Source organism: Drosophila obscura, unplaced genomic scaffold (assembly GCF_018151105.1).
Source record: "Drosophila obscura isolate BZ-5 IFL unplaced genomic scaffold, ASM1815110v1 contig_179, whole genome shotgun sequence".
NCBI lineage: Eukaryota > Metazoa > Arthropoda > Insecta > Diptera > Drosophilidae > Drosophila > Drosophila obscura.
The window spans coordinates 2763795-2885690 of record NW_024542766.1 but is presented as its reverse complement, the minus strand read 5'-3'; the positions used below and the strand labels follow the sequence as shown (position 1 = coordinate 2885690).

General features: G+C 43.2%; 12 protein-coding genes across 17 annotated transcripts; 4 read left to right on the top strand and 8 right to left on the bottom strand.

The window, feature by feature from the left end:
* The first annotated feature begins 8207 nt into the window (after positions 1-8207).
* LOC111072041 (neurotrimin) lies at positions 8208-12845 on the top strand. The gene is made up of 6 exons (XM_022363630.2): positions 8208-8533; positions 11553-11796; positions 11862-12217; positions 12281-12562; positions 12622-12693; positions 12754-12845. The coding sequence occupies exons 1-6, from the start codon at positions 8452-8454 to the stop codon at positions 12843-12845; spliced, it is 1128 nt and encodes a 375-aa protein (XP_022219322.2). The 5' UTR covers positions 8208-8451.
* A 17-nt stretch (positions 12846-12862) lies between these two features.
* On the bottom strand, positions 12863-19527 carry LOC111072040. Of its 2 annotated transcripts, none has more exons than XM_022363628.2 (4): positions 19262-19527; positions 17098-17901; positions 14167-14460; positions 12863-14103 (listed from the first exon to the last, which is right to left on the bottom strand). In XM_022363628.2, the coding sequence occupies exons 2-4, from the start codon at positions 17776-17778 to the stop codon at positions 13798-13800; spliced, it is 1281 nt and encodes a 426-aa protein (XP_022219320.2). In that variant the 5' UTR covers positions 17779-17901; positions 19262-19527; the 3' UTR covers positions 12863-13797. The 2 variants fall into 2 exon arrangements, with proteins under 2 accessions (XP_022219320.2, XP_022219319.2); XM_022363627.2 differs by lacking the exon at positions 19262-19527 and adding an exon at positions 18880-19175.
* Positions 19528-19679: 152 nt separating this feature from the next.
* LOC111072043 (dTTP/UTP pyrophosphatase) lies at positions 19680-20949 on the top strand. Its single transcript, XM_022363633.2, has 4 exons — positions 19680-19846; positions 19906-20150; positions 20223-20369; positions 20428-20949. The coding sequence occupies exons 1-4, from the start codon at positions 19757-19759 to the stop codon at positions 20573-20575; spliced, it is 630 nt and encodes a 209-aa protein (XP_022219325.2). The 5' UTR covers positions 19680-19756; the 3' UTR covers positions 20576-20949.
* Positions 20890-22893, top strand: LOC111072037 (argininosuccinate lyase; the record flags this gene model as incomplete). The annotated part of the gene is made up of 3 exons (XM_022363626.2): positions 20890-21751; positions 22052-22452; positions 22527-22893. Coding segments are annotated over 3 exons (1545 nt in total), but the record flags the coding sequence as incomplete, so codon positions are not given.
* Positions 22791-29256, bottom strand: LOC111072042 (CD63 antigen). The gene is made up of 5 exons (XM_022363632.2): positions 29152-29256; positions 28859-29029; positions 23765-23953; positions 23537-23707; positions 22791-23471 (listed from the first exon to the last, which is right to left on the bottom strand). The coding sequence occupies exons 2-5, from the start codon at positions 28937-28939 to the stop codon at positions 22986-22988; spliced, it is 927 nt and encodes a 308-aa protein (XP_022219324.1). The 5' UTR covers positions 28940-29029; positions 29152-29256; the 3' UTR covers positions 22791-22985.
* On the top strand, positions 24783-28019 carry LOC111072036 (tubulin glycylase 3B-like). Of its 3 annotated transcripts, none has more exons than XM_041592474.1 (4): positions 24783-26347; positions 26409-27217; positions 27259-27456; positions 27516-28019. In XM_041592474.1, exons 1-4 carry the CDS (start codon positions 24988-24990, stop codon positions 27576-27578), a joined length of 2430 nt encoding a protein of 809 aa, XP_041448408.1. In that variant the 5' UTR covers positions 24783-24987; the 3' UTR covers positions 27579-28019. The 3 variants fall into 3 exon arrangements, with proteins under 3 accessions (XP_041448408.1, XP_041448410.1, XP_041448409.1); XM_041592476.1 differs by having other exon boundaries at positions 24784-26347; positions 27512-28019; XM_041592475.1 differs by having other exon boundaries at positions 24785-26347; positions 27271-27456.
* A 1075-nt stretch (positions 29257-30331) lies between the features above and the next one.
* On the bottom strand, positions 30332-33325 carry LOC111071993 (CD63 antigen). Of its 2 annotated transcripts, none has more exons than XM_022363566.2 (4): positions 31892-31997; positions 31728-31818; positions 30649-31251; positions 30332-30570 (listed from the first exon to the last, which is right to left on the bottom strand). In XM_022363566.2, exons 2-4 carry the CDS (start codon positions 31794-31796, stop codon positions 30496-30498), a joined length of 747 nt encoding a protein of 248 aa, XP_022219258.2. In that variant the 5' UTR covers positions 31797-31818; positions 31892-31997; the 3' UTR covers positions 30332-30495. The 2 variants fall into 2 exon arrangements, with proteins under 2 accessions (XP_022219258.2, XP_022219257.2); XM_022363565.2 differs by lacking the exon at positions 31892-31997 and adding an exon at positions 33222-33325 and having other exon boundaries at positions 30333-30570.
* A 3207-nt stretch (positions 33326-36532) lies between these two features.
* On the bottom strand, positions 36533-55630 carry LOC111072054 (serine-rich adhesin for platelets). The gene is given in 11 exon segments (XM_041592236.1): positions 36533-37502; positions 38227-38932; positions 38989-39644; positions 39816-40535; positions 40962-41120; positions 41191-41521; positions 41524-42937; positions 43059-43172; positions 43208-43482; positions 45908-46540; positions 55372-55630. Coding segments are annotated over 11 exon segments (6156 nt in total). The 5' UTR covers positions 55600-55630; the 3' UTR covers positions 36533-36582.
* Positions 55631-112908: 57278 nt separating this feature from the next.
* On the bottom strand, positions 112909-113780 carry LOC111071997. The gene has a single exon (XM_022363574.2). It carries the CDS (start codon positions 113687-113689, stop codon positions 112946-112948), a length of 744 nt encoding a protein of 247 aa, XP_022219266.2. The 5' UTR covers positions 113690-113780; the 3' UTR covers positions 112909-112945.
* LOC111081599 lies at positions 113679-114542 on the bottom strand. Of its 2 annotated transcripts, XM_022377705.2 has the most exons (2): positions 114326-114376; positions 113679-114252 (listed from the first exon to the last, which is right to left on the bottom strand). In XM_022377705.2, exon 2 carries the CDS (start codon positions 114208-114210, stop codon positions 113776-113778), a length of 435 nt encoding a protein of 144 aa, XP_022233397.2. In that variant the 5' UTR covers positions 114211-114252; positions 114326-114376; the 3' UTR covers positions 113679-113775. The 2 variants fall into 2 exon arrangements, with proteins under 2 accessions (XP_022233397.2, XP_022233396.2); XM_022377704.2 differs by having other exon boundaries at positions 113679-114542.
* Positions 114543-114621: 79 nt separating this feature from the next.
* LOC111081598 lies at positions 114622-115615 on the bottom strand. Its single transcript, XM_022377703.2, has one exon. It carries the CDS (start codon positions 115613-115615, stop codon positions 114785-114787), a length of 831 nt encoding a protein of 276 aa, XP_022233395.2. The 3' UTR covers positions 114622-114784.
* A 7-nt stretch (positions 115616-115622) lies between these two features.
* Positions 115623-116702, bottom strand: LOC111081597. Its single transcript, XM_022377701.2, has one exon. The coding sequence runs from the start codon at positions 116595-116597 to the stop codon at positions 115737-115739; it is 861 nt and encodes a 286-aa protein (XP_022233393.1). The 5' UTR covers positions 116598-116702; the 3' UTR covers positions 115623-115736.
* Between the last annotated feature and the right edge of the window lie 5194 nt (positions 116703-121896).

Below are 121896 nucleotides of genomic sequence, written 5' to 3'. Positions count from 1 at the left end.
TTTCTGTTTCTCTTTGTATTTCGTTGCTCTCTTTTTTCGCTCTCATTTTTCCCATTTTCTGCCTCCACTTTCCACCGCCCAAATGGCCGAAAACCGTTAAATTCAAATCTGAGATACCAGGCGCACAGAAATCAGCAGAAGGTCGCTGCTTTTTTTAAATTCTCTTTTTTTCTTGTTTCTCTTTGTATTTCGTTGCTCTCTTTTTTCGCTCTCATTTTTCCCATTTTCTGCCTCCACTTTCCACCGCCCAAATGGCCGAAACCGTTAAATTCAAATCTGAGATACCAGGCGCACAGAAATCAGCAGAAGGTCGCTGCTTTTTTTAAATTCTCTTTTTTTCTTGTTTCTCTTTGTATTTCGTTGCTCTCTTTTTTCGCTCTCATTTTTCCCATTTTCTGCCTCCACTTTCCACCGCCCAAATGGCAGAAACCGTTAAATTCAAATCTGAGATACCAGGCGCACAGAAATCAGCAGAAGGTCGCTGCTTTTTTTAATTTCTCTTTTTTTCTTGTTTCTCTTTGTATTTCGTTCTCTCTTTTTTCGCTCTCATTTTCCCATTTTCTGCCTCCACTTTCCACCGCCCCAAATGGCCGAAAACCGTTAAATTCAAATCTGAGATCAGGCGCACAGAAATCAGCAGAAGGTCGCTGCTTTTTTTAAATTCTCTTTTTTTCTTGTTTCTCTTTGTATTTCGTTGCTCTCTTTTTTCGCTCTCATTTTTCCCATTTTCTCCCTCCACTTTCCACCGCCCAAATGGCCGAAAACCGTTAAATTCAAATCTGAGATACAGGCGCACAGAAATCAGCAGAAGGTCGCTGCTTTTTTTAAATTCTCTTTTTTTCTTGTTTCTCTTTGTATTTCGTTGCTCTCTTTTTTCGCTCTCATTTTTCCCATTTTCTGCCTCCACTTTCCACCGCCCAAATGGCAGAAAACCGTTAAATTCAAATCTGAGATACCAGGCGCACAGAAATCAGCAGAAGGTCGCTGCTTTTTTTAAATTCTCTTTTTTTTTTTTTCTCTTTTATTTCGTTGCTCTCTTTTTTCGCTCTCATTTTTTCCATTTTCTGCCTCCACTTTCCACCGCCCAAATGGCCGAAAACAGTTAAATTCAAATCTGAGATACCAGGCGCACAGAAATCAGCAGAAGGTCGCTGCTTTTTTTAATTTCTCTTTTTTTCTTGTTTCTCTTTGTATTTCGTTGCTCTCTTTTTTCGCTCTCATTTTTCCCATTTTCTGCCTCCACTTTCCACCGCCCAAATGGCCGAAAACCGTTAAATTCAAATCTGAGATACCAGGCGCACAGAAATCAGCAGAAGGTCGCTGCTTTTTTTAAATTCTCTTTTTTTCTTGTTTCTCTTTGTATTTCGTTGCTCTCTTTTTTCGCTCTCATTTTTCCCATTTTCTGCCTCCACTTTCCACCGCCCAAATGGCAGAAAACCGTTAAATTCAAATCTGAGATACCAGGCGCACAGAAATCAGCAGAAGGTCGCTGCTTTTTTTAAATTCTCTTTTTTTCTTGTTTCTCTTTGTATTTCGTTGCTCTCTTTTTTCGCTCTCATTTTTCCCATTTTCTGCCTCCACTTCCACCGCCCAAATGGCAGAAAACCGTTAAATTCAAATCTGAGATACCAGGCGCACAGAAATCAGCAGAAGGTCGCTGCTTTTTTTAAATTCTCTTTTTTTCTTGTTTCTCTTTGTATTTCGTTGCTCTCTTTTTTCGCTCTCATTTTTCCCATTTTCTCCTCCACTTCCACCGCCCAAATGGCAGAAAACCGTTAAATTCAAATCTGAGATGCCAGGCGCACAGAAATCAGCAGAAGGTCGCTCTTTTTTTAAATTCTCTTTTTTTCTTGTTTCTCTTTTATTTCGTTCTCTCTTTTTTCGCTCTCATTTTTCCATTTTCTGCCTCCACTTTCCACCGCCCAAATGGCAAAAACCGTTAAATTCAAATCTGAGATACCAGGCGCACAGAAATCAGCAGAAGGTCGCTGCTTTTTTTAAATTCTCTTTTTTTCTTGTTTCTCTTTGTATTTCGTTGCTCTCTTTTTTCGCTCTCATTTTTCCCATTTTCTGCCTCCACTTCCACCGCCCAAATGGCAGAAAACCGTTAAATTCAAATCTGAGATACCAGGCGCACAGAAATCAGCAGAAGGTCGCTGCTTTTTTTAAATTCTCTTTTTTCTTGTTTCTCTTTGTATTTCGTTGCTCTCTTTTTTCGCTCTCATTTTTCCCATTTTCTCCTCCACTTTCCACCGCCCAAATGGCAGAAAACCGTTAAATTCAAATCTGAGATACCAGGCGCACAGAAATCAGCAGAAGGTCGCTGCTTTTTTTAAATTCTCTTTTTTTCTTGTTTCTCTTTGTATTTCGTTGCTCTCTTTTTTCGCTCTCATTTTTCCCATTTTCTGCCTCCACTTTCCACCGCCCAAATGGCCGAAAACCGTTAAATTCAAATCTGAGATACCAGGCGCACAGAAATCAGCAGAAGGTCGCTGCTTTTTTTAAATTCTCTTTTTTCTTGTTTCTCTTTTTGTATTTCGTTGCTCTCTTTTTTCGCTCTCATTTTCCCATTTTCTGCCTCCACTTTCCACCGCCAAATAGCAAAAACCGTTAAATTCAAATCTAATACAGGCGCACAGAAATCAGCAGAAGGTCGCTCTTTTTTTAAATTCTCTTTTTTTCTTGTTTCTCTTTGTATTTCGTTGCTCTCTTTTTTCGCTCTCATTTCCCATTTTCTGCCTCCACTTTCCACCGCCAAATGGCAGAAAACCGTTAAATTCAAATCTGAGATACCAGGCGCACAGAAATCAGCAGAAGGTCGCTCTTTTTTTAAATTCTTTTTTTTCTTGTTTCTCTTTGTATTTCGTTGCTCTCTTTTTTCGCTCTCATTTTTCCCATTTTCTGCCTCCACTTTCCACCGCCAAATGGCGAAAATTAAATTAATTGAGATCGCGCTTTTTTAAATTCTTTTTCTTGTTCTCTTTTTCTTCTCTCTTTTTTCGCCTCTTTTCCTTTCTCCGCCCAATGGCGAAACCGTTAAATCAAATCTGAGGCGCCAGAAATCGCAGAAGGTCGCTCTTTTTTTAAATTCTCTTTTTTTCTTGTTTCTCTTTGTATTTCGTTGCTCTCTTTTTTCGCTCTCATTTTCCCTTTCTGCCTCCACCTTCCACCGCCCAAATGGCGAAACCGTAAATTCAAATCGGAGGCACGCAGAAATCAGCAAAAGGTCGCTCTTTTTTAATTCTCTTTTTTCTTGTTTCTCTTTGTATTTCGTTGCTCTCTTTTTTCGCTCTCATTTTTCCCATTTTCTGCCTCCACTTCCACCGCCCAAATGGCAGAAAACCGTTAAATTCAAATCTAAAGGCGCACAGAAATCGCAGAAGGTCGCTGCTTTTTTTTCTTTTTTCTTTTTCTCTTTGTATTTCGTTGCTCTCTTTTTTCCCTTTTTCCCATTTTCTGCCTCCACTTTCCACCGCCAAGGCGAAACCGTTAAAATCTGAAATACCAACAGAAACACAGAAAAAAACGCATTTTTTAAATCTCTTTTTTCTTGTTTCTTTTTATTTCGTTGCTCTTTTTTTCGCTCTCATTTTCCGTTTTCTGCCTCCACTTCCACCAGGCAAAAACCGAAAAAGCCAGGCGAAGAAATCAGCAAAGGTTGATAATTTATAAAAAGCAGCGACCTTCTGCTGATTTCGGTGCGCCTTTTGCTCTCATTTAATTTAACGGTTTTCTGCCATTTGGGCGGTGGAAAGTGGAGGCAGAAAACGGGAAAAATGAGAGCGAAAAAAGAGAGCGAAATCAAAGAGAAACAAGAAAAAAAAAAAGTTTAAAAAAAGCGCGACCTTCTGCTGATTTCTGTGCGCCTGGTATCTCAGATTTGAATTTAACGGTTTTCGGCCATTTGGCGGTGGAAAGTGGAGGCAGAAAATGGGAAAAATGAGAGCGAAAAAAGAGAGCAACGAAATACAAAGAGAAACAAGAAAAAAAGAGAATTTAAAAAAAGCAGCGACCTTCTGCTGATTTCTGTGCGCCTGGTATCTCAGATTTGAATTTAACGGTTTTCGCTCCATTTGGGCGGTGGAAGTGGAGGCAGAAAATGGGAAAATGAGAGCGAAAAAAGAGAGCAACGAAATACAAAGAGAAACAAGAAAAAAAAAGAATTTAAAAAAGAGCGACCTTCTGCTGATTTCTGTGCGCCTGGTCCTCAGATTTGAATTTAACGGTTTTCTGCCATTTGGGCGGTGGAAAGTGGAGGCAGAAAATGGGAAAAAGAAGAGCGAAAAAAGAGAGCAACGAAATACAAAGAGAAACAAGAAAAAAGAGAATTTAAAAAAAGCAGCGACCTTCTGCTGATTTCTGTGCGCCTGGTATCTCAGATTTGAATTTAACGGTTTTCGCCATTTGGCGGTGGAAAGTGGAGGCAGAAAATGGGAAAAATGAGAGCGAAAAAAGAGAGCAACGAAATACAAAGAGAAACAAGAAAAAAGAGAATTTAAAAAAAGCAGCGACCTTCTGCTGATTTCTGTGCGCCTGGATCTCAGATTTGAATTTAACGGTTTTCGGCCATTTGGGCGGTGGAAAGTGGAGGCAGAAAATGGGAAAATGAGAGCGAAAAAAGAGAGCAACGAAATACAAAGAGAAACAAGAAAAAAAGAGAATTTAAAAAAAGCAGCGACCTTCTGCTGATTTCTGTGCGCCTGGTATCTCAGATTTGAATTTAACGGTTTTCGGCCATTTGGGCGGTGGAAAGTGGAGGCAGAAAATGGGAAAAATGAGAGCGAAAAAAGAGAGCAACGAAATACAAAGAGAAACAAGAAAAAAAGAGAATTTAAAAAAAGCGACCTCTGCGATTGGCGTTGTAAGGTCGTGGGGTGGGGGGGGGGGGAGCGAAAAAAGATATTTAAAAAAAGCAGCGACCTTCTGCTGATTTCTGTGCGCCTGGTCTCTCAGATTTGAATTTAACGGTTTTCGGCCATTTGGGCGGTGGAAAGTGGAGGCAGAAAATGGGAAAAATGAGAGCGAAAAAAGAGAGCAACGAAATACAAAGAGAAACAAGAAAAAAAGAGAATTTAAAAAAAGCAGCGACCTTCTGCTGATTTCTGTGCGCCTGGCATCTCAGATTTGAATTTAACGGTTTTCGGCCATTTGGGCGGTGGAAAGTGGAGGCAGAAAATGGGAAAAATGAGAGCGAAAAAAGAGAGCAACGAAATACAAAGAGAAACAAGAAAAAAAGAGAATTTAAAAAAAGCAGCGACCTTCTGCTGATTTCTGTGCGCCTGGTATCTCAGATTTGAATTTAACGGTTTTCTGCCATTTGGGCGGTGGAAAGTGGAGGCAGAAAATGGGAAAAATGAGAGCGAAAAAAGAGAGCAACGAAATACAAAGAGAAACAAGAAAAAAAGAGAATTTAAAAAAAGCAGCGACCTTCTGCTGATTTCTGTGCGCCTGGTATCTCAGATTTGAATTTAACGGTTTTCGGCCATTTGAGCGGTGGAAAGTGGAGGCAGAAAATGGGAAAAATGAGAGCGAAAAAAGAGAGCAACGAAATACAAAGAGAAACAAGAAAAAAAGAGAATTTAAAAAAAGCAGCGACCTTCTGCTGATTTCTGTGCGCCTGGTATCTCAGATTTGAATTTAACGGTTTTCGGCCATTTGGGCGGTGGAAAGTGGAGGCAGAAAATGGGAAAAATGAGAGCGAAAAAAGAGAGCAACGAAATACAAAGAGAAACAAGAAAAAAAGAGAATTTAAAAAAAGCAGCGACCTTCTGCTGATTTCTGTGCGCCTGGTATCTCAGATTTGAATTTAACGGTTTTCGCCATTTGGGCGGTGGAAGTGGAGGCAGAAAATGGGAAAAATGAGAGCGAAAAAAGAGAGCAACGAAATACAAAGAGAAACAAGAAAAAAAGAAATTTAAAAAAAGCAGCGACCTTCTGCTGATTTCTGTGCGCCTGGTATCTCAGATTTGAATTTAACGGTTTTCTGCCATTTGGGCGGTGGAAAGTGGAGAGGAAAGGGAAAAATGAGAAAAAAAGAGAGCAACGAAATTCAAAGAGAAGAAAAAGAGAATTTAAAAAAAGCAGCGACCTTCTGCTGATTTCTGTGCGCCTGGTATCTCAGATTTGAATTTAACGGTTTTCTGCCATTTGGGCGGTGGAAAGTGGAGGCAGAAAATGGGAAAAATGAGAGCGAAAAAAGAGAGCAACGAAATACAAAGAGAAACAAGAAAAAAAGAGAATTTAAAAAAAGCAGCGACCTTCTGCTGATTTCTGTGCGCCTGGTATCACAGATTTGAATTTAACGGTTTTCGGCCATTTGGGCGGTGGAAAGTGGAGGCAGAAAATGGGAAAAATGAGAGCGAAAAAAGAGAGCAACGAAATACAAAGAGAAACAAGAAAAAAAGAAAATTTAAAAAAAGCAGCGACCTTCTGCTGATTTCTGTGCGCCTGGTATCTCAGATTTGAATTTAACGGTTTTCTGCCATTTGGGCGGTGGAAAGTGGAGGCAGAAAATGGGAAAAATGAGAGCGAAAAAAGAGAGCAACGAAATACAAAGAGAAACAAGAAAAAAAGAGAATTTAAAAAAAGCAGCGACCTTCTGCTGATTTCTGTGCGCCTGGTATGAGCAGATCTGAAAATTTTGGTTTCGAGCTCCACCAAATTGATGCGTGTTGTTCTAAAACAATTGACAATAACAAGCAAGTTTTGTTTTATTCTTTTCCGTTATTTTCCGACCGATCATGACGTGCGACCTCTTCCTGTGATCGGAAAAATGTCCTTGATTTGATGGAGTCCTTTCATAAATTTCTGGTTTTATCCGTTAGTTGTTGTCCGATCAGGGTGTGCCAAGGCTTCCTGTGATCAGAAAAATATCCCTAGACCTGGATAGGTCATCAGTCATCCACATACGAGGCCCACGCCTTCTCGTGATCGGGAGAATATCCCTAAATTTGTAATAAAAAAAAAAAGGGTCAATTATTGACATTAATTTTATTTAGTTTAAGAAACTACCACTCATTGTGGTGGCACCACAGTGTTGCACGTTTATTTTTAAGCCGATTTTTAATTCAATCGCTAAAACTCTGCCACTTCTCATCGGATCTGGACGTGATGGAACCCATCAATGTCAATATTTTTAGTTTAATTGCTATTGCTCCGCTATTCCACATCTGATCTGGAAATCTCTGGAATTCCTCGTACGTACTGGGCTGTCCACGCCTTCTTGTGATCGGAGGAACATGCTCGATGGGGTCCTTATCAAGTATCAAGGGTATTTTCCATAGAGTTTAGCTTGTTATTAAGTATTATTAAGTATTTAGTATAACGAAGGAAACTTAAACATATATTTGCACGAATTTCTTATACTCCTGTACTTCCCTGGTTACTTTATCCAACTCTATCAAATTCGAGCAAACTCTTCAGTTTTCTGCACCGAGAGAAACTTGCATATGCCAGCAAAAGATTTCCCCCAAGAGTAGAACAACAACTTGGAATATTATCATTATTGTTATCGCTATTGAAAAGCGCTAATTGTGCGCAAATAATGAGCCACACTCGTACGTGGCGGCATGCCGGGAAGCACACACATGCAAACCTGTTAGGAAACTGCTGGCGAGGCAGAAAAGACAGGCGCCACAGGATGCGAAGAAAGGTGAAAAGCTTGGCGGAATATAGAGATGTGCAGACGTTTGAGTATGTGTGGCATTTTTCGGGGTTAATTAGAATGGGTATTGAGAAACAATTCGAAAGGGAGAGTTGCTAGGTGAATGGACTCCATTTATGGTATTCTCGTGCACACTTCCTTGTACGCCCAATCAAATGTCCTTTTCCGCCAGTCCGGTGTCACATACTCGTGCCATGAGACACAGCAACAGCAGTGGCAAAAGCTAGTACTACAACTACGACGAGCGTCACGTGCATAGGAAAATATTACGTTGGGCGCTTTATGAATGAAACATTTACTATTGCATACCTTCGCCTTCGCCTTGGCCACCCCCCTGCAATATCCACTCCACTTTATGCCACACTGCTTGGGGCACCTTGACTACTGGCCGCAACAGCCCACTCCCGCTCCCATTCCCACTCGGCCTGCCAGCAAGACACATGCGCAACGCCATCGCATTGCCATCGCCATAGCCAGGCAGCGTTTGAATTTTGAATATGAATTTTGACACTTGATTATCAGCACCGCTCGCAGTTCGCGGCCAGTTCCAACTGTGTGCAGACGTTCGTCTCCGGCATCCATCGGCAGGAAAAGCGGAAGGAAATTTTACTAAAATAAACCGAAAAAAAATAAGTTCACATTAGTGCAGCGGAAACTCAGCTTGGGCTAGTGAAAGTGATAACAAAAAAAAGAAAAAGGATAAAAGAAAAGAGTACAACATTTAGGCAAAAGTTTTGCACTTTGGTTGGCACTTAAGTGGATGTCCAAGCCAGGCCAGATCTGGGAATATGAGAAAAGGCTTCGCTGATATCTGGCTCCTGCTGCACTGCGTGTGTCTGAGCTGGGCCAGCTTCTCGGAGTTAAACAACTGTAAGTTGGCTCTAAGCTAAAGCTTTCTAAGGGGGATATACAATGCAGAGAATATATAAAATAAATACAATTAAGAGCAACGAAAGTTTAACGGGGAGAATAATTTGCAATTAAAAAAGAATCAAACAAAAAACTTTACGAATTACAATTAATTGTAATATATAATATAATATAATAATATCTATATAATATATAATTAATTATAAATATAATTTAAATTAAATTTAATATATTTAAAATGCACCTCCAAATGGAAAATAATTAGAGTTAAAATCGAATAGAAAGGGTTTAATTATTGCGACCTTCTATCCTTTAATCCGATCCTTTAGTTTCCAGCCCATAAATATTAGAAACACTTTGAGGAACATCAGTTAAACGGCAACATAAATTTCGCCGCGAAGGTTCAGCTAATTGACTACATTTAACGTGGAAAATATCCGAAACAAGAGTGCTAACGAAAAGCGTTATAAATACCAACAGCAGTGGGCGCCAAATGGCGGGGGAGGCGGCAGCAATCGGAAGTCCAACGAGTCCATAAGTGAATAAACTGTGGCCAACATATTCCCCAGACAGAAGGGATAGGGACAGGGGAAGAGAGCAGCGAGGAGGAGCAACTTCCGCTTGGGAAAAATGGGCGCCCAAAAACCCAAACCCCGCTCAAAAATCGCACAACACAGAAAAACAAAACAAATTTTGCTTGACTTTGGGAAGCCAAATGCGATAAATATATCAGAAATTGTTTTTAAATCAATGTGCCAAATGCAAAATAAACAGAAATATTGGCAGGGTAGCCGCAGTGTGCGATAAGAAAGTGAGAATTGAGTGGTTCGGGCCAAGAATGATGTCCCAAAACCCCAAAACTAAAACTCCATCAGCCATTGCCAGCTCCATTCTTCCTCCCAGCAGGCCACCAGACGGACAGCCAACCAGACAGACAGACAGACAGACAATCGCGGAAAGGCGACGTTTTTCACTTCCTATTGCACTCTGCGCTATTTTCTTGCCACTTTTTTGTGGCTGGTCGTGCTACTGATTTTCTGCTGCTGCTGCTGCTGAAGTGTTAAGGATAGCTGTGGTGCTGCAGTCCCCCTGCAGTGGGGTAGGGGCACAGTCTTTTTTTTTTTTTGGCAGACATTGCGTGCTGATTGTGTTGCGTTCCGCCTGAAAACGGCAGACGGTTGGAGTGTCTAACAGACAGGACATTCACTTTCCGTTTCAAGTTCAACAGTGTGGGGATAGAACTCCTCCATGGAGCTGGATTCCAGCTGTGTGTTTTAAACAAAAAAGATCGAAGCGTAATGCAAATACAATCCAAAGGAGACAAGAATACAACCTATGGAAAATCAAAATGTTCTATTGAAATTCTCTAAGACCGCATAGAGTATCCTACAGAGACTACCATGAATTTCCTGCCACAAAGTTAGCAACAGGAAAACCATTTAGCGGCCACAAAGTTAAATGCGAATTTGCATTACCTGCCCAGACATACTATAGTACTATAGTAGTATACCCACCTATGGTTAAAAGTCTCGCTTGTCCCTTTCTTTGGAATGTTTCAATATGCAAACATGCAATAACCAAATTGCAATAACAGCAGCAACCACAGGCAGCCAAACAATGGCTTCTCATACATGCCCACCCCAACATGGGTAGTGGAGTGAAGTGGCGTGGTGTGGTGTGTGCCCCGGCATACCGAACCCAAACATAATCGCAAATTATAGGCTATATAGCGTGGCATCGTCGTAGGCTTCCCCAGCCCAATCTGATGCTAGTTTGGTTGAAATACGCCCACACCCGCACCTGCACCCGCACCGCAATCAGTGTAAGAGGTGGCGGCGGTCGTCGCCGTTCAAATGTAAAAGTGGAGCCAGTAGCCAGCTTTTTACAATTTTCCCGGTACCAGCAGCTCCCTCTGCTCTATTAGATTTTTGCATTTTTTCGGGCTATTATTTGGTCATAATTGTAATTTAGGTATTTGCTGTGTGTGAGGTGAGCAAACGAAGGGCTCCACGCTCGACCCCTCCTGGCCGCAGCGTGTGGCGGAGGGTTGAAGGGGCCGAGCCACAAAATCATGCTACTTGTTAGGCATGTGATGTGATTTCTATTTTTTTCCGCTATTGCGATGGGGGGTGTCATGGTCTGAGGTCTGTGTGCGGTTAGGCGGGCGGTTAGAGGCTGACGGCCAAATGTCAAAGTCTTGTGGTCGGGTAGCTTGACTGGAAAATGATTGCGAGTTGAGTTGAATTCCATTGTACCCTCCCATCAAAAAAATTATCAGTTTTAGCTGCAAGGTGTTTGAACTCTTATGAAGGGGAGCCCACGATATTGAAGAAAGGAGTAATAAAATCCTTTTAAAAATCAACTGAGTACGTTAAAGTTTTCTTTAAATTCCCCTGGATCTTCAAACTGAAACCATCTGAACCTGAACATCCTGCTCATAATTTTCCTGCTTAAGAACCTTTTTTTTTCAAAGTCTGGCGGCGTGGGGTCATCCCTAATAAACAGTTAATTTAACTAATTGTTGGATTATTTGCTGTTTTCCTTCGCTTAATGTTGGCTTGGTCAAATTTATGGCCGCTGGATAATATTTTGGAAATATCTTTGACCACTTTGGCGGGGCATCTGGCAAGCGTTGACAATTTTCCCCTCGAGCCGTTGACATTCTGCAGACACAGGCAGAAATGCGCCTCGGAAAAGCTATTAAATAATTATATTTAAAATTGTGGATTAGAAATGGAGAACGTTGGCAGGCGGCCGAACATTTTGCCAAAACAAATTATTGTAAATTCAATTATATTTTCTCGCCCGAGTTCCTTCCAATGGATACAGCGCAAAGGCCAACATCTAGCATTTGCAAGCCTCATAAAGCACTCCCTCCCCTACTAACCCAGGGTGGACTGCCACTGGCACTGGCACTGCTACCCCTGCCACAGGCCACAGTTATGAGTATATCTGCTGCCCCATTTAGTACTCTAATAAGCAGAGCCATAAATGTCAACCAACCTTCGTTCGTTTCCAGCGGATCCCAAGTTCAGTGGTCCCATCAACAATGTAACCATACCCGTGGGACGCGACGCAATGCTCACTTGTGTGGTCCACGAGCTGGTTAGCTTCAAGGTGGCCTGGCTGCGGGTGGACACGCAGACCATTCTCAGCATACAGAACCATGTCATCACCAAGAATCATCGCATTGCCATCTCCCACACGGAGCATCGCATCTGGCAGCTGAAGATACGCGATGTCCAGGAATCGGATCGTGGATGGTTTGTTGCTATTTAATGAGGGACAGGGACAGGCAGCAGCTAAATTCCCCTTCGATTTGCTGCAGGTACATGTGCCAAATCAACACAGATCCCATGAAGAGCCAAATGGGCTACCTGGATGTGGTGGTGCCGCCCGATATTGTTGATTTTCAGACCAGCCAGGATGTGGTGCGTGCCACGGGTCAGAACGTGACCCTCACTTGCTATGCAACAGGCGTTCCCACGCCCACCATCACATGGCGCCGCGAGGAGTCCACGCCGCTCTGGCTGACGGACGAGGGCGCTCAAGAGGTCTACAGCGTCGAAGGACAAAATCTAACGCTGTGGCAAGTGCAGAGGACTCACATGGGTGCCTATCTGTGCATCGCCTCCAATGGGGTCCCTCCAACGGTGAGCAAGCGCGTCATGCTGGTGGTGAACTGTAAGTAGATAGATTTATGATGGATAAATCATACGATTTTACTTGATTTGATTTAATTGACAGTTGCGCCCACAATCTGGACACGATACGATACCATTTATGTGGGTCTGGGCCAGAAAGTCAGCCTGGAATGCATCACCGAATCGCAGCCGGCGTCTGTGAACTTCTGGCTGAAGGACACCGAGCTGCTGCAGGGTGGCTCCTACGAGTCCGTCGCTGTGGATCATGCCTATCGGATTGTGATGCGCATCACCCTGCGACCGGTGACCAAGCGCGACTTTGGCGAGTACAAATGCATAGCGAAGAATGCGCTGGGCGAAACGGAGCGGAGCATCACAGTCCACCGTAAGTTGTGCCACATTTAATATGGATCGTTAAATGTCACGTCTTTACTCCGATTACAGATAAAGCTAAGAAGCACGGGCAGCATTCGCACCAGACTTCCTCGCACGAGAGCCAATTCATCGTCATCGAAGGTCTGCAGTCAGTCTCACATTTTTTGAGCATTCTCTCAAATGTCCTTTTACATCTTTCAGAGTATTTGGCGAATGTGGCCCATCGGTTCTGCAGTTTCCATTCGGTTTGGCTGATACTTCTGTGTTTTGTGAATAAAGTTTCCATTTTGTAAACAGTCAAAAAAGCGGCTTGTCTTTTGAGCCACTTTTGAGGCGTGACTCCATCATTTATATATGTATATATATATATCCTAATTCACAATTTCATATTAAGTATTAAATATAATTTCGGTTACATGGTACATTGACCGATTCCGGGATAAAGTAATGCAGGTGTGAAACATTCGACAATCAAAGAATAAAGTAAATACCCCCGTGTTCGTTCCACTACGGCACATTCGTAGAAATATGCGAAAATATATTCATGTGCAGTACGAATTCAAGCATCATTCGACACTTTGAATGTTTCGGCTTCAGATGAATGTAGATAGGAAATTCCCTATACTATAGAAAACAAATACAAACGGTGGTTGTAGCACGATATTTAGGAGGAATAAGGTATTGCTGGAAAGCTGAAATTAGCTGTTGCGAATGTAAATGTGCCGCTAATGGAACTGTGCTATAAAATCAAATATTTTGATTATGCTCTTTTCGGGTGCATACACATACACATACGCGTACGCGTACGCGTATTAATTAAGTTTTGATTTGCGGGCTAAATAAAATTGTTCTAGGTCGTCATTCATACATTTAAAATTAACTACAATTCGCTTTAGTTATGTACAATTGGGTTTTGGTACCTTAATCAAAGATCAATTGAATATTTAGCTAAGACTCGAATTGCAAACTTTGCGCTTAACTAAAGGAGAATTCATTAATTGTCAACAAGTGTCTGTCTATAAATGAATGATGGTCGTCTAGTTAGTCCCTTGCTATCCTTTCTTTTTTTTCTTTCCTTTTTTGTTTTGTGGCAATAAATTACGTGTGATAATTGTTAGAGCGTGTCGAGGTCAAGGTTGGGTGGTTTGTTTTGGCTTACAAATTAAGAGCGTTTTGTGTGTGTTTATGTGAGGATGTGTTAATGCGCTAGCCTAAGACTGGTCTTGCTTAGAATTAATGCTATGCTCAGCTTGAGCTGTCGTGACCGTTGACCCCCAGCTTGGGGGGCGGCAACTCCATTTTGGGCACTTCAATGGCCGGCGGCGGCGTGGCGCCCTTGGCCTTGGCCAGTACATCCCTCTGCTCGTAGATCTCGTTCACCAGCTTCTTCACAAACGGATGATTGAACTTTCCCTCCGTCGAGTCGAAGAACTCCTGATGCTTCAGCAGGCAATTGTCGCGCTTCTCGTACTCAAACGCCTGCATCACCATGTCCAGGCGATCCAGATCCTTGACGAATCTGCTCTCAGCGCTCTCTGCATGCTCGTATTCCTAATGATGGATGGAAAAATTAGTATACTGCGAGATCAAAGAGTTGTCTGATGGATGTCTCACCTCGAAGAGTTCCATTATGCGCTTGCCGCGGGGTTCGATCAGCTTGCATATATCCTCCATTGCCTTGAACTCCATGGCCCGCTTTTCCTCCTTGGACACGCCACAGAATGGGGTTATATCGCCCACTAGACTCTCGGCCAGGTCGTGCACCAGCGCCAGTTCCATGCATCGTATCTGGTTGAGTCCCTCGCTGCCATCCAGCAGAAAGGTGAGCATGCTCATCCGATACATGTGACCCGAAATCGATTCGCAGTCGTTGACATCACGCAGCACCCATCCAGTGCGTTTGGTGTGCTGTTGGATAGAGAGACAGACAGGCAGACTGGGTTAGTGGAAATGTAATACGTATTGTCGCTGGAACTGTGGCATCTTTCCATGGATGATTCCATGCCTCCCCCACTAAGCACTCTGCCTAATTAAAAACATTCGATGGCGCGCGACGCTGGTGACATCGTTGCACACATCAAGGCTGATGCCTCGCTGACGCTGAGGCCCCTGCCACAAGCGTGCTGAGGCCTTCAACTTAAACCTGCCATCGAGGGCGCTTACACGCTTTGTAGACTGTTGCTATTTGATCAATAACAGTTTTATTTATAGCAACAGTCGCTGCGGTATGCGGTCGGGCCCAGAGACCTAGTTGCATGCCCATTTGCCGAAGCAGCTGCCTGTCTCTTGCCAAAGGTAGAAATTGGGTTTCCTGTTTCACCCAAACTCTTATATGACCAGACTATATAGCTCACAGTCCGTGACTTATCGGGCTAGGCTGATTATCTCTGGCCAATTCCGAGCTGTAGCCACGTAATGAAGTGCAATTGTTGGCGTTATCAGAGACCCCAGCACACGCTCCCCAACGCCAATCCGAATGAGCTCTGAGGTTGAATCAACATGCATAATGATGCACAAAATAAATGGATATAGCAACTATACATATACATATACATATATATATATATAGATAAGAATACTACTAATAACAATGATTTGTAGGATGTATGGGATTCAGTTGAATAAATGAAGTTGATTGACTCAAAAAATGCAATTAATATTGACTTTATCTCTCGAGTATCCAGTAATGAAAGTATTCCTGGACAAGGATGGGTCATTGAATTAGGGAACCAGATGGAACCAGATATCGTTCAGTCTCTCTTGTAGTTCATCAACAGACACAACAAATTGGTTGTATTCTCATTTCAGCTAATGGCTCCATTTCACCCTGCCATCACAGATAGCAGTATTCATTTCAATTTTGTTTTGAAAACAGAACATCGTCGATCAACCCCTCTATGTAGAGATACACACCACAAAATTCTCCCATATAGCGTCTATATTTTGAAGGCCAAGATCAAAGTCACGAGCGGATTTGCCTTTCTTATTTGTTGCGCTCTATATGCGCTTTATGTACTATAAAGAAAATTTAGAAAATTGCCAGTGGGAATATTTCGTTATGCCTTTGTCAAATTCTGTTGTCCGACGTACGTCAATGCTGACGACTGAGAATTTATTGTATTGCTCACTGAAATTCAAGATTATTCTAGATATTTCAGCAAAATAAATACGAATTTCATGGGGCCTCACGTGAGCGAGCCAATGTTTTGGAACTTTGCTTTCTCGGGTTCAGAAACCATTTCGGCATTGAGTGGCATTTCCACCGATGGACGGCGGGGCAGCCTGCTCAAACTGCAATCGATTCGCTTTTTGGGGGCCTTCTTGTCGATAAGAAAATGAGTCCCGTGCTGTCGTTGTTGTCTTCATAATTTTGTTGAAAGTTTCGAATGAGCTCTGATTAGATACAAGTTAAGCTATCTCTAGCAGAGGGTTCGGTTCGGTTCGGGGAAAGTGATAGTGGGTATGGAACGCTCTAGCAGCTAGCTCTCTTGACTTTTGCTCTGTTTGCTTGGGTTTTTGTTGATTTAAAACAGCTGTTCTTTGTCTCTGCTTAGGTATTTGTTTATAGTTTATAGGTAGACTTTGCTCATTTAACTGCATCTGGCTTAGTTGTGTAAAATATTACAAAATTACTCAGCTAATTTCAAGCACAGACTACAATGTATAGCGAGAGCATTGTTCAAATACACAATACACAAGATATATTGTATATATGTATGTATGTATTTTTTTTGGCAACCGACTATACAAATTCATTCCGAGAGGGACACGAGAGCGAGGTTGTCCCACATATTATACAATATTCTTACAAAAAGAACGAACAAAAGAATGAAAAGAGCGTCGATAGAATAGAATAGATTATACAAAAAATAAATAAATATACTTTTAGCACTCGGTTCGCTTTCGTTTTTGTTTATTTTCTGTTTGGCTCTCTGTTTGCGAATGAAATTGGGGGATTTTGAGTAAATATTTTGATAGAATATCTCCCATACAATGCCCTAATGCCCAGATATTGTTGATAGAATCTCTATCCCCTCTATATGACTCAATCAAATAATTCCTATCTGAATCATATAGGATGCAATGCGTTAAGCAAATATTGCCAATCATATATGATTTGTTATACGACGCTATATACCCAGAGCTCGCTCTAATCTCTTGGCAAAATTGTGTTAACCAAAGCCTTATTATACTCCAGTCTCAAGGTTGATGCCCCTCACAAAATATAATCTCCTTCATATAAGGCTGAGATTTCACGGCCATTCAAGACATTAAGTGACGAGACGTGTCCGTCATTTAAAAAACAAAACTAATATGATTGTCACGCGATGTCGGGGAGGCTTCGATCGAGTATAGCGTACAAATTGCTGACTGAATCGGAAATCGGTCAAATCAAAGCAGCGCCCGGGTGCCAAGCACTTCCCGCGCTAAGGGTGGCGGCGGGAAAAATCGATGCGCACATATGACGCGACAGTACACAAGCAAAGCACAGCACAGCACAAAAGAGGAAACGAAACGGGTTTCTTTCTTTAGTATACTATGTACCTTTAGATTTCCGATGAGCTCCATGAACTGCAGAATCTCGGCGAGGCCAGTGCTGAAGCAGGGTTTCTTGCCCGTGCTGGAGGCAGCCTCGTGGCAGGAGGCGCTGGTGCTCGGCATGTTGGCGTCCGCTGCTGCCACATCACTGCTGGTGCTGGCGACTGCTGTGATTTCATCCGATTTGTGAGCCTGGGGCAGGGGCTCCGCTGCTAGCGAGGACATGGCGAACTTTGTGGTCGTCTGCTGTTGATTCTGTTGCTGCGAGGATTTGGCTCCGTGTCCACTGGGGGGCTGGGTATGTATGAGGCGCTGGATGTCCTGTCTGCGCTGCTGCAGCACCTTTCGGGCGAATTGCGTTGACAAGTTTCCGTTCACGTACACGTTCACGCTGTGCGCCGACTCCGAATCTGACTCTCCGTAACAGCAACCGTTGGGCTTCGAATGGGGCGAGCGAATGGCGTTGTCGCTGAAGTTTTGGTCGCTCGACAATGCTGTCGCTTGACTAGATTGCTTTGGCATTGCTGTAGTTGTAGTTGTGGTTGTGGTTGTGGCTATGGCTGTAGTTGCTGCCGCTGACGTCAGACTGCTGAGATGCCTGAGCAGCCTGTAGAGATCGCTGCCACCCACGCAGCAGTTGCCGCTATTTGCGGTCGCTGCTTTGATTATTTGCTGCAGTGAGAACATTTTTCGGAGAGAAACAGCACCAGAGACGGATTTTTTCGGAGAGAAATAGCACCAGGTGATCGTTGGCTACAAAACTGGGGGCCGAGCGTCAGACACGTGATGTGTGTATGCCGTTGGTTGAGCCTATGGGTGAGAGAGAGAGAGAGAAAACAAATCCATTAGCATGAACTCATACAGTTTGAGGAGTGCTGGGCAAGCGCTTTTTTGTTTTGGTTTTCGTTTGTCAATTTGGTTCTCATTAGCACTAATTAAAATCAATTAGTATGCTACTTTAAATAAATAAATGACTCGAATTCCTTTATTATATGTAATAAATGGAACTTTTCCAGCCACCATGTAAATGCAATACAGTTACAAAGTCATTAACAGCTGAATGCAATGCACTACAGTTTTGAAAGCTCTAGACCCAAACCTGGCGACTGTTTTTACAGCACTGAAGCGAATGCTATTCTTTAAAAACCAAACGAAATTTACGCAATTTTACAATCGAATATTCATTGCCAAAACACACACACACATTCGCGAAATACCGAATTCGTTGCTAATATATTAATGAAACGTTCAAAGTGCAATTAATGACAAAAAACAAACAATAAATACTTCTTTATCAGCTTTATACAGCTGCCGCCCCACTTCCCAGACAGCCTTATAAACATAAAACGTATGTATGTATGTTTAGAAAATGTCTACACTTATGATCAAGATAATAGGTACTCGCACTAGCTCCGTCTGTAGTTGACTGAAAAAGAAATTCGCCTATTTATGAACGATTGGTTCTTGGGAAAAATGTCGATATCCTCCCTCGAAACACTACCACTCCACACTTCCGAGAAGGTTAAGGGTCGTCGCTATTCTGTAGGTATAATCCCCTATGAAAAGGTGCTATTATGTTGCCTGAGTATTATGTTGTGTGTATTTCAGAACCATCTATACTATGAACGCTCGCTATTCTTTTCACGCAGTCCTCTCTGGTGGTGGCGTACCTATTATATTGACCCCATGTGTATATATTATGTGTAGTACTATTTTTATAGTCCATGTACATACTACTTGTGTGCATGTATATATGTACATATGTGGAGGATGAACTGTTCTGGCTACCTTGACACCACTCGGAAAGAAGTTCCGTTCCGTTTTGAGGGGCAAATAAATAGGAAGCGCGATACCGACAGGCGACACTTCAAGGCAAGGTGATGGCGGGGGGTTTTGGTTGGGTTGCTTTGTACTCTGGCTGTGTCTTGTGGCACGTAAGCAGCGGCACGTTTCTATTTTCCCCCTTTCTCTCTGCCTCTGGCCCGTTTGGATGTAAGCGACTAAGAGCGGCGCCCGCCAACGACAGACTAAAGTTTTTAATGCGACAACACAACGCGAGAACGGCGACGTTTGTAATTAGGAATATAAATAACACTAAACTAATATACAGACATCGAGAGCGACACCCACACAAGTGAACAAGCACCGACAAATAGTTAGAATTACTAACGAAATTTATGCAACAGCTCTGGGTGCATTCTGCGGCCTGTTTCTATGCACTTTTGATTCCTTTAATATATAATGCTCTGCTCGTAGTTTTATTCACTGTGCGGCTTCCGATTGACCGTTCTTCACGCCCGTGGATCTGAAAAATGCCTGCCAGCACTAGCACCATTAACAACGACAGCCGATGTCCGCCGAGCAACGACAAAGTTGCATTGTTTAATTAGCAGCAATTGCACAACAAAGTCTTGTAAATTTTAATTTTTTCGTGTACGCGGTGTGGGTGGGCGGTTGGCGGGAGCCAGCTGTTTCAGATCAGTGTGGCCGCGTCGGAAAAATGATAAAAGAGCATTTTCGTTCTCTGACAAAAGGTTGTTGCAATGAGACTGGTACCATGTCAGCTGTTTGAAAACCATTCGCTCTCTGACAAAATCTCGCTGCCACGAAACTGCTGCAGCACATGTTTTTTATTTTGTTCTGTAAATTCTGTAATTAACTTTCAATGTTGGCGCCAATTAAGCATTTATTAAGCAACTATCGTGTTGTCCTGGCAAGTGGTTCGCCTCGTCGCCAAGAATTGGTCAAAATGCTGGTGAGCCTAGCTAGAAAAGACAGTAAAATGAAAACTGTAACCGAAAAATTGTATTGTAGGGCCTTAATGCCGAGCTTTGCCCATCCACATTCGAGGAGAACCTGAATCTGGAAGACTACAAGGAATTCTCCGATTATATAGAGGCCACAGCCCTCGGCAAAGCGGAGGAGGTCTTCACGCGTCTCAGCGCCAAAGGGGACAATAAAAATCTCATTGTAATAGCAGCCGACACAATGGTGACGCTGGGCAAAGAGATTTACGGCAAGCCAAAGAACCCCGCGGATGCCGTGCGCATGCTAACCAAGTACGTTGAATGCCAGTAGAGACGTCTCTTCAAACTGCAATTGATGTGTGGTGTGGTTTCTTTTGCCTGCAGCCTGTCTGGAGCCTGCAATCGAGTGTTTAGCGGCGTTGTGCTCAAACACGCCCAAGGAGTGCGCAAATTTACGGACACGGCGGACGTACATTTCGGCCAGCTGCTGCCAGAGCAGATTCAGAGCTATGTGGACTCGGGGGATCCACTGTAAGTCGTGAATGAACTTTTTAAAGTTATAAAATTACTAAAATCTCGTTCCATTTAGCGACAAAGCTGGCGCTTATGGCGTACAGGGACCTGGTGGCGCTCTGATACATCGCATCGATGGCGACTTTTACTGTGTGATGGGCCTGCCGCTGCATCGTCTCTGCTGTGAACTAAACAAGCTATTTCTGGAGGATCTCTCGTCATAGCCGCGCAAAACTGTCTTCGGGCTCATGCGCCAACACACGTCAGAGGCTACAAAAGCGTTTCGTTCATTTTAATCTGAACTCTGATAAGAGGCTATATCTCTACGCCCAACGCCCAAGTCAATTAAAATATAAAAAACAATAGCAGTGTGCGAAAAAGTCAAATAGAAAGAGAGCAGCGGCACACTGGTTGTAGATTGCCCCGAAAGTCGACTCAATTCAAATCAAATTAATACAATTAAATTGTACCAAGAAAGTGCTGGCTGAAACCACTGTAGAACGTGAGAGAAACGCCGCGCTTTAGCTTTTTCTAATCACTTACAGTTCATAGAACAACATGTACTAATTTTAAAGATAAGCGGCTGAAAAATATTGTATTTGTGAAGCTCGTTTGTTGCCGGACTGCGTTCAGTAGTCTTCCATCATTGACGCCAGACGGATCAGGAATCATGACAACATCCCAGCAGCACTCCAACTACCAATTGTGGGGCGGACGCTTCAGCGAGAAGCCAAGTGCGGCTCTGCAGGCTCTGAATATCAGTCTGCCGTACGACTCCCGTCTCTATGCGGACGATCTGGATGCCAGCAAAGCTTATGCAGAGGCCCTGCAGCGTGCAGGATACTTGAACACCGCCGAGGCGGACAAGCTGGTGAAGAGTCTGGAGCTGATTCGGTACGATTGGATCGAGCGCACCATCAAGTTCCTGCCCAGCGACGAGGATGTGCACACGGTCAACGAGCGACTGCTGGTGCAGATAACCGGCGAGCTGGGCCAGCGACTGCATACCGGCCGCAGCCGCAACGACCAGGTGGTCACCGACATGAAGCTTTGGCTGCGAAGGGGCATTCGAGAGACACTCGGTCGCCTGAATCGCGTCATAGAGGCAGCCATCAAACAAGCTGAGGCGCATCTCGGCGTCCTCATGCCCGGCTATACGCACATGCAGCGCGCCCAGCCGGTTCAGTTCTCCCACTGGCTTCTGTCCCATGCCTTCGCTCTGCGCGAGGACGGTCTCCGTTTCGCGGAGCTGCGTGCTCGGGCAAATGTCCTGCCTCTGGGCAGTGGAGCACTGGCCGGCAATCCGCTCGGCATCGATCGTCTGTGGCTGGCCGAACGCTTGGGCTTCTCTGGCGTCACGGCCAACAGTATGCATGCTGTCGGAGATCGCGACTTCGTAGGTGAGTCCAACACCTCCTCAGACTGTACCCAAACATGCGTGTAAGTCATTTCAAAGTCGTTGCACTTGAATAGTTTGGAATTGGATTGGCCTCTTATCAGCAAACGTCCAAGAATCAGTCGATTAACAAGCAGGGAATAATGATAAGACGTTGCTGTGGCCCGTACTGAAAGGGAGCGAGAAAAATCGGCTGATTTCTACGGGGCCTCACAAACACGGAGATGAGAGATCTCGTCCAGTCTGTCTCCTGTGTGACCAGGAGCTCAGCTTTAATGTTCGTTTCACTTTCAACTTTTTTTAGTGGACTTCATCTACTGCTGTTCCCTGGTCAGCATTCACCTGTCCCGCTTGGCCGAGGATCTGATCATCTACAGCACCAAGGAGTTCGATTTCATTCGACTGCATGACAGCCTCTCCAGCGGGAGCAGTCTGATGCCACAGAAACGCAATCCGGATAGCTTGGAGCTGTTGCGTGGCATCTCCGGCGTGATCAGCTCCAATCTGACTGGCATTCTGATGACCATCAAGGGCACACCGTCCACCTACAACAAGGACCTGCAGTTCGATAAGGAATACTGCTTTCAGTCGTTCGATAAGCTGGCCCAGGTGCTCGATATAGCTGAGGGTGTTATCCGGACGATGCTGGTGCAGCGGGAAACCATGGAGGCGGCACTCAGTCCGGATATGCTAGCCACAGATTGGGTGAGTAGAAGCGTCGGCCATGGGGCTGTTGCACTGTTAATGCTGCTACGTATGTGTTATCCGGTTAATTTCAGGCCTACTATTTGGTCAGGAAGGGCATACCCTTCCGGCAGGCCCATCATTTCATTGGACGCGTCGTCTCGCTGGCAGAGCAACGCGGTGTGGGCATCACCGAGGTGCCGCTGGGCGAACTGCAGCAGATCTGTCCCGCCTTCGGATCGGACATTGCCAGCGTGGCCGATTACGCCCACAATGTGCAGCAGTACGATGTGATTGGGGGCACGGCCACGGCCAGCATTCAGGAGCAGCTGCGCCTCCTGAAGAACTTCGTCAAGGACTTGCGAAAACAGTCCTAGAACACAGGCGCTTTATTTGCAAGCTGTCGTTGCGTTTGGCTTTGGTTTTTGGTTAACAAATAAACAAAAAGATTTACATTGGGCACGTGAAGCGGGGGATAATTAATTGGTTTGATTAGATTAGATTAGATTAGAGTTGGGTGATATACTCGTACTGTTTTGATCGCTGGGTGGCTCCTAGTTTACGCTGGGACTCTGCGGTGTGTAGGTGTAGGGCTCGTGGCTGCCCTGCTCGCCGTTGCCCAACTGCTGGTAGCCGGCGGCCGCCGAGTTCTGTGGTGGCGCCATCTTTCCGCCGGAGATGAGGACGCCCAGACTCTGCTGGAGCTGCCAGCGCCGGGCCTCGCGTATCGACTTGTTGCGTCGCAGCGTCTTGGCCAGCATGAAGGCGCAGAGCACGCCCAGCAGCTGGACAAAGGCCACTGTGGTGGCACCGGTGGCGATCAGCATGGCGCTCTGCGAAATGATAAAGTTCATCTTGCGGAAGCAGCCGTAGTCGAAGGTGTCCAGGCAGTTCACTTGGCTGGCATCGTTCATGTCCTGGGCCAGGCTGCCGCAGCACGAATTCGGCACCACCACATCGTCACTGTCCAGCGTCTCGTTCTTGTTGGGGCTGAAGTAGTCCTTCCAGTCCTCGGGCTTGTTCACGCCGCAGCATTCCAGCTGGTTGGGGATTGGGGATCAGCGATTAGTGATTGATTTTGAGCTCTGCCAGAGATTGCACTCACCCCGGACTGCATAAAGTCCACGCCAGACTCGACATAGGGATCGGATTCGTAGTCTTGCATCGCCTGGAACATGGTCCGCATCAGCATGTCCCTCACCTGGGACTGCATCACGAAGGCAGCAATGGCCGCGGACACCTCCAGTATGAACACCAAGAACAGGCAGACACCGTACTGAAAATAGGCACAGGATTAGGTAATAGCCTGAATCATTGATCCCCCGCCACTCACCAGGTTAATGACCATCACACTCTCCTTGACAGCGCCGTAGGCGCCCAAAGTGGCCACGGCAATCAGTATGAATCCAATGGCAATCAGCAGCGCTGGCGGCGATGCAAAGTGTCCATCGATGAAAATGCTAAAATCACCGAAGATCGCTTGGATCGTAGTTCCCACCATAATCAGCAGGATGGCCGTCAGCTGGAGTGGAAAGCGGCGTCAGGCATTGCATGTTAAATCTCAATTTATGACTTTGTGAGTGCTGGAAATGTGGTGCGGGTGGGGTGCGGGGTGCGGACTGGGGACTGTCATAACATTGTGTAATAGCCCTACGACAGCTGTTTGGAATTATGGAGTTCCACTTCCTCATACTTTAAAGCGTCCGCTCAACTGTTTCACTGTGCAAATAGATCGTTGTTTCGAACAAATAAGCCCGCACTCTTGTAAGTCGTTTTAATGCCTTTTATATTCGCATGTTTTACGAGTTATCTTATCATTTACATGCTATCATGTACGTATTGGGCACGTACATATGTATAACTTACATATACATACATACATAATAATACACTTGTTGCAACTCATTTGCACTTCTTTCTGAATTTTTTCTTCGTTCATCCTTTTTATTTGTTACCATTTTGCCCCCGCCCTTGTTCGCACTGTTTTTTGTTTCATAAACAAGCAAGTTTTGGACAACACTAGACTACACTTCACTACACACACCTGCGCGACATTTTGCCCGTTTGATTTTTCGCTATTTTCAGGCTCTGACCTCGCTCGCTTCGACCGGCTGCTGCTGAGTGAGCGGAGGACTGCTCTTCCATTCCATGCTTTCAAGTAAGCAGTGTACTGCGGTGAAGCAGTGCTTGTGAATGAAAAATGTCTGCAAATTGTTCAAGCAGTGCATTGTTTCTGCTCGATTTCTGCTCCCCTTTCCCATCACAGGCCAGGGTACACGTGCATAGCACTTTAACTCTCTGCCACTCCCCTCTAGCGAGATGGGCCCCACTCGCTCAAACATCCGATCTCCTAATGTTTTTTAAGTCAATACAGTTTTCGTTTGTGTTCGAAACTGTTTGGGCTTCAGCTTCAAAATTCCTCGTTAATTGGCTGCCGGCGGACCAGCTGCTTTGGCAACGAGCACAAAAACAGGCTACGGGATTAAGGGATCCAAGACACCACCAGCAACCCCAGTACATAGCATCACAGCAGCAGCAGCCACGCTCGAGCCTGCCATGGCCACCAAAGGACACCCACCTACACAACGCAGCGCGACCAGCCTGCCGTTGCCGACGAATCACCGCAGCCGGTACTACAATCCCGTCTCGAAGATTCAGTCGATCATCCACAACCTGGACTCTGAGCTGGGGCAGCTGTGCAGTCTGTGTTCGGGGCCAAAGCCGCCAGGCAGCAGCAACAATAACGACAGCAGCCACCACAGACGGGGCCACGGGGCCACCGTTGCCGCTGGAGCACTTGGATCAAGGGCCCATGCCAAGCACAAGATAAGCGACCAATATTACCAGGATAGCATCAGTAAATTGCTGGCCCGGACACGCTCCACATCGACCTATGGCTCCGTCATACCACCAGCACGCTTGCCTCTGGCGCCCGATGCACAGAGGCGTCAGCTGAGGAACGTGTACCGGACGCGGGTGATGGATGCCTATCGCAACCGGAGAATCTTCACGGTGCACGGCAACTATCATACAGTGCGACGGGCCCTGTTGAGGCGAGGTTGGCTGGAGAAGCTGCCGGCTTCGCGGTACACCAATCTGCAGAGCATGTCCGAGGATTCGCTGCTGGAGCATGCGCGACGGGGCAACGACTACGAGACGGTGGTCCTATCGAAGATGGTCAGCAATTTTCCCTCGTTCTTCATTTGGCAGGGCAAGGGTCAGCGCGATCTGTTCGCCGAGGTGCGGCCATTCCGCAACCGGGTGAGGCGCAGCCATTTCCTGGACTTCTCCACCAAGGTGGGGCTGGTCGGGTGCGCCGAGCAGGAGGGCTGGTATCGCGAGGACGGCGTCTGCGGCATGAGCTATCCGCGCTTCTATCGCCTGGGCAGCAAGAGTGTGGAGGAGCGCATGGCCTTCATCGAGGACTACCAGCAGACGCAGGCGCGCTCCGTGCTGCGATACATCATGGAACATAAGCCCCAGGAGCTGATAGACACGGACAACGGCACCATCATGAGCAGCCACCTGGACTTTGCCCTGACCAAGGTCAAGCAAATGGTCAGACAGGCGCAGCACTGCTCCCTCGACGATGCGCGGGCCAAGCCGCCCACACCCACCGAAGTCGTGGAGATCCAAACGTTCATGGTGCAGTCCGCGGAGGTGCTAAAGTCGCAGGCCAAGTTCCGGGTGAACGAGACGGTCATGAAGGAGTACGTCCGCCTGGCGACCCAATATATCGACCAGATCGAGAGCCTGCGTCCCGACTATCGCTGGGATGGCAGCCGCAACCTGTGGATCCTCAAGCCGGGCTATCAGTCGCGTGGCATTGGCATCGTCATACGCAGCTGCCTGGATGAGATTCTCCAATGGACATCGAGCAATCAGATCAAGAAGTACATTGTCCAGAAGTACATAGGTGAGTGGCAGGCAGTCAATGGGGGACCCTCATTTCTTTCCTCTACCCTCTTCCTTTGTAGAACGTCCCTATCTGGTGTATCGCACAAAGTTCGACATACGCCAGTATATGCTGCTGACAATTGGGGAGTCAAAGGTAACCGTGTGGACATATCGCGATTGCTATCTGCGCTTCAGCTCGCAGGAGTTCACCATGGACGATCTGCGGGAGTCGATCCATCTGACCAACAATTCGGTGCAGAAGCGCTACAAGAACAAGCTGAGTCGCGATCCCCGCCTGCCCAGGAGCAACATGTGGTCGCTGGACCAGTTCAAGACCCATCTGCGGGCAGTGTGTGCTCCGGATGACACGTGGTCGAACATCTACAATGGCTTCAAACAGAATCTGGTGGCCGTGGTGATGGCCAGCCTGGATGAGACCGAACTGGTGAAGAACGCCTTCGAGCTGTATGGCTGCGACTTCATGCTGGACGAGCACTACAATCCCATCTTGATTGAGATCAACGCCACGCCGGATATGTCACCCTCCACGGAGGTCACAGCCAAGATTTGTCCCGTTGCCATCAAGGACTGCATACGCGTGGTGGTGGATCTGGCCAAGAATCCCTTGGCACCCACCGGCCTGTTCGAGCGAGCCTTTGAGGTCAACTACACCATCAACAGAGGCTCCGATGGTGTGCAGCATCCCCTCGAGCTCAACGGCAAGCAGATGACCATCTTCGAGGACCTGCCCAAGCTCAAGAACAAAAATCGCACCCGTATACTCCGCGAAATACTCAGCAATATGAAGGTCTCTGCGGGTCGCAAGCTGGACAAGATGAAGAAGGCACCGGCCAAAGAGGCCAAGGCAAACGCTTCCTCCAAGAAGAAGGTGAGTTAAAGGTAAATATGTTCACGAATTCAATCGTTCAGTTCCCTCAAAAGAAGGTGCCAAGGAGGGCGTCTAAGTCAAGGGCGAGTTTGGAGGCACCTGCAGAGCTCCAACATTCGGGACCCAAGACGATCTTGAGCTCAGCCACTCGCGAGAATCTGGCACTAGAACATACAGCACCAAAGGGATTTCCACTGCCGGAGAGAAGAATGGGAGGCATCTCCACTCTGTCCCAGATGGTAAGACATCAAATATAAGAAAGAAATTATATTTAAACCATCAATCACACTGGAGGCAGCCGTACCGCCACCTTAGAGCCTCAAAGATCTACCGGAAATGGAGCGTCAATCGCTGCATATAAAATTAGCTCGGAAGTAAAAACCTTTGGACATCAAAAGGACTCTTAATAAATCGGCCGGCAACAACAAGCAGCAGCAGAAATAAAGAACATATTATAATATTTAAATCGGAGATCTGCCGCCAGACTATGGGCCAAAAGGTAAGACAGAGAAATGAGAAGGTTTTCTGCATTTGGTTATCTGACTTGCCTTTGTTTTTTTCTTGCAGCAAATTCAGCAAGGCAAATGTAAGGGCACAAGATTGTTGCCCAAAAGAGAGAGAAAGATAGTAATCTCAAAAGCCTGCTCTTACGTTTCTCTTAGTGTAGATATTTAGATCTCTCACTCTAAAGTAAATGGCTGTCTTGGTCGGGAAAATATCATCTGCTGCGGTTGTTTATAATGTAAATAGGTTGGGGCCTGTGCGCAAACATATCTAATAAAATGATAAAGTAGCTCTGCCACCTTTCAAGTATTTATGTAAATTAATATACATTTCAGAAATTCATATTTATATATTTAGTTAGGTGTTTGGTTAGTTTTGCACCAGTGCTTTTGATTATCTAGCTACGCCTTATCTACATACATATTATATGTAAACCATATTCTGGCTTATCTCTTGCAATGTAGATTTCTCTCCCACCATTACTCAAGTGTCAGTGGAATTTACATTAAATGTCAAGCTATAAGAAACGTCGCATGAGCTTTACTGAATTTAATTTGTATGGAATGCCTTGATGCAAGAAAAGTTCAATAATTGCAATCGTAATCATATTGGGTAATCATATTGCTGCAATATTAAATATCTGAAAATTCTCCTAAATATTGGAGCCACTCCACTGTGCCTTATCAGCAGTAAGAATGTCTACTAATATTGCCTAAAGTGGTTTTTGTTGTTGATCTCGTCTGGGCGATATTTGTTTTAAAATACAAACAGAAGGCAAGAAAAGCCGAAAAGAGGAGAATTTCGCTTTTGTACTTGACCCGTTTCCCCTCTATCTCTCTCTCTCGGTGCACTGAATTCGCTCTTTGTGGCATTTGCAGAGCTCTAGTCTTTGCGCTCACTATTCTCCTACTATCGGCGACTTACGTAGGCATATAATGAATCACAAAACAAGAAACAAGGTATTACACCCACACAGGGGAAAAACCGAAAGCTGATAAGCAGGTAAGTGATACTGATAGCGAATGATAATGAAATCGAATCAAAATGGCGACTTTGTGATTCATGGAGGATGCGATTAATTAATGGTAAGGTAAGTACGAATATCCGATCCTATCCGATCCGATCCGCAGGACTTACCGCAAACATAAAGCTCACTATGATGAGCATATATTTGGCGCATCGCATGCCAGAATTCAGCTGTAGATCCCGATTTGCCATGCTGTTAGCTGCTGTTGCCTCAGGTGTTTGTTTTTTTCTTCGTCTGTTATTGTATAGGAGGCACACACTTCCCGTCTCTCGGTCGCTCAACTGCAATTTACAATACAAATGTTAATTACGGGCTGTACCCGATATATATAGCGTATTGTATAGTATAAGTATTTTTGTGCTGCTTGATTTTGTGTCACCGCGACACGAGCGGTGGAACGTACTTTAACTTTTGCTAGTCGCACGTGAACTGAGCGGGGGCCCCTAAGTGGGCAAAACGGTAAAACGGAATCGACGGAGTCGTCGGCGAGAGTCCAATTTCGATTGGGGGTCGTTCTCGCTCTCCCACACTTTGTGAAACGTCTCTGGCCTTGTCTCTGTCTCTCTCTCGCGCTCTCTCTCTCTCTCTCTCCCTCGTTCTCGCTCGCTCGGTGAGAGTGCTCTGTGAGTCTCGTTGGGCAGCTTTCCAAGCGGTGCTTATCAGGGCCATAATTGTTCACAGTTTTCCAGTTAGATAAACATTAGCGATAAGATAATGGTTCTTTTGTTTTTGCTACGAGTACTCGCATACACATTTCGCAATATTATAAAAAGCATAAAAACCTGCACTAGAATGTCTTCCAATCCCAACTAACCAACTAACCAGATGGCTTCCTCTGTCTATGTCTATGACGGCGGTTCTCCAATTACCGGCAGTATTACTGCTCAAGTTCACGGCGCCAAGGCCATCCATCGAGTATTTTATCGATCTGATTTTCATTTTTAAATGAGTCAACCACTATGTTTTATCGATTTTTTAATCATACTGCATTTCCAAATAGGTGTAAATTATTCATAGGCAATCACAGGTGCGCGCTGGCTCGGATGGGTTTAAAATAGCGAATAAAAAATAGTTGGGGCTTCTCAGATACCTCCATAGTAATGCTAACATTCGAATGGCTTTAGGCTGATACGTTTGCACTGTTTGCCTAAAATTAAAACCAATGTATTGCCATAATATGGTAGGGGGAGAGAATAGAGAAGAATAGATTAGAATACTTGCAATTATTATACCGCATTACAATTAAAAACAAACTGGAATGTTGTGAGCGGCGGCAAGGGCCGCGGCTCTACCTTTATGCCCGTTACTTTATTTGAAATGTTTCTGATATTCTGCTGGCTACACAAATCCAGAAAAAAGGAAACAATTTCAAAAAATAAGTGGCCTCTTTTTCGCCCATATTGTACACGTCTGAACGAATTACAAGTGTATTAGACTGCGTTTCTAAATCGATATACCTTTATGGCACATTCGATTAGATTGGATTCCAAGAATCTGCTCAATATAAAACCACAGACTCTGATAGGCGCAAAGCCTATCAGCCTAAAGCCATTCGAATGTTTGTAAGAGCTAATTTTTTTTATTTACCAATATTCATATGGTATACACAAGCAATATATATATATGCACATATATATATATATCTTTAGCTGATGGAAAAGTCCAAAGTATTTACTTAAATATAAATTCCCAGCCAACGGCTCGGCTCCTCAGGCATTTTATCCGCATCTCTCAGTGTTGAGTTGCTCTAGATGAAGCCCGTAATGCCATTCCGGATTTTAATCTCACGCGCCACATAGCAGGCAAAGATAACACCGAAGAACTGTGGGCGATCGATCGCAAAGAGCGAAAGGAGGATTAGTTGGAGAGGACCGATGGAAGAGAAGTGGGATCAACTCACCTGAAGGACGGCAATGACAACGCCAGCGGCTCCCAGGCTGACAGCATGCGATGCAATATAGCTGGAGAATCCGTCAAGACAACCAGAGTTGTGACGCTGATCCACACTCGTGAAGTTGTTTAAGCAGGAGAAGGTGCCGGCTGCGCCCACAGGAATTGTGCAGCACGAGATCGGCAGCGAGCCGTTCGGGAAGGTCTTACTCCAGTCATTGAAGTCGGTCACGCCGCAGCAGTTGAAGTCGCGCTGGACATCGTCCCACAGGGCGGTGGTTGGGCTCTGATTTAGGGTATTGTAATCCCCCAGCGAAGCCGTCAGCGAGGTCTTTATCAATGAGGCGGCATCAGTGCGCAGCACATAGCCACTGATGCCGGCGGAAAGCTCCAGTATGAAGATGATGGCCAGCATGATCGAGAAGCTGAGCACCAGGCAGTAGTTCTCCTTGAGGGCACCCCAGCAGCCGAAGAAGGTGATCACAATGATGAAGGCACCGATCACAATCAGGAATGTTGGGATCGAGAAGAACTTGCCGGCCAAAAAGAGCTCATAGCCAGTGTAAACGGCACCGACTCCGGCACCAACGGCTATAAGGATAATGCCCGTGATCTGCAAAAGAATAACAAGTCATTGGAGATATTAACTTTGACTGGTCTTTGTACGACAGTACGAGATAAGATATTTGGGAATGCCATTGCTGTGACATGTTTTTCTTATCGATGGGCTTAATGCTTCAATTCCTTAAATGGCGGAGAGTGTTCAGGGGAGTTGAGAACATAAAATGATATCATCTGTAGCTATTTTTGGTACGATAATACAGATAACGTAAACGTTCATCTATATTGTTTATATCCCATGGGTATTTATATTTTTATATCGTCTATTTCATATGTATTTCTATAGTTTCATAGCTTAACACGCACAGGAATGGATGTGATTCCCTCGTATGTTAAGTACATGGGAGGGAGAATCACTTTGTCTATCTAATCTCTTTTTTTTCGCTTTTCACTTTTCGCCCATGAACCGACCTATGGCTGGCGGTATACTATGACTCATCCAAGCCCATACAAAATTCGTTAACTTACCAAAAAGATCAAATTAAATCCAAAGAGCGTGTACTTGACCGCATTGGCGCTGCCCGTTAGAATCGACATGGTGACCCTTTGGCTTTAGATTCTGTAAAAAATAAATATATAATCATTAAAATAAAGCGAGCATTACTTAGAGAACAAAGGGGAGGCTAACTAACTGATTGGGCGCGTAGAAAGTTAGCCACAACACAACCGAAGCGAATTGATTTCAAAAGTTTAATGAAATACGCTGCAGGCGAACCAAAGAAACGATGGCAAGGCACAGTACAATATATATGTACATCTAATCATACCAAATACATATAAAAACTTTTTTTTTTCGTAGTCTTATCGGTAAATGATATGGTAAAATGCTTTTGTCTGAAGCCAGATGTGGTCAAAGCCCCTGCGGCTGGCTGTGTAGTAGTTGTTGGCGTTGGTGCCGCTGAGGCCGCCATTTCAGACAAGATAAATGAAAATTTTGGTAAGCGATAAGATAAGAACTCAGCAATTTATTTTATACCAAAAGAGAAGCACAAAAATATTTTGAAATTGATGAATTTAAAGGTATACATTCATTCGCAAAAATATATATATGATACCTTTTGCAGGGGGGGAGGGTTACGCTACATTTTTAAGGGGAAACCAAAGAGCTTTTCAATCAATGCCACTGGTATTTATATTTCATTAGATGGATCCACTACCGCCCCCTTTCTATGATATAATTGGCAAAAAATCAATATGAGAATTGTTTATTGACTGCCTTTCAATTATAAATGAAGTTTAAGAACTACAAGAAATTTGTTTCCGAGAATCTACATTATTTATCATGTTATTTTAGCAGCTTGGTTGTTATCCAACTATCCCCTTTTTTGGCGGTGCATTGTATTGAGATTGAAGAACATTTAATGCAATTTAATTGATGAAATTATGCCCTGCTGTCTGCCGCTTGTGCATCATTTGACAGACATAACCAGACATTGAAAGTGTGTCAAAACTGTTTTACAAACACCGAATGATAGAAACGAGCAAACACTAAGACTCTTTGGATCGATTGAGATTGTGTACTTTGACCCTTTTTGAAAAAACAAATACAAATGTAACACATGTCTTCTTTAATTTCACAAATCCAGACACGTCTTATCACAGTTGCAGTCCAATAAAAGAACAAATAAATTTAACAATTTGGCATTTGTATTTGATTATAATCAATCAGCAATTAGATAGGAAAGCCAACTAGCTGTGGGCCCCATCGTCTTATCAGATGGATGACTCATTCGTGTGTCATAACACCCGGGGGCTAGAACCGTTTCGCACTTGAATTTTGTGTTTAGCAAGACACTGCCGAATGCATAATTATGTGGCATTTTGTAGGATATACATAGGTAGGTGTTATTAACAGAACTGGTTTTTTTTTCCCCTTATCGATGCCCTCGTTGATAGCGAATGCAGTTGGCACTCGACTGGGTTTTGTCAGTTCATTTTATATTTATATATCGTTCTACTCACGGCAGGTGAGCGGGTGGAGTGGACAATTCTTATTTGACGTGACGACGGTTGGACAACAACTGAGAGCTGTCTACCATTGACGTTCGCCGGTGCTCACATTATAGGATTATCAATGTGAGTACACACACGTACACAGCGTAGTTTTTCCCCCCTATATACTATATATACTGTGTACATATGTTTGCCAGCCAGAACGTCCGAGGTATGGGTGACTTTAGTGATAAAAAATAGCATGTGAAATAAAATACTTGGCTGAAAAGCTGCTAAAAAGCTTTTTCCGCAGTTAGCACGCTTCGAGCTTGATGTGTGTGTAGGCGGTTTGGGCTGGGACGGAGGTAATGGCATCATTGGCCCTGGCGGAGCTGGCAGCAATGTCAATGTGGCTATCTTTAATATATGTTTTATGTGGCAGTGCTCCAGGTTCACTTATTGCTTACCTTTTGATAACATGAGACGGCGCCGCTGTAGCAAGGTCCAGAGAGTCCATCTGCCGGACGATCCAGACACGAGTGGACAGTTGCAGTTCCAGCAAGATGATTGTTAGCCGGTACACTCATTACAACATGATCCACAAAATCCACAAAATCCGCGTTGGTATTGAGTGATGATCCCTATGAATACATTCGTAAATTCGAATATTAGTTCTATTTTATTTATTCATATTTTTCTATATGAATTTTCTCACCAGCACAGCCAGAGCCACAGTCAGGGCCACATGCAAATCCATAATTCAATAGCGCCACAGCGTTCTTCATCGTAAAGGCGGCGGCTCTAGACTTATATTAGGTTCGACGAAATTATGCCAAGTCCACGTAGCAATTAATAGAATGCGATTTCGACTGACCACAAAGGACTCTTCCCATCCAAATATAATTTGTAACCTATATTAAGGAGAACATTTTTGAGATATTAATGAGCGATATTTTTATAGTAAGCAATTCCGATAATTTTTTAGAATATCGGAAGAGAACGGCATTAAAGAATGGCAAGTCAAATGGCATACTTATGGGTTTGGCTTTTAGTAAAAAAATATGACATGCTTTCGGGCTGGTCTATCTATTACAAAAAGCGTTTTAAACGCATATCCTTGAGTCCTTTTCCGCTTACGAGGACACCCATCACGTAAGAATTGGATGCGAAATTTAATCATTAATTCTTGATGGCCTTAATGCCAAACTGATTTCCAACGATCGGGAAGATTCGCCTGATCACTAAAAGGTGTGGCCAGATTTTTGCGAAATATAAAGTATCAAAAATTTTAAATTTTCTGCGCAATTAATGGGCCAACGGGTCATCTAAAGAGAGGATCCCTAAATTTGTAATCAGATCAAAGACAAGCTCAATTATTGTGCAATATATTCAGTTTATGCATGAGTATAATCGAAATATATTTGATGTATTTACTTTTATTCACTTTCACTTGTCGTACGTACACTAAATGCTATCGAAGAATATATATGAGTATCATTTGTTATTTTAAGTGTTTAGTTTTTAGTTTTCATTTTGGGAAATTGCTGGCATAATTTTATTTTTTAATACTTGAATTTCGAGTGCAATGCCAAAGCGCGTATGTGGGGGGGGTGGAAAATGTGTGGAAATGCGAACAGGAACTGGAACATTTTCAGCGTCACATTTTTGTCCAATCGAATATATGTATTAATCAATCAGTTAGTGGGGCGTTTTCATATCGTTGTTTTGTTTTGTTTCAATTGCGTGTAATTTGTTTGAAATTTTTTTCACAATGCCAGAAAATTTCAAAAATTACCAAAAAAAAAAACAAATAAAGTCTCATCGAATTGGGGGGGTTGTCGTTCAAGGGTTAGTACTCTCGTAAGTATTACATATTGTATGTGTGTGCGATGATGATTTAAATTAATTAATTATTTATGGTTTTAGTAGTTCGTTGCTTCGTTGGAGTTTTCCCAATTATTTCCTATCCTTGCCATGGCGTTCCCGCTGATGTCTGGAGGCCGCAATGGTCGTCGTTGTCAGGCTGTGCACATGATGGGGCTGATCCCGATGGCCATGCGCAGCTGATACATGATGCTTGCTGTTGCTGCTCTGCTGATGCTGATGGTGGTGTCCATTCAGTGTGCTTTTACCGTGTCTAAAGGGATAGATAGATTAGTTTTTTTTTAATGAATATTTAAACAAATTTCGACTGCATTTTTAATAGTTTTTCTACTGTTCTTAGGAGATAGTATTTCCAAAATGCTACTTCAACTACGTAGTTTCAGGTTGCTAAAGAATAATAGAACAGAGCAAGGCTTGATGTGGTTTGGTTTTTTTTTTTGCCAGTTCCAATTTCATTGATTTGATGATTTGATTTACTTTTGTGGTTTCTTGTCTTGTTTCCAGCAACATGTTCATAGTCAGTTTTTAGAGTGGAATACTACGGATACGATAGAGTGGCGACGAAGTGCATGAGTGGGCAGTCAGATAGAGAGAGTTAGGATTGGATATTAATAGGGTTTTAATGGTTCACAAACATGCAATATCCAACGAATAGAAACAGCAGCCAGTCGAAGGTTAAACAATTTACCAATTAAATAGGAAAAAAATAGATATGCAGTTATCCGAGGGAAGTATCACCTAAATATGTTAGCAGAATTTAATAAGGTTTACTACAATCCCCGAAGGTAGGGCAGTTAATACTACTAATTCCAAACATGCCATGCAAAATACAATGCGTCTACAATACACGTACAATAGGTACATATACTCCTTAGGTCCGACCCAACATGCCATACTTGGGGGGGGGGGTTAGAAAAGGGAACAAAATTTTGAAAAAATAAACGCTTACGCTGTGAAAAGTAAAAACAGAACCAGATGGAACAACGAATCCAACAAATGGATTCGATGGCCCTGCCCCTTTTTGTGCGTGTGTGCTTTGGCCGGGTTGGGTTTGTTTTGTGTTTTGTTTTGTTTTTGTTTGATTTGTGTGCGCTCCAAAAAAACAATATTCAAATAAAATTAACAACGAAAATCTCTCACAGATCAGTAGTTTTGCTTGCTTGGTGTTTGTTTTAGTATTAGTAGGGGAACACAGTGACGGAGTGGGTGGGATTATTGGGATCGTGTTTATATAGTTGTGGAACGGAAGTGGTTGGCGGGGAGGGGGGGGATATTCAAATATTTATCAAACATTTTCGTGCATTGGGATTATTATTTGATATGTGTGTGACTTGTGTGTGACGAGATCGAGATCCTTGCATCCGATACAATATTTTTGTTTGTTTGTTTGTTTGTTTGTTTTGCTTATATTTGGTTTCAGTTCTCTACGAGTGTGTGCTGTGCTGGGCTGTGCTGTGCTGTGCTGGGCTGTGCTTTATGTCTATGGAGCGTGTGCCTCCAGCGCTGACTATGAACATGTGCAGATGCCGAAGGGCTGGTGCGTGGAGACGCTGCTGCGCACCTGCCGCATCCTCAGACGCTTTGGCCAGCCGCCCAGCCGACCCGGACCCGGACCCGGACCCCGACTAGCCGCACCTCCTCCCACAGCCGTACCGCCAAACAGTTGGGCATGATCATTGCTCAGATTATTCTGATACGGACGGAGTTTTTCCAGCTTTTGGCTGGCACTGGCACTGGCACCGCCGGCTGCCGTATACAGCAAATAGTTGTCATACACATGGCTAACACTCGAGTTGCGCTTGGCCGGCAGATACGGCAGAAAGGCGAAACTCGAGCTGGTCGACTGGGTGGCCTTCAGCGAGGGCTTCTTCATGCCCGGTCGCCGCGCCATGCTGCGACACCTGAGCGTCGACTGATTGGAGTAGCTGGGCGGTATCATCTCCAGCTTAGTGCGGTACTCGTAGGAGGCGGTGGGCTGCACGGGCACGGGTATGAGCGATCTTTTACGCTTGCGACGCGGCGGTGGCATTGGTGCCATCGGACTCGGATTCGATATCTCCTCAATGCTGGCATAATCTGCATCTACTTCCGCTGGCAATTCCGCTGCCACTTGTACTTCCTGCCTGGCTTTTGTATGGGCTAAATTCGTTACGTATACGTACGTCAGTTCGTTGTGCGTGGATGGCGTTAGAGCTGTGCTGTTGCTGTTGCTGTTGGTTGTTGTGGTTGCAGTGCTGTGGTTGGCTGCTGCTTTGTGCGTTGTGGATTTCGATGATTTTGCTGTTGCTGCTGTGGTGGACTTTTTGTGTGCTGTCGCCGCTTCGTGACTGCTGCGACTCGATCTCGTCTTACTTGGTCTGCCACTCTCCCGCGTTCCGGCTGCCTGTGCTGCCTGCTCGCTGCTGTGTCTAGAGCGACTGGAGTGACCTGCAGTAGAAATAGGCAAGGGATTAGCTCTTGTCCGATTGAAATAATGGCAGAAACAACACTGTTAACTGGTTTAAATTCAACTGCAGGTGTGGGTAGATTTTATAGAACTTTCGGGGTGTGAAACAGTTATGGGATTGCCTTGGAACAAAACTAAATTAATTTCCATTTAATACTCCAATCTATGGTGCCTGCTTTTGTGATTTAATTTCGAAATCCTTTTAGTTACCAACTAAAACAAATGCTGTTAACTGTCTTGGACTCAGCGGTGTGAAAATGAATTGTTTTTGGCATATTTTTCACTGCTCAATTATCAATTTTATTCATTGATATTTGGTGCATAACTTGTGCCCAGGCAGACCTGCAATATTTAATCGAAGGCATCGGCATCTTTGAGTTTTATTTGCTATTAAAATGATCAGCGAATGTGCTGCTCGTGGAACTGTGCTGTTAGTTGTCTTTAGCTTGGTCTGTTGTTGGTGTTTAAGTGGGTGTATATGGTGTATATGTGTGTGTGTGCTGTTTAGTTTTGTTTAACTAATCTGATCGGATCTAATCTAATCTATCGAACCTAAAACGTTTGCCCATCCTCTGGGGCTGTGTGGCACCCATAATGAGCAAGCCCAAAACGAGTAATTCTGCAAGAGATAAGCAATAGATCTTTTTTCCTTCGAGTCGATCCTGTGTGGCAGAGTCCGTGCTTATGCCCTAAGGTGTCACTTACCCCGCGAACGTGTCAGCTCTTCGCGATGCTTCTCACTGCCTCGGGAGCGTTCTCGGTCTCGGTCCCGTTCTCGTTCCCGTTCTCGTTCCCGTTCGCGCAGGGCACTCTGACGGGGACGACTCTCGTCGCTGACCCGTGAGGATCGCAGCAGACGGATGCCCGAGCCGTGTTTGCTCTCGCTGGAGTGTTCCACCTCTCGGTGACGACTGTGATGGGAGCTGCGCTTTGATTCCAACGAAGAAGTGGCAGCCGAAGCCACAGCCGCTGCATGGGTTGTGCTCGATCTGGGCTTGCTGGTGTGACGACTGGTGCGCTGCTCGGGCGGTTCGTGTCGCGACTTCTCGCGTTTGGGGGTGCGCATGCGCAGACGCTCGGCCCGATGCTTGGTGGCCTGGTCGTCCGAGGAGCCGGCGCCTTGGGTGTTCGACTCACGGGAGCTGGAGCGGGAACGGTCACGGGGACAGCACTCGATGGACGATTGGGAGGAGCTGCGTGCCCGTGTGGGTGTTGGGGAGGGCGTCGACTGTCGTGAGTTGCGACGCGCCTCCGAGGCGAAGGTGCCACGGGCCACACTCAGCGACTGACGCTCCCCATTGCAGACCTTGTTGACCTTCTCATCGATGGTCTCCAGGGGCTTGCCACTGCGACGCTGCAGTGAGCACGATCGTCGTTGCTGATCCTTGATGGCCGCCTCATCGGAGAGTGCCTGCAGAAGCGTTCAATTGGCGATCAAAATATACTTGGAAATCAGCAGCCACATACCTTCAAAGTTTGATCAGCGTTGCGGGTCATTTCGCTCAGTATCTGTGCATCCCGCTGCAGGTCTGTCTTCCGCTCGTAGTTGCCGGGCGAACGGGATCGCGAGGACGAGGGCGACTTCACCCGGAATGTTGTGGTCAGCTCGTTGGCAATGTTCTCATAACAGTGCTCCTCATTATCATCATCATCTGCGTCTGCGTCGTCGTTGTCGTCGTCGTCGTCGTAGTCGTTGTCCTGCGGACTGTGCCGCAACAGGTCGGGTCGATCGTTGAGCAGCTGCCACTTGGTGGTTGTCGTTGTGGGCGCCGTCTCCTCCGTGTGGCTCAACTTGCTGCGCGAGGGCAGCGTTCTTCTCGGGTTCGTTGAGGTTGTAGACAATTTCGTTTGCTGCTGCTGCTGTTGCTGTTGCTGCTGCTGGACTCCAAAGTAGGAGAGCTCATGTTCGCGCAGCTTGCGTGCACCGCGCGCCTCCTTCACTATTTTCAGGGACTCGCTGCCGGACTCGTCGGGCGCCTCCACGGACGTGGGCTGAATGAAGAGGGTACGCGGCCTGGCCACTGGAATCAGCTGGCCAATGCGCAGAGTGGGTGGCGTGGCCTTGGGCTTCTCCACACGCGGCGAATGAAGCGCTATGTTCATGACATTCGATTTGGGCAGATCTGAAAGAAAGTGAGCGAGAGAAAGTGATGATTAGACCGAGTGGACCGAGTACTCTGCCTGGAGATCTGCCCCCCCCGCCCTGCTGCCTGATATCCTAAAATGAACTCCTCTAGCCCTCAAAGCCCTGCCCCTCTCCCAACCCCCTCGAAATGGCTCAACCTGTAAGTTACCTGCTCGCTGCAGCATCTGATCTTGTGCCTCAATCTTCCAGATGGTGCGCTTGGCCTTCAAGCGGCTCCAGCTGCTCGAGTACTCGCTGCCCCTGAACACATCCGCCTGCGGATGGGGATGCTGTTGCTGTTGCTGGTGCTGGTGCTGCTGCTGATGCACTGTCTCCGGCGAGGAGCTGGCCTGTGTGCCGCCGCCGCTGTCGCTGTTGTTGCTGTCGCGAAAGTAGCGCTTCACCTCCTCATCGGCACTGTCCTCCTCCGCATCCTGCTCGGCGGCATCGTACAGCCGCCGCAGCTGTGTCAGCTGCTGGCTCACGGGTATCTGCGTGTTGCCCAGCAGCTTGAGCCGCGGCGGTGCCAGCGGTGTGCGCGGCAACGAATCGTACAGGGCGCTGCCAAACAGATCGCTGCTCGTTATGGAGGTGGTCGAGGTGCGGCGCGAGGATGACGTCTCCTCCTGGTAGCTGTGCAAGCGCAGCATTGGCGTGGGCACCACAATGGTCGGCTGGATCAGGGCGGACTCGATCGAGGCTATGCTCAGGCGTCGCATGGCCTCATCGAATTCGCTGGCCGAGCGCATGGTCTTCATGATGAGCGACGTGGACTTGAGGCCCTCATCCAGTATGCGCTGATGATGGCGCAGATCCTCCAGCAACAGCTCCTGGGCACTGGCGCGACGATGCTGCTGCTGCTGCTGCTGCAGCTGATAATGATGCGTGCCTGTATGGGAAATGTGCGGAAAGTGTTTGTTGTTGGTGTGGTTTTGGCATTTGGCATTTGGTATTTAGTCTTGAATGGCATCGCCTGGAGAGACACGGCTGGTAGTGGCAGCTGTGCTCCGAGGGCGGTTGGGTTATTCAGTTAGCAAGTGAGTTAGAATGTAGCATTAGATGTGGGAGTAGGTGGGAGGTAGGAGAAGCAGCATTCAGAGTGGAGCAGACACGCACACATGCATTACGAGGGAGAGAGAGAGAGCAGAGAGATCAGAGAGCCCAGAGAGCAGGAGAGTTCGAGCAGTGGAGTCCATGGCTAATATCCCAGAAATAACACTACAGAAAATACCACAAAATGTTTTTTGCTAGACAAATCTACAGCACAATCTACCAAACTAGTTAAAGTACTACCCAAAGTATGCCGTATACCAACCTGATTCCGGCCACTCCTCGGCGCCCAGGCTCACATTGATCTTGGTCGAGTAGCCATTGCCTGCGGGCGAGGGCTGCTTCTGCTTTTGCTGTCGCTGTTCCACAATTCGTATGCGTTCGGCCACCGATTTGGCGCAGATGGGCGAGTCACTGGTGATGCCTGTGGGGGGGGCACAAATATATATATGAGAAATGTATGCCCTTGTTAGCTTATTGTGAGACACTCTTACCACTATCCCTGCCCGAGGGACTCTCACCACCACGTTCCCCCTTCATGGCTGGCACACTCCACAGGACATCGGCACTCTCGATATTCTCACCCAGATGATAGGGTTTCGGTTTCACTGGCTTGTTCTTCAGTATGCCGCGTATGTTGGACAGCTCATCCGTCTCGTTGTCTGTCGTATCCACGCCACTGGTCGAGGTGTAGCTGTTCCGTGACGTCGACTCCGTCAGACTGTAGCGTGGCTCCAGCTCCACGGCTTTTGCCAATGTCGTGACTGTCACCTGGGACATTGTTGATGCCGCTGTCGCTGTCGATGACGCTGTCGCTATGTCGATGTCGATGTGGGCTGGCTAACCAACTCCGGGGAATCCATGAGTGTGGCTCGATATGCCACTGTGCTGCTGGCTATCGTCTTACGTCGCTGTGGATCGTCCCCAAAGTGGGTCACATTGTCGTTGTTGCTGCTCGTGGCGCTACCAGCGGCACTGGCTGACTTCACCAGACTCTGTAGCGGTCCGCTGGCGGTGCTGCTGCGTCGACGTCGGCGAAAGTTATTGGTGGGCGGCGGCTTGCCATCTGTCTCGACAATGTTCACCCGTCCCGATTCGGCGGCAAAGTGTACCTCTGTCTTGCAGAACTCCACACGCTTCTGGGCGCTGCCCCGCTGCAGGTGGCTGCTGCTGTTTGTGGTGCTGCTGCTGCTGCTGCTGGTCACCGCGCCAGTGCCGCCATTCACATGCACCTGCGATGTCTTGCGTATGTCGCGCCAGGTCTCCTCCACGGCTATGGAGTGCCGCTTGCTCAGCTCCCCCTCGTGGGCCGGACTGGCCGGAGGCTTGGCCCGCCGTCCAAAGTGTATAATGGTGCCTCCGACATTATTCAGCTGGGCTGCCGCTGCAGCGTTACGCTCCCGTTCGCGTTCCCGCTCCGTGGGCGACCAGTTGCCGAGCTGCTCGCCGGAGCGTCCCAGGCCACTGTCCGTGGAGGCATCCACCCGGAAGATGCTCTTATCCTCGGGCGGCGACATCTTCTCGAAGCCGTACGACTTGCGCCGCAAATGCCACTCACTGGAGCTGGTGTCCTTCTGACTCCGCTGACTCCGCGACTCCAGGCTGTGGGTGTTGTGCACGGGCCGAAAGGCGGAGGAGGGCAGTGCCGGCAGTGGAGCTGCTTGCACTTGCACGGCCACCTGCACCACCTCGGACTGTTCCCGGAGCGTGGGCGGTCGTGGTGCCTGGTGGTAGGCCAGAAAGTCCTCCTTGTACAGGCTCTCGTCGGAGAGTTTCTTGAGCCTGCCGCGTATTTCCTGCAGCGATTCGGCCGTGAGGAAAGTGTTCCGCTTGGCCGCCGTTGGCTTGGCCGCCGCCGTTTGGATGTTCAGTATGGTGTCGAGGGCGGCCAGATCCACGTGATTGTTCCGCATGGCCGTGTTCAGGCGACGCCCGTTCTCCAGCTCCGCTCGCATGCGGGCCACACTCACCGAATTGCTGGGCAAGTCCAACGGACGTGGCCGTGCGATGGCTGCCTTGTAGTGGTCCTGCGACTGAAAGGAGCGACGCAGCTTGCTGACGCGTCGCCACTCGCCCGGCTCCTGCTCGTCCTGCTCCTCCGCGTTGCGCTCCCAGTCCTGGCTGAGATCGTCCGTGGATATGGAGCGTGATCGCTGCAGCAGCCCCGTGCCAATGGCTGGCAGCGGCGGGGCATAGACCGACTGGGACACCTGCTGGCGACGCTGATGCCGTGCGCTGAGCCTGCCAAGGAATAAAATACGAGTAAGTACGAGTAATGTGTGTGCTTGGTATCAGAGAGCCGTTCGGATAATGCCATGAAATTTTTGAATTTTTCAGCTGCTGCTGCTTGCTGCTCACTCACCGCAAATCATCGTCGTTGGCAGCGTCATCGTTATAATGCCGGAAACTTTCCAAATCACGACGAAGTCGCGTTGGCGTACTACCAGCAACAACAGCTACGTCAGCATCAGATCCAGTGCCCCAGTGCCAGTGCCAGGCTGAAGCTGGGATACACCCACGCGACTGCTCGCTGCTGGCTGGCCATATAAGTCGGCCTGCTGCTGCTGCTGCTGCTGCTGCTGCTGCTTGGCCCAAGCGGACGACGTGGATGTGGTTGTGGATGATGATGATGATGATTCTGGTCCAACAATTGCATGTAGGCTTATTTTGCCCGCACTTCTGTGGGTGTTGCCCGCTGTGGCTGTAGCTGTGGCTGTTGTGGCGGCTGTTGCAGTTGTTAAATTTGAATTGTTGCTGCTTTGGCTGGAAATACTCGAACTGCTTTTCTGTAAATGGCAAGCAAAGTAAAAATATAAAAATAAAATTAAATAAAATGTAAAAAATCACAAAAGAAGAGCCTGAGCTCGAGTGCGGGTGTCGTGTCTCTCGCTCTCTTGTTCCGTTTATGCTCGTATTTATTTATTGTTGCTGGCACTCCAAGGAGTGGGAGTGGGTGCATTGTGTGACAGGAACTGCTTAGCACTTAAGTCGCATTTGACTCTGTGTGTAATTTAAGCCATGGCTAAATGAGTTTCCGCATTGTAAGAATATATATATACATATATATGATATTTAAGATATCAAATGATTGATGATTGTTACGCATATGATATGCATGAAATTATATAGTCTAAGGTCTCGTTATTTGGTACTCTATTTCGTTATAAGCTGCATTATTATTTAATGCAAATAAATGTTAGCTTATATCAAAAACTATACAATATTGTATAGTCTTTGATTATATTTAAAAAATAAATAAAAAATAAATAAATAAAAATAAATAAATAAAAATAAATAAAAAATAAATTTAAAAATAAATAGATAATATAATATATTTATATATTATTATTATATATTATAATATTTAAAAAAAATAAATAAAAATAAATAACTAAAAATATTATGCAAAGATTATGGACTAATGATATAGGTATGGGCATATATCGGGATGATTACTTTTATCCATTAATATATCTGGAAGAGCAGTTAGTCTTCGCTGGCTGTAATTATTTCCCAGGGCGACTCCCACAGCAAGCAAAAAATATGCAAGAAAAAATCTAAAACTAAGAAAATCAAATACTTAAAGTCAAGTCTTCCAACCAACGAAAACTCATCAAGTTTTCAACAGTAACTTTTTTTTTATAGCTTCCTTGACTTTTCTTTCTTTTAGCATAAGTAACCCTTGGGGCTGAAACCCCCTGCAGTATTTTTACCTTTCTTCATTGCATATCTCCTGCCACCTCTTCACATATTACTTTATTTCTTTCATTTATATTTTTGTTGAAATGAAGAAAAAATGTGGCCAAAGAAATTTTTTGTGTCAAGTTTTGATGGACCAGAACCGACTGCTGATTGTGGGCGTTGTGTCTGGAGGCAAGACACTTTCGCAGCTACTCGTTCGCTTTTTTTTAACGCTGCCCAATAATTAGACAGGGTTTTTTTTTACTGTTTGGCCTAATGAGCGACGAGAGAGTTGGCAAAGAAATTTCCATTGTGGTCGTGACCCAAATGTCCCTCCCGATTGAAGAAGTGCGAAGCAGCGCCTAATTTGGGCCTGTGCCTGGGCTATTATTATCGATTTTCATTCCATTTCGATGCGATTGCTGACTCAATCTTTCATTAGAACTAGACAGACAGACAGACAGACAGAGGGAGAGACAGACTGAGCGAGCGTGTGGGGGTGTGTCGTCTAGTCTGGTGTTTTTTTCTGGAGTGATGTATGGCATTTTGCCTATTGCAGACGACGAGCCGTGTGACTCTTGTTAATTTTCTTTGGTAGCCCCTGCGATGTTCTGCTATGATTGCGGCTATTAATCTATGCATAATACTTTTATGGCTGTGACAGATGACCGCAGCTCAACTTTTGAAAGGCAATTCCCGCACCTAGAGTTGTCAAGTGTTGGGAATAATATTGGATTACCTATGCTACCGGGAACAGAATTTTTAACTCGTTTTATATATTAGGAATCTTTCGATGCAAAATATTAATTGATATTATTATTATTATTATTAGCAGGAGAAATCTTAGCCGTAGATATAGAAAAAACAGGCCAAATATTGTACTCTAGAATCTGTTCAAAAGAAATTCAAGCAATTGCAGCTTCTGCCGCTGAGGGGGCAGCACCTTATCGTGGGCTTCCTCTTGGTCTCTGCAACCCATAATCATTGGGTTCATTGGCTCCCCCCACGTCACATCAATCTGTTCGACAACTGTTGACTGTTGACCGTTGTCTGTTGTTCCTGCCACTAACATTTTCCCACCCTCTCATCCACGGATCATCATTACATGATGATTTTTGCCGCAGCTCAGAGCACACTCAGAGCATGAGCATTTTCCCCCTAAACAACAACAATCAGAGACTGTTAACAACTGGCCATTTTCGGTCATTGCCATGGCCGTGGCAGGAGATTACTCCACCTTCGTACTCCGTGCAAACTCGGAAGAAAAATGACTGCAAAGGCAAAAGCAATGGCACAAAAAAAAACACAAGCAAACATCGACTCGGCGCATGCTAATGAGCCAACAAAACACAACCAAAAAAAAAGGAATAAAAGCAAAAAGAAAAAAGCAAAAAGAAAAGCGAAAAGAAAAGCCTCAAGAAGCAAGCGAGTGAAAAATTGTAGAGCCACAAATGCTGGTGGAGTGGACTACCGTATATTGGGAGTCTTGTCTCTGGCCTATGGGCTGTGGACTGCGCACTGCGGACTTACCATTAGATTGCTCAATTTCAAACTTGGTGCCGTATCGGGTAACAAATTGTGTCCGAGCTTGTGCAAATGAGCGACGTCAGCGTCTTGATCGCTGGCTTCACCATTAATCACAACAAAATCAACATGATCGTCGATGTGCTCCTGGCCATTGCTCAGCTTGCGCAGCGTGGACATGGCCGGGGATACGATGCCAACGTCGCTGCTTAGACTGCCACTGAGACTGCTATCATCATCGCTAAGCTCACAGATGTCAACACTCTGAGAGGAGGGCATGGGCATGGGCATGGGCATGGGCATGGTCATGGGCATGGGCCTGGTTCTGGGCTTGGGCCTGCATCTGGTTGGCGCTGCCCAAATGGCTGGCGGAATGGGATCGAGAAGAGTGTTGTTGGTGCTGGCGCTGGCGCTGTCGCTGCTGCCGTGCAGCCCATTGCTGGTGCGGGTCGTGGTGGATGTGGAGGATGTGGCCCAGCCGCGCGATGTGCTGCTCGTGGTGGATGAAGTCTTTTGTACTGTCTGGGTGCGTATCACCTGCATGGCGCCGTTGGCGGTGCGTGCCTTCAGCACCTCCAACTGTTTGCGCTGTGTGTGCTGTGTGCCGTTCGGCTGTGAGATGTTTTGGGAATCGGATATCTGCCAGAGAGAGAGAGAGAGAGAGTGGGAGAGATGGGAGAGAGAGAGAAAGAGAGTTGCGGGATTGAGTGAATGACAGGAAAATGAGCGGATCAAAGGAGTTGTATTAAAATTAATTTTTGGTTTTTTTTTTTTTATTTATTTTTATTTTTTTTTATTTTAGTATTTTAGATTTTATTGTAAAATTTAGTTGGACATTTGCGGGGGGGATTGAAAGTGTATTTAGAGCCCTAGTTGAATCTGATCAGTGGACAGAAATTACATTCCATAGGGGGTCCAAGAAATATTCAATTTTATTTATTTACTTATTATTCTCTGTCTGAAGTAAATTTATTTATTATTTTATCATTACATTCGCATTATTTGCACACCTATCCAAGCACTCGAAGATCTAATTAATATCTCAATTACGGGCCGATAAACGCTCAGGCTTGAGCCATTCCCTGCCTAAACAAACATTCAAATCTCTTACAAATGATATAAATAAAACATTTAACAAGCAATCCAATCCGCTGGCGATTGTATGCAGCATATATAGATATATATCTGTGTATTTGTGTGTGTGTGTGTGTGTGTGGGTTTTTGCTTTTTGTGGGTGTGTCCCTGGTGTGGGGCGTTAAAGTGTTTGGTTTTGTCGCATGGCATTCGGCATTCGGCAACGGGGCGTATGAAAGTTGCCAGACGAAACACTTGACCGTCAAGCGTCTCGCCTAGCCGCTTGATCACATCGCCTTCGCCGTGATCAGTGCTCCATGCTCCGTGCTCCGTGGCGGCTCTTATCTGGACAGCTGTGCCCCGCTCGCTCGCTCGCTTACGGCACACGTGACCAGCCAGCCAGCCAGCCAGCCAACCAGCCACAAATCAAAACGAGAGACTCTCGAGAGCGCACTGCAACTGCAACTGCACCCTTTTGCACCCATGGACTCAAACAATTAGCAGATCCGTTCATTGGGTCGTGCTATGACACACCACCACACAAGAGATAAAACACTGGAGAGAAAAATAAGAGCTGCGGCAACCGAAGTCTGGCATACACTTTTGCTCATTGATGGTTTTTTTTTTTAAGCTAAATATGGATTTAAATTCAATCTGATTTTGTTAGACTTTAAGTTGGTAAATAAACACTTTAAAATATATACAAAAATGTTTCTTTTTCTTTCAAATCAATGCCCAAAAGTAATATTTCCCCCCAGCTGCTAAAGAGTATCTAGAAAATAAAAAATAAAAACAAACTGAAAACTGGACACAAAACACATTTGAAACGGCCAAAGATCGATTGTGGCAATCGATTGCTTTGATGATTTATAGTGCTAAAAATGCATTATATGCCCCAAATAAAAACTTTAACCCGCTGTTGGTCTGTACGTCCGGTCCATGCCTGCCACGCCTGCACTTGTGTCCCCGTGTCCATGTCCATGTCCAGTTTCGTGTGCCGCATTCGTGTCAATGACCAAACGGCAAACGGCTGATTCAGAGTCAAAGTGCAGCATTGTCTTTATAGAATATACCAAAAATTTGAATGTTCTGTCGTCCCGCAGGCCGCTGGAATGAACAATGAAAAATTCGCATATTCTATGCACAATTCTGTTGTGGGGTTGAGTCATGTCAGGGGTTTTGGGTTCTAGGTTTTTTTTTTCTTCGTTTCTTTGTCTTAACTGGGAGAATGGGCCACACTACACAGAGACTGTGGTGAGATCTTTATAATTAGCTTCATTAGATGGGAAAATTATGAGTATTATTGCAGCATTGTGCAGCAGTTCTGTGTGCAACAATGGGAAGTAGATTCAGCGAAATATTTGTAGCATTTTATGCTAATTTTATTGCAGCAGAATTTACATTATATTTCTACTTTTATATATTTATTTTGTACATTAATTTCTTCTTTGTAAATGATCCATTTACGTTCTATATTCCACTCTGCTCTATTAGGGATCAATGTGATTCATAGCTAATCCAAAATCAATTAAAATGAACCCTGTTTCGTGTGGTTATATCTTCCAACCCAACTCCAATATTTGCTTGACTGCCATCAGCCGAATGCTACTGTTATGCACTGTACTCGGCGTATTTCGGTTCAGGGTTAAATCCCTTCGAAAAGTTCTCAATCAATTCGTTTCATTTGTGCCCTTCGACTTCTTCGACTTGCAGCTTTCAGCTTCTCCGCAATGGCCGCAGCATAATAATAATTTCTGGCGGCTCCCTAAAGTCACACTCATCCTTGAGCAAAAAGATTGTTGGGGCTGCAGGGTGCAGGGTGCAGGGGGTCTGTGACCAAGAAAGGGTACGTACAAAAATTGCGGGACAGCAGACATAAATTATTGAGCGTAAGCAAGGTTTTTTTTTTTGGAACCCTTGGGCCATGCACGTTCTGCCAGAGTTTCTCACGCCATATTATAGCCATGGTCAGCAGCGGAGACTTCTTTTCTTTTTGCTGTTGCTGTTGTTGTTCTGCATTTTGTTTGTATTTTGTTTTGGAGAGCCTGTAGCCGCTGTAGCTCCTTTTTCGCAATGCAGCCCGAGTGTGTGTGTGTGCCTGTCTATCGATGACCTCTTTTACTTCTAACCAAATGCTGTTCGATGCGATGTTCGCGGTTCTGCTGCTCTGCTGCTCTGCACTCTTGCTGTGTGTGCCATTTTAGCTTTCTGTTGTTGGCCATGTGTAGGCTGAATGGCAAGTTTTTTTTTTCGTGGCCTGGTTGTTGTCTTGGTCTTGGTCTTAGTCTTGGTCTTGATCTTGGAGTCTTGTTGTCTGCTGCAGCTAATTAAGCTGTGCCAATCTGCATGGCTGTTGAAACTCACAGCTGGCTGTCCCCCAGAGGGGGTTGCCTCAATCAAAGTAGCAGCCAGCAACCAGCAGCCAGCAGCGCCAGCAGCCAGCAGCAGCGGCAGGCAGCTGGCGAAAGAAAGCCAACTGTAAATGAATTATTTAAGCTTGGCCAAAATGATCAGCCGACGATCAGTGTCATGATCTCGAACTTGAGGCAGCCAGCCAGCCAGCAGCCAGCACTCCACACTCCACACTGCAGCCGCTGAGGCAATGCCGATAAAAGCTACAGCTAGGCTCTAGCCTGCAGCAGATCGAAGAAGCCAAAGCCAAAGCCAGCCTCGTACGTACAAAGACCAAATTGAAAATTGCTGAATACAAAAATCCCAAATCCGAATCGCAAAGTCAAGTTGAAGGTTCAATGAAATGCAGACTTAGCCACGACTTGCCACACAGCATGCCCCCCCAACCCCAACCTCTCGCATATATTATAACAGCCAAAGTCGTGATGATGTAGAGGAAGAGACTTTGGCTTTAGCTTTGGCTTTGGCTTTGCTTTCGGTTTTTGTTTTGCTTCTATTTTTTATACCCGTACTCAAAAAAGAGTTAAGGGGTATATTAGATTTGTGGTAAAAGTGGATGTGTGTAACGAGAGAGGCTACCCCATAAAGAAAATCTTATAGAATAGCGAGCCCAGGCGCCGCGCGTGCGCGTCTGCTGCGCTGTCTGCGCTGCGTCGTTAGCGCCACACAAGCTAGGCCCAATTGGTTTCACCATGTGATACCACGAGGATAATGCCCCCCCCCCCGCCCCACAAGGACGAAAATCTGTGGAGGCACTTTGACGAAAGTAGAGCCCACACCAGACTGCCAACTGAAAGAGGAATAAATAGCCAAGAAAATTTTAGTTGCTTCCCTCCCCCCCTGACGCATAAGCAAGCATTCCTCCGCCCACAGCCGTTCAGGGGGCAACCCTAGCGGAGGAGATGTAATTACATGTTAGATGTAGAATATACATTGTAGATGTATATAGATGTAGCAAAAAAGTTAAATGTAAATTTTTTTTTTAATTCTAAAATTCTAAAAAACATATGCTTAAAAAGTTTATGCTGACTGGGTATAGTAGAGCGCGCCCAGCGACCGCACGCCCCGTTTTGTTTGCTTTGCTTTGCTTTTGGTCTATGGTCTACGGAGTATGCCAAAATATTTTTGCTTGTGCCTGGGCCATGCTCTGAAACGAATTTAATGATGCTACACCATCATCATCATCATCATCATCATCTTAGTCGACATCGTCTGCTTGGTCGTGGCTGTCTGTCTGTCTGTCTGTCTGGCTGTCTGTCTGTGGCCATAAGATTGACTGTCTATCTCCTGCCTGCTGCTGCTGCTGCTCTGCCATATGCCCCATGTCTGTGTGTCTATCCGCCTGTCTTACAGTCTCTCAGTCTCTCAGTCCCTCAGTCTTTCAGTCTCTCAGTCCTTCAGTCCGTGGCATGCATGTCGCCTTTTCTGGCTGAGATGGCTGCATGGCTGGCAGCTCTCTCACACACAGATCGCCTGCATAGACATGCCAAAGCGTTGACTCTTTTTCTTTTTGTATTTTTAGCTGGCACTGACTTTGGTACATCAGACATACGCTGCACACTGTGCACAGTGGGATGCAGCCCATTCAAATTCCAGCCATAATAATAAAGACAATAATTTGTATGCCTCTGAAATGTGTGACTCAAAAAAGAGACTTTAAAAATGGGCAGAATACGAGTTTGGATGGTTGTTCTGGCAGGCGGATAGAATCAGCTGGGAACTGGATGGAATTTAGATAGAATAATCGAATTTAAGATCGATAATAAAGCCCTGCATTCCCAGTTCCCTCTATATCCCACACACACCACTGTGCGCCCCACAAATTGCTCTCCTGCGCTTTCGGCCGGGTAGGCCCTTCCGCTGCTCACAGGCCATTTTGTTGGACCTTTTTTGCCTGCCTGGCTGGCTGCCTGCCTGCCTGATGCCTAAACTATAATAATATACATTTTTATATGCATTATTTCTGTCACGATCTCGTTGGCTTTATATCTCTATATAGTCGAGTGTGGCATGGGGCAGCCGAGTGCTCGTAGTAAATCATACGAGTGGTATGTATATGTATATGTATCCCCGGTTTGTGTTTGCGTCATTGAAGTTGATGCCCCAAGTCGTTTGTTGTGTTGCCCCAGACTCCCCACCTGCCTGCCGTTCTTTCCACCATATCTATACATATTTTCCCAGTCGCTGGATGTGTGGTGTGTGTGTGTGTGTGGAGAGTTCATTAATGGGCAGAGGAAACACTTAATTGAAGTAAGACACGTCAGTTGACATCCTCAATTAGTTGCAAGTAATTTACGTGTGGCAGGCCAAAGCCAAATGGCCTAATGGCTTACAGAGCAAACAACTGAGAAACACCAGAGGATATACTCATACACCTATCACAGTTACACACACACACACACACACACACACGAGAGAGTCGTCACACCTTGACCACAAGTAAAAGAAAATCTCTCGAGTGGCTGGCTGGCTGGCTGGCTGCATCTTCCTCTGGTACTTGCAGCAATTTTTTTTTTTTTTTGGTTAGACTTGTGCTTGTGGCAACCTAGTGACCCACAAAGGCGGCGGCGGCGGCGGCATTGCCAGCGGCTCTATACCGTTAGACGGCTGCAACATTGTGGCAACATGGCCACAAATAGAGAAACAGTGACTCCCCAGCTCCAACTGCAGCTCCAACTGCAGGCAAATAATTCAAATGCTGAAGCTTGGAGCTTGCGCTTGCATGCTTGCAAAAATCATTTGCAAAATGTAAATTTTTGCCATTGCTGTTTTGCTTGGGTTCGGTTTGGTTGTCGGTTCTGTTCGCTGGCCTGTTGTTGCAACAAATCCATAATGCTAATGAAGAAGTTGTCATGGATCTATCCATCTGTGTGTTGCCTAACGGGGACTGGCTGGCTGGCTGGCTGACTGGGTGCGTCTGCTCTGGCTCTGCGTCTGCTCTCCTCTCGTTTATTGACTATTGCCAAATTGATTTCATCTGTGATCTGTGCCGGCAAGGCAAGCTTTGTCGGCACAGCGACTGAGAGGAGTGGGGGGGGAGTGGAGCAGCGGGACATCGGTTCACCTAACCGTTCGCATCCCGGACTTGGCAATCAAATCGAATCCGAGCACCTCTTTAAACTGAAACTGATACTGATGCTAGGACTGACTACTCTTTGGAAAATTCTTACCGCCTGATCGTTTCCCGTCGATTGTACACTTCGCTCGATCGCCCCCTCCCTCCAAGCCTCTGCGCTCTTTCATCTTTTCGGTGAGCCTCGACATCGGCGTCGGCGTCGTCGTCGTCAGTGGCAACAAAGTTCAATCGCGATAAGCAGCGGCTACAAAGTCAGCCGAATGAAACAACTTTCAATGGTTTGTTTCTCTCTCTGTCTCTGTCGCTGTCTCTGTCGCTGTTTTTCTCTTCGCGTCTGCCTGGTGTCTCTTTGGTGCTTCGAATACCCTGCAGTCATAAAAGAAGCGATCAGCCGCAAAAGGGCATATCAGCAGCGATCGAGTGAATGTAACAGCCGCCAAATTGAGTGACTGTTCGGTCATTCGTTCGGCACCAGGAAGATTGCATTTCAAATGTCAACTTTGAACCGAAGCGCAGCCAATCATTACAGTTGCTGGTATCTGAACAGATCTTCAAAAAACAAATAATAATAAGCTGATAAATGCAGAGGAATTTGCAATACGGAAATAATATATATTTTATATAATAATTAGGCAATTATTAGGGCTTGTAAAGAAAATGTGGAAAGCAGGAAGAGTCGCATCCATTTTATTTATTTGAAGCGAAATTATTTATTTCGACTTGAGACGAATTTAAATGTGAATTAGCTTGAAGTGCGGGTAGAATTGTCGCGATACGAAATACTTTCAACTGCTACACAAAACCTTTGATTTACGGTGTAGAAAATTATAGTTTGCCGCTCTTTTTATATTCTGTATATAAAAATGAAATGAATTAAAAATATTCCAAAAATGTTTATCCGTGCAAGTACTCAACAAATTGGAAATATTTTGACATACCATTCAAGATACGACACCTGAGGTCAACACTCCATAGAAATGCCACTATGATCTCATGCACGACAGGGCAGGGCAGGGCAGGGTAGGGATGGATACTCTGTTATTGTGCCATAAGCCGATCAGAATTCATCAAACGAAAAAATTCATATAATTATTTGGATCAATCTCTCAAGTTCGAGTCGGAGCAGCGCCAATGCCTCCTGAGCTATGATGATGTCACTGATGGAAGTTCTAGCCGCAGAGCAGATCGAATCGGTTAGAACGAAGTAGAGTATCGGAGAGTTCAGATCTGTTTAAGTATGTGGCTGCTATTTGAGTGTAGATTTTATTTGGTTTTTGTTTGTCTACGAAGGCACTCGAGGCGCAAAGCCTCAACCTGACCACACACACACACGACCAAGACGATGCTGATGTTGATCATGATGATGGGAATGATGACGGCTCGTTGGACGGCCTGCCAGCCAGCCTGCCAGTGGATGAACAGGCATAAAATTAACGATAGGCACCGCGAAGTGCTTCACCATTTATAATTAACCGACAAAATTCTAGAGCAATCAATGGACAAGCCACAGCCACAGCCAAGCCATAGCCCAAAGACAAGTGAAATCTGAAGACTAGCAGAGAATTAATTATCATCTTTGTTTCTGCCCCCAAGAGTAGGAAAAAAAAAAGATAAAACCGAAAGCCCCCGCCACAGCAATAATGAAAAATATCTCTGCACAAGTGGCACACAGCGTAGCTCTCCCCCTGTCCACCTCTCCCCATCTCTCTTTCTGTATTTCAGCAATTCGGATTCGTATTAATTTGATCTCTGATTGTTTCGCTTCACGGCGAATGTGCGAGTGTGCGTGTGACCTGTTAATTATGGTTGAGTAAAAACGGTCAACGTTTTGCAGTATCTTGCTGTCTTCGTCTTGGTCTTGGTCTGTCTCTGCGGTTTGAAGTTGCAGTTGGAATGGCTGGGCTTGGGTTGGGTTGGGGCAAAAAAAAAAACGTTGCCTCCTGACACACAAAACGTGGCCAGTGGCCGGCAGTGTCCAATTGGACCTGTGGTATGCTGCGCTAACCACCAGCAGCCCCAACATCATTCAGGTTCTTAATTTATTGGCTTTGCTAACGGTGCTGTGCTGTGCTGCGCAGTTCTCTGGCCCAATCCAATCACTTGGAAAAGTTTTAATGAGTCTTCCAATTGAAATGGCACTTTCCAAATGTTACACCAAAATATTTAGAATAATTTATGAAGCTTTAATGGCTATTCCCATTCCCATTCCCATTCCTGGCTGCCATTTTATTTTGCTTCTGTCTCATAAATATTCCAATTGATTTTTCAACGATTTGATCGTTTGTTCTGCTTTCATACTGTTCATCCTGTTGCGTCTTCTTTTTGTGTGCCTGCCCATTGCCCTGGGTATTCAGCTAAATAAACTATTAACTGATTAAAATCAAGGGAAGCAAGGAAACCCAAACTAGCAATCAAGCGGCAATTGCCACAGTCTCTACTAAATTAGTGAACGCCTCTCCATTTAGAGAGCAGCACGGTCCAGTGTCTAGTGTCTGGATTTCTTGAGCGGTAAGCGGGGAACGCAGAGCTCAGAGCGGACCTTTCAATTTCATTTAAAAGACGATGGACAAACAAAGAGCAACAGCAATTAGGTCTAGACGGGAGCAGAGTGTGGCTGGTAGCTGGTAGACTAGACCGCAGCAGCAGCAGCATGGACCAGCCATGGTCCATGGTTTGCTTGCCATCAATCAGAGCCAAAAGTAAACGCATTTTAGTTTGGGTATTGTGTGCTTGGAGATGGACCTGGGACCCTTTGACATGCTTTGAAATATATATAGATTAAAAAGAAACACATCGCCAGAGAATATTGAACCCACAACTCGCCCCCCCTTGTGTTCGTTCAGTGCCTCCAAAAATAATTGTAAATTCGTAAATATTCACGCTGCCATCTCTAGATTTTGTAGCTCACCTTGCCATAGCTGTTCAGTGGTCCATTTATCCAGCGATCTGCCTCCAAACGTCCACTAAACAGAGCTCCAGTATTGGGATCGATGCGTTGCCATTCACGCACCTCACGCTGGAATGGGGAACGGGAGCCGGAGCCCCCAGCCCCACCATTGCCATGGGACTGGGCTGCCTGCAGATGATGATGATGATGATGGCTCTGACTGTGATTGTTTGTTGTAGCCACTTCCATGTTGCTGCTGCTGTTGCTGCTGCTGTTGCTCTGGTTGAAGCTCCTCGGGAGCTACTGTTGTGCGCTTTTAATTTGCACGCTCGATGCGCTCGAGCTGCTTTTCGGTTTTCTTCAGTGTTGGTTTTTTTTTTTTGTCTTTCTTTCTTTTTTTAGCTGCTGCTGCTGCTGCGGTTCTGTTTCTCTGGAGGACCTGGAGGAGGAGATGGCTCTGTTGCTCTTGGTTACTTGGTTTTCGCACAGCTTCTTTGTGTGTTGTCTTGTATTTTTTTTTTTTTGTTCTGGTTGCTTCGCCTATTTCAAATTATTATTTATTGTTATTGTGCTACCGTCCAAGCGGGTCGGTCTCTAGGGTCGTTCTGGCTGCGATCGGGCTGCGATCGGGCAGCAGCGTTCCGCGTTCGCGTTCGCGTTTCGTTTTAGCTAAATTAATGGCAACTTTAATTTATTATCATAATAATAATTTTCTAGCTATTCTGGGCTCTGGCTACTGCTACTGTGTGTGGCACACGTACACAAAAGAACTACAAGCAAACGATAATTTTCTTGGCTTTTCCTTTTGCACGCTTTGCTGGTTATTTGTCTCTCTTTTGATATTATTGCTTTCGCGGTCTAATTTCGAGGCTTTTCTATGAGGCTGTTGCTGTGGCTGTGGCTGTGACTGCTGGCTGTGTCTGTGTCTGAGGCTGTGACTGCTGGGAATGACAAGAGCAGAGTTGAAAGAAATTTTGTTAGTTAATTATCTCTGGCAAAGGTGAGAAAATGTATACACAGATATACGAGTATTTGTTGTTGTTGTCTAGGCGGAAGCAAAAGTGCTTTGAACTGACTTTGAAGTCTCCCTCTGCCCGGTCCAACAGTCGGACGCGTCGTGCAGATTTCTAATTAAATTTTGCGGCCAACGTCCAGCGGATATGGAAAGAGTCAGAGAGACAGCGGCTGAGCTCTCAGATTCTTTGACTGTCTGCCTCGGCTTCGGCTTCTGCCTCTCTCTCCCTCACGCTGTCAGCGGATGTCACAGTCTATTTCCGCCTCAGAGCTCGGGGCGGGCAGCACATCTCGGACATGTGTGTCCACTTGTAGCTCTTGTAGCTATTTTTTTTGTTTTGTTTTAGATTTAATTTAATTTGTGGTTTCGCCATTATTTCAGGTAGTCAGGTGGAGGATTCTGCCGTACGCGTGTCGCCTGATGACAGTCGCATCATTTGTAATTGTCCAAATTGTGCAAGAACTTCATTTATTTATTTTTTTTTTTTGCTAAACAGTGGTTGGAGAGATCAGACATGTCGCGTCGGCAAAACAATTAAAAGAAATCTTTAAAATTTTAAGTTGTCGCATTTTCAAGGCTGAGACTGTGATCCCACAAAGCCCACAATAAATCGCTCTGGTCCCACTGTTACACCCATTAAGCCTGTCAAAATAAGTGCTGAAGAGCATTAACACTGAACGCTGCTGTCTTACAGCTAAAGCCCTTCAGTAAAAGCTCTAAAATTAGCACAGAAACAGCGGATGCACTCCACCCAATCCCAAGTCCAAACCCAAGCCCAGAGAGAGAGCAAAAGCAATTTGAGTGCATATTTTTGTTAGCTGTGGTTGTGGCTGCGGCCCACCACTAAATAGTAACTGTTACTAAGTTTTCCAGCGCCTGCACTTCACCCTGCTGCACACTGCTTTGCTTTTGCTTTGCTTTGCTTTTGCTTTAGTTAGTCTGGCTGCTCAGGCATTAACTTCCTCATGTGCTATGCTGTTTTTGTGGCCGGGAGGGAATTGGAAAACCCGTTTTCCCCGTTGAACTTGCACTCGTTTTGGTTTTTGGTTTTCAGTTTTCAGTTTTTTTTTTCGGCGAATGCGTTGAATCTTTTAGCACTTTTAAAGCTAGAAATAAACACCGCCTCGTAGTCTCGTTTTTGTTTTTGGAATTTTTTTCTGTGGCACGCAGCCGCTGCCGCTGCCGTACTCCACATTCACAAATTGGTTTTCGTATTTTGGACACGTTTTGCCGGTTTCTTCTTTAACTTTTTCCTGCAGTGTGTGCGCTAGTTGATTGTGTTAATTAAAATTTAATTAAGCGTAATTTTGTATAATTAAGCGTTGGCATAAATTTAATGCTGCGCTGGGAAGGCAGTCGCAAGGCGTAAGGGAATCGTATCCCCACTGCCAATTTATTTATGTTTTCTTATCGCTTGATTTATTTGGCTTAGTAGGCAGCCAAAAGGTTGCGCTGATTGCACATGAGAGAAAACGAATGGGAATGCATTAGACTTTCGGGGGCTGAACTTGGGGGAATTAATTCGAATATCAAGTTTTTTGTTTAAGTCTTTTGTAGCTCCAAAAGAGACAGAGAGGGAGAGAGGGGTATAGGAATACGAAAATTGTTACGATATTAGCAAGTCATTTATTTCTACTTTAAATGCATTCCAGTTCACAGCAGAATTTAACCAAGTTCGTTGCTTTAGTCTTTTGTTTTTTTGGAAGATTGGTTTGAGAATTATCAAACTTTTTGTAGTACTTAAATTTTATAGAATTTAAATGTATTCCAGTTTTAATAATTGCAAGTCACTACCTACTGTAAGTGCACAGCTCTTTAAAGTATTTAAAATTAATTTAAAGGTTCAAGTTTTTTGCTTCAGTCTTTTGTTTTACCAACAAAGAAATTCTTTGAGAACTTTGCATTTACATATTTATTTATTTGGTTGTATATTTTGGAAACTAAAATTGGTACTTTATTTAAAAGTGATGGAATCTAATGACAAGATTTGTTGCTAAAGTCAGAATGGAACATGTTTTTTTTGCAAGTATTTTTATAGAAATGTTTTTTTGTAATGAAAACTTTAAAACAGTTTGAAAGTACTTGCAAGTAATTTTGTTATTACATTTCCCAGTCAAGTTCTAGCCACAACTACAACTACGAATGATACGAATACAAGGCAAAATAACCACAGAAAAAAAATCATTTTCAAAGTGAGTCGTTCAAGTCCACTGTGGTGGCTATGCAGCGGCACCCAAGACACTTCACCGAAGGTCAGTGTAATTATTATGATTATTATATTTCTTTACGGGTTTTCTGTCACCCAACCGCAGTAGGGAAATAGTTTTTTTCTTTTTTTTTTCTTTCTGTTTTTGCTACAGTAATTGCCCAAAACGAAAGTCGTTTTGTATGGAGAGGTTTCTGCGGTTGATTTGGTATTGATTTCCAGTTATTTCCATATCAATCGGATGCGTAATTTGCCAGAAATTGTTGCCTCAAACTATTGTACAATATGTGCACGTCGAGTGTTTCTATGTAGGTTAATCCCTCATGTTTTTTTTGTTGGTTTTGGTTTTTGCATTACATTCGTTTGACTTCCCCCACAGCAATGATTGATTTGCCATTTGTTTAAAAATAGTTCAAAGTGTGTGGGTGCACAAAACAAAAAACCAAAGACACATACCATACCACGGTACCAGTACCATGTTTATTTATACGCATAAGTCCAAAATAAGACCGACCAGCAACAAAGGCAGGCAGTCAGTGTGTATGCAAAGCGGTGGGGGTGTCATATATTGGCATTGAACGTGCGTTACGTTACACTAAGAAAATATTCCACTTAAATACAGAAATTCAAAACATTACACACTAAAAATTTTTGAATTTTATTTCACACTTTTTTCGTATTTGCAACGCGTGCGCCGAGCAGACCACGAAAATCGTGCAACAATTGACCGATATGCAAATTTCGTTTCAGAGACAGACTTTAACAAAATTTGCATAATTGGCCCGCATTCGCGTATGCTTTTCGTGTGTTCTAATTTGAATTTGATTTGTGCGCGACACCGAAACAGAAGCAACAGCAGCAGCACGCTCCAAATCCAAGACTTGGACAGCAAGTGTGAATGAACAAGCCGGGCTGCCAGCAGCGATAAATTGGGATCTTAACGTATTACATTGCGTTACAAAACTGTATGGGCAGCTGTCAAGTGTCGAATTTCAATGCTTCGATATGGTTTGACTGAAGTATGCGAAGCTGAAAGATTTAATTGGATGACAATTGGACTAAAAGTTGTGGATTCTCAATTTGTATGATTTATTTTATAAGTCAAGTTTTACTTAAAAAAAAAAAAATAAATAAAATAAATAAATTTAATAAATAAATCATAGCATAAATCTAGACTCACTCAGAAATTTTCATTAATCGAAACTTTTGCCCATTACACAAAAATGATGAGAACGGTGAATCAGTAAAGACTTTTATCCGAATTGCTGAATCTGGTTGCGATCGGATCATTAATATAGCCAGAAAAAAGAAAACAGTTGGGGGAGAAACTGAATACCAGATATCTTAGTGACTTGAACTACCTCGCATCAATACGTCTGCCTGGTTTATATTTTTATTTTATTCCAAAGTTGCTATCAAGGCTGTCAACGTTGCAAAAAACAATCCTTAGCTTATAAATGTGCACAATTAATTGTAATTCTTTTTTCATATTTATTCAATTGATGGTTTTCCTTGTTCTGGTCTCTCCATAATAATTATCTCTTTTTTTTTTAACTCGCTTCAAACCTTTCAACATAAATCTTTAACCTTATGATCTGTGTGTGTGTGTGTGTCTCAATCTCCTTTGCTGTGTTTGGCTTAATATTTCAACAAAAATAATCTTTTTCTTTTTGTATTTTTGCTACAATTCAATTATGAAAATATATCAGGGTAAAAAAATCTTTTATTGATTGCCGCCACAATTGAGCGGGTACGCCTCTAAAAGTCTATTGATATATCAAACTATAAATATATATACATATATCTACATATGATGGAAAGAAACCACAATAAAAGCCGGCTTCCGTCATTTCATACTAGGGCTGGGCTTTCGCATTTGTTTCCCCTTTGGGTTCTTTTGTTTGCGGCTTGGAAAATAATTCATTTTTAATCTAATTTTGTTGGTAGAAATCTAACCTGAAGAGTGTGCTGTACATATCTCGTTTAGCAACTGTTATTAGTCACACGCAAAAGTAATCTGTGTATGACTTCCGTGTAAGAGTCAAAGCGCGACAAAAGGAGGGGGAGGGATAGGCAAATGCGCAAATCGCTTAATTATATACCGGGTGGAAAATATAAAATCTCATAACGAGACTTGCTGATCAGCAGCACCCGCACTTTGGCATGTCCCGTGGGCGTCTTAGCCTGCTTCGTTTAATTAGGCAAATGAGCCAATTGTCGTGTAATCGAGTTGACATTTGAACAGAATAGAAATTTATGGCTTGTTATTTATGTGTGCAACTAAATGGCTCCTTCGAGCATTTCACTCATTTTACATTACACAATTACATAATTATAGCCTGGGCAGACCGGGAGACCAAAAGCAGCGACAGGTTCCAACCTCTAAGCCATTCACACTCTGCCCACGGTACAGGTAATCGTTGGTTGTTTGTCTCAGACCTATCATATGGATATAAGTATATAGTATAATGATAGATGTGTATGTGTGTGTGTATTTACTTGTTCCGTCCAATGAAAATTGTAATTTTATGATTTCCTGCTGACGCCCACCACCACCAGCACCACCACAAACACCACGACAGCGACAGACATCGCATCGCATAGCAATTTTACGCTGGCTGCACCCATTGCGTATGCGTTATATACGTGCGTATACGCAGCGTATGCGTAATATGCAATTTTGCACCCATCTTGTGTAATCTGGGAATCAACTAGCAAGGAAAAGTTTGAAACTTAATCTTGGGAAAGCAGGAAGACAATCTCTCCAATCTTTTTGTCATGCCCTACAAAATATTTTTTTGATAATTTTTTTACATTTGGTATATAATTTTTAGTTGCTAGCACGTTGACTGTTACTTTTAACACTTGCACTGTGCTTTTGGCCAGTTAAATATTTGCCTAGTTAATTAGCAAGCCAACTTGGAGCCAATTTGTGTGTGATTTTTTTCTTTGTTTATTTGATTTAATAATTTGTGCTGTGAAATGGTACTGAGGGGTGACACAGTCATGCTTTTGTTTCTAGCAATGTAGAAGCTGCTCCCCAAAGAGAAACTTAAGCTGAGAATTGGCTGTGGGGCACTCCGATACTCAATCAGCATTCTTTGGACTTTCTGGCTTGCTGGCGAAATAAATGCCCTTGTGAGTCATATATCTCTCACTTTTACTCTCTGTCAGCTGTGCTAAATTTAGTTAATATCATAAATCCACCATTACCATTCCAACAAAGCCAGGCAAATTGAGTTGCAAATTTTCAGGCAGACAGACAGACAGACAGAAATTTGCAACAAAACAAAAAAAAAACGCCCTCACAGCGGTTTGCCACGGAAAGTGAAACAAACCAATAAATAAAGCCAACATCTCGGGTTTATCAGACTTGAAAAATCAAGCCACAAAATGTACATACCCAGTCGCACTCGCTCTTGCCCTGGCCTTCCCTTTTCCCACTCCAATGCCCAATTCCAGCCCCCCAACTCCCACATGCATTTTCAAGCTTCAATGTGACAAAATAAATGAGCCGTTTGGCAATGCGAACAGACAGAGGGGCCGACACAAAAAATAAGGAGAGAAAACAAAATCAGGAACTGCATATTAAATGAAGCGTAACGAAAGAAAAACGAGCACACAGCACAGCGCACAGCGCACAGGAAAGAGGTTGCCACACAGAGTGTGGCAGGCAGGGCTGAGACTGTGACTGCGACTGCGACTGACTGCCCCTGCTGCCTGCAGGGCTTAAAGTTAATTACAAGCGACGCCTACAAGGGAAGTCGCTGGCTGTGTGGCCCACCCCGACTCCGTTTTGTGGGTCTCCATTTCTTGTCGCTTGGTTTGGTTTTGGTTTTGGTTGAAAGTGAAATATGAGCTGTAAACACATGTATTTGTACGTATGTATGTACGTATGTATGTATGTATGATTGTTGCTGCATTTTTTCGTGGCTTGAAACATAATTTCAACAATGTTTATCAATTTAACACTTTTACTTTTTTGGCCAGGCAGACAGACGACTTTTTTTTGCATTCAAGAAATTATCATTTACATAATAATTTGGCGCTGATTTGCTGATTGATTTGTGTTTGGCTGTTAGCCGCTCGCTCCAGCTAATCTTTAGCTTTGGCTTTAGCTTTTGTAGACATTAAACAAACGGGTGAGCGCGCATTTGTCGTTCGGTTTGGCTCTTTAATTGGTCTCCGGGTTTTTGGCCAGCGAAGGAAAAACATGCAAAAAAAAGTTTTGCGATAGAAAGAAACACAATGAAAAAGAGTTGCCTCAAATTTACATACGAACTTGGCTCTGGCGATGGCAGGGGAGGTGTGCGAATTTTGTTTGCAGCTTAAGTTAGATCGATGGCTGTGGATTTACATAAATGGAATTGATTATGGTTAAAGGCTGCCGCAGGCGGTGGACACCCACGGGACACCCTCTTAGAATTTTAATTGACAGAGACAAAGAGAGAGCGAGAGAGAGAAATGCTCCCAAAATGGTGCTGCTTTCTTACTGCAGGGGATTGGCTGTAAATACTAGAATTTATACCACTCTCACACAGTACTCATATTTCTGCCGCACTTTACCTTCATTTAGTGGGTACATCAACGGCATCTACACGGTCGAGAGTTTCTAATTTCATTTGCACGAAAACAGAACTTTCATTGTTCAATTTCCGACACCAATTGTGTCGCTTCAATGTCATTACAGCTAAATTATATGCCCGAGTAAAGTATCCACGATCTGAAGTACCAAAACTGAATGGCAGAAATTCCGTGAGGAGAAACAACTTTCACCCCAAAACAGCTGGGCAGCTGGCAGCTGCCTGCCACCAATTGCTGTGATTCCGATTGCTTGCTGGCTGCTGCTGCTGCTGGCTGCTGTGTGAAATCCCTGACATTTCTTTTGATTTCGGTTCACTTTATTTGCACCACTTTATGACACATTCTTCGTGCTGCTGCTTTTGCTGCTCCACTGTCAATGGCAGTGGCAATGGCAGAGGCAAAGGCACTGTCGCTCCGATCAAAAAGCAAAAGCGAAAAGTACTTTGGCACGAAAAAAAAGTAGAATGGTGGCCGTAATTATATGCACACTAAAGTAAGCGAAGAAAGTCCAAAGATTTGTCAGCCGTGACAATAGCAGAGTACAATGAGAATAAAACAAAAAATTTCGCACATTATTCAAGTGTTCTATGCAGGCAGCAGAGTGGCTGAGTGGCAGAGTGGCTGAGTGACAGAAGGCAGATGTGTTCCCTTTCAACTTATCCCCTTATATTTTTCTTACGGATTTAATTTCATGCAACAGAAGCAGTTTATGGCCTATTAGATATGCAAATTGAACACGATTTGCAATCAGCCTTATCACATAAATTATTTAACAAGTTGCCGCTTGGCTGCTTGGCCGCTTAGTTGTTGTTGTTCTTTCTGCTTAATTTGGCTTAGCCTAAGCAGAGAGCTCCCCCCCAACCCACCATTTCGCTCGTTTTGTTTTGTTTTGGCTTGTCATTGCCATATGGGTTGGTACAACACACCGATCCGATCCGATCCAATCTTATCGCCCCATACGAAGCGAACCGAACCGAACCTTTTCTGATATTTGTTGTGAATATTTTCAGTACTTGGATGGCACATTGGAGTACGTCATTGAACTTGACTTTGAAGGCGTTCCACTTTATAATACCATGTTTAGCTTTAGATCTTCAGGCAACAGAAACGCCGGACCCCAGACCCCAGACCCCCAGACCCCCAGACCCCATACCTACTATACCCATCCTCGTCAACTGACACTCTCGACGTCAGTTGGAAACGCATTCGCAGTCAGAGTCAGCGTCACAGTCACATCTGTTGAGCTGCTATTGTAGGTTGGCCAGTTGGAAACCAGTTTCAGTTCAGTCGCTCAAGAGTCGACCCAACTCTGATGGTCACTCACAGCTTCGTTGCTTCGTTTGTAAATTAAAGTTAATTTTTTTTTTGTAGCTCATTCCACTGCTCATCGACGAGTGTGGGGGCGTCAGACAGAGGCTCTGCCCCCTGCCCGCTGCCACTGCCTCACTGTTTCTTTCATGGATACTCGCATCAATATGCTAATTAAAACTGGAAACTGGAAATCATCTACAGACACAACGCAGGCTAAAAATGTGGTTTTGTCATGAGATTTCCCCCTCGGCGTCCATTGAGTCACAAATAATTTTGTTCTTTATTTTACAGTTGGCCAGAGGGCATGTGGATTTATATGAAATGTTTGCCCATCAACTGCAGGAACGTTGTAAATATTTTTGCAATTAAATAAATATGCAGAGGATATATTTTTCTTCATCTTTTCTGGCCAGGAAGGTAGCATGCCTTATCAAATATTATTGGTATAAATACAAGCAAGTATTTTCTGTGCTCATTCTTGCAGGGTATCCAATGTTTCGCCCTTGAAGCGTAGCTTCCTTTTTGTCGGTTTACAACTTTCTTGTTCCCATTTTAACAAGTTCGTTGCTCAAGTCTTTTGTATTTTTCACTTAGTCATTCGAGAATTGTTGCGACGCGACGCGACAGACTGCAAAATCTTCTGTTGTTCAGAAAACGGAATGACTTTTTGGGGAAACAAAAAGAAAAATGATTATGATTTGCCGTTAGCATTTTTGGGTGAAATTACACAACTTAACGGTTAATTTCGTGTTTTATTTTTTTGGGTCTTTTTTTGTGTGTAATTTCGGTTTTGTTTGTCTGCACAAAATAACGAAACGAACGAAACAAGCAGCGCAAAGGGCATTTAATGAAAGAAAAACAGCGACAGAAAAACCGAAAGGGGGGAAAAATAAAAGACAAAAACGGTCTGGCAATTCGTCAGTCTGACAGCCTTTTGACAGCTGGAATTCATTTTTTTTTTTTTTTTTTTTGTATTTCTGAGTGAATTTTGCTTTGCTCTTTGTTCATTCTTTGTCTTGGCCAAAATGCAAAATAAAAAAAAATAAAAAAAATAATTTCAATTTTCATTATTTATTTATTTTACGTTTTTCGGTTGTGTTGGGCTGTCGTTTCACAGTTGCATGCGGAAATAATAACTGAAGATAATCGATGACAGCTTCATTTTTGCGTTGAGAAATACTTGGAACCCTAAGCAGAACTCACTCGAGTAGATTTCAAAAGAAGAAGCCGCCTCGAATGATATATTACAAGGGGCAACAGCAGCAGAAATAATGTGTCTGTTGTTTTGACACTCCAAATGCAAGCGGACTTCAAATTGTAATTCAGCATTTCCCTGACTCATTTAATAAACAATTTCGCTATGTTTTATATGAACAAATAGAAATACTTTCAAGTTGAATAAACTTTGCGGTGCATCGTGTCTGCCTTGAACTTTCTCAATCCAATTAAATTAGCTCTGCAGATTTGCAAATTAGTTCCGGCTTTTATTCAATTTGTAATCTTTTGCAGAGAATACTGTGAACCGCTCTCCACTTATTAGATCATTAAGCCGGTTCAATGGCTAGCTACGATTTCATTCTCTACTTTTCTTTCTTTTGGCTAATTTCCATATTGATTCAGTCCGTCAGTCGGTTGGGGACTCTATTTGTGTGTGTGTATGTTTTTTTTTTCTTTGCAAATTCGCCGTTAAGTCATGAAACGTTGACCCGCAGAACACGTTTGTGTGTTGTGTTGTGCTCTGGCGATCTCTGCGATTGAGTAAGGTTAGGCTGGGACTGGGACTGGGGCTGTGGCTGGAACACTGCCCCGTAATGTCCAATGTGATTCTGATGGATGTCAGTCATTGAACGAGAGCTTAAGATCAGATTTCCAAACAGTTCTATTGTTAATCCCCTGTGGCGTGGGCGATGACAAATTCTTTTTTCGGGGCACACACACGTGTGCAGAAAGATCAAACGAATAAGGTTTTTGTTGTTTTGTTTTGCTTTTTGTTTGTTATATTGCGTCATTTGGATCATTCCGCATGGCTTGTCACACGCTCTGGCCATAAAACTGCAGTTTATGGTTTTCTGTCCCACTACTGGAGGCAGGAAAATTTTCATAACAAGGAACTGAGAACTGGTCAACAAATGTCAGCTAAATATTGCCCCGAAATTGCACGTCTTTGAAGCCTTTAAAGATACAAATCTGTCCAAGTTCCCTGGCACAGTGTATATGATGGTTCTTCTTTTATAGAATTTTTGTGGTTCTTCGACCTTTTGTGGACCAATACGTACAACATACAACTGAGAGCAGAGAGCAGAGAGCAGAGAACAGAGACAATGCAATGCAAGACACATACCAAATAGATTGTGATTCAGCCATTTGATTAGCGCTGACACTTTGCCCATAAATAACCAAGTAAAACATGTGCCCCCAAAGGCAGCCACAGAGCCGCAGCCGCAGCCGCAGAGCAACAGCAAAAGAGTCCAAAGAAACCAAAGACAGAGGAGTCGAATGCGCCCCTGACACGCAAAAGTACTTAACAATGACCAAAGTGTACTTAAAAGGCTAAAAATGGTCAATACTACACAACTACGATGTGGTACGTACAACGCGACAAACTTGAAATGGCAGAAAACAGACAGCAGAAGCAGCCAACAGCCAACAGCAAGCAGAAGCAGCCAACAGCGAGCAGAAGCAGCCAACAGCCAGCAGCTAGCAGCCCAGCTAGCGTCCGTCCAACTAACAAGCTCTGCAGCCTTTTGGCCAGAAGACAAAAGGATGCCTCCTGCCTTCAGTCTGCTTAGAACAGCAAACAGCAACAGCAGGAAATAAGCTGCGCAGCTCCTTTTAAAGCTAACCAAGGCCTTAAACAAACAGCCATTGGGACTGCGACTAGATCCTCCCTCCTGCTCGCGCATCCGCTAAGAATCGCTGCCAAAGTACCAGAACCAGCACGGGCAGATTCTATAGCGCAGCCGTGGAGCATCCAGCATCCTAAGTGCTGCTGCTTGTTAGGGCCTAAACTCTCCAGCAACAGCTACAGCAACAGCATCAGCTCCAACTTCAGCTCTAGCCGTCTCTGTCTCGCTGTGTGAGAAATCATTTCAAGGTGTCTTTTGGCATGCCCATTGTATTGATGGGTATATTGGTTCTTAGGTTTACAGGAACTAAAGGATATAGATTATAAATGGAGAAATTAATCGAAAATGTACGCTGCCCGATGGGGAAACATTTCTAAAATGAAGTTTAACAAACTTTAAATCAGAAGTCTAGGATGCAATAAATTCAAACAAAATTCAAACAAAATTTAAAACAAATTCAAAGCTAATATTTTCTCTAATATATTTACGCTGCACAGCCTCATGGAGAGCCTCTTTCTGGCCACCCTTGAGTCCCCAACTCCAGGGCATTTATATGTTCAGAGTCTTGACTCAATCATTTGCAATGATTTTTCCTTTATTTGTAGCTTTTGCTGCTGTTCCTTTGGTGGCTGGCTGTCTTTAAAAATAGTTTATCGCCCGATCGCGCATTTATTTCGTTTGTCTCTGTCGAAGTGTTGCCCCAAACCCACCCCCCAGAGCCGCTGCGCTCCTGCTCTATGCTGTTGTGTGCCTCAAAGTTAATGCTGTCAAGATAGCAGAAAGGAAATCAATGCAGCAGCAGCCGCAGCCAGCAGCAGCAGTCGCAGCTTGTTTGCCGGGCCTCCTAAGGGCTCCACTACTCCCCCCCTACCACCGCACGCGGGTCCCGCTCAATCTGTCCGTCTTTGTGTGAGTTACATGATAAATGCAATGCAATGCAATAACAACCTAAACATCTGCAAAGGGGAACGGGGCTTGTACCAACAGCTGTGCCAATAACAAGACCAACAAAATGTCCAAGAAACAGGAAATGAAATCTGTGCGGGCCCTCCTTCCTTCTGCACCATACCGAGAGACCTTTGTGTGTGAGTGTTTGGATTTTTTTGTTTTTTTTTTGCGAGAGCGAACAAAATATTCTAAATTGCTGATTAACACGGACGGCAGTGCGCGCGAGGGCTTAGTCATGCCAATGCGTTCATAGTAATACTTTCGGATTTTCCAACTGCATTCGGAACATAATGAGATGGTTGGTGCAACAATTGTGGGGCACCAGACCCAGTCCGAATGCAAATATGGCAACTGGCGATGACTGCGGACTTTTCGCTGCATGTTGGGCAGCAATCAATGTTTGGTAATACATATTGCATGGGAGAGAGAGAGGAAAGAAAACCCTTCCAAAGATTTTATTCTGTAAGAAAATTGTAGAAAAAGAATAAATAAAAATTTAAACATGCAATTCCGCGTAGAATATTTCCACTTTTATAGCTTTGGCCACATACAACTTCCCTCGAACTCTCTCTTATCTCTCGCTCTTTTATCTGCCCAACTTGACACCCAATTTGCGCAAACCTTTCCCATGGCAAAATGTATATCTTTGATTGTGGCTTTCGCTTTGGTCGATTTATCACCTGAAATAACACTCAATCACACACAGCACATTGGGGTCTAAGTAGAGCGCCAGGCATAACAGATATTTCGAGCCAACTTAATGACTTTCAAAATGTTCAATCTCTGCAGAGTCTATGGAGGAGACAGCGACAGCGACGGCGACGACTCCCCCCCCTGTTGTGTGTTGTTTCTTTCAACAATTAAATCATAAAGCGCAGAAATTAATTATGACAAATGGCAGAGCAGAGCGAAAACTTTTCATTTCAACAGAGCAGCAGAGCAGCGAGCAGCAAAGTCAGAGCACAAAATGAGAGCAATAATCAATAATCGATACAAAAGTAAGTTGTTAAGGAAAAGTGGCCCGCAAAACGGAAAAGTGAAAGCCGCAGACAACAATAACAACAACAACAACAAAAAACACACAGAATCAAGTTGAAAAAGTTTAAGGAAATTATCGTTGATATTGTGTGGCTGTGTGGCTATGTGTCTGTGTGCCACAAGATATTTTATCTATATGAAAACTGATATTTTGTAGTTCCGCATTTGGATATTGAGTAACCAAAAAAAATAACAACACAAAAACACTGCAGTAAAAGCAGGTCTTGAAGCGGTAAAAGCCAATCCCCCATCACCCACCTGCTGCTGGGGCAGCCCTGCCCTGACAAAATAGAGTCATAAATAATTTATGGATAGAGAGATAGAGAGTTAGCTCTCCCGCTGCAAGCCAAAAACAAAAACTCAATTAATTTTCAAGGCCAGCACCCCAGCAAATAAACCGAAAACAGAAATTTCCGAAATTGTTTATTTCCTCACCCAGTTATCGCACCTCAATAGTCGGGCAGGCACACAAAAGCCATTTCTGTCTTTAATTCTAGGTCAGGCCGACACAACCGACACAAATTTACATACATATGTATATCGCGCCATATAAACACTGTTATATAATTCGCCCCCCAATTAGCCCACATTATTATGTTTCAACTTGAACTTTTTCCAAACGGGCCAACAAGTAAACCATTTCTGAGGAAATTGAGCTATCAAAAAACGCTCAAGATAACGCTCCAAAAAAATAAAAACAAAAAAAAAACAAACGCACTGAAACGCTGCTTGGCTGGGGCGTTTTCCTGTTACAGCATATTTGGGCAGCAGCAGCAGCACCAGAAAATTGATTTCACTTAAATAAATGTTAAGGTCAAGTTTAAATGGTTGTGGATAATGGGCCTAGGCCTAGATGGACAGGAAGAGCTAAATTTAATTAAAATAATTGAGGTATTATGAAGAGTTTCTGCGCGTCTGAGCTGAGCTGCAGAATATTTCCAAGAATAAATACTGGAAACCAGATGTTTGCTTAGCAATATTTTCCACTATTTATATTAACAATTTTTAATTATTTCTTACATATTCTATTTAATTTTAAGAATTGTTTTAATTGCTGTGATACTTCATCTCCTGCTTAAGTCTTTGTGGCATTCACACATAATGTTAATTAAATTTTCATTCATTGCCGAATGCATGCCAACTATAAATTATATTTGATTCTTTAATGCTGCGCATGCTGCATGCAATTTGTTAGTTTTTAGTGGCCATTTTTTTTACAGTTGCCAATTAATCATAGAGTTTGGCAAATAATAAACATTTGCTGGAAGCCACCAAAACGGATGGGGCTTGGGAATTATTCTTGCTGATTTATGTGCAGAGCTTATAACTAATTAAAACATTAATTGTAAACAACAACAACCACAGTCATTGCTGCTGTACGATGGTTAATGGTTATGTGGGTTAGCAGGTGGAAAAGCGCCTGACATCGACAGGCAACAAGGCAGAGTTTTCCTTTTAGAAATCGTGTAAAAGTTAATTGCCAACGGCGGACCAATCGAAGTTAATTGAAATATTTTTAAAGAAAGAAAATAAAAACAGTTGCTACTGTCCATCCATCAATTTACACGAACCGATGGCAGAAAGTGCAAGTGGAAAAACGTGTGAGAAAAATATAATGGGAAAACAAAGCGATCCAATTACTGGCGAATATTGCGCCGGGCCTTGGCTAACGTTTTGATTTGCATTTGAGACACCAATTAAATCCCGTTTATATCTGTTGCACATTGTACATACAACAATTTTCATTGCCATTGCTCAAAAGGCATTTTGCAAGCCAATCAACTCAAGAGCGTGAAAAACATTCACAAAATATTGGCGTGGAAGAAAAATATGAAATAAAATATGAAATAAAATAAAATAATTGCCCGCCTCCCCGTGGGATAAGCAGCGACGAAACAAATTAAAACCATGAAAAACCAGTCATAAAGAGGAATACCGAATACCAACTAAAACTAAAAACCCCCCAACAACAACAGCAACAACAACAAAAATGTTACAAATTTTCTAGGCTCTTTTTTTTGTTGTTGTTGGTATTTTTGTTTTTGCTGTCGGGGCACTCTGAGATTGCGCAGTCAAAGACCTTCATGCTCGTAATTGGCAGCAGCATACTTAAGCCCAGGCCCCAAAAAAAAGGTACCAAAAAGAGCAACAAAAAAAAGAGCGAAAGACGAGAGCCAAAGGTGACTTCCCCTCCGCCGCAGAACAGCAGAATTTCGTGAACATAATTTATGCAAGCGCAAAAACAGAGACAGGGGACAGGCGACAGGAGACAAGGGGACAGGCGACAGGAGTCAGGACTGAACTGAACCCTCAGCTGCTAATGAGATTTCATGCGGCTTCCATGCACCCATTCGCTCGTACATATGATAGGCAGCAGCAGAAGTTACCCCCTGATCAGTCTGTTCCCGAAAACCAAAGCAAAATCTCAGACAAGACAATGGCCAGAGTTTGATGTCCGAGAAATGGCATGCAATGAGTGATTTGTACAGGGTACGAAATGGTATATGCTGAGGCTAGGGAACGTAATGGAAGCGGTATGAATTTGCGTAGTGTAAGAAATGAGATTTAATTTGAGTGACTTTTTCCGCCTGTTTACCACTTGCTTAAATTCCAAGGAAGATTTTTAACTCACTGCTGTGAAGAGTAGATGCTCTTCTGTATTCTTATCCGTTGCATAAACTTAGGAAATTTAGTTCATTTGGTTTCTATTTGGGCTTCCTTTCTTTTCCCTATGGCAAATTGCTGCGGGGGTATCGACATGGTCTATGGTATATTAGCTCTCATTTTTTGCAGGCTCTCTTTATTGCCATTGTAATTGTTAGCAATTATAACAATTCGCAAGCAACTTTTTGGCATAGGCTTTGCTTTTGGTTACGGCCCAGCGGGTGGCGGATGGCGTATGGCAGTTGGCAGGCGGTTGTCTGTCCCTCAGGTCCTCTATGCCTGGATTTTCTCCACATTAAGAGTTGGTGTTTTTTGTTGCCTGGCGGTTGGTTTGTTGCTTGGTTGGCTTCACGGAATGACGTCAATAAACACATTTCGGCTTTTTGTTTGCTGTCATTTGGCTCTGGTTTCTGGTTTTTAGTTGAAGTTTTTTCGTGTGGCTTTTTATATGTGCTCTGCTATTTTTTTTTATGACACGCTGCCGCGTCGCGTTGATAATTGTCATTTGGCATTGCCAGAGTTGTCATCAATCCTGAGCACCGTGATCACCGCGCGGTCGGGCGACCGTAAACTATAAGTTTTTGTGTGACTTTCGGTAAGCGGCTTTGATTTGATTTGTTGGTTCAATGACACAGACACAGTGAGACGCGTCTTTGGTTGGGGTTGTCTGTGCCGGGGTGCCGCGATTTGATAGCTCATTTAAATTGAAACACGAGGATGGGGAGGGGAGGCGGGGACACACTCCTCGGATGACAGCTGACGAGTGCCGACATTTTGATATGCAGAAACTTTCACCGGTTTTTTTGTTTTTTTTTTGCCCGGATAAAGAGATTAATTATATGCACTCAATGGCACTGCAGTTTCTTGACCAAGTTTGTGTCCTAAGTCATTCGTATTTTATTTGCAAGAAAAACCAAAAAAATGCTTGATGGCTTCGTTAAACCGATTTAGAGTCTGAAGAAAAATCTGTAAAGCTCTCAAGCTTACAAAATTAAACTTTAATTCAGGAATTTAGCATTCAATGAACTTTTGAGCACCACTGGAAAAGTCATAGCGTAAAATCTATGCGATGATTCATCGCATCAAGCGTCTACAGGTAATAAATAAAATTTATTACATTTTTTATATGCCTCTTGATGATGATGGAATAAAATGTAATCGCCAGAGGTAAGTATTTGTCGGATTGTACTATTTTATGATCAGATTAAAAAGCCATCAAAATATCACTCAAAGCCCCACAATAAATTCTATTCACATATTCGTGGCGCCCTGCCCCAGCACTAGATTCTCTCACAAATTATTTGATGACTCAAAAGGGAAATTTGCATTTTTTATATACCCAAAACAGAGCCAACACCCACCGCAGTCACAGTCACGGCATGGCACAGCACAGCACAGCACAGTTACTCCCTCCAGTCTCTGGCCATTATGCATATCGAATGAAGCCATTAAATGTTTAATTGCCGAGCATTGGCCAACTCTTTGGAGTAGTGGCAGTTATGCAGATGCATCCATTTCGGCGTCGAGGAATCTCTTGAACAAATTAGTGGAATTTTCCTCATTTGCATGTCTGCATGCTCTGTCTGCTCTTCGAGTCAAAGACTTTTCGCAATGCGACCAAACAAAGAGCCTAATTGAAGGTAATTTAAATTGATTAAACATGTCTATAGGTTGGGCCCACCATCACCATCCGACACCGACACCGTCTCCGGCTCCGTCTCTGACTCCGTCTCCGCTCTGTGGTTTCTGTTTCTTTCTCTGTATCTGTAGCTTTGTATCTGTGTGTTTTTTTTTGTGGAGGTGTTTGTTTGCTGCACTTTTTGGCTGCTCTTTGATTTTGGCATTGTCTTGGCACAAACAAAAAAAAAAATGAAAAATGAAACAAGAAAAACGCTGCTCGGCTCGGCTTGGCTTGGCTCGTGTGGGTCGATCGTTTGGCAGTTGTGCTGCTGATGGGTGGGTCACAGCCATCAACAGCACCACACTGGGGCACACACTGTGTGGGGTTTTTCGTTAAGTATGGTAGCATGTTCTGAGGTGTTTATGGTTTAATTAGGCCTGCTGAATGATGAAAAATGAAAGGACCGAAATCAGATAGCACACTAGAATATCATTTAAATACCAGTGGGATGCCTGCCATTCAGTTAACCTTCGGCTAAAATTCGCTGGAGTCTCTTCTCTCTTCAGCCTTTTTGGCTGAGCTCATCTTAGCCTTGGCCCTGCCTACAAATTGTGACCCAAGCGACTCACTCTTCTATGAATCACATTTGGACATCCTGTTCAGTCCCCTAAAAAAAATTTAATGCCAAATGATAAATATATTTTTGCGTTTCGAAATGCAAAAAAATTGCAAATGGCCTGGCCAGAGTTCATTGGAAGCGCTTTGGGTTGGTTGCCTAGAAAATGAATTATAAAGAATTATGCTTTATTTCATTTTTTATATTCTTTTTCTTTTTGCTCAGCCACAAAAGGCAAAGCTAATAATTATGACTTTGAAACGTTTTCGGTATGGTGTCGTTCCTCCTGTCCAGACAACACACAACACAAAATATTTTGACACAATAATAGAAACAAATTTCAATTGTGCAAAAAATAAAGTGCAAAAATATTATTAAACAAAAAAAAACGTGTGAGAATACAAAACAAAATTCCAGCAAAAAATATAATTTTGGTCAACATTAAAACCATTTTTGGGGATAAAAAGGGTGTGCAAAATCGAGTGTCTGCTGCGATTTTGGCATACAAAATGAGAGAGTGAATAATTCAAAAACTTAATGGAATTTCTTTCATTAATTTTTTTTTTTTTTGTATTTCTTATGGCACATAAAAACTCCAGCATATTCCTGCTGTTAACCGAGGGGGAAAACCAAGCATCAGCTTAATTAAAAAGTATCTCGCTGTGGTGTTGAAATGGTTTTAATGTCAACCTACGGTTGCTGCCATGCTAAGCCATGCCATGCCACGAGTTCTAACTCTCTGACATTCAGCTGCGCACCGATAGAGACTGACAAAAAGGCAGGCGCGTGCCCATAAATATATATAGGTATATTTACCCCACATATGTATGTATATGTAAAGAAATCAAGTATTATCGCTGACTTTTTTGTTTGTTTGACGAGACGTGGTAATGCAATATGCCATAAGCTTTGAGTTCCGCGCCCAGTTTGTATTTTATTTTTTTTCGTTTCAATATCTTTCGGAGGTGACAATTGGGGCCAACACCTTTTCAGCCCCAAATGGTAATTTTCGGTAATGCAGGCTACTTGAGCCTCTAATGCGACATTTGTGGGCCTCGCAATCAAATCATTCGATATAGACATAAATCAGAGTGGAGCATGGATATTTCCTCTATCTTTACTGCCAGGGGAATTTAACTGGAATTCAGTACTCAAAAGAGGTAAAAAAAAAAACACAGAGACAACTATCCGCATATGGAGTGTAAGACTGGACCTGGTTCTGTGCTCTGTGGTGTCTGGTGTCTGGATAATCTGTGATGACTAATGGGATGTGATCTGTGATGGCACTAGAATCATTGAACCTTATATTAATGATTCATGGAATCATGTGGGGTGTGTTGGGTTTTTGTTTAACCAAAGACCATATAAGTTATGCCCCTAATGAGCGCTGCTGCTGGCAATAGTCGAAATTTCATATCACTCTGAATAATATGAAGATGCCAATAATTAACTGAGAAAAATAACTCTAAAAAGGCAGACAAAGAAAATATTCTTTTCCATTGTTATTGACTTTGAAATGGAGCAAAGAGAAATGGACTTTTTGCGAATCACAATTATGAGAATGATGGGAAAAGGTTTATTCATCTAAAAGAGAATGTAATTCTTTCGTTTGTTGTGCTGGCTTATTCCGATTCTACAGATCATTTTCAAGATATAATCTGCTGTAGTCAATGAACTCTCAATTCCAATTTTTGAATAATTTAAAGGGATTGCTTAAGCAGTTAATTTAAATTTGCAATTGCCGTTAAAGTGTTCAATGTTTGATAATTTTAAAAACAATTGCCATTTCAGCTACTGTTCTGAGACCTCGGAAACCTAATTAGCGGCACACTCAGCCATAATTTGCTAGCAAATTTATTGCATCATCGAGTCTCGTTAAATACGATTAAGTTAGTTTTTTGTTTTTTCAAATATTATAAACCAATTTTGCGTCTCTATTTCTTCCACCCAAAAAAAATCTCCAATCTCCAATCAACGACAATTTCCATGCCAGTTACAATGGCCCATACGGTATAGTAATAGACAATAATTTATTGCTCGATGCTGACAAACAAAATGTATGCTTAAATAAATCAAAAAGAGACGAATTGCACCGTACCTGTCCGCGCGCTAGCGGAGCGTGTTGATATCTCTTTTTAGCATAGGTCCGTGTGCGTCCACTGAAGGCGTTTCAGCTTATATTTTATTTAACTTTATTTCATTATATTCTGGTCCGATGCAAAAAGCGGACGACAGCAGCGACGGCAGCAGCAGCGACTGGAGCAGCAGCAGGCAACATCAATGTCGCTTGGCTGCTTTTTTGAATGTATTCACCAGCACTCACACACGCATTCAGCGACACAGACAAGGGGCTCAATGAATCAATGGCAATATTCGACAAAACGCGTGGTATACGGGGACTTTTTTTTGTGTTGTTTAATTTTTTTCTATATATTTTTTTTCAGCTAAGCAAAAAAAAAACGCGTAGTCAGCTAAGCAATGGAAAAAAATTATTGAAAATATTTGATTATAAACATCAATGATTTTTTTTGCTGTGCTGTGCTGTGCGGCAAGTGGGCGATGCGATGCGATGCAGCAGACCAACAGCTGTTGCCTGAAAGCTTCTGCGTTGCGTTGCACTTGAGAGAGCATGCAACACGAGTCTAAGTCTGCGTCTGAGTATTGTAACCTTTCCCTTTTCTTGGGGCTTGTGGCTTGGGCTTTTGCTTTTCTTTTTCAATGTAGTGTCTCTCGGTGTCTTGTCTCTGATCTTTCACTTTCTTTGCAATTGTTTTGGATCTAATTCGGAACTTTTGCTGCTTAGTCTCTGAGACCGACTAAAATTTATGCCGTGCCGTGCCGTGCCTGCCTGCCTGCCTAGCTGCCTGGTTGCCTTGTTGCCTGAAGGGGTCTTGAGTTGCCTCCGTTTTGCATTTCACACTCAACGCTTGGCTTCACTTGAATTCGCGTCGCTTGGGTCGGGGGGCTCTCAGACATCAGTCACAACAATCTACAATTGTTTAATGTTTACTCTTGTTTTTTATGCTTTTGTTTTTTTAATGTGTTTTAATATTGTATCTACTCGCGTATAAGCACAGATACAGCTATACATATATATATACACTGTATGGCATATAAATATATGTATATTCTTTTAGACGAACTCGTTTTGGTGTGTGGAAGTTTACTTTTTGCTTGGGAAAACCGAACCGTTTGTCTCGCACGCCAACGCTATACTAAAAGAAGTTCGAGCTGTGGCCGTGCATTAAATAAGCCGCCGTCTGACACCTGGCTCTACCTTTAGCTTGGTCTGTGTCTGTGGCTGCGGCTGAGTCTGAGTCTGGCTCTGGCTCTGAGTCTGTGTCTGGGATGATGTCAGCGCTAGAGAGCCAGAGAGAGAGAGAGAGAGAGAGAGAGAGAGAGTAAGAGCCACAAAGTTATGACAAAAGAGCTTCAAGTTGAAAGAGTATCTAGCTGGGGGTTCCGTCCGCTCTTTGGCTCAGATAAATAAATTTATTATTATAACCAAGTACGAGTACGAGTGCGAGTACTCGTACAATGATAACCATACCCACATACAATGTTTTAAGGCATTGTAATAAATGTTGATTTATTATTGTCTCTTGCTTTAAAAGGAGCTGCACAATAAATGGGAAATTTCTATGGCTGTAAATGCTTATAAATGAAGTCATTCCCATATCTTTTAAATGCAATTTAACTGCACCTTGAAATATATTAATAATAAAGATAAATAAAATACAAAACCAAAGTTCAGTTAATCCTCTCAATTGTTGAGCCCCGCTATTCACTCTTTCAGCGATCTGTTAATTTATTGAGTCAACTTGACAACCCTATTGGGGCCGCCTCTCTTTGCGCGCAACGCTCTCTTCTGGCCGGCTTTTTGTTGGCTCTAAAAAACCGGCATTTTCAGCGTAACGCAAGCACAGTTAACGTCCCACGTAATGCCAGTTAACGTCATAACGTTAGAGTTTCCATTCAATGTGATTATGGAAGTGCGCGCTGACTGCTGCCATTGAACCAAACTTTATAAGTCTTGCACTTAAATTTTTGGCATTATTATATATAAATTTTGTATCTTAATTTCAAGTGTAACACTCTGTGACTTTGGCTTTGACTAATAAAAACATTTATGACTCTTGGCCATGTGCTCTGGCTCTCAACAAATTAAGCCATTAATTAGAACAACCAGTCAACAAAAAGCAAAAAAAAAATATAACAAAAATACGTATACGCTCAATGCTGAACGTGGGACGGGCCCAATGCAGTCTAGACTGATTACTGGGGAGGCTGGGGCTGACAACCCTACCTCCAACCAACACTCGCGACAACACGCACAAGGCGCACAGCACAGCACAAGGCACATGTGGCAAGAGATAGAGAGAGGGAGAGACCGAGTGCGAGGGGCAGACAATATGCATGTCAAGTTCAGGCAGGCACAAGTAAGGTCTCTCCACGCACTCGGGCATGAAGATCGAACGCCTCAGATCAGTTCTCCAGCAGCTCCAAGTATCAGCCTCCGACTACGACTGCGACTACGACTAAAAGCCCTTCAGTGGGTGGCAGCTCAGCTCAGCTCAGCAATAAGCTGGAACAGTAACAGAAACTTGGCCAAGACTGCGGCTTGGCTTGGTCTGGTGGTTCACTGCCCTGGGGCTTAGCCCTGGCTTTCGCTACACGCGCCACTTGACCCTTTCGGGGTCTGCGGGTTCAAAAACGTGGCTTCGGCTGCCGCATTCGCAATGCAATTGAAATTGGATTTGGATTTCGATTTGGGGGCTTTTGTTGGGGATTCGTTGCAGTCATTGGAACTATGTCCAAATGTTGTCACGCCGTTCTCCTTCTTCTCCCTCTCTCTCGATCTCTCTTTCTCTCTCTGTGTAGTTGAATACGAATTTTGGAACAAATCGCATTTGAAAGGTATGCCACAAATTGTTGCTGCTTGTGGCTAGTGGCAGACATACAAATTGCATTGAACTATTAGTTTTAATTCTGTTTGATAGTCTTTTTATTTGGTTGTCTTACTCCTACCTACTACAATGGATCTTTAGACAGAAAAGAATATTTAAACTAAAAATGTGACTAAGTTTCTTAGTAAAATGCCGAAAATTAAATGCATTCAAGCAAGGAAAGGCTTTAAAAATCATTTTTAGAGAAAATATTTGATTTTCCATTCTACATTAAAAAAAATCCGCTAAAAATATATTTTTAAATTAGTAAAAAAAGCAAAGAGTACTTCTATCCAAAAAGTTCAAAAGTCGATAACATTTCAAGCGGGCAAACGACCCAAAATAAATGAGGAAGCGTCACACATTAATGCATCAACTAATGGGCACCAAATGGGCGTGACTACAGACATACACATATATATATATTTATATCTATCACTCACCATCACTTGGTCCACGTGCCAAAAACAATATCACAAAAATATTTAAATATAGCCGAAAAAACCAAAAAAAAAAAAAACAAGTAAATATTTTTGTATGTTCGCTTTGGTGCGCTTCCTCAACAAATTGTTGTACGTGTTTGGCCGATCTTCCTGAATTTTACTAGAGGAGGGTGCATGCTTGACTAATTGTTTGGACACAAAAAAAAAGACTAAAAATTACGGAAAGACTCGACAGCTCGAAGTTGCAAATACCCTTGAAATGTTATGGGGAAACTATTTCATTAAATCTGTTCAATTTATGATAGAAAAAGGAATGCAAGTACATGATCCTGAAGGTATATATAGTATATTTTATATATGCTTAAAGACAAGTCTATTCAGCTGTTTTGAATGGTTTACCCTCAAAGTTTTAATTTACCAACAAAAAATAGAAGAACAAAAATAATTTTGGATGAACAGAAGAGTCAAAAAAACGTTATGGAATAATGGAATATGGAATAATTACATGGGTTCTTTATATTCGTTTTCAAATACAGTCAAGTTCCACAATACCCCTTTCAAAGGGTATAGAAACACACACAGCAAAATGTTTAATTAGCCGCCAAGCAAAACGAATAAGCAAACATATTTATTTTTTCTCATTTGATGTCGGTTATAGAGACACGCCCTGGTAATGGCCACAGGTTCATCTGCTGAAGCTGGTGGCTTCCGGTGACGCCTCTCAAAAAGATGCCCCAACCAAACATTAATTAATATTAAATATTAGCTTTTGTTTGCCATCAACAGTTTGCAGGAAAAAATAATTAAATGCATACGAAACAATAAGGGAAGTAGTGTCGGGTCGCTTGATATGTCTCTGAGTAGCAGCTCTGCAAAGTATTCAACTATTTGCACCATTTGGCACAAGTGTTATGATTTATGTCTGCACAGACAACGTTTGCTCAAGGTACGTGCCCTTATTGTCAAAGCAAACAAAACAAACAAATAAAAAAAAGATCGTTTATTTATGAGACATTTATGGGGGGAATATGTTTTGAATATTTAATTAGACAACGCTAAGCAAAACAATCGCCTTGGCCACGCGCTAGTTTTAACGGGGATTATTGGGGGCTGGGGAATGCTTTGGGGATACAATGCAGATACGTTGTGTCCCCAAAGTGGAGCAGTGGAGGTGTAAAACATCGACAACGTATATTTTCTTGTTCGCAAATTGAGCCATATTGTGCCAAAACGCTATTTGCCAAAAAAAAAAAATGGGCTGTCAAGTAGTTTGGTTTAACTCACGTTTAACCCCTTAAACTCTGAACCAAGCTAATCAATGTTCATCTCCAGACCAGACCTGACGTACAGTGTGGCATGCCACAGCAGCCAGCCTCTGGCTCTGTAGCACAGAGCACAAAAGCCGTTGCAGCTCACATGCTTTATAAGCAAATACTTTGTTGCACACATAACACTTTGTTGACCCAATTTGAGAGACTCGCTTGGGCTTTCAACCTTTTAAAGAGCTACTATTACATGTTGCGGCCCAAAACTATTAAATGGTGCACCCAAAACAGGCTAGACGCAAACACCAACCAAAAGCAGAGCAGGCAAGCGCAGTGTCTGATTGAATGACTGACAAGAGTGCCACTAAGGATTCTGTGCAACGTGCTAGAGAGAGTAAATTGAAGAGAAAATTTAGAGTTTTATTAAACAAGTGTCCTCTAAATATATATTATATATATGTATATATATATATATTAAACCTTATTGAATGGTTTGCTTTCGGGCGTGGTATCTTCGTTTTGTTGCTGCCCGCAACTATGTGAAACCGAAAGTTGTTCGCCAACACCACAAATGCCACGAGCGACGAGCTTCCTTCCGGTCCTGTCCACGCAGTATCTTTCGACCACTTAATTAATTGAAATTATGGCCTGTATGACATTCCTATGGATTTCCTCGCAAAACTGATGCCACCGAAAAGAACGATAAAAATCTCAAGAGACATGCAGATGCTGCTGCCATCGAGCAAAGTCAAATAGTTTAGGCCATATAGAGGCAAACAAATTGGCTTCCTGCTGGCCCAACCGAAATGGCCAAGACAACATACATATACATATACATACATATGTATGTCTGAATTCAAACAATTTAATTATAAATAAATTAAATAAAATAAATGCGAAATGCCCAACACGGACAGCCAATTTACATGCCATGTAAATCGGTATTTGTTCTGTTCGATTCTATAAATAAAATTCATATAAATCAGCCAGTCAAACGATTTTGGACAAGTTCAAGTTTCTGTGGAGATGCGACAAATATCCACTACAGTGCGTTTCATAGCAACAGCAACAAAGTTCATGGACCCCTTTTAATATTTATGCGTACAAATAAATACCAAAGAGTAAATATAAAATTCATATTAAAAATTAAATATTCATTTATTATTATTATTTTTAGCGCGCCTTACAGTTTTGTGTGCAACTGCAGCTGCTGTCAGTGGATCGATCTGTGCCTTATATGGCAACTGGACCATGTGGCAAAGCTGAATATCAATTCGAGTTCGAATCTCAAATTGTTCAAGCCTTTGGCTTTGGCTTTGCTCCGCTCGACTCGTCTCAGCCTCAGTCGCAGTCTGAGGCCCCCACGCGTGTTAATTACAAATTGTTTGTGGTGGTTGTCGTTGTCATTGTGTTTTGGTTCTTACCATTGTGGGTATTACTGTTGTAGCATACGAGTAGTTTTTGTATTTTTTAATTTTATTCTTCTCTGTAGTTTGAGGCGCGCAACTTGTGTCACATTTAGAGGCAGCGTATTTATCATGTCAGCAATTAATCAATGGAATTTTATGTAATTTTATGCAAGTAAATGCTCTAAGCAGAGGCTTGTTTCATGCATTGTGCTGCTTGTAACAAATTTTTTTGATCGATTTTCAAATGGATAAGTGAAGAAGAAATATAAATTATATCCTTGATATTATTTTTAATTTAAATACATATTTTAGCTGTTTGTTGCTTTGCTGTTTATCTGCTCTAAACAGAGAAGCTGCAACAATTTAAAATATGTGGAAAATATAATATCAATTCTCTTGTTAAATACTCTGTTAGAAATACTCGAGTATGGGGCGACTGACTGACACACTATGGAAGCCACAGCTATACGATGTGCAAATTATGCTGCGGGGCTGTGGTGGGCAGCAGCTTAGACACCAATCTACAATTTTATTTATGCTTTTTTTTTATTATCTGTTTTATTTTTTTTTTTTGTGTGTAATTATTCAACTCATTTTCATTGGGGGGCCCAGCAACAGTTTCTTCATCTTCTACTCGACTACACGTACAGTACAGCATGCCATAAAGTCTGTACAAGTCGGTCGTCAGTTACTCAGGCAGGCAACAGGCAGTCAGTTATTCATTAGGCCTCCGTAAATGGTCAGGAAAAAATACTTCAATTGTTAAATGGGTAAATGCGAATTTCTTGTTTCTTGTTGGAAAAACAAAGAAGGAGAGCCTGGGCTCTGTCATGCTCTATGATCTAATCGAATGGGCCGATCACATACATAGATACATGTTGAAATAGATCATTGAACTAGGTATGGGCAGGAAGCTATGGAGATGAATCTAAAAAAGTAATGTTTCCATCAGGATGGTCAGCTGGAAAAACTTCTTTGTGATAATGGATTCTTTTATTAGGGTCTAGAGCTAGACAACGCCTCACTTAAGTGTTGCTAAGTGCAAGAAATAGTGTTGATAAGTGTCAGTAGTTCATTTACTGTACCTAGGGCATCTGTAAAGATGTTTTACCCTCGTAATTGATTGCTTTACAATAAAAAAATTCATCTCCATATAATAAGTACTTTCCTTATACATTTTCTGATGCCCCGCTCTACTTTGCGGCTTGTTATATAATCCAATTAAGATGTGGAAATGTTGTGTTTAAGGCAATATTAAATGTAACCCCACCAGACAGACGGCATTGTGGATAATTAAACACTGTTAATTGCAGTTGTAAGTCAAACCTAAAGGGGGCCAAAAGTGGGCGTCTCTTCTGTCTCACTCTGACTATCTTTTTTTTTTTGGGTTACTCAATGGCGCGAGTAGGTCCGAGGCAAGAGCTGTTACAATTGCGCACTTCATTTGTGCCACGGGTCTTGGAGGCTGTTTCACCTACATTTGGTTAATTATGCGCCCCATTAAGCTCAATGAATACGAGAGATACTTCCCCCTTAAAGGCAGAGAGACGGTAGCTAGGCTTGGGAGGGGCGGGGAGGGGACAAACCTTGGTTGGGTAATGCTCTATACTCTATGAGACAATTGTCTCTGCAGCCCACACCCGAGAGCAGAGAGAGAGAGAGAGATATCCCCCTCTCAGCATATCTCGCTGTCTCTCTGCTCTGCTCTCTTCTCTGTCTGAATCTATTGTTTTCGCTGGTCTGTGCTGATGGCATCATTTCAGCAGCTTCAACGAATCTGCAAAGTACATGCAATGCTTGCTCTTTTGTAATTTAACATTTTGGGCTGGTGGGAAGCTCACTGACTGACTGACTGACTGACTGACTGACTGACTGACTGACTTACTGACTGATGCTGGCTGCTCCCTCGAACTCAAACTCAAACTCCACTCCGCTCAAATCAAAGTTCGTCGCTTAAGTCTTTCACCCATTTAATTATTCATTCATTTCTGTTAATTGTATGCGTGCCACACACATACTCACACTCACCACACTGCACTCTGCACAACGTTTCAATTAAATTTTATATATGCCCCAGACATAATGGCAGCATTCAACATAGCGTGGGCATCCGTAGAAAACAACAACAAAAAAAAAAAATAAAACATGACAACAAAGTAAAGAGGAGAATTAATTTCTGAAGAGATGCTAATGATTGATTGCGTTTGTATCTGTTTTGGGATCGCATCGGATCCCATTTTTGGCCAAAATGTCAAAATGCATTGCGTGAGTTTTTCTTAATAATTTACTTTTGGGTGCAGCATTGTGTGAGATGTCAGAGATTACCCAATTGTCTGCAATTGAAGCTGAGCAGATCTTGCAATCGGAATAAGCTTAAAAAAAATGCATGAGAAATGTTTCATTACATGCTAGCTAGACAGATATTTAATTTAATTTAATTCACTTATATTTCTTTTTGATTTATAGGTTCTGACATTCAAGATCTTACTTTTTTAAGTTCTGTATTACCAATTTATTACCACTAACAGCTTGTGATCCCAGCAATAAAATCTCCCTTCATCCCATCAATAATTTCCCATTTTACCGCACAAGTTTATGGCTTTTCGTCTGAAAGCTGTTAAATAAAAATCCACCGGTATATTGCAAAATTAACTTCAATAAAACAACTAAAATAAAAATAAAAATAAGGAGATTTTCGGGCAACACCCACAACCTACACGAAACGTTTTGGCTGACTTCAAAGCAGGTACCCTAAAAAGTGGCCAACCAAATCTTTGAAATTGTCATAAACCTAATGGGAAATGAATCGCGCTCGCTTTGTGATGTAAAAAGTTTCCATAAAGATCAGAATTTTATGGGGCATCGTTTTGGGAGGCAAATCGATGTGGTGCGACTTGGCACCGATTCGTCTGCTGCCAACGCTCGGTATCGTATCGTATCGGATATCGATATGGCAGGCAGCCAGCCAGCCAGCGATGATTGATTGCTATTAGCGATTCGTAACGGTTTCGCCTTTTGTCTGATCCCCCAGATCCCAGACGTGGCTGTTGGTGTCATCATCACATCAATCATCGCACAGCCCAGCCCACGGACAGTGTGCCGTGCCACGAGTCAGAGTCAGAGTCAGAGAGTCAGAGGCTCCAGATCGACTGCAGCTGACATTTTGTCTCTGGCGATGGATGCACTGGCGACGTGTGTCTTTAATGAGCCATTGTATGGGAGTATGGGAGAAAGTTTAACGACAAGAATTTGGTCTTAACGCCTACTCCAAAGGCCAGACACGACAGCTTACAGTTGTGGCAAGAAGTTGGTTAACTCAGAGCAATCACATAAATTCCTTTAGAAACTATTTTCCGCATCTTTATAGATTTTTCCTTTTTTTTTTCTTGGGTTTTATGTCTTTGAAAGATCAAATGGAAACCTTTTGGCAAACACTAAGAAACCTTTGACTTTGCCTTAGACCTCTCCAAGTTGATTTATTTCTCTCGTTAGCAAACTTTTTGCCACCACTGTGCGCGGACGACTAACTAAAGACTCTTGTTACCAACTGGCTCTCGCGAGTGCCAGCACACACAAACTTGGCTAAATTCTAATTTATTTGCATCTATTTGTCAAATTTTCTTGTTCGATTGCCTAATGTCCAATTACCTTGTTTTGGCCATATTTGGCCAAGACAGAGACTCTGACAAATGTTAACTAGCCATAAATCAGAGAGGCAACAGAACGAGTCTACAGCTACAGCTACAGATACTCGTCGAACCTGTGTGTACTCGTACTCGTATCGTTGGGGTAAAATGGACTTAACTTAACCTTTAATTTGTGCATTGAAGCGCTGCACTTGAACAGTGTTCTTTGGCCTGAGTAAGATTAATGTTTGCCTTGAATGTTAAAGCACTGAAGAAATTGTAGAATAGTACAGCCAGAAGTTAGGGGAATTTAAGCTGAAATTTAAAGAATAAAAAAAAATGGATATTTTACCATTACTATTACCAGTCAATCTCATTAAGTTTGAACACAAAAAAGGCATTAAATAAACATAAATATCTATGATTTCATTAATTAGTTAATTAATTAATTGATTAAGCACTGTTTTGTATGCCCTGTGCGTAGACAAACTCTTCAGAATTCTCAGCACTCCGTACTATGTGCATTCAAGTCAAGAAATAACACTTTTTATTGATTTTCAATATTTATTTATGTTGTGTTGTGTTGGGATTTCTTTGTGTAAATCACGCAGTCAATGCCTCACGACTCTCCAAACACCGTCAATCGGCTCTTGCCGGGGCACCCTATGGGTACTTGTGGAGTGTGGTTGGGTGTGGGGTACCATTTATTTGCATGATTTGACAGTTCTTTAAGGCGATTGAATCGACTCGTAAAGTCGTAAACATTTGGAATTGCTCAACAAAATATAATTTAGTAATAGTTTGGCTTTGCGCTCTGTACATGCTCAAACTTAAAGATTCAAAATGGTTTTTGTTATTAAGTTATTTTAATTACATTATGAAACCCAGGAAAGAATCAGAAACTGCGTTACACCAAGAGAGAGAGAGAGATCTTCGATGAAGCTTGGGGCAGCCAAAGGCCTTCAACTTGACACTTGAGAGGGCTCCCCCGAGCATGGCTGGTCACGTTTATCATTTAGCTATAAAAACATACGAGTACATATTGTGTGCATATGGACACCATCATTCAGAGTGCCAGGCAGCAGCAGCTGACAGATCTGACGTGGACTTCCTTATGGCTATCAAAGTGCCTTTGTGTGGTCAGATCGTAAATCGAATCGAATCGAATCAAAGCATGCGAGCATTACAATGGAACTTAGCTGTGATTGTGCATAATCAATATTCGATTATCACTCATAGTTTTGTTTTGCTGAGCCACAGAACGTGACTGAATGTCTTTTGGGAGGAGTCAGGGGATGATGATGATGCGATCATAAGCTCCGATTAAATTATGACTGATTTATGGAGTTAATCAAAAAATAATCACAAATTCATTAGTTCGCTCTCCTTAATCGTAGGAAGAATCCTTGCAGTATCCTTAAATATGCAAGAAATGAATTATGGAATATAGAAATAAATTAGTTAAGAATTAACAGATAGTACAGGTGCCACGCCTCTTCAATAAATCATCGTTCTCATGTGTTGCATGTGAATAAAAATAATTCAAATAATTTTAATCATTTAATGAACATTAACTTCTGCCTAGTGTGACGTCAAATGTTGCGACAACATTTTGAATGTAGCGAAAACTTCACCAAATGTTGTCACAACTAAAATTGCGTAGTCAAGCTACCAGTCAACAGGTGGCGCTGTAGTGGCCATCAATTGAAGTGGCGCCGCCATAATTACATGCGCTGAAACATGGTACTGCGACATGTAGACTGTAGAATATATTTACATTAAATAGTACAAAAAACTGCCGTGTAAGGTACATTTGTGGCGCCACTGCGAAAATTTGGAAAAATCGTTAAAATTTAATTTTTAACAAATAAATAAAAATATAAATCTAATAAATGGCACAGGGTCAATCTACGTCTACGTCAATCCATGCTAATAAAATGTTGCAGCATTCTTTTAAGCACAAAGAATTTTTGGTAAGAATGCAGCCGTCGAATGCATAATATATATTACAATATATACCACAAAAGCCTATGCCTTGAACCGGTTATCCATATGAACATCGAACACTTGGCACTCGTATCCGTTGGGCACTGGGCACACAAATATCAACAGTCAGTCGCCCCCAAATGAGGGATACTGGGTCTGAGTCTGAGTCTGGTTCTGGGTCTGGGGTCCGCCTCAGGTGTCAATGTACGTGTTGGGCAATTCTAATTAATTAATAAATTAAGAATGACAAATGATTTTCAAATGCCTTAATTAATCATTTTTAACGCACCAGCGACAGCTCTGAACGTGCGCTGGACAGGTGACGCCAACCTAAATGGCCAGCAGGCAAAGGTGCCAACAAAAATGTTTGTTCCAATGGGTTTATGTTTTCATTTTGTATTTCGCAGCTAAAAGGGAGAGCAAAGTTTAAAGTTGGAAAATATCTTTCAGCAAAGCTAAAAGCAATTAAAAGCTGTTTTCAGCGAAAGGAAAAGTGAGAGAGTTTCAGTCTGGGGGATACATAAAATACGATGCTATAAAACGCTGTAAATAAATTTATAAGAAACTTTCTTGTCGCACTAGGAAATAAGTAAAGATTAATAAATATATATTAGTAAACATAACAAAAAAAAAATTATTTTAATGGGTGTTAGGCATTACAAAAAATTACATTTAATTACATTTAATAATTCAGATAATTTACACAAATTAATGTTTAAAATGCGATGAAATCAGCTGTGAGCTGCGAGTTAATTTGCCATGTAGTAATCGTTTTGTTTGATCACCATCTCTCTCTCTCTCTCTCTCTCCCTCTCTGGGCCACAATCAGAGCAGTTAAACCAATTGGGTCAACCGTTTAATTGGCTAACAATTGGTTGTGTAGGCTGCTGGCTGCTAGCTGCTAGCTGCTCTGCTCCACAAGTAAATGTCAAATGTGGAATGCCGTGTAAATGCGGCGGCTAATCAGAGCGACAGAGCAGAGGCCCAAAATGATCGATTGCAGTCATGGAGGGGGAGGGTGTGACAATCACCTTCTGTCCAGTGGACACAATCGAGAGACTGGGCGAGGCAGCTCCAAGTTCCAAGTTCCATTTCCAATTCCAATTTCAATTGGTAGCAATTACAAAGCGACCCCCGAACTATTTGACACTATTTCGCTGGTGAATGTTGATTAATTAGATTGCTTTGGGTATGGGAATATAGGTATAGGACTGCAGCAGGGGGGCAGGGGACGGTAGCTGGGGGTCTCTCCTTTAGAGATTAGCGCATCTCGAGAGGCATGACACGGTAACAGTTGTTGGGGCAGGGTCAGGGGCAGGGGGCCAAGAAAATATATATACACAAGGGTCGGCAAAACGCATTTGATCCATGATGACTCGTGTTTATTGGTAGGGAAATATGCTGACTCTTTGTATCGATCGCCAAACACTTTTTTGGAGTAATTTCAATTTCATAATTCGTTGCGCTAATCTTGTCTTTCACATGATCGAAGGAACGGAACCCAAAGCTGAGTCAGTGCATCTCCATCTTCCAACTTCAATCTTCAATCTTTCTTCAGTCTTCAATCTCGCGCACTCTCTCTCTCTCTGTCTCTCTCTCTCTGTCTCTCCTCTCTGGGCCACTCTTCAATGCCAGATCCATTTCCAGCTACTTCGGTTTGTGCCGCATCATGCAAATGGATCCGCGCCTCTGATTGATACATAAACACGCGCAAAACTCCTTTTCCAGATCCGATCCGATACAATCTGATCTATTCGGCGGCGGCATCTCTAATAGAAATGTTTCGTCTTGTCTGGCGGCTCACAAATCAAATAATCGGGGGAGAGTCCAACTCCCGCACCCGCTTCCCGCTCCCAGTCCCAGCTCCCAGTCCAGCTCCATCTTCAGTTCGACTTTCGTTTTTTTCCTCCACAGTCTTCTATTTTTGTTTTGTTTTTTTTTGTTTGTGGCCTCTTCCGTCGGTTGCCTTTTGGGTGTCTAAGCCCTTCCGCTGCCTTTATCAATAAGCCAACACACAGATAAGCTCTGGGGTCTTGCCAGTAGTTGAGGGGCTGGGTGGGACTGAGGGCAAACCCCACTTCCTTGGCATGTCAGCTATTTTGCATAAATGACAATCACAGTCACACACAAACACAAGCACAGGATGAGGCACATCCAGGCGGTACACACACACACACACACACACACACACACACACACACTCAGAAATTCAACAAACAATCAAATGTCGTCTAGTGCCAAGAAAGGGCGTTCTAGAGGGGAGTCGCCATTGCCAGCCATCCTGCCAAGATTTCTAGCACAGTGGGAGAGAGAACTAATTCTTCAAATGGCATAAATATAGGATATATGTGTGTAAATGCAGCAGGATATAAATAATTAAAACAACTCTATTTAACAGGCATAACAAAAAAAAAATAAAATCAAATTTTGAAATTAAATAAATTCCTATAAATTACCATTTTTGAATAATATACATATAATATATATATATAAATAGTATAAAAGTATAATAATAATACTGAGAATATTCTGATATTCTTCTAGTTAATATTTTCTGAGGATGTTCTGATGTCCACCCCTCTACACGGAATCTGCAGATATAAATCTAATTTAGCTATTTTTCTATAAACAAAAATGTGTTTGAGAGGAACAATAGTTACTACTGCTAATTAATAAATCAGTTATTAAAATAAAGTAATAAAAAGATAAATATAAATACTAAGAAAGGAAATATCTATATTTTTTATATATTTAATTTATATATATATTTTTTTTCTTAAATCCACAAAATTAAAACGTCTTACTCACTTTGGTTCGCGTATACTTTGGTTCCACTGTCGTTTGTCTAGGTCTCCGCCCCCATTCGGGGCTGAGAATGGTCGTAGTTGGGGGCTGGGGCAGGGGCAGGGGCTGGGGCTGGGGCTGGTGCTGTGTGGGCGTGGGTTGGGTTAGAAGGCGTTGCTCTACTTGTGGTTGTTGCTGCTGCTCTCTGGCTGCGTATTTGGCGCTTCCTTCTTTTGCATACATGAATACGTAATTGAATTTTGCGGCGTGTTGTCAATTTTGTGTTTCCCGCCTGCATTTGAGGAGTTCTTCCTTTTATACCCCCCACCCGCCACCCCATTTTGACTCTTGATTTTTTCCGTTTGCAGCATGCTTGTAGCTGTTGTTGTTGTTGTTGTGCTGTGCTTTTCCTTGACTTTGTTGCACATTTTTGCCCTCGCATCCACTTAATTTGCAGATTTCTGCTTTCCGCTCGGGGCTGGGGCATGCAACTCGGCTCACTTGTTGCACCAGAAATCTGAATAAAATAAAGCTAATTTGAGTGTTTTTTTTCTGTGTATGGCTTTTGGTTGCAATTAAGAATTTGTTGTTAATGCTAGGGAGGGGCCCAAAGTTTTATTTCATTAAAGGAATATCAAGAAGGAAACTTTTCTACAACTTATAGCCGAGAGAAATTTCTGGGAATCAATGAAATTAAAGGAAAATGAGCTGCTAGTAAGTGAAATATTTCTCACAAATTAAGCAATCAAATCAGTAAAAAAAAAAGGAGTTCCTAAACTTTAAAGGAAATGCTTCCTCTGGCTTTTGCCCTGCGCACACCATGAAGGATTTTTTGATTACCAGCCCGCCCCATTTTGCTTGTCACTTGACTTAATTGCAATTGGGAAAGGAGGGGATTGGCGATTGGCAATGGGTGGAACAGAGACGATGCCTGAGCAAAAGCTTCAAGTAAAGAACGAACAGAACAGAACTTTGGCTCTAATGCAGTCGGCATAATAATTATCCGCAGCATCAGCCAAAGTCTGTGACATGAAATTGAAATTAAATATACGAGTACGTTCCTTTTTTTTTTTTCCATCCCATAGCTGGCAGACTCATAACGACGTGCCTGGTATGTTTAATTATTTAGGATGATATTCAAAAAAAAAAAAGAGAGAGAAGAGCTGGAATGGAATGGAAGTGCGAGAAGAGATGAGTAGAAATACCGAGTTTTATATGCGCCGCGATAACCGAAATTAGCGGCGCATACTCCGCATGTGAGAGACTGTTTTGGGGGCACTCTCAATCTCCACTCGAACCCGCTGTCTGGGGCAGACATTCCGACGTCTATCCATGGACTTATCGCCGGCATTTATCTATGAAGCGTTCGAACTCTCAGATGTCTAACACGCGATAAAGAACACGCTCAAGATTCCATAGCCATTTAATTGCTGGGGCCCACAGATGCAGCACTTTTGGTATGATCGCATCGCATCGCATCGACTGCACTGGAAGGTTGATTATGCGTGCAATTAGAGCGCCTCATCACTCACAATTTTTTAACACTTTTTCTGTATCTGTATCTGTACCTGTACCCCTGCTCTGTGTACGACTACTGCCCTAATGTCTGTTCATCAATCAGTTTGGCGGCTCTAGAGAACTATTTTTTTTTGTTTTCTTACCTTCAGAAGTGTAATATATCTCAACTTCAACTAAAATTCGTGGCCAGAGCCAGAGACTGGTGGACTGTAGGAGACTGCTGGTCATTATTTCAACATTTACTTTGCTCATTTATCAGCATTTTCTTTCTCTTTGCATTTTGCGCCCACAACTTAAAAGAAAAATTTTCCTCGTTTCTTTTTTTTTTTGTTGGTTTCTTTTGCTCGTAAATTTTCGTGTTGCCTTTTGTAATTTAGACATTAATCTAAGTGTTTGACTCATTTCTGGTTGGTTCGTTTTTTTTTCTTTTTTTTTTGGATCATCTGATGATGTTTTAATTAATGTAATTATGGGCATCATAGCCAAAAGAGAACATAGGAAATATATATACGGGTTTATATATATATTTCAAGTTTCCAAATGTTCCATCTGCCACTAACATTAGCTGCCACAAATCCCACGAAAATCCCCACAAATCTGGGCACAAATGTTCACAATAATTTCAGTCAGTTGTTTGGTAAAAAAAAAAATAGAAGAGACTTTTCGCAAATTGAATTCGACACTAAAAATCAAGTGATATATCGATGAGCGGCTTGTGGGGGTCATTTACTGGCATTAGCCGGCGCCTTAGCCTGGGAGTATCAACAGTCGGTCTGATCCGCTCAAATTACCGCAGAGAAGAGCTTAACTTAGCGCTCTATTCGCTTCGGTTTGGTTACTGCTTTTTTTTACCACTCCGTAACACCCTCCACGCTGCGGTGCGGTGCGATGTCGATGGGCCGTAAAAAATGACAAGTGTAAGGTGAAAACGGGGTGCATAAATTTAGCCAAAAAATGTATCGCAATTGTTTCACCCCTCGTAATGGCCTTAGAGGCATTCACCCTCTGAAGAGGGTGGAAATTGTTGTCTGGGCCCCTGTGCCTCTGTGTGTGGGCGCTCGGGTAGCATGTGCTTATGGGTTTGACTTTTCATTTGATTTAATTTGCCATGCCCCATGGACATGCCACGGCCCGATGTTACACGAGGGTAGAAATTGCGACCGCCCCGATTAACTGTTAGCTTTTGGCACGTTCATCATCATCAGCAGCGACAGAAACAATAAAATCAAATAAAAATCTTCAACGCCCACTTAGTTAAGGTTGTTGTCACTCCATTAAGAATGAACTGTGAATAATAAATATATTTTATATGCCAAAAGGCGGGGGGGGGAATGGAACTCCCATCGATTCTGTGAGTTTTTAAAGTAATAAAATTACTTGTTCACTTGCACACAATATGTTTATAAGCTGTGCAGCATTTTGTATTCAATTTTACTAGAGGGAAGCCCCACTAAAATTCAATTTCACTCTCTTACACTCCTTGGGTTTTACAGTCTAGCCCACATTGACGCCCACGCACTTGACAGTGGCTGATCGTAGGCCCTCTGTGTACTCTCTAGGCCGCAATTTGCAATCTGTTGGCCTTGCGGTTCAGCCTTACATGTCATATATTATAGGGTTCGAAAGGGAACCGCAAAAAACCCTTTTTTTTTTTTGCCTGCCATGGCCAGACCAATTCATTTGTTCATAATTTGCGGTCAACAGCAGCAGTTGGGGATGGGGATGGGAATGGGACTGGGACATGACACTTGTTGGATAAAAGGATCAGAGGATCGGCGTACCGACACATTGATTTCTGATTTAAAAGTTTAGATTTTTAGCTGCTGTCACAGTCATGGCAATTATGTTGCGTCTGTGCCACTGTATTTATTTTTTTTTTTAATTTCTTGCGGTTTTTCTGGGCCACAACCAGCTGCTTGATGTTTTCTCCAGCTACGGCTGCCAGAGCTCTGGCTCTAGCTCCAGCTACGGCTCCGGCTCAGACACTTTTGATATTGGCCCTGCGGTTTCTTGAGCGAATTTCATGCCAATCACGCTAATAACTGTGTCACTGGAGCGTTTCTAAGCCGGCCTCCTCGCTAAACAATGACCAAAAAGTGGCCCCCAAAAAGGTGTTTCGTTCGGTGGCCAATTAGAGTTCCAAGGGGGGAGGGAGGTTGGCAACAGAACCCCAATGACTTACTTTCTCTACACGTATTCCTTCCTACTCCATCTCCTCTGGGCGAACAATGAAAAAATCTGTGAGACGTTTTCAATCTATATTTTTGTTTGCCAATTTTTATAGTCACGCTCGTGTTTTCGCTCTAAGAGGCTTAGGCTTAGCTGCTGCTCGTAGCAGCAGGCAAACGGTCGACTAGCTCATCAACGATGAAGTTGTTCAACATTAATTACAATGCAATCAGCAAGTACGCTTAGTCCTGTCCTGCCCAGAGCCATTGGATCAGCGTTTGCTAACAAAAATAAAATAAAAACGAATAACTTAGGCGACAAACTTGTTTGCTTGGGCTTGGGAGAGGTTCTGGTAGGGAATTCCTGGGAGCTGCAGGAGTTCTAAAATGTTTAAAAGTTGTTTAGTATTTTATATTTAATATTAATTAGAGTGGCGCATGAAAAAATGTTGCTAAATTCCAAATATCTTAAAGTAAACTTAAAGCCCACCAAAATATACAGTTCTTATACGTAGAACTCCCCTCGCACTCAATCTCTGGGTCGTACTCCAACAGCAAGAACCCCAAAAGCAAAACCCGAAAGACCGACAACGATGTGTAAATCGATTCATCGTTTTGGTGCCCGGCGATCGCTGATGCCTGATGCCTGCTACGATGCTGAATGCTGATGATGATGTTGATGATGATTTGGTGATTTTCTTTATTATTATTACTGTTTTTAACCAACTTCTTATTACAACGAGTTTTTAGTTATTTCAGTTTGTTTTTTTTTTTACCTTACTTCACTTCACTTCACCTCTCTCTCGTGTGTGCTTCGTGGAGCACTCGAGAGGTGTTGAAGACCCTGGCGGTGTCAGATAAAAGGCGCTACAAAATTGCTTTCTACCCGCCGCGTCTCCGCCATCAACAGAGCAAGAGATATGGCAAACAGAGGGAGAGAGGGAGAGAGAGGGAGAGAGAGAGAGAGAGACATAGATAGAGATGGTCTGTGTGAGATTCCAGACATCAATTCATTTGGCTATGGACTGCGGAATATTTAAAAGTAAAAAAAAAAAGTAAAAAAAGAGAGCTTGGGGGGGAAACTACCGTTTGGCAATCAAAAACGCCATGGAGCACATGATGATGATGATAATGATGATGTGTGGATGGTGTATGGTGGATGGTAGTTGATGTAGAGATGATGGTTGAAAACATAAAAGTAGGAGTAAGGCGTTAATTGCTCATTATTGGGCACACTTCATGTCACAGACACAAAATGCAGACGGCAGAAACTTATACGCTGATTGAGTTGTCCAGCCCGACCCACTGATGATACTCGGCATGATGATGATGATGATGTTCATGATGATGTTGATGACGCACTCCTTCAGTTACCTTTCTTTCTTTCTTGCCATATCCCACCTTCGGCACACGAAACTCTGAAACTCTGCCTTAACACATCGTTTTCTGTTCAAGTACTAAATTACATAGTTTTTCAAGTGGAAAAACTCAAGAAATTAAGTTTAGGCTGCTGCTGTTGGTGCTGCTGCTGCTGCTGCTCTTTTGTTAATTGTAGGTTGTGGATCTGCTGGACAGAGGCTGCTGCTTTTGCCGCTGCTGCTGCCGTTGCTGCTGCATTTGGCTAGCGGACGACAGCTCACGTCCGGGGGCCTGGGCCCGGGCCTGTGCCTAGATGGATGGATGGATGGATGGATGGTCCACTGACCATGCGCAGCTGCGTTTTGTGTCGGTGAAAAATCTAAGTCCCCCCCCCACAGCCTGACTCTCTGACTCGAGTTTGACTTTAATTGCTCTTGACAGTCATCACTGTCGGGCAACGGCGGCAACTGTGGGCATAGCCATGCCGCCCCATCATCATCAGACGTTTGCCAATCTGCTGCCCCAATCAACATGCGCTTGTCAAACCAGACCCGCTCTATGGGCCTCTCTGCGCCGCAGTTGTTGGTTGGTTTAGACCAAACTCTTGACTCTTGGCTTCTCTTGGTTTTCTTGCCTAATATGGCCGCCATTTTGCAGAGTCATTTGTGTTAATGGCGGCGGCTCTTGCTCTTTCTCCGACTTGGACGCTCTGACGCTGACGCTTGACTTGGCTCTGAATATTTTGGGATCTCTTCGACCTGGGGGCAAGAGCAAAGGGCGGTTCTCTCACGCAGATGTATAATTAAATGAAAATTTTAGAAATTAACATTTAATGCTCATGAATGCTCATATCCATTGCATATTTTTCTACATCTAAAATTCTTCTTACAAAAATTTCCTATTCCTATGTCTACAATTTTCCTGCAATTACTAAAATTATATTTATGCATAAAATGTGTTCTAAAATTATTTTTAAATGCTCTGCAAGTTCCTAATCAAATTTGCACATCATTTAAAAACTATTCATTCAAAATTTTCTGAATTCGGGAAATATTTTGATATCATGCCAATTAATATTTGTTTTCCAAAAATGCCTGCAAAATTTGCCAGCCATTGATAGGCCAACTAACTGTTAACTTAAATATAAATCGCTACTAGTTTGTGGGGGTTGTCGAAACTTTTGTTTAGTGTCTGACCGTGTCTGACAAATAGCCACAGATTACGAGGGCCACCATCTGAAGAAGCTGCAAATGATACGCGCTGGAGGCCTTTTAAAACGGTTCTCAAAACATACTATATGTATGTATATCCACTTATTTATTTAAATCGCAGTTAAATGTGTCTGTTGTAAACGCTGAAAGCATTTCAACATTTTTTTGTATTTAATGTTTGCTAATTTGTCAAGTCTGTTATTGTTTCGCTACGCTAAAATTTCTATAAACTGGTATTGTTTTTGGTTATTTTTGTTTATTTTATTTCTTTCTTTATACTTTTTTTGTGTTGTGTTTGAAAAATCGCTTACTGATATGCTTTCCCATTTGCCACGTTAATTGTGCCTCATTCTCGGGGCGTAAATTAATAACTTTTGTAATTTCAGATATATATGCACACATTTTTGTGCGTATGATTTATGATTATTAATGTATGCTTCACAAACCGTTACAGTTTTTTTTGTTGTTTTTGTATTTGATTTTCATTATAACGAAATATTAATATTTTTTTTGTTCTTTATACTTTTTTTTTTGTTGCTTTTGTTGTTGTTGTTTGTTGACAATTATGTTTGGTTTTAAAATTTGTTATTAGTTTTTGTTTTGTAATTAATGTGCGTACATTTGTTGTTGTCGCCCTCAGACAATGGGCACAAAAAATAAAGCTGAGTATGGGAATTTGAAGGTTGGCTTAGGAAAGAAATGTACGAAGTTAAATATCAAATTCCATGGCAAATACTTTATTTTTTTAAACAACATCTAATAATGGTTAAAGCTGTTTAAAGAATTATATTATTTATTATAATTATAATTAATAATAAATAACTATAATAATATATGTATATAAATAAATAATAAATAATATATGTATATAAATAATAATAATAATATATATTATATTTTAAGCAGTAGCAACTAATTTCTAGAGGCCTAAATATCCAGTCTAAGTCGATGTTCAGCATATGCAGCGCTTGATTTTCCTTTCATTTATATTAAAATATCTTTGATCTTCGATCGAACTTTACCCAATAAAAACCTTCACTCACATTGGCACTGCCACAGCCACAGTCACACTTGACCACGACCCATTTTGGGGCTGACTTCCGTTTTTGGATGGCTCGATCGATGGCTGGAACACCTGCGCATGTCACGTAGTATCTCTCCGCTTGCCAAACTTCCAACAACAACAAAAAAAAAAGAGAAGAGAAGTGAAGTGAATACAACAACAACAACAAAATGATAACCGTTCACGCCGCATAAATTGATGATTGTGTGTGCTGCTGTAGGGGAAGCATTCGACTCGGCTTGGATATCGGCTCGTAGCTGGCGAGCGTTCCAATCAAATATTCAAATTTTTGTATATTTTTTTTTCTTAGACGTTCATAACTTCATCTTTGGAAATGAATCGATGAAATATGTACCAAAACGAACAAGCTGAGCGGCGTGGCGTGCCGTGCCGTAGCGTGGCGAACGGCGACACTTAGTGGCTGTCCGTTGGTTCCCTCACACATATATTTGCTGGCCAACTTGTTACTGTCAAAATAAGCGAAGCGGGGCGGGAATCGCTGAGCTGGAGAAGGGATCTAACTGGGATCGCAATGGGCTGCCTAATACCCCATAAATAAACGCTGCGACTGGGGGGACGCTTAGCAGTCGCTCAGCGAAACTGTAGCGCACAAAAACAAATGTCCACTGACAATGGGATGGATGTCCAGGGCCCAAGCGCGATCCTACTCGGCTCTGATCCGATCCCCCTTGTGGTGCACTACGTGAGGGAAACCCATTGTCACTCTCGGGCTGGGCACGGACTGGGGAATGGGTATGGGGACTGGGGACTGTGTTGCTCTGGGGAATGTTGGAGCAGAAGTGCCATCGTGATAACTTCATAACTTAACGCATTTGAATAATTTTGTATGCGCATTTCAATTTTTTTGTGTGTGTGTGTTTTGTCGCAATGGAAATGGGTCTGGGCTGCAGCGGGGCATATATTGACAGCGACTAATGTTAATGGGGTGGAAAGGGTTGTAATTTGTTATCGCTTCAAATATCTGAAATTAAAACAGAACCCAAACTCATGAATCGAAATAATTTTAAACCAGAAATCTATTTTAGGTATTGCTCGTGCAGCCAGTACCGATTTTAAATTCCCAAAATTATCCATCGACAGAGCCTGGAACTTCAAGCAAAATTTTAATTTTTGTGCCTTACATTTTTGACTGTTACAATAGTTTCCTCCCCTTCTTACTATTGCAATGTGTAGAATAATAATATTAATATTATTAATTTATTTATTATTTAATATGAATTAATATATTTATTTAATATAAATATTCCTTGGAATTATTTTGGAATTATTAATAATAATAATAATATTTATATTTAATTTATAGAACAAATGAAAATAATTTCCTGAAATAAAATTCACTTCCAGTGCCCATTCTAAGCATATCTTTTGTGTTGGGTAAAGCTTCTCCCTTCTCTTGGCTTTCATTTTGTTTTGAATTAGATGCAACATTTACAGACAATTTACATACGAGTATGCGTATATCGTATATAGTCTTATCGGCATATTCGAGTAAGTCTGTTGTTTGCATCTGATAAACCGTTGACAGCTGATCTGTTGGGTCAAGTGCTGTTGCCTCGTATATAACTTTTATGGTCACTTTTATGGTTCTTATCAGATTGGTGCAGCTTGTTTTGGAGGGGGGAAAAGGAAACCAAACGAGACCCATCATCAGATAGTCGCCAACAACTTAATTTTCTCGCCTCGAAATGAAAATGTAGCCAAGTTTATGTTTGGAAATAAATCACTGGAGTCTGGGCTGTACAGCCACAAACAACGATGGGTCAAAAGGGAAGAGATCATGGCTGGCATCATGGCTAACGGTAATAGAGCGAGAGTGTGATTGAGTTTGGAGATGGAGCTGCAGATGGATGCCTGTGCTTCATTTAAATTTAAATTTCCAAGAGGCAAGCCAAGCACCACAGACATCAACTACTTAACGCAGCCATTACACGATCGATGATGATGCCCGATGCCCGATGGATGTGGATGTGGATGCGTATGGCGTTGGTAACTTCATTACCACACTCCAAACCCAACAGCTTCTCTTCTCCACTGCCCCCTCGGGCCATACTCTTCAACAGCTACTCAATAGTCTGTCTGTGTGTGTGTGTGTGTGTGGCAACTCGGCATCGGTTGGTTTCGTTTCATTTTTCAAACATTCGTGCACTAATGACACTTTAATAAATCATTCGAAAGGTGAGACATCGAGTGCAAGTTAAAGTTGATGATGGTCGTCCGAAAAGGAAGGCACACAGAAGAGAAACCCAAAGAGAAAAACCAAATGAGAAATGCGGTTAGCTGGGCTCGCAACAAACACACACATATGTACATATATATCTTAGTTGCATGGATATGGATATGTCATAGGATCAGGAGTTATGTTAATTTTGCTGTCAGTGCAGTTATGAGGAATTGAAACGTTGCCGCATAGCATAGTAATGTGATATCCAAAGCGCCCAAAAAGAACACTCGTTGTAGGGGCATAAATATCAAATAGATATAAAATTTGTGACTAATTTTTGTATGCAAATATTTGTTAACAGTCTGGAGATTTATATGCAAAAATGAATATATTTAAAATAAGCCTAAAAATAATTTATCTGCACAATCGAATTGTTGCGCATCAGATCTGTTCATTAAGGTTCTAGTGGCTGATATTCCATTCATTGTATAACCATTCTGGCCCTTCTAATGTGAAATCTATACTCATATATTTAATTATGCATACTCCGAGTGGCAGTTTCTTTTGGCTTCTGGCACCAAGACAATGTTGGAGCTCCAAAAAAGCCAAAACAAGACAAAACAACATCGAGAAGGCAGCCCCCAAAAATCGACTTATTTACGAAATTAACATTTTCTCGTTGACATCTTATTAATACTTCACACCTTTTTTATTTTTCGTTTCTTCGGCTTTAAAATCGATTGTTATTTTATGAAAATTAGTCAACGCGTTCAAGACCAAAAAAAAAAGAAGAACAAGAAAAAGAGTGGAGGAAAAAAAAGAGTGGAGCCAAAGGCCAGACATCCGACATCAGACGATGCTCTGCGGATAACGAGCACCACAAAAATGAAGACAAACCGGAGAGACAGGCAATGGAACAGGATGGGGGATGTGGATGTGGGATCGGTTACCGCCTGGACAGACCGTTAATAATATTTGAATATATATATATATTTTTTGTGGGGGAGATTGCTGCTGCATTTAGAATTTCACTCGTCACGTCTCACGCCTCTCGCCTTGTTTTAATATTAATTAGTTAATGTGTTCTGCTGCTGCTGCTGTGCTGCTTATTATATATTCATATATAAATAAATATTAAATTAAGCGTCACTCACATCCAAATATTAATAATGTACGCGCACAACAAGCGTAGCCGACTAAATGGAAAATAAAATCAAATCGAATCGAAACGAAACGAAACGTTTATGCATAATCCTAATTCTCTGGTGTGAGATGGGGAGGTGGTTCGTGGTTCTCGGGCGACAAATTAAAAATTCACATAAAATGTATTAAAAATTGATCATAAATTGTATACACCAATACTTATAAATACTTTAAACCGAAAACTGGAAAACTCTCACACACACAGATGGTTGTTAATTTTTATGGTTCATGGTTATTAAATTTTGATTTTCGATTATTTTTGTGCATTTCATTTTTAAATCTTTCCTTAATGAAGTGTAGGTAGAGATGGTAATTGAATTTAATAATTCATTGATTTTAATTAATCTATCAAATGAAAAAACGCAGCCGACAGACGTACAACAGGAATATGGGATTTTTATTTGTCTCAATTATTTCTTGCGTTAGGATCAGATCAGGCTTTATGTTTAGCTTCATATAATTTACTCATTTACTCATGAGTTAATTTTTTATCAAATATATTTAAAAGTAGGGCTTTTGGGTGATATTTTGAATTCTTTTTATATAGATAAATCTTCTTCTAACACTCCCAAAAATACTCAGAGCTCTGGCCACAGCTCCGTTTCTGCATGTTAAAAATATTTTCCCTACAAAAAATGTCGAAGAAATATAAACTGACCCTTCAATCGATTAAAGTGCTTTAATTTTCCACAATTATAAGCGATATTTTGGCTTAGCCGTAACCTTTTTAGAATTTCACAAATATTTTCCTATAGCACAGCATTTTTTTAAGCAACACGTGGGAGTGGCTTCAGCCTGTCCTGACCAATTTAGGACCCTGTGGCTTCGGCCTTTCGATTGCAGGGCCCCCATAAATCAGCTTTCGGCCGGCTGACAGACCAAAATCATATTTAATTTATTTTAGGCAAATGATTTGGCACAAATCGTTAGGGACCCGTGGACCAAGGGGTCATAGGGTGCATTGTGAGGGGACGGTGGACGGGGGGGCGACTCGCTTTAAATGGCCATGACTGTGGCATATTTTGTGTGGCATTGAAAGGCATTTGTCATATACATATGTGTATGAGTGAGTTGGGGAGTAGAGGAGGAGTCTCCGGGCGAACCGGGGGACACCGAAAAGAATTCCCCCTGCGCGCTGCATGGCAGACACGAAATTACCATGCAAAGTGCTACATCATCGGTGGCAGGGGGCAACGACTAACTGCCTGGCTCGTTAATGTCCTCCCGTTCCCATCGCTGCTGTCCTTGCCTGCGTCCTGTCGCTGTCCCAGTGTCCCTGTCTGCTCTCTCTCTCTCTCTGCTGTCTGAGTGTTTTGTATCTGTGACTAATGTGCACACCTGAAACGTTGCAGGATGCGCACAGGTGCAGGCTTCGGGGATATATGTAGGTACCGAGTGTACCGGGTGTGGGACTCGAATCAGCAGGCAGCCTCGGGCCTCGGGGCTAGGTCGTAGAGCGGAACATTAACGCCAGGCTGTCTGCTGCTGCAGTTTGCCTTCGGGGCCTTCTGATCGATATATTCCGATTAATCAGTCGACTTTTGTCGCCTTGACAAAAACCCACCCTCCCTCCGCCACTCTCGGACATCCAGCCGCGCCGAAGGTGTGAAAGATTTTACGATTCTGCCTCCTGGTCGGTTCGTTTCGCCAGAAACTGCACACGCCCCCCCGCGGGCTGGAGCCGCTGCTGCGATCGTGTTGTGTGTCCCAGAACAGGACCCACCTGGTGTGGGAAACTCTGCCAAATATTCAATGTTTTTTTTTTCCCCTAAAATTCCCATGCACTCGAATTTCTTTTGCCGAATTTTCTCATTTCGAAATACTTTCCCAGGTGGTGGTTTTTGCTATATATAAAATTAAATGGCTGTTTATTGGCATATATGCAGTCATATTTATTTAATTAAATGCTCGTTGATATAATTTAATATTAATGGTATATATTCCTTCCTTTTTCCCTCAGCTAAATCTTTTTTAGATCTGTCTAGTCGGCACATTCCAGTGCCGCCTTTTAAAAATAAAAAATATATTTCTTTTTCGCTAAATGCAAATTCCCCAAACAAAATGGCTGTCCAAAATGGCGCCTCAGTGCGCTGACCCCAACACTGCAGTGTCCAGTTCATGTGTGTGTCCAGTGTCCAGTGTGTCCTGTGTGTGTGTGTGTGTGTGTCCAGTGTGTGTACTATTTTTTTTTGCGCTCAAAACCAAACAATATTTTGAGCGTTAAAACCGACAAACAAATAAACAAAGTCACAAGCAGCAGCGGCAGCAGCACAACCAACAGCAGGAACAACAAATATGTGTTGTAATAAATTATGTTTGCTCAAAATTTATGCGTGTACATATGTATGTATTTACACACACACAACACACAACACACACACACACATTCTATGCATATATGTATGTATGGATGGCTGTCAGTGATGGCTGTCCCTCTGTATGGGTGCTGTATGCTCTGGTCCAACATTAATACCTTCATAATTAATGAGCCTCCGTTGCGGCCTCGTGCACAAAATGCATATGGCCAAAAGTCGCCCAACACTGAGGCCCACCACCCCCCGAGTGCACGGGTGTGTGTGTGTGTTGTGTGTTGTGTCTGTGTGTGTGTGTATATTTGCTTATGCATTTTGTGGCTGACAGCATCTGTCATTTTCCATTGGTGTGGGGGGGCCGGTGCCGACGCTTTTAAGTCAATATCCCAATCCCCCCCCCGGGCGGCAGTTACCGGACCAACTGCTTCGACCCCTTCCCCATCGGCGCATCCTCGTTGCCATTCCCGGAATGTCCCTGTGAGTAATTGCGAAAAACCGACCAGAATAAACACCAACAAATGACAAGGAGATCAACGAAATATGAGGGTCGGTTAACTGCACATTCAAAGTGGTTGCAAATATTTAATTGTGTTCGAATTGCTGCTTGGAAATACTTTGGGCATAGTTCTCCCTCGTTTATCAATTAATGACAAATTAATATAATTAATCGATGGGGAAATGGAGATAATTTAGCTAGCTGAAATTATATATATCTATATATATTCCAGGAGGTTGAACGACACACAACTAGATCTCCCATCTCCCGATTATTATTTTTTTGTTTTTGCTTATGTTAAAACGCAAAATAAACTGAATGCCGCGACTCTCTATTCAAAGGCAAACTACTCTGATAGATTGTTGATACAGTTTGGAAGCAGTCTGTCTGTTTTCTAATCAAATATAGAGCTCACGCAGAGCGCTGTGGTACGGCACAAATAAAAACCTATTCGGGCTATAGCCGAATATAATTATAGTTCAATATACTGCCCTGAACTTGACATACTTTCCATGGAACTACGGGGCTTTACTCTCCTGTGATATTGGGCCGGGCAATTCTATTTACCCATCTAAATGAAGTCTGTCTCGAGTAAGCCACTCAAAAGGAAGCCACAAATATTTAATTAAAAAAAAAAACGTAATAAGAAATATGAAATGGAAAATGTGAAATGTGAAAAGAGAAAAGAGAGAAAAAAGGGGGAAAAGAGGTTTCACAATCATCGAGTCAGGCAGCCGTGAACCTTGACAATTATCTTCACACATCCTTCACGAAACGGTTACGGGTACGGGGGGGGGTGGGAGGTTTGGATAAGCCGCTGACAGTCGTTGGGTTCTTGTGTGTGACCTCCTTTTGTGTGAGACGATTGCTGGGATTCGCATTGGGAGAGAGACAACGCCTAAGTCCTGAAAGATAACTCGCGTTCAATCATGGCCTGGCCCGCCTGAAAAGGAAATGAAAAGCAGACTTTTGCACATACAATAATCGAATAAGCCGCGTATTCATTGCGCGAAAGTAAAGCAGAATAAATCCGCACATATCGTCCGCAGAGGCACAGTCACGGGCCACGGACAAGAAGGAGTTTGAAGATACAGATATCCAGAGATACAAAGACGCTCCGCTCCGCTTCACTCTTCAGATACAATTGATGCTAGATGCTAGATGCTTGATGCAGGCGCGTTTGTTGCTGCTGCTGCTGCTGCAGTTGTTGCTGCTGATGTTGCATCAAAAGACGACAACGAGGATTTGTCTTTTTCAATTGCGCCAAGCAGCGGGGCAAAAAAGGGGTTCGATTTTTTTTAGGGGGATTTGCGCGCAATCAAGGCTTAGGCTTAGGCTCGATTGATATAATAGCCTTATAAGCTGCTGCTGGCTCCTGCTGCTGCTCCTCCTGCTCCTGTAGCGCCTCGCCCCTTGCTCTCTCTCATCATTCGCTTAGCCGTGATGATCAAGAGATGCCGTGCAATTGGAGTTTGAGGTCTCGTTACACGATTATTATTGCCAATGGAAAATTGCAAGAGGAAAATCAAATTAAAATATACAATTTTAATGACCACTGGGATGACTTTCGGCTCTTGCCACTGCTCTGTACTCTTCTGCCTCCCTCTGCCTCTCTCTGCCTCTCTCTCTCTCTCTCTCTGGCCCTTTTGTTCTAGGGCCAACAACATTTCGCCAGTTCAGAAGAGTTCAGCGCAGCGCTCGGTGGCGGCTCGGTTCGTTGGTTCAATCAGCGATATGACATAATGCGTTTTGGGGCGTCACGTTACATTGCGTTGCATTGCAACTGTCTGTCTGTCGACGAGAGACACCACCACCACCCCACCAGCACCCCTTCTACCCACTCCTTTTGGAGAGTGTGGAGAGCGTGTCTGTGTGTTTTACGTAATTCATTAAAAAAGTTAATTTTTACCATCCGCTCCGTCGGACCGTTGGCCTGATTGTGCGCTGATTATGGCCACAGTCCGGGCCGGGCTGGCTGGCTGCCTGGCTGGCCCACACCCAAAAGGATGCGGCGCCGCCTTATTGGTCCAGGGCTTTTGGTCAGATAGTTCGAAACGATTATAAAGCCAGCTACAGCGACAGCTACAGCACACTTGGGAGGCATAATTTCAGTGCCAGAGATTTAAAGCTGGCGATATGCAGCAAAATGTTTCAGCGCGTTGAAGGGGAGTCTTAAATTTAAAATGATTCTATTTTTAAGATAACTTTTTTAGCTTTAAAAGTGGCTGTAATAAAGTAAATGGGAGTAGCTGTCAGAGTAGATGAATCCTGAATTTTTAGCAGAGAAAGTTTCATTGCTTAGAAAATTAATTAGAATATATTAGAGATGCAATGAGACAATAAATTGTCTAAAATAAATACTCAGCCTTCATTGCTAAGCTGCTCCGTGAAAGAGATGGCAAGAGAGAACTACAGATATATTTCATAAGAGGTTCAGTGGCTCCTACATAAGGAACGTTTACTACAGAAAATATACTCTAAAAATAGGTCAAGACTTTTTCAGAATTGTCCGCTAAGAGTAGGCCCCCATGTGATCCCCATGCTATATACTCGTTTTTCTGGCAGCAAATCAAATCAGTGCACCTTTTCGCATGCCTTCTTTATACACACACCGCTTTTTTTTCCATCCATTACTTTTGGGCTACCATAAAAATATTTTAATTAAATTTCACATCTACGAGTAGGCCCACAAATATCCTTTTACCGACAGAAAGAAGACAGACAGGGCAAGCAAACCTTCAACTGTGACCGGAACACTGACACTGACACAAAGCGCAGCCCATTAATCATTCAAATTACCCATACATCATCATTACCCAGCGCTCCTCTGCGCTGTGGCACCTCTCTCTCTTCCCTGGCACCTTTCTGTCTACATCAAATAAGTCTCAGTCTCAACCAAACGAACAACAAAATATATATATAAAAAAAGGAGGAAAGAAAAATTTGAGAAATTATTCAATGAGGGCGGTCTCAATTAGTTTTAGGCGTTTTTCACGGTCAGGTAGAAGGAAGACGAAAATTGTTGGGTTACCTGTTTTTACTTCTTTTTTTTTTTGGTTGGTTGTAAGTACGTTTGGCCAAGTGGAAATTCTTAGACAGTGCGGCGGCAACGGCGTCTAAATAATTTTCCACGAATTGCACTAAGCTGCTAAAAGATGGATGGACTCTGGCCAAGCGGAAGGACCTCGACCCGGACCGTAGGCTGGCTCTGGAGGCGGCCCGCTAAACGCTGATTACATTTCAGGACATACTTGGGCAGAGTCCTATTGGGAAATCTTCTCTTAAGACGGGCGCCTTCATCTGCCTATAAATTTATTCAGTCCGTCTCTGTGCCGGATTCACTTTTGTTCACCTTCATAAATCACTCACCAAAAACACACAGCGAGTGTCATGCAAATCAGATCCCAGTGCCGCCTGGACTCTCCTCTCAAGTGCTCCTCCTCTTCGTTCCTCATTCCTCGCGTAATTCCATATGCGAGAGTCAGTCAGTCAGTCAGCATTGTGCACGGCGGTTGTCTCACTTTCAGCGCTAAAGAGCGTTAACTAACCGCAGCGAATGATCTCAAATATCGAAAATCAATGCCGTAACCATTGTCACCCATAATTAAAATCCACAAAAACCCCGAACCGTACAGCCAAGGGGAGGGGACGGCCAGAGTGCGCCCGCTGAGGTGGTGTCGCATTCGCCTTCAAAAGGATGTCGCGTTCGTCGGGGCCAGAAGGCAGTCGAGCGGGTCGGGTCGGCTCGACTCGGATTGGGACTGCGGTTGGAAATTCTCTCACGAGTGCCGCCACTCCAGCGGTGGCAGCGGCCAGGGGCCAGGGCCAGGGGCAGGACGCAGTGATAAGGATATGGGATACAAATTGGAAACACATTTAAATGCCTCAGCGACTAAAACAAAAGTCCCAAGTCGAGGCATCGAAAGAAGTTACTGCCGCATAAGTAGAGAGAGAGAGCCAGAAGGGGCGGCGGCGTCTGCCTGTTACCTTTCCCTCCCTACCCTACCGTACTCCCTGGGCTGTTGGGATTTCCAAGGGGTTCGGTCGACCGCAGCTTCCGAAACCTATTTGGGTTAGTTTTCGAGTTTTCTGTTACTGTTACTGTCGCTCGTCTCAATGTCAACTGTAAAAATTTCTCAAGCGTAACAAGAAAATAAGTTACATGCTCGTGTGTACATGTGACTTCCAAAACGGAAGTTGTGGACACCCCAATGGCAATGGCAATGCCAATGCAGGCATACACTCGTACACTTCGCATTCGTATCTGTATCTTTTTGAGGGTCGGTTTACCCCGGCAGTGCGGTAATTCAGCATTTATCTGGTCGGGTCTGGCTCTGGCTCTGGCTCTGGGTTGTTCCTGGGCCTGGGCCTGGTCCAGTCTCAGTTCTTGTGGCAACTTGATTCTTAATTATTGCATTTATGCTGTGCCGACAAATTTGTGGTAATTGAATATTTGAAGCCTCAGTGCTCCTTGGGTTCTAGTCTGGTTTCAGACTGGATTATTAGGGGCCTGTGCCTGGGCTTGGGCCTGGGCCGAGTGATGAAGTCAATGTGCAATTGGCATTTGGTTTTGGGACTCAACTCAACCACCTTTGTCTCTCGAGTTCATAATTAGTTCGTTGAGTTATAGTTTACTTGGGGGTTAGAACTTGTTATCTTTGCTTAGCTGCATTTTTGGGTGATTCCGCTCTGGGGGGTGTCTGGTTATAACCAGATTATGCTTGTCAAAGTCCCAGACTGCCCAGACCCAAACTCAGACCCCGACTGACTTTCCAGAGTGGGTTAATGAGGTTATTGAAGAGCACTGGTTAAAGTTTACATGCAGTTCAAAAGGCTTTCGAAGGGCTATAAACGGGATGGCTGCGCTGGGCTGGTAACTCTATCCCTGACCCTCTTTTCTCTTTTCCTTTTTTTTTTTTCTTTTTTTTTTTTGGGTAAATTCTTACAAATTATTTTCAAATTAATTTACTCAAGGATATGTTAGGTAAAATTCATTACGAATTCAAATTGTATCTTTTGCTTTAATTGGTTTGCTTGTTTGCTATTATTTCAGGGCACATTTTCGCCTCAGGTGCCTCCAGGACAGAGTTTTCCTGACTGCCATTCTCTCGTGTCGCATTTGTCAATATTTTCTATCGAGAGTCTGTTCGCTAGAGGGCACACACACAGAGGGAGAGAGGAGGTACGGGGTACGGCTGGGCAAACAAACATGCTTAAAATAACAAATTAGCATAGACCAAGGGGACTGACTGTCAGAAGAGCAGGCCATGACTACTAGACTACTAAAACAACAAATACACAGAGAGGGAGAGCGAGAGGAGAGAGAGAGCCCTTGGGCACGGGGTTGAGGTTGGGCTGCCTCTGGGCTACCAATTTGGTACACTCACTCAACGGATCGAGTTGGAGCCCCAAGTATCGCCTGGTCTCTGCTCTCTCTGCCGCTCGTTGGTTACATCAATCACCATCAACACCATCAGCACTCATCGACATCGACATCGTAACCAAAATGGCGCGCTTGGGGTGTTAATGATGCCGACTTTGAAATTTTACCGACGCGCCCACAAGACTGTTTTTTTTTTTTTATTTGTTTTTTTTTTGCACAAAAAGTAAATAAGGCAAGTGTCGTTTTCAAGTTTTCATCATCATCATCATCGACATCGTCAACGGCGCGGTTCACATTCGTCATTGGGCAAACAAATGAAGGGGACCGCTGACAGATACTTTGTGAATATTTTTTTGCTGTTTTTTTTCTTAGCTCCGCGCTGAATGATGTGCGAACAAGTTGTAATTATTTCGCATTAAGCCAAGGAACCAAACTGAAAACCAACCGCAATGGAATGGAGATCTCAAGATGAATGCAACTGGCGAAAGAGAACCAAAACTGAGTTGAATAATGGCCTTAAGGAATGTCTTGAATGCAGCTTTAAAGGCTCAATGAATGAGTGAATGAATAAATATTCTGAGGGCACATGCACGAAATTAAATTGAAATACCCAAAGAATTTTGTTATGCTTAAATCTAATCGAAAAAAAACCAGCTCAGAATTTGTTCCTGCCATTAGGAAAATTATGTCAAAATTCCACCACCCTCTGGGGGTTTTTTTTTTTTCGTTTAATCTGGAGAGAAATCAAACTGCTGCTGCTGCTGCTGTTGCTGCCACATTTTGTTGCATTTAATTAAGCAAATGCTGCTACCAGTTGATGTTGAGGCACAAGTTTCCCACGTTACGCACTTCGTAGCCCCCGTAAAGCCTACCTCCTACCTCTTACCGCCTACCAAAAAGTCGTTAGCAGACTGTTGGTTGGGCCACCCTCCTCCTCTAGGCGTTTCGATTTTCAGATACTTCCGCATTTTGTCACCGGAAAGGTAAATCACAAAGCTGACCACGCAACAAGCGGAATTTTTCTACATACCATTTTCCACCGTTTTATGCCCGTTTTTATATTTTGGGGGTGAAAAACGTGGCATTGGAAAACGTCGCAACAGCAACAGCAACCCCCCCCGAAGGGCGGCAAAATGAGTAACCACCGCGATAGCCAGCGAGCCAGCGAGTCGGCGAGTCCTCCCCGCGCGAACAATTTAATTGCATTCGATATGCGTTTCTGTGTAAATTTCCCACGATTCCCACGATTTTCGTTTTAGATTTAGAAAGGTAAGTAGCTCACGGTCCAGATGCTTTGATAACAAAAAAAAAAAAAGAAGCTGGCTGGCTGGCTAATGCTGCCAGAGATGATGATAGTGAGCACGATGATGATAATAATGATGATGATAATGATGGTGGTGGTGTAGGACTCATCATCATCTCTCCTCCTTCTTGGACTCGTCATCGTTATAATCAACATTTATGGCCGCTGATTGTTTTCGCGACTGACCAGCAGAAGGGGTTGTTGGATTGCGTTTCAATGTTAATGTTGGGGTGGTGGCTTGGTATCTCAAGAAAGATAGATCGTAGACCCTCTCTGCCAAAAGGCGTACGTAGTCTGAGATTTGTGTGACTCATAACGAGTTTCCTTTCGCCCCGCTTGGACCTTAAGTGGATAGCACATAGCAGCGCAGCGTATTGTTGTAGCGCCTCACCGATCCTTTGTCTGCCACAGCTGCCGCTTTGTTCGCTCCTGGACAGTCCAGTCCTCAGTGCTCACTGCTCAGTTCCTTACTCCATCCATAATCCTGTTTGCCGAGAGAAGAGGCACTTCGCAGGGCCTTCAGTTACGGCGGCTTATCAGAGGGCCATGCCAAAGCCAGGAGAGTGGTAAAGGATACTTTATGTAAATTTTATGTTTTAGTTACTTTTCTTTTCCCCCTCTAGGAGTATTCTTAATCCAGTTTAAATCGATCCCAGCAGGGATGGTCATCGAAAGGGGACACTCTTCTGATCACAGATCTTAGGGCCTCTTTTTGAGGGCCTCTGATCTGCCCTCAATGACTAAATATACATGCGAAATATGGTAAATAGGGGCAGCCCATATTTACACATTAAACAAAAATTATTACCAAATTTATTGTAATTATGGTCTACCGGTTTTCAGTTCATCTAAGCAAATAGTAAAATTAATTTACATAATAGGGCCTCCTGGTCGGCGTTTACCGAAAATATTGACTGTTTACCTAGCTCGGTACTTCGTAAATTGTTGCACTGAACTGCTGCTGCATCAGCTGTTCGCCCCAAACACAAAGGGCCAGCCCACACGTTGCGCTGACAATTCATTCGCTTATTTATTTATATCACTTTGCGACACTTCCCCCACCATTGTCTCTGACACCGGGCGGGCGGCGCATGCCACAAAACTCCGTTCGAGTGCACAAGACAATGGGTAAGAAATTTCCTACAAAATCAAACAATAATAAGATTTACAAATATACTCTCGGCTGGGTAAATTCACCAACAAAAAACAATTCGAAATTCATCTGTGGAAACGTGCCAGGCAAAATGGAAAGTTAATCTGTTTCTTGTAGATCAATCCCAATGGGCAGGATGTTTCTGTGCTACTTTTTAGGGAACGGTTTCCGTATAATGAGAAAATAAATATATTGACCCATCCCTATTGACTCTACCTCCACACAAATCAAAAATGCATCCATTAATCATTAGGTTAATGAGAAGCACTTCCATATTCAAAAATATATCAAGTATGCTCCTATCGAAACAATTTTAAATTAAAATTTAAAATCAACATAAAATATAATATTTCTTATACGAACTTACCATCGATCTACATTTGCGGTGGATAGTGCTTCCACTGCATCAAATTGCATCTGTAAAATAATAATAAAAAAAAAATATAAAATATATTTAATAAAAAAATTAATTTAATTAAATTAAAAAATTCCCGTTATTGTAAACAAATAAAAAACCGATTTCATAATTTCAAATATAATATATATATACATATACATATATATAAAAATACATATATAAAATATAATAATAAAAAAAAATAAAATATAAAATAATAAAATAAATTAAATTAAAAAAATTCACGTCATTGTAAACAAATATAAAAACAATTTCACACTTTCAAGCATAACCCGAAATGGTCCTTTTTTATGTTCGTGTCCATTCGCTTATGGGAAATTTATACGGTAAAATATAAATATAAATAAATATAAATATAAATATTTAATGTAATTCATGGATCAGAGCTTAAGCTTAATTTATTATATTTAGATTTAAACTGCTATTTTTTTATATTATAAATTTATGTAATCACACAGGTATTTTTATGTATTTATTAAATATTTTTTGAGTTAAAAAATCAATCTTATTTGAATAAACTAAAATATCCTGATATACGTCGTTTGATTGAACAGAAAGGTACATTCAAGGTCGTTGGAGTACTCAGCCGACAAGGCCAGGACTCGCTCATGCAGTATCATATAGCAGAAGAAGATGATGACACTCAGGAAGAGATACTCGTTCTTGGGCACATTGAACTGGCGACCGTGCACAATGGTGGCCGTGTAAGTAATCATCGAAATGGCAAACAGGGCAAAGTAGTTACGTACGGCTGTCTCTACGGAAGCGGCACCCGTGATGTAGGCATTGAAAAAGAATAGAATCAGCATTATATTGGCCATGGCCACCAAAACGCTGAGCAACAGATCGCCAGGCACAACATACATGGGAAAGTAGGCCCCCCAAAAGATGGAGCACAACACGACGGCAAGAACAATGACCAAGGCATAGAAGTCCGCCAAATGATTCTGAATGAACGACCGCTCAATGGCTATGTACCATGTGGAGCTCTCAACGATGCAAACCGTAAGGGCAATATTAAAGGGAAATTTCCGTCCCACATCCGTCCAGGCCAGAGTGGCAATGGCAAAGAAGGTGCACGACAGCCACCAGCCATAGCGATCTGCGGTCAGCTTGTCCATGTGAAAATTAATTGCTGCCAGAATGATCCATTGGACCAGGCCAATCCCGGCGAAGAGAAAGCCCAGCTTGTAGATGCGACTGGTGTAGGTGATCAGCGTGTCGGGCGGCATCCCATACACCTCTGTAGCTCTCTTGTCCATAGTTCTCGGTATACCTTTTTATTGTTGGGGCTATTTTGAGATTTATTTCATGACCTCTCTGATCTCTCTCTCTCTCTCTCTCTCTCTTATCCATTGTAGAAGTCATAGTAATATGAAAAGGCGCACATGCTGATAACCATTATGATAAAGTGTATGTAGATGCTCAGCGAGCAGACCAGAGCCTCGCCAATGGGCGGGAACTTCAGACGTCCGTTGATGTACTGCGAATTAAAGGGTATCATCAGGAGCACCAGCACGAATAAAACTATGCAAAACACAAGTCCATAAATGGGATCATTCAGGACGAGCAGCAGTATGCCGTGCACAATGAGTGTGAGGATGCACAGCAGCAGGACACAGGCCGTGCACAGGGAATTGGGCAGCACCACCTGCGGGCAATAGGCCCCACAGAGATGCAGAACTACCAGCAGTACACTGGCAATTAGAACCGCAACCAGAAACGTCTCAACGTTCAGAAGGAACAGGAAGTGACAGCCAAATAGAGTCATGCAGATCACCATGGAGAGCACCAGTATCCAGTTGCAGGGAGCAGAAAAACGCGTCTGTGGAAAGCAGGACAATATCATCTGGCACATGAGGGCCATAAATAGCCAAACATAAGCAGGCACTCTCCACGTATCGACTATCCTAAATTCCAAGGCACATCCAATGGCCCAGGGTATCACCGACACCAGACAAAAGATGGCGGCTAAGAAGTACACTTGACGCCGAAACTTTTTCATAACAGACTTGTCGATGACAATGACAACATCACCGTCTTGCGGGCCATCTCGTCTGCCGATTTGATAGCGATATTCATTTTGATTTTGATTTATATTTAGCATTCTGTTGCTACTGCTGCTGCTGCTTCTTTATCGACTCTAAATGTTGTTGAACTCTGAATTTGGTGTTGACAATAAAGTGCTCGACGGCCTGGATGTAAAGAAATACTAAAGAAGGGAATGTAAATCGGAACGGTATCGATTTATTCAGTCACAGCGAACCCAGTCGCGGGGCTTGCACTCCTTCAGAGTCAGGCCAATTCGGGGATTAAACAGGATATTCAGCCGTATTCTGCTCCGAATGGCTATCATCTCATTCACTTAGAGAAAGCTCCGTTGTCGCTTCAATTGGCACACCGTCATGGCGATCCGTTGCCATCGTAAAGTAGCACAGGCAGCAGAATAACATGACGGATGTGAGGTAGAGCGTCAGAATGCTGACCATCTGATGGACGCGTGGCACCACCTGAAAGTACTCCACTCGGCCGTGACAGAACTGCGCCTGTATGGGTATGGCCACAATCAGCATAATGAACAGAACACTGACAAAGGCATCCAGCACTTTTATGCTGCCGGTGGAGAGCTGTACGCTGCCGAGTACGATCAGGGCCAGGGTCATGGCCATCATAAAGCCACTGGAGACAACACCGCCGGGCAGGAACTCAACCGGACACTTGGCGCCCGAAAAGTTCAGCAACAGCACCAGCAGCACGGACAAGGCGAGCAGCAGCAGCAGCGTCAAAACGCTAAAATGATGCAGCACACAACAGACGGCCAGTGTGGTGCAGAGCCACACAACCAGGGCCAACATCCAGTTGCAGAGCGTCACCTGGGCGATCATGGGCACACAGTGGAGCAGCACCATCACGAGGAAAACGATGACGACGAGTATGTAGTTGGGGAACGGCATATACTTGTAGATATACTTGCCGTCGGAGCTGGCCATCACAATCCAAATGAGCACGGAGACGGCTATCATGGGTATGCCGTAGTTGTAGAGATTCGCAATGAATTTGGTGAGGGCGTCGTCCTCCTCACTGCGATTGGAGCTGCGCCGGTGCCTCTGCGAACGTCCCGAACGTGTCGAACGTGCCGAACGTGCCGAAGGTGAAGAACGTCTATCCTCATCTAGCTCTGCGGACATTTGAATACAGTTTGAAGGCTTCAGCTCTGTCAATGACAATTCAAACTGAGACTGCTACAGCTGAGACATCCAATAATAGAAATAGAATCCTCCTCTGGGCTTTTTTTGGTTTATTTCCGCATCAATCGGCGTGTATCCACATCAGATAGTAAATGGACACAAAGAACATCAGGGCATGCACATAGACCGTAATGGCACAGTAGACAAACTCATGGGGCGGCAGATAGAAGCGTCTGCCGTGCACAACCTCTGCATGATAGACGCTGGCGGGCACCAATATTGCGCACAGCAGCGAAAAGTATATGGTGTGATATATGGGATTATCGGTGGCTATATACAGCGATATCACAATAATACTGGCCACTGTGAAGAGTATCAGGCACATGCACATGGAGATCTCTCCGGGCAGCAGGAACATGGGCAGCCAGGTGCCCAGCGAGTAGCAGAGAAAGAGCAGCGTCAGGCAGACGATGAGCGCCAGGCAAACGGTCATCAGGGTGCGCTCCACCAGCACCAGACCCACACCCATGGCGGTGAGCTCCACGAACAGCCAGGCCACAATCCAATTGAACCAACAGTTCCGGCGCAAGCGCACACAAGTGTTGAGCACAATGAGCGTGAGGAAGGCCAACAGCAGGCACAGAAATCCGGCCAGTATATAGGCCACATTCGGCTTGAGGGTCTCCGAGATGATCATCCAGTGCCAGCAGGCGACGAACACAAACATTCCAGCCGCCATGTAGCAACGTCGCATAAACTTTTCCACCTTCTCTGGCTCATCTTGCACCATTGCTGGCTCATTGTTGGCCGGCGCCTGCCTGTTGGCCAGGGCCTGTGGCTGGTTGCTCCTCGGGCTCCGCTCCGTCTGGCGCCGATTCAGTAAGCTCTGCTGCGGCTGTGCCGCTGGCTGTGGAAAGTGATGCAGTTGGTGGAGGCCAGGCTTCAGTGCCACCCCGTAGCGTCTCGGAATGGATCGACGCATTTTCGTTGGGGGTGAGGGTGTCACAAAAAAAAAAAACACACACAAAATTTTGACACTCAAAGCAGAGTCCCTTCATCCGAGACGTTATCCAAACGGAATGAGCCAGGTTTTGATATCACTAGAAAATCCCATGCAAACGAAGGCGATCTTTAATCAATATCAGGTTTCATTTCATTGAAAATGCGACACTAAAATGGTTTAAATAAATGCATCCGATGGATACATTTGCATGTTATCGGCGCTTGAAATATCTAATGCTAATTTGCACTTAAGGCTGTTCAAATATATAGTAATAAAATGGAAAACCCAATCACAAGTTACATTTTAAGCTTAAGGTTTACGAAACATCAGAGTGAGGGCGATCTTGACATTATTTCGTGCTTAAAAGTAGCGGAAAATGGCACTAAAAATGTAAAAATATAATAAATATTCATTCAAAGAAATAATAATAAAAAAAACGGCTTAAAAACGGGTTAATAAATAGTAAATAAATTAATAATAGAATAATACATAAATAAATAAAACAATAGAAAAAGAAATAAAAAAAAAAAAACAAACAAATTAAAATAAAAACAAAAAAAAATAAATAAATAATAAACTAATGAATAATAAAAAAATAAATAATAGAAAAATAAATAAATAAATAATAAATCAAAAAAAAAATAGAGAATAGAAAAAATAAATAAACAAATAATAAATAATAGAAAAAAAAAAATAAACAAATGAATGAATAAATGAATGTAATAAGTAGTAATACAAATAAGTTCTAGATCTTTTGTGTAATATCAAAAGTAATTTCGAACTCCGTGTAAAATATTTGCAGCAGATATAAAATGCCTGTAAAAGATATAATCAATCTCCGATCTCTTAACTTTTCCCGCTGCTTGCCAGCTTAGAGCATAAATATTGAACCACACACACACACACCCGAACACACATAAATTTTCCGTAAAGCTAAGCCCCATTGTCCGTACGGGCGGAAAACCCATCGAGGCATGCAAAAATCGAGGCAGCGCACAAAAGAGGAGGGGAGGGCATGGAAAAACGGAAAATGCTAAGTAGCTGGGCTGCGAGGCTGCGAGGCTGCGATCAAAGCCAACAGAATAACGGAAGCCACAAAGGATGCTGTTGCTGCTGCTGCTGCTCCTTACTCCTTTCCTTTGCGTTCCCTTTACCCCTTCGCTGACATTGTTTGTTGTTGTTTGGCCTGATCGCTTGAGTGACACGCAAAGGATACAAGCATAGAGCAGAGGAAAAAACAAAACAAAAAAAGAGGCATCTCTGAGATACATTTAGGAGCCGCATCTGCGGCCTCGATCACAACGATCCCGATTGCCTGGCATTGTTCACCGAATGACTCAATCTCAATCAGCTGGCTACGCTGCTGCTTATCCCCCGGATGCCAGCGCTAAAGACATGCAAATGTTCTCTCGTCTGGCAGCTGTCCTCTGAATGCAATAGATATATGGCTACTATCCATATATGTAGCCGATGGTAACCCCTTGAGTTGCCAATCAAATTGTTAACGTTTCAGCCTGCCACTTCTCCTGATTGGTCTTGATTGGATTATTGATCTCCTTGAGCCCTGAATATAGGGATACACTCTACACTGTACAGAATGTGTACTAGCTGCTGCTTCGGGTCATTGTACTTGCAAAATTCTGTGTATTTTTGATGCCCCTTTTTATTAATTATTTCCTTTGGGGGCATGTCCATTTTTCAGTGTTTTTTTCTATGAAAACCTGCCGCTTAGAGACGCGATAATGTTTGCCTAAAATATTTACTATTTAATGTTCACTTCTCTGAAGATATGGCACATTGATGCACTCCATATTCTGCCAATATGTGGACCCATCTGATAGTTGCTCGTTACGTCACTTTTCTCATAGCTGCAGCTCCCAGCTGGCAGTCAAAATATCAGCAATAATATTCTTAGAGCATTTTTACAATAGAACAAAAACAAAAAAGTGCCGCCGCCCCGAAAGTGAAAGCGTTGGCAAGTGCCTGACAACGACATGCAACCGAATGCACTGGAGCAGAGGCACGGGCCGCACACACACAGATGTCCCACATGCAACAAAAACTAACGGCAGTGACCGCCTCGCCTCTCGCCTCACGCCACTCGCCTCTCCACAACATTCATCCATCCGCTGACAGGCAGGCAGGCAGGCAGGCAGGCAGCGCCCTAACTCTATTTGGGAATTTTGCATGCCGCAAAAAGCACAAGCCAAAAAGCTTACAGAAGCGTAACGAGAACGAGAACAGAAAAGCCCGAGGAAGAGGAGGAGTAGGAGGAGTGGTAGGGGCATGGCATCCCACTGTCATCCGTGGGTCAGTGGAGAAGACAGACAGACAGACAGACAGACAGACAGACATACAGGTTGTCTCATTCTACGTGCTTTTGGTGTACGATTTATAATATTCTATTAGTTCCACGACCCGAGCTCGAGCCACAGCCCCAGCCAGCCCCAGCAGCAGCGCCGAGAACCGACAGAGAGCGGACCCAGCCCCGGCACTGGCTGACTGAATGTTGTGTGTGTGTGTGTGTGTGGCAGCGCAGTTAGCGCAGATAATACATCCGTTTCCGGTTAAGCCCATATTTTTGTGTCATTTAGTGTGTGTGTGTGTGTGAGCAGAGGCAAGTGCCTAGACAACATGTGGGAGTGGAACAGACAGCTACAGATGCTGATGGCTAGACGCAGACAGGGTACAGGGCACAGGGCACCGGCAGGGCACAATGCCGCTGACATGTGCCATGGTCTAACGAGGGGGGCCATGATGGTGGGGTGGGGTGGGACCTGGGGCTGTGCCCATCAAGTGATGCGACAAGTGCAGCAGACGCTGGAGCGGAATCGTCAACGCTTCCGCATATTTCTCATTTCCACAATTAAACATTGTAGAGGGACTCTCCCACAAGGGTTGCTCCCCCCAATCCACACCGCCCCCTCCCCGCCATGGCTGCATAGGGGTTGGATTGTCTGTTGTTGTTGTTGGCCAACTGCTTCTTAGATAAATCAAAGCCCAAGCAATTAATAATGCAATTTTCGGGCAGCAGCGTACAGCGGGTTTGTTGCATTTGCTTCAACCCAAAACGGAAACTCAAATGGAGCTTGCATGAAGTCGTGTAATTATGTCCAACTCCCCTCTCCACTATCCCCCCCCGCCTGCTGAACAAAAACGGAAGTTCTGCATGACTTTCTCTGGCATTTCCCTTATCTCTCTCTGTCTCTCCCTCTGTCTCTCGCTGTCTGTTAATGAGCCAGCCCTCCCCCTGTCCCTTGTTGCTGTTATTTATGAGTTATTGTATAACACCTTCTGATTCGGCAACTTCAGCTTCTGTTTTGCCGTGTAGCTCTCCTTCCTAGATCGTCAAAGAAAAAGACTCACAGCGTAGTGTAAATAAATGAATAATCGAAGTGGAAAGCTGTTTAAACACAGACACACCCCACACCCGCACCCGCACACCCTCTGTACACGCTGCAGATGTCTGTCCAAAAATATCTTTTTTGTAATCATCAAAAATTGTTTACAACGCGTGGAGTGCCACCTGCTGCTGCTGCTGCCGTGTAAGTGCGGCAAATGCATTCAAAATATTCATTCCAGCCGATTTTTATTTCATACTCAGAGCTTCTGGTTTGGGCCTGGGTCTGGGGTCAGGCCTGTACTCGCACCATCCACAGCTAACAATATGCAACATGCTCTAATATATCCGACACGGCGCTACTAATTATTGTACATATTCGTCTATTTGTTCTAATGTTAATTTGTAACAAGTTTCCGCTATTTCGCTTGCTAATTTATTTTTTCAACATTTTTTTATTAGTGGCATAAATTTGCGTGCCACCTGTCGCTGGTTTGGGGGAACTTCCTCTTCAATTGTTGAATATACATATATCAACTTTTGGTGGCAATAAATTTACATTTTTTATACTCCCGACCCTCACTAGCGGGAGTGCAGAGTAGAGTACTTAACACAGAGTAGCTTAGCATTAGCGGGCGAGTTTTCGTCTCTTTCATTCTCTTTTCACTCGCTAGCTATATTCTAAAATATTCCTTATGGTATTTTTTTTTTTTAATGTTTATAAATTAAACACAGAGTAGCTTAGCATTAGCGGGCGAGTTTTCTTTCTTTCATTCTCTTTTCACTTGCTAGCTATATTCTAAAATATTTTTAATAGTATTATATATATTTTTTTTTTATATTAAAAATGTTTATAAACTTAACACAGAGTAGCTTAGCATTAGCGGGCGAGTTTTCTTGTCTTTCATTCTCTTTTCACTCGATAGCTCTATCCAAAAATTAAATTTTTTTTTAATGTATAAATAAATGTCTTATTGGGTATCTTTTTTTTTTCTTTTTTCAATAAAAAAGTTTTTTTTTTTTTTCCTTTTTAAAAAAAAGTAAATTAAACATTTAATTTTGCTTAAAGTGCAACGCCACCCTTTTAGCCATTTTGGATTATCTCCAATCTAAACCTCCATTTACCGATCAATTACTATCACTTTCCTCAGAGGCCCCCACACTGACCCACTGAGAAGACCCACACACAAAATCGCACAGCGCCAGAGCACCCAGACGATCTATGGTCTCATTGTTGTACCGTCTTTTGTTTGTTTTGCTTTGCTTTGGTTCGGCTAGGTCTCTGGGTGAATGATATTTCTTGTGGGTGTTTGAATTTATGAACAGTTTGTGGACTTTTTTTTTTTTTGCAACTCGTCCAAGAGCAGAGCCGCAGAACGGGGGGGACATGCTTTGAATTTTTGATTGATTTTTCGAGTGTAATAATATTTATTTATTTATTTGTATATATTTTTTTTTATGGCATTTCAAAATGTTGAAATAAACACGTTGTATTGCCGCTGTTAATGGCCGCATAAATTGTTGTCAGATATGGCTAATAAATATATATATGTACATATATGTATAAATATGTTTCTTGATTCCATATACACTTTCCACCACCCCCCTCTATTTGTTTATTCATCATACACACATTTGTCGCTATTTGTCCGCCGCACGTGCCAACAATTTTCGGTACGGGCCCAGAGACGACGGTCTAATGCGTGCATTAGTGTGTCCATTAATCGAAAACTACGAAATAAAAAAAACATATACATAGCTTAAAGGTTAAAAGCTTCGTCCCGAAACGCTGGTGCAGGCAGGCAGGCTGGCAGGCTGGCAGGCAGGCTCCACTCCGCAACACACAACGTTGGCCGGTTGCCAGGTTGTCGTGCAAATGCGCAAGGAAATGCCAGGCCAGGCCACAGGCAGTCCTTTCTTCTCCGCTGCCAACAGTCG

Excerpts from the sequence above, each read along its gene's own strand:
- LOC111072041 (XM_022363630.2), top strand. The coding sequence starts at position 8,452 with ATGAGAAAAGGCTTCGCTGATATCTGGCTCCTGCTGCACTGCGTGTGT. Across the intron at positions 8,534-11,552 it reads CTTCTCGGAGTTAAACAACT|CGGATCCCAAGTTCAGTGGT; the intron begins GTAAGTTGGCTC and ends GTTCGTTTCCAG. Across the intron at positions 12,563-12,621 it reads GCGGAGCATCACAGTCCACC|ATAAAGCTAAGAAGCACGGG; the intron begins GTAAGTTGTGCC and ends CTCCGATTACAG.
- LOC111072040 (XM_022363628.2), bottom strand. The coding sequence starts at position 17,778 with ATGTTCTCACTGCAGCAAATAATCAAAGCAGCGACCGCAAATAGCGGC. Across the intron at positions 14,461-17,097 it reads AGCTCATCGGAAATCTAAAG|CACACCAAACGCACTGGATG; the intron begins GTACATAGTATA and ends TCTATCCAACAG. Across the intron at positions 14,104-14,166 it reads GCATAATGGAACTCTTCGAG|GAATACGAGCATGCAGAGAG; the intron begins GTGAGACATCCA and ends ATCCATCATTAG.
- LOC111072043 (XM_022363633.2), top strand. The coding sequence starts at position 19,757 with ATGTTGGCGCCAATTAAGCATTTATTAAGCAACTATCGTGTTGTCCTG. Across the intron at positions 20,151-20,222 it reads GCCGTGCGCATGCTAACCAA|CCTGTCTGGAGCCTGCAATC; the intron begins GTACGTTGAATG and ends TTTTGCCTGCAG. Across the intron at positions 20,370-20,427 it reads GTGGACTCGGGGGATCCACT|CGACAAAGCTGGCGCTTATG; the intron begins GTAAGTCGTGAA and ends CGTTCCATTTAG.
- LOC111072036 (XM_041592474.1), top strand. The coding sequence starts at position 24,988 with ATGGCCACCAAAGGACACCCACCTACACAACGCAGCGCGACCAGCCTG. Across the intron at positions 27,218-27,258 it reads ACGCTTCCTCCAAGAAGAAG|TTCCCTCAAAAGAAGGTGCC; the intron begins GTGAGTTAAAGG and ends TCAATCGTTCAG. Across the intron at positions 27,457-27,515 it reads TCTCCACTCTGTCCCAGATG|CCGTACCGCCACCTTAGAGC; the intron begins GTAAGACATCAA and ends CACTGGAGGCAG.
- LOC111072042 (XM_022363632.2), bottom strand. The coding sequence starts at position 28,939 with ATGGCAAATCGGGATCTACAGCTGAATTCTGGCATGCGATGCGCCAAA. Across the intron at positions 23,954-28,858 it reads TAGTGAGCTTTATGTTTGCG|CTGACGGCCATCCTGCTGAT; the intron begins GTAAGTCCTGCG and ends TTTCCACTCCAG. Across the intron at positions 23,708-23,764 it reads GTGTGATGGTCATTAACCTG|TACGGTGTCTGCCTGTTCTT; the intron begins GTGAGTGGCGGG and ends GCCTATTTTCAG.
- LOC111071993 (XM_022363565.2), bottom strand. The coding sequence starts at position 31,796 with ATGTCGATTCTAACGGGCAGCGCCAATGCGGTCAAGTACACGCTCTTT. Across the intron at positions 31,252-31,727 it reads GATTTAATTTGATCTTTTTG|ATCACGGGCATTATCCTTAT; the intron begins GTAAGTTAACGA and ends ATTCTTTTGCAG. Across the intron at positions 30,571-30,648 it reads TTGTCATTGCCGTCCTTCAG|TTCTTCGGTGTTATCTTTGC; the intron begins GTGAGTTGATCC and ends GATCGCCCACAG.
- LOC111071997 (XM_022363574.2), bottom strand. The coding sequence starts at position 113,689 with ATGGACAAGAGAGCTACAGAGGTGTATGGGATGCCGCCCGACACGCTG.
- LOC111081599 (XM_022377704.2), bottom strand. The coding sequence starts at position 114,534 with ATGCTAAATATAAATCAAAATCAAAATGAATATCGCTATCAAATCGGC.
- LOC111081598 (XM_022377703.2), bottom strand. The coding sequence starts at position 115,615 with ATGTCCGCAGAGCTAGATGAGGATAGACGTTCTTCACCTTCGGCACGT.
- LOC111081597 (XM_022377701.2), bottom strand. The coding sequence starts at position 116,597 with ATGCGTCGATCCATTCCGAGACGCTACGGGGTGGCACTGAAGCCTGGC.